Source organism: Pleurodeles waltl, chromosome 3_1, assembly GCF_031143425.1.
Source record: "Pleurodeles waltl isolate 20211129_DDA chromosome 3_1, aPleWal1.hap1.20221129, whole genome shotgun sequence".
Taxonomy (NCBI): domain Eukaryota; kingdom Metazoa; phylum Chordata; class Amphibia; order Caudata; family Salamandridae; genus Pleurodeles; species Pleurodeles waltl.
This window is the reverse complement of record NC_090440.1, coordinates 635106210-635250388: the sequence shown is the minus strand read 5'-3', so window position 1 is coordinate 635250388 and position 144179 is coordinate 635106210. Positions and strand designations below refer to the sequence as shown.

Sequence of the window (144179 nt, the reverse complement as noted above, 5' to 3'; positions counted from 1 at the left end):
AAGATTGTAACTGGGTACTTGGCTCCCATTAAATGGTGCCTCCATTCTGAAAAGGCTACTTTGATAGCTAGTAGTTCCCTTTCAGCCTCAGTGTAATTTTGTTCAGCTGGCAATAACTTTTTAGAATAGAAGGCTATCGGATGTAACTGGCCATCTACTGCATCTCGTTGAGAGAGAACTCCTCCTAAAGCTACTTGTGAAGCATCCGCTTCAACAAAAAAGGGCAAGTCAGGATCAGGATGTTTCAGAATTGGGGCTGAAGTGAACTTTTGTTTTAGGAGTTGAAAGGCGTGTGCCGCCTCATCAGTCCAAAGAAATCGTTGCCCTTTCCGCAACAAGGTAGTTATTGGGGCCGCAATGTCTGCAAAATGTGCAATAAACCTCCTATAAAAATTGGCGAAACCCAGAAATTTCTGAATATCTTTTACAGAGGATGGTTCTGGCCAATCAGCAACAGCACTGATTTTCTTTACATCCATAGTTATTCCTTGAGGTAACAGGCAGTATCCTAAAAAGTCCACCATGTTGACATTAAAAGTACACTTTTCTAACTTAGCAAAAAGATGATTTTCTTTTAACTTTGATAATACTGCACAAACATGTTGGGTATGTTCTTCTGAGTTCTTAGAGTAAATGAGGATGTCGTCTATGTATACTATGACACAAACGTCCAGGAATTTGTGTAGGACCTCATTTATAAAGAACTGAAAGGCCGCAGGGGCATTACATAACCCAAAGGGCATTACTGTGTACTCAAATAAACCAAACTTTGTCTTGAAAGCTGTCTTCCACTCATCCCTCTCTTTTACTCGGACCAGGTGGTAAGCTCCCCGCAGATCTAGTTTAGTGTATACAGTAGAATGTCTTAATTGATCCAACAACACAGGTATTAGAGGAAGAGGATATTTATTCTTTATTGTAGCCTTATTTAGTCCTCTATAATCAATACACGCGCACAGGGATTTATCCGGCTTCGGGATAAAAAAGAGTGGAGATGACACCGGAGATGTGGAATGACGGATGAACCCAGACTGTAGTAGGTCATCTAGGTAGGTTCTTAAGTATTTGGTTTCTTCGTCAGTCAAAGCATATACTCTGTTATTAGGTAAAGGGGCCCCTGGGATAAGATCTATACGGCAGTCATAAGACCGATGTGGGGGCAGCACACTAGCCTTTACTGGATCAAAGACGTCTTTAAAGTCAGAATATTCAGGAGGGAGACTTGGTTCATCTTGTGTAACACTAGCACAGTGTAATACTGTGCTCTGTTCTGTACCTGCTTCTTGATAGCAATTGGTTCTACAGAAAGAGGAATCCAAAGTAACAGTTCTATTCACCCAATCAATTTTTGGGTTATGAGTTGTTAACCAGGGTACCCAGAGAATCAAACCAAAATTAGGAGTATCTATCAGATCAAAGCTAATCACCTCTGTGTGCCCGTTCTGACAGACCATAACAAGTGGACTTGTTTGTTTTGTGATTAATCCAGAGGTCAATTCTGACCCATCCACTGTATATACTGCTTCTGGACAAGGCTTTAGGCACATAGGAAGTCCTAAGATTTCAGCTAACTTATTATCCACAAAATTTCCTGTCGCGCCTGAGTCCAGTAGGACAGGGAGAGAATGCCTCACTTGGGTAGTAACAATTAAAACGACCTGAATTATGAAATGTCTAGGTATGTGCGGTACCCTGAAGGCTGCAGCATTAGAGGTTTGATTAAGATGTTTTCTCGAACAAGTAACCTCTCCCCTTGTCGAGCTTAATCGTTTCCCGATTCAGTTGAGGAGGTGGAGGAAACAGCACCCTTTCGTGGAGTTTTAGGCTTTACTGGACATTCTCTGGCAAAGTGACCTGCCCTGCCACAATATAAACATAATTGAAATTTTCTCCTTCTTTCTTTTTCCTCTGATGTGAGTGGACCTCTGAGTGTCCCTATTTGCATAGGCTCTGGTTCAGGGAGTTTATTATCTGTGTCTTTCTTCTCGTGTCTAATAAAAGTTAACCGTGATTCCAGTTTGTATTTATCTCCCTTTCTTTCTCCTAGTCTATGTTCTAATTTCACAACTAAATCTACAAAGTCCGAATAGTCTTTTGGCAAATCAACGATATGAGCCAGCGCGTCTTTTAACTCGTCTCTCAAACCTTTATAAAAAAGGGAGACACGCTTTTCTTCTGGCCACTGTGTCTCGGTGAGTAAACGATTAAAACTAGTGAGATAGGTCAATAAATCCTTGTTACCTTGTTTAAGATTTAAAAGCTCATTATCACTTGCCTGCATGAAAGTGTGTTTTGCAAAAAGGCTGGTCATGGTACGTTTAAATTGATTCCAATTATGGAGGATGGGATCATCTCTATCCACGAAAGGAATTGACCAATTGGCTGCTGTGCCACCCAAATAAGACAAGACGAATGCCACTTTCGTATCATCAGTAGGGAACTGTTGTGGCTTACAAATGAAGTGTAATTGACATTGATTGATAAAAACATGGAATTTGTTACTATCTCCATGAAAACGTTCAGGTGCTGCTAAGGGCACAACATTAGGAACATTAACAGTAACATCAACTGGGGAAGGCAAAGTTGTATGTTTTGATGGCGCCACTGTCTCTGAGGAGGTTTTAAACAAAGGCGTAGAAGCTGTGTTCCACTGAGATCCCCTAAATTTATACCTGCTTAAATCCTGTTTTAAAGAGGTATTCTCCATCTTTAATCTCTCTATTTCCTCTTGCATATGTTGCAAGATGCCAGACACTGATTCATTATGAGCCAAGTCCTCATTTAGGGCCTGCGCCATATCCGTGACGTCAATGCCCTCTATTTCTTCCCCGGTATTCATCGTCCACCAGAACTGAAATTTTTTAAGGCTTGTGCTTCTGTCAAAGCCCAGCTCACCTGAGTTCTTGTTCAGTTCTGATGGAGGTTGAAGACAATCCGACCCCACCCTGAAACTGCTTGTTCCAGCACACTAGTTTTTAAAACAGTGCACTAAGAACAGAAGCTCAAGGGAAGGGGGGAAGTGGATAAAATAAAAAAGAGAGACAACACCGTTCTTGCGTTTCCACTGTTGAAGTGCTGCACAAATCTGCGTCCCTTTCTGACTTCTGTAGAAACTGGTGCCTAATGAAACATAAACAAAGAACAGATAAGTGCAACCTATTCCTAAATGGGTTCCTGACTATCCCTTTATTTATTAGAAACTCTCTTCTAAAAGTACCTCTTGGATCCTGGTCTCTAGTTTCCAGGTTTGGAATGTGTTACTGCTCTGGGATGTGTTTTCTATTACTGTAAAGCTCCTAAAACATTAAACAAATACCGTTATCAGAATTACCAATATCAAACATTCATCATAATATAACTAAAGCCTAAATTCCCAATAGCAGACTCACTTTTCCCATATTTCCAGAATCTTTTATAAAACAAATACTGTACTTTTACATCAAAATACAGCATGTAATTTGTTCAAGTCCTTGATTTACTGTTTGCCTTGCTGTTAATGGTTTCCACTGTTCGATTCTTAAAAGTTCCATGAGAAAAAACAATGTTTGCTTCACAAAGTTCTGCAAAATATTCTTGTAACAAAGAGTTTGAATCACAATGTTCGTGGAAGGTATTTCGTTTCAAATTTTCTATACACGAATCCAGAAATTGTTGTCAAAGTTCTTTCAGGTAATAAAAGGTTTTGCACTTACTTGTTGCTGGCAAGAGATACTGATCAGTCTAACCTTGTCTTCTTTCTCTTTTGCAGGTTACTCATAGGAGAGAGGCTGAAGCAAGGAGGAACCGGAAACCGGAAGAAGGAAGAGCCAGAAGCTGCGCCCATTGAAGTCAATGAAAGTCTGTAAAGAGCAGGAGTGCCAGCGCCGAGGGATCTGTTCTCAGGTAAGCGGGAGGTAGACGAGCACAAGCACTGGGTGAGGCTCGGGGGATGCCTTTTATAGACAGGGCTGGGTGTGGTCCTCACATGCTGCACATGTTCTTGGAAGGTGTGCAGAGCTGGGTGTGGTTTGAAGAGCTGGGTGTGGTCCTCACATGCTGCACATGTTCTTGAAAGGTGTGCAGAGTTTCAGTTATTATACAAATGAGTTGGATTAACAGATTAACACATGGCCTAGGGAGGAGTATTTTAAAGAAGCCTTGGTAAAAGCAAGGCCCAATGTGTAAACAAAACAGCACATTAAACAACATACACAGAAGCCTAGGGGGGGGGGGGAAGGTGAGATAACAAGAAAGGCTTTCAATAGTAAGTTTAAAAGGGAGCTATTACAGAACCCACTAGTGCAGTGAGAGGGGACATGCTCTTTGCTGTGTACAAACCCTAACAGCCAGCTGGCTCTCTTGTTGGCACTTCTGTTGGAAGGTTTATTGAGCAGGGCGAGAGTGTTGGCACAGTCATCGATCCAGTACCAGAGGTTGCAGGCTGCGAGGTCGGGATTGGTGGGTGGTTTTCAGGCGAGGCTGGTGTTCAGCTGGTCTTTGCTGATTTTGCTCCAGTTGCGGCGGGGGATCTGTTGGGTGCTGTGGTGCATGGTGGGTATCTGGAAGGTGAATTGGATGCAACGGTGGTCAGCCCATGGGAGTTCAGTGGTGTGGCTGAAGGTGATGTGGGGACTAGCGGAGAAGACGGGTCCAAGCGTGTAGCCAGCGGAGTGTGTTGGGGTAGTGACGAGTTGTCTGAGTCCGAGGGTGGCGAGGTTGACGATTAGGGTGGTGGTGTTGGGGCCGTTGTTATTCTCCAGGTGAAAGTTCAGGTCACCGAGGAGGACATAGTTGGCGGAGGCCTGCTGACAAGGTCGGCGATGGAGTTGATGAACTGAGGCTGTGGTCCGGGGGTCTGTAGTGAGGGTTCCTCTGAGGGTGGTGTTGGGGTTGGTGTAGATCTGGAAGTGCAGGTGTTCGGCGGTGCTGAGGGTGTCATCGGTACAGGTCGTGACCCTGATGGTGTTCTTGTGGAGGATGGCAATTCCGCCTCCGACTCCGTTGGTGCGATCCCTGCGGGTGATCTTGAAGCCATCCGGAATGGCTAAGGCGATGTCTGGGGCCAAGGAGGCATTCATCCACGTCTCCATCAGGAAGGCGACGTCTGGGGTGGAGGTGTCGAGCAGGTCCCAGAGTTCAACAGAGTGTTTGCATGCGGAGTGGGTATTAAGTAGGATGCATCGGAGGTAGTTGCGGTCAGGCTCGGCAGGAGGTTTGGCGATTTGGAGGCTGGTGAGGCTGCAGTTCCAGCAGGTGAAGGGTCCCTGGGTGTGCTTAGGGGAGGTCAGGAAGCAGGCGTGTGCTCGTCCGGTGTTGAGTGCGCAGAGGGTGCTGGCGGTGTAATGGCGTTGCTGGCCGTGGTGGTCTTGGGGACCAGGGGTCCTGGCGCTGGGCGCGGTCTGGGTGCGGACGGGTGCAGATGGGCTTGCCTTAGGCTGTTGTACCTGAAACCACACCTGCAAGGATGTTGTTTGATCTGGCCAATATGAAGGCCCACACTCTAGGCTGGAATGAGGACTTCTGCAAGAAGAGGGTGTAGGAGGCTGGCCTGGCTTATAGTGTGTACCTGATGGTCCAGGTCCAGTTATCCCTTATTAGTAGATTAGTACTGTTCTAGCAGCTTAGGCTGATAGAGGTAGCTATATCAGAGCAGCTTAGGCTGAACTAGGAGACATGCAAAGCTCGTACTATACCACTTATATCATATAGCACTATATCATAAGAAAACACAATACTCAGAGTTACTAAAAATAAAGGTACTTTATTTTAGTGACAATATGCCAAAAGTATCTCAGAAAATACACCCCTTAGGAGGTAAGTAATATACACAAAATATACACCCAAACCCAAATGAGGTAAGTAAAACACTTAGAAAAGTAGTGCAAACACTGTAGAACACAATAGAATGCAATAGGAGAAAATAGGCCTAGGGGCAACACAAACCATATACTCCAAAAGTGTAATGCGAACCACAAATGGACCCCAGGCCTAGTGTAGTGTGTAGAGGGTCACTGGCAGTGTAAGAAAACACTAAGGGTGTCCAAGATACCCCACCCCAAGACCATGAAAAGTAGGAGTAAAGTTACCCCACTACCCCAGAAAGACAGTAAAGTCGAGATAGGGGATGCTGCAAAGACAACAACATACTGCAAAGCACTGACGACGGTTCCTGGACCTGAGGACCTGCAAAGGAAGGGGACCAACTCCAAGAGTCTTGCAAGTGTCCAGGGGGGGCAGGAGCCCACTAAATCCCAGATGAAGGTGAAAAAAGGCTGCCTCTGGGTGGAAGAAGCCAAAGATTCTGCAACAGCGGAAGGTGCCAGGAACTTTTCCTTTGGTCAGAAGATGTCTCACAGTGCACTGGAGGACGTAGAGTTGTTTCCACACAGAAAGACCACAAACAAGCCTTGCTAGCTGCAAGAGTCACAGTTGAAGATTTTGGGTGCTGCCAGGGCCCAGGAAGGACCAGGAGGTCGCTCCTTGGAAGAGGAGATAGAGGAGGAGCTCAGCAACAGAAAGAGACATGCAGAAGCAGGCAGCACCCGTAGAAGCACCTGAACAGGCATTCAAGAAATCTGAGCATGGTGGTCATCTCAGCAAAACAAAAGAGGGTCCTCCAAAGTCGGAGGTCAAGTCAGCGAGTTGAGCAATGCAGGACGGAGTGCTGGGGACCTGGGCTGTGCTGTGCACAGAGGAAGTCTTGCAAAAGTGCACAGAAGCCCTAGCAGCTGCAGATCACGCAGTACACAGGAATACAGTCTGGCATAGGGAGACAAGGACTTACCTCCACCAAATTTGGACAAAAGGACCACTGGACTGTCGGGGTCACTTGGATCTTGCTCCTGTGTTCCAGGGACCATGCTTATCAAGATGAGAGGGGACCCAGAGGACCTGTGATGCAGATGCATGGTGCCTGCATTGGCAGGGGGAAGATTCCGTCAACCCACGGGATATTTGTTCTTGGCTTCCAGTGCAGGGTGAAGGCAGACAGCCCTCAGAGCATGCACCACCAGGAAACAGTCGAGAAAGCCGGCAGGATTAGGCGCTACAATGTTGCTGGTAGTCTTCTTGCTACTTTGTTGCGGTTTTGCTGGTGTCCTGGAGCAGTCAGTGGTCGATCCTTGGCAGAAGTCAAAGAGAGAAGTGCAGAGGAACTCTGGTGAGCTCTTGTATTTATTATCTGATGTGAAACCCACAGGAGAGACCCTAAACAGTCCTCAGAGGAGGAATGGCTACCTAACCCGGTAAGAGCCTATCAGGAGGGGTCTCTAACATCACCTGCTGGCACTGGCCACTCAGAGGTCTCCATTGTACCCTCATAACTCTGCATTCAAGAACCCCTTTCCTTTGTCCAGTTTCGTGCCAGCGCAGGTGCTGGGGGCTCCCTGAAGCTGTGTAGACTGCCTTATGCAAGGAGGGCACCATCTGTGCCCTTCAAAGCATTTCCAGAGGCTGGCGGAGGCTACTCCTGCCCAGCCCTTAACACCTATTTCCAAAGGGAGAGGGTGTAGCACCCTCTCTCAGAGGAAATCCTTTGTTCTGCCTTCCTGGGACTGGGCTGCCCAGACCCTTGGAGGGCAGAAATCTCTCTGAGGGTTGGCAGCAGCGGTAGCTGCAGAGAAAACCCTAGAGAGCTAGTTTGGCAGTAACTGGGGTCCATGCTGGAGCCCCAGGGATGCATGGGATTGGCACTCCAATACCAGATTTGGCTTGGGGGGACAATTCCATGATCTTAGACATGTTACATGGCCATGTTCGGAGTTACCATTGTGAAGCTACACATAGGTATTGACCTATATGTAGTTCACGCGTGTAATGGTGTCCCCGCACTCACAAACTCCGGGGAGAGTGCCCTGAACAATGTGGGGGCACCTTGGCTAGTGCAAGTGTGCCCTCACACTTAGTAACTTTACACCTAACCTTCACTAAATGAGGGTTAGACATATAGGTGACTTATAAGTTAGTTAAGTGCAGTGTAAAATGGCTGTGAAATAACGTGGACGTTATTTCACTCAGGCTGCAGTGGCAGTCCTGTGTAAGAATTGTCTGAGCTCCCAATGGGTGGCAAAAGAAATGCTGCAGCCCATAGGGATCTCCTGGAACCCCAATACCCTGGGTACCTAGGTACCACATACCAGGGATTTATAAGGGTGTTCCAGTGTGTCAACCAGAATTGGTGAAATTAGTCACTAGCCTGCAGTGACAATTTTAAAAGCAGAGAGAGCATAAGCACTGAGATTCTGGTTAGCAGAGCCTCAGTGCTACAGTTAGGCACCCCACAGGGAACACATACAGGGCATAAGTTATGAGCACTGGGGTCCTGGCTAGCAGGATCCCAGTGACACAGGCAAAAACAAACATATACACAAGTAAAAATGGGTGTAAGATGCCAGGCAAGATGTTGCTTTCCTACAGAGGGGACTTCCAACCAAGAGGAAGACCAGGAACGTGGAGCTCCAAAACATGCTGAGAGCCTGGGCGGAAGTCCAGCAGTCACTGGTTACAGTCACAGAAGGGAATGATGAGGTAGGGGATAGGCCCTTCCTGAGAGGCAGCCTCCAGCTGAGGAGGGTGACTTGATTGCTGTGTTGAAACTCCACACCAGAGTGGAGTGCAGTGTTGCTTGTCCCCAGAGAAGCTGGCAGCGGGGAAGGCCAAATAGTAGCCAAATGCAGCGTAGGTTGCAGATTGCCCAGTTTAAAATGGAGGAAAATAAACTGCCCTTAGTGAAAAAGACACTGACCACCGAGGAGAAAATCACTTTTTAGAGGTTGGCCCATGAAAAGAGACTGAAAATGCTGGACTTGATAGCCAGACAGGCAGAGTCCTGCAGTGATGGTGGCAGTAGGCTTGCAATGCCCTCTGGAGACAAGAGAGGCCACATTCCTAAAGGTCTGGTGCCTGACTGTGTTGTGGGAGACAACATTGACAAATGGTTTGAAGCTTATGAAGTAGCTTTGTAGATGGATAGGACCCGTGAGGAGGATTGGGGGGGGGGGCTTACCTCTGGAAGCATATTCTTAGTGAAGGGAGGGATGTTCTACTTGCCCTAGAGAAGGGGGGCAGGATGAGTGATTCCCACCATGAAGGAAACCCCTATCAGAAACTATGGCCTCATCCCTGAGAAGTATACACAAAAGATTAGTGACAGCCAGAAGCTGGTCCATCAGTCCTAGGCAGATTCCTTTTGCAAGACCTGGGTAGTTGAGTGAAGGGCAGTCAAATAAAGGATTATGAGGAGCTGTATAACCTGATTGCAAGAGACCACATGTTCAATCTTTGTTTTGCATATCTGCACCAACACCTGATTAATAGTAAGCTAACTGACCCCAGGGAGCTTGCTAAGGAGGCAGATAACGGGCTTAGCGCCAGGGTCCATTAGAAGAAATCTAAGTGGAGATCATCACAAGGATGGGCAGGGTTCTGACCAGAAGAAGGATTTCTTCTCTAAAGATTACTCAAATAGTTCCTCTGGTCAAGACTCCCATCTGCACAGAAAAGGAAATAGTTTTCTGAATACAAGTCCTCAGGGAAGGCACCCCAAAGTCTTTTGAGTGCCAACAGGTTGGGAATTTCAAGTGTCTCAAGCATGCACAGCCCGCACTGTTGGACAGGGACCAGGGCTGGTTAGTGTTGTGCTTCGGGAGGAGATTTCCTCAGATAGTGTGGGGGGGGGGGGGTAGTGCAGAAGTTACACTAATTTCCCGGGGTGACAGAGAGATGATGCACAGGTCTTGCATGCCTAGTAGTCATGAAAAGTAAAGGCAGTGGGTCACCATCAATGAGCAAAATGTGGAGACTCCGAGAGATACTGGAACGAGCCTGACAATTGTCAGATGTCATCTGGTGACCTTGGCGCAGGTAGTCAGGAATGCATTCCACTAGATTATTGTAGCTAACTACCACGAGGGTCACTATCCAGTGGGTCTGGTTCCCTTTGAGTGGAGGAGGTGTCTCAGGTCACTTATGTGTAGCTGTGAGGCCATGCATGACTGTGGATTGTCTGCTTGACAGTAACCTTGAGCGCACTATCTGGAAAGAGGTGGAGCTCAGGTCCCACGTGGAGATGTTAGGGTTACCTTACTTTTGTGCCTGACTACATGGTCCATGACCATCAACAGGGTAGTCAGGAGGGCCTGGAGACTGGAAGGATGGCCAGGTGCCTGTTGAAAAGAGGAAGGACAGGCGTCATAGAAAAACCACTCCTGAAGCTCCCACAGTCTGGGAAGAGACTGAGCCTGAAGGCGATACCCAGGAACCTACAGGACAGGATATTGCCAAGCTGGGAAACCTAACTGAACTGACCAACTGGCAGAAGGAAATGTGGCCCACCAGACAGAAGTTCTTCAGAGTACAAATTGAGTGCCCTATTCTGGGGGCCTGTGGTTGCAGGCTGAGGCCCAGGCAACTGCTGATACCTCTAGTGATCACCTGATCTGTTGAGAGAATGGTCTCCTATATAGTGAGACTAAGGTTACTAAGCTTGGTACAACAGGTGTGTTTGTGGCTCCCCAGTACTACAGGGCCTTCCTACTGCAGCTGGCTCATGATGTTCCTCTGGCAAGTCATCTAGGGCAAGACAAGACCTTTGAAAGACCTGTCATACACTTCTATTGGCATAGGATGATGATAGCATCAGATGCATTCTGCAGGTCATGACCTACCTGCGAGGCTAGAGGAAAGTGAGGAGGGAAGAGCAAGGCTTCCCTACAACCTTTTCATACCATTCCCTGCAACCTTTTCCTGCCATTGGAACTCCCTTCGTAAAGGTGGGCTTCAAAATTGTTAGGCCTCTGGACTCCAAGACAGTCTTTGGCATCAGGTTCATCCTGGTCCTAGTCGATTGTGCCATCTGGTGCACGGATGCTATTTCTCTGAGAAAGGGCCTGCGTCTGCAGTGGCCAAGACACTCATGGGAATATTTACCTGTGTGTGATTCGTCAAGAAGGCAGTGTCTGACTGAGATACCAACTTCATGTCTGCATACATGAAGTCCATGTTGGAAAGTGGGGTAGCCTATATGTTTTTCACACCCTGCCACCTCCAAACTACCAGGCCTGTTGAAAGGTTCAACAAGACCCTGAAAGACATGATCATGGGCCTATCAGCATCCTTGAGGTGGAAGTGGGACTTACTCTTACCATGCCTTTTTCCATACAGGGAGGTGCCACAGAAGGTGGTTTGAATCAGCCTATGCGATGGCCTCACAAAGGAGGGTTGAGAGCAAGCTTCCAGGAAAGTCCCCCCAGGATGTGGTCCTCTACATGCTGACACTCCGTACACAGAAGAAGCACTTGTGAAATAGGGCTAAGGAGAATGTCGAACCTAGCCAGGAGGTTATGAACCACTGTATGACTAGAAAGATACTCTAGTTTAGTTTCAGCCTGGTTAAAAAGTGTGGATGATTGAGACTGCAGAGCCCAGGTCCCTACAAGTCTGCGCCCTTTGAGGTAAGAAAATGCAAGAGTCAGGTCACCTGTCTAGTGGACCTCATGACTCCTAGGATCCCTTTAAGAGTTTTTCACATCAATTGCTCAAGGCCCACTTTGAGAGTTCTGAGGTAACCATGCTCCTGGACACAGATTATGGAGTGGAGGTGGAAAGTGAACATCTTCCCCAATTTCTTTCTTCAAATCAGCAGGAGGGGTATTTTCTCCCTTACCCCAGGACTCACTTCATATTGTGCCTGTGTTATTGGCAATAGAGACAATGGCCCTCATTACAACTTTGGCGGGCGGCAACCGCCGTCTGCCAAGTTGTAACCGCTGTGCGGCCGCACTACCGCAGTGGCCATTTCGACATCCCCACTGGGCCGGCGGGGATGACGGCCACAACAAGGGAGACGGCTCCAAATGTGCTTTTCACGAAAAGCTTCATGGGGCCCCCAGGGGCCCCGCAACTCCCCTTTCTGCCAGCCTTTTCATGGCGGTTCCTACTGCCATGAAAAGGCTGGCGGGAGGGGGACTCGTAATCCCCTCGGCAGCGCTGCAAGCAGCGCTGCCCTGGAGGATTGAATCCGCCGGGACCAACATGACGGTGCAACCTCCAGAACAGCCACGCCAGGGTTGTAATGAGGCCCAATATGCCTTTGAAGAGTAAAGCCTACAGGCTATGTGATAAGTTGAGAGCTAACAAAAAAGGAGAAAGTCTCCAGAATGCTTGAGCTAGGGGCCATTGAGCTGCAAACCATCCTTGGTCCCACCAGTGGTTTTGGTCCCCTAGGCTGCCCCTCCAGATAACACCCCTGAACTTAGGTATGTATGGATTACCATAGGGTCAGTGCAGTCATAAGAGCGATGTACACCCATCCCTGATGAGGTCATAGCTCAGTTGCGAGGTACAAATTTCCTCAGCATGTTTGAACTAATGTCTGGGTACTGACAGATTGCCTTGACCAAGGGGGCCAAAGAGAGATGTGCAATCTAAACTCTAGAAGTCCACTTCCAGTTTTGAGTGATGCCCTTTGGGTTGAAGAGCACCCCTGCCAAGTTCCAGAGGTTGGTAGACCAGTTCCTGGCTGGATTAGAGAACTACAGTACTTCCTCCCTAGACAACATTGCTGACTTTGGTTCTAGTTTGGAGGACCACCTGTGCCACCTTTGGGAACTATTGTAGGGTTTGCAGAAAGCAGGCCTCCCTATCAAAGCCAGTAAGTGCCAGATAGGGCAGGAATCAATGGTCTATTTAGAACAACAAGTGGGAGGTGGCAAGATGTAGCCCCTCTAGGACAAAATCGAAAACCATCCTGGATTGGGAACCCTCCAAACCCAGAGAAAGATGAGATCCTTCCTGGGCCTCAATGGTTATTACAGGATATTTAGCAAGGGGTATGGCACCATTGTTGCCCCTTTGACTGATCTGACCACCAAGAAACAGCCCAGGCGGGTGATCTGGACGGCAGTGTGCAAGAATACTTTTGACACTCTACAGAAGGCTGTGTGCACAGCACCCATGCTCAAGGCCCCTGACTTCTCTGGGAAATTCACTGGGCAGAGAGATGCCTCAGAGCATGGCCTGGGGCTGTGTTTTCTCAGCTAAATGAAGAGGGCCTAGATCAATTTGTAGCCTTCATCTGTAGATTACTTCCCAGGGAACAGAGGTGGAGTATAATAGTAAAGGAAGCCTTTGCAGTGATCTGCGCCCTGAAGAAGTTGAGACCATACTGGTTTGGTGCTTACTTCTGGGTTCACACAGACCCCTGTGAGATGGCTAATGCAGATGAGGGGTGAGAATTCCAAACTGTTGAGGTCATCCATCTCCCTACACGGAATGGACTTCATCATGGAACATCCATCTGGAACAGACCATGCCAATGCAGATGGTCCCATCAAGTTTTTACGCCTTAGTGAAGAGAACTCCCAGAAGGTTGAGTAGTTCTTCCTACTTTCAGCTGGGGAGACACATGTTAGACCAGCATCCTTGGCATGGTTCTCCCTTAACTTTTTTGCCTTCAGCCCTTCTGTTTTGCTGACTTTTGCACTGTGTGCACTGCTAAAGTGCTTCTACTCTCTCCTTAAAACATGGTAGAGTTGGTGTATTTCCCATTGGCACATGTAATTTATTTGTGTAGCTAAGTACCCTCTTTCTTGGCATGGTTACAACCTTTTCTGCCTGATGTCAGTGTGTTTGACTATGTTCACTCGGATCCTCTAACCAGGACTCCAGTGATTATGCTCTTGCTCCCAAAACTCTGTATCCATCCCACAATCGGCATACTGGTGCCTCATATAAGTCTCTAGTATATGGTACCTAAGTACCCAGGGCATTGGTGTTCCAGGGGATCCCTATAGGTTGTAGCAGTTTTTCTGCCACCCATAGGGAGCCCATGCAAAGTGTTCTGCAGGCCTGCCATTGCAGTCTGCGTGAACCAGGTGCTTGCACCCGTTTTCACTATAGGTCATTGCACCAGGTCACTACAGGTCACCCCTATGGAGGTACTCTCAGCCCAGAGGACAGGGTACATGTACCTGTGTGTCAGGGCACCCCTGCTCTAGCAGAGGTGCCCCCACAAACTCCAGACCCACTTTCCTGGACTTTGTGAGTGCGGGGACGCCATTTTACGTGTGTACTGGACATAAGTCACCTATGTCCAGCTACATAATGGTAACTCCGAAACCTAGGCATGTTTTGTATCAAACATGTTGGAATCATACCCCAATACTTTTGCAAGTATTGGTTGGATGATTCCATGCACTCTGGGAGCTCCTCAGAGGACCCCCAGCATTGCTTCCACAGCCTTCTGAAGTTTTCCAGGCAGCCCCAGCTGCTGCCACCTTACAGACAGGTTTCTGCCCTCCTACTGCTTGAGCAGCTCAAGCCCAGGAAGGCAGAACAAAGGATTTCCTTTGGGAAAGGGGTGTTTCACCCTCTCCCTTTGGAAATAGGTGTTACATGGCTTGGGAGGGGTAGCCTCCCCAAGCCACTGGTATGCTTTGAAGGGCACATTTGGTGATCTCTGTGCATGAACCAGCCTAAACTGGTTCAGGTACCTCAAATCCCTGCTCTGATGTGAAAGTGGACAATGGAAAGGGGAGCTACCACTCCCCTGTCCATCGGCACCCCAGGGGTGGTGTCCAGAGCTCCTCCAGAGGGTCCCTGGATTTTGCCATCTTGAATTCAAGGTTGGCAGGGAACTCTGGGAGCATCTGAGTGGGGAGGCCAGGCAGGTGACGTCAGAGCCCCCTACTTACAGTTGGTCACCCAGCTAGGTGACTAGTCCCCCTTTCAGAGCTATTTGGGGTCTCTCTTTTGGGTGGGTTCTCAGATTCGGCTTGCAAGATTCCAGCAGAATTCCTCTGCATCCCTTACTTTGACTTCTGACCAAAGAAACTTCATCTGGACTCTCCAGGACCCAACAATCTGCAACAAAGAAGAAGACTTCACCTGCAACATTGTTTGTCCGGCTCCTTCCAGCTTTTGCAACAATTCCCCAGTCGAAGAGGAATCTCCCTTGGAGTGAAGGAGTCACTCCTCTGCATCTGCAGGCACCAACTGGAATGATCCCCTCTCCTGCTGAGCTGCATGGATCCTGCAACATGGGTGGTGGTTGGAAGTGGTCCAGATGGTCCTTTCTACATGCTGTCTACCTTTGGTAGAGGTAAGCCCTTGTCTTCCCACACAGTACAGTACCCCCAAGCGCTGCGTCCTTTGCAGCAGCCAAGGCTTGTTGGCACTTCTTCGAGGGGTCTTCAGTCTTCGTGTAGCTCTGACCACCAGCATTCCTTCCTGCGATGCACAGCTCTCTGAGTGGCTACTCTGAGGTGGGACTCTTTTTCGTATTGTGCTGATTGGGCTCCATTTGCACCTTATGTGTCCTCGTCCTGTGGGACTCCTGTGAGTGCTGCCCGTGCTTCTGTGGATCCTCTGTGATGCTGAGGGATTCCTCTGGCTCCCCCTCCTGGGTTGAGTCCTCCTGGGACTTGCTGGTCCCCGGCAACGCCACTTTCCCCCAACCGTGAATTTTGCCTGTGCCAAGGCTTGCTGGTGGAAACTGGACATGCAAGCCCAACTGCAATCTTCCTTCTGGCTGCAGTTCTGACTTTTCTTCTGCACCATCAACCACCTCCTGCAATCCTCCTGCCCCCACTGGATTCTGCTGTGTCTTCTGGACTTGGTCCACTCTTTCCACAGGTCTTCCTCTTCAGGAATCCACCATTGGTTTCTTGCAGTCATCTCTGGGTTTTTCAATTCTCCTATTTTCTTCTAAGTGGGTGTTCTGGGGAAGATCTAGTGATTTACTCCTGCTTTCCTGGCTGCTGAGGAGTGTTGTAGTACTTACCTTTGTGCTTTCCTGGTATCCCTTGTGACCCTCTACACAATCCACTTACCTGGGTGGGGTTGACATTCTTGCATTCCATCTTTTTAGTATATGGTTTGTGCTCCCCCTAGGTCCACTAGTCTCTGTTGTGCTTTACACTATTTGCACTGTTTTCTAACTATTCTTATGCCTATTTCTGACAACTAGTGTATATAACTTGTGCATTACGTACCTTCTAAGGCAATATTGCCTGTATAGTAATTTTGGTGGTGTGTTACCATTATAAAGTACCTTTATATTTGTAACACTGAGTGTATTCTTTCATGTGTGTAAGTGCTGTGTGATTACAGTGGTATTTCATGGGCTTTGCATGTCTCCTAAAAAAAAGTCTTGGCTTCTCATCCACAGCTACCTCTAGAGAGCCCGGCTTTTAGACACTGCCTACATTTCACTAATAGGTGATATCTGGAACTGGTATAAGATGCAAGGTTCCTACATTGGTGGAGCAGTGGTGGGGTAAGCACTTGCAATAGCCTTATCACTCTGTCACCTGGTACTTTCCACAGGAAACACCACTCTTTACTTAGAGGAACACTTAGGGCCTCATTGCGACCCTGGCGGCCAACGGTAAGCTGGCGGTAACACTGCCAACAGGCTGGCGTTGTTCCGCCAGCTATTATGACCGTGGCGCAATAGCCACGGCCATACCGCCAGCTCCTCCACTATACCGCCAGGTTTTCGTCTGGCGGTCATAATTCCCAGGGCAGCGGTGCAAGCACCGCTGCCCTGGGTATTATGAGTCCCCGACTGCCAGCCTGGCCACGGCGGTAAACACTGCAATGGAAAGGCTGGCGGTAAGGAGGACTTGGGGTGCCCTTGGGGGCCCCTACACTGCATATGCACTTGGCATGGACAGTGCAGGGGTCCCCAGGGATAGCCGTGTCACGCATTTCACTGCCTGAATTTCAGGCAGTGAAATGCACGACGGGTGCTACTGCACCCGCTGCACATCAGCATTGCCACCGGCTCTATTACGAGCCTGCAGCAATGTTGATGTGACTTTTCTGCTGGGCCAGCGGACGGTAACACTGTTACCATCCGCTGGCCCAGCAGAAAAGTCATCATAGGGAGCCAGAAATACCGCCAGCACTGGCGGTATTCTGTCTCCCGCAGCCTCAGCGGTCTTTTTAAAAGACCTCTGAGGTTGTAATGAGGGCCTTAGTACCTAGTGTTAGGAATCTAGTTTCTGGGTTTGGGTAAACTAGGGGTCTAGGCATAGCCCTTGCTCGAAACTTCTTGAGAGAGACTAGAAGTTAGGGAGGTTAGGCACACCCTACACCACTCTAACGTATACCATGTCTGCAACTGGGCACACCTCTGAGGCCATGGATTCTCCTTATGAGAACCTGATCTTCAAGTAATTGAAAGGGGTGTGTGCAGAAAAGAAGTTAGACATGGGGAGGAATCCTGACAAGAGTCTGCTCTTCGGCCTCCTCCTTCAAGATGACCAGGAGCAAGCTGGTGACCAGGAGTGGGAGGAGGAGGAGGAGAGAGTAGATTTGAACTCCTCAGGGGTAGAAAAAGATATTCTTGATCTGAGGGAGGATCAGCAGCATTCCTCACAGGGTCACAAAGTCCCTAGCAGACCCACTAGCATAGCTGGAAGCACTTCAAGAAGTGGGAGGGGAAGCCAGACTGGTAGGGCTCCCTTCACACCCAGAGGTTTAGTGGAAAGGGTCAGTACGCCAAGGGACAGATCCTCCTCTCTCCATTCCCATGTCAACTCAGTGTCTGAGGGGAACAATTGTTCCAACCTAGAGGGAGACTCCATCGACAGGAAGCTCAAGAGACTGAGGTTAGAATAGGCCAGGCTGAGGCTGCAGCAACAACAACTATCCCTAGATAGGGAGGTCTTAGCAGTTGAAAGGGAAAGGCAGGGGATGGGGCTAACATCCAATGGTGGCAACAGCTCAGGTTTTTAGAGAGCACAGGGTCAGGGAGAAGGCTTTTGACTCTAGAAACCCTGAACAAAATTGTTCCCACCTACAAATTTGGGGATGATATTTGCAAGTGGTGTGCTGCACTTGAGAGGGCCTGTAAAGTTCCGAGGGTCCCTCAAAGGCAGTGGGCTGCTTTCCTCTGGTTGTCCTTCCATGTTAAGGGGAGGGATAGACTTCTCACTGTCAGAGACGAGAATGCAACAATTACAACATTCTTAAGTCAGCACTCTTAGATGGGTTTGGTCTCACCACCGAGCAATACAGAATAAAGTTCAGGGAGACCACTCCTACATCTAGTGCCCCCAGCAATAGCAGTAGTGGTGGGAATAATAATAATAACAATAACCAATCCAAGGATGTAGCAGGGCTAACTCTGGGAAGTGTAGTGGGGGCTGGTTTAGTTAGGGAAATCACTGATGCTGTTTTAGTCTCTGAAGGGGGCATTGACTTTGCCACCCTTGCTGCTTGTCCCCTAAACATGGATAAGTACAAGCAACATCCCTTAATAAATGGTGTTCAGACTGAGGCCTACAGGGACACAGGTGGCAGTGTCACCATGGTGACTGAAAAACTGGTGTCCCCTGAGCAACACCTACTTGGTCACCAGTACCAAGTGACTGACTCCCACAACAATACTGTGAGCCACCTTGTGACAGTTGTTGATTTCAGCTGGAGGGGTTACTGGTCCTAAAAAAGTTGTAGTGTCCACAGACCTAGTAGTAGAGTGTCCACTAGGGAGTGACTTGGAGACTTCTGCTTGGGCTGAGGTAGAGTTAGAAGCCCATGCAGAAGCGCTAGATATTCCAGGGCACATCTTTGCTTCAACAAGGGCTCAGGCCAAAAAGCAAAGAGAATGGGGAAACCTGGGTCCTGAAACTATGGACCAAGAGCTTCCTAAAAGCAAGGGTAGGAAAGGTAAAACATTATCCCCCACCCAACCCTCCAATGAGGATTTCCCCTTTGAGGGGGAGGAATCCATTACCTGGACAGAACCTACACCTGAGAACTCAAAGCTGACAGAGCTGAGCTTTTAGGTGCAGGGGGGATCTGCCAGGGAGGAGTTAAGTGTAGCTCAACAAACCTGTCCCACACTAGAGGGTTTGTGACAGAAAGCTGTCCAACAACAGGCAGGGGGTGTCAGTGGCACCCACAAGGTGTATTGGGAAAATAATCTCCTATATAAGGAACCAAGGGAACCCAAACCTGGTGCCTCCAGGAGATTGGTAATACCTCTGCAATATAGAGAATTTTTATTAACCCTAGAACATGACATTCCCCTAGCTGGTCACCTGGGGCAAAGCACAACTTGGGACAGACTGGTCCCTCACTTTCACTGGCCCCATATGCCTGAAGACACAAAGGAGTGTTGTCACTCCTGTGTCACCTGTCATGCCAGTGGCAAAACAGGTGACACTCCAAAGCCCCCCCCCTTAATTCCATTACCTGTGGTTGGGGTACCCTTGAAAGTTTAGGGGTTGACAATATTGGCCCCTTAGACCCTCCCACAACGTCTGCCAAACGATTTATGCTGGTGGTGGTGGACCATGCCACCAGGTATCCAGAAGCCATTCCTCTAAGGAACACTACTACTGCAGTGGCCAAAGCCCTCCTGGGTATTTCCAGAGTGGGCTTCCCAAAAGAAGTAGTATCAGACAGAGGTATCAACTTCATGTCTGCATACTTGAAAGCTATATGGAAAGAGTGGGTGTAACGTATAAATTCACCACACCTTACCATCCCCCAGACAAATGGGTTAGTTGAGAGGTTTAATAAAACTCAAAGGTATGATAATGGGACTCTCTGAAAAACTCAGGAGGAGATGGGATACCCTATTACCATGCCTCTTTTTTGCCTATAGGGAGGTCCCTCAGAATGGAGTGGACTACAGCCTCTTTGAATTTCTGTTTGGGCACCCTGTTAGGGGTCCACTTGCCCTTGTGAAGGGAGGATGGAAGCAACCCTTCAAACCCCCTAAACAGGATATTGTGAACTATGTACTTGGCCTCAGATCACATGAAAAAGGCCACTAAAAACCTTCAGGCCAGCCAAGAATTGCAAAAGCAATGGCATGACCAGAAGGCTGTCTGACAGTTTACCAGCCAGAGCAGAAAGTGTCGGCCTTTGAGCCTGTGGCTCCAAGGGCCCTCCAGGACAAATGGAGTGGTCCCCACACCATAGTGGAAAAGAAGGGTGAGGTCAGCTATTTGGTTGGCCTGGGTAGTCCTAGAAGCCCCCTTCATGTGCTTCATGTAAACCGCCTAAGGCCCTACTATGGCAGGGCTGACTTAACCCTGCTCATGGCCTCTGCTGAGGGACAGGAAGAGGAAAGTGACCCTCTAACTGATCTCTTATCACATTCTGAAGTTGATGGCTCAGCTGAGGAAGTACTCCTTGCTGACTGCCTCTCTGAGTTACAGAACGAAGACTGTAGGAATCTCCTAGACCAGTTCTCTGAGCTGTTTTCCCTTACTCTTGGTCAGACCACATGGTGCGAAAACACAGGGGAAAGTTGACCTGTAAAGAGTAAAATCTACAGGCAAGCTGACCAAGTAACGTACAGCAGCAAAGCTGAAGTGCAGAAGATGCTTGATCTAGGAGTGATTGGGCACTCTGATAGTCCCTGGGCTAGCCCACTGGTCTTAGTCCCTAAACCACACTTTCAGAATGGGTAAAGAGCGATGATGGTTTGTGTTGAATAAACATCAAGTTCCATGGTATTACGCAGATTACCAGTCATCCTGGAGGAGAGGACAGGAGTAAGGAATTTAGGAAATGTGATGCTAAATGGAATATCAAATTAAGGGCTGTAGACAAAGGAATGAATACGAATAGAGAACTACATGTATTCTTGGAATAACTTCATCTTGATATACTGTTGTGTAATCTTGACTAATACACTGTATTGAATTTGTTAAAAAAAAAGTATTTTTCTCTGCCTATGAATGGTCTATATATACATTCTTAACATCTTGGGTTTACTTTTTAATCGAATGCTGTAAGATAGATTTTGCCCTTAGACTATTCACCCTGTCTTCTACTATATGAGAGATACAGGACCCATACATCAGATAGGTTTGTGGATTTGTATACATTGTTCTGTATATATATTTTATTAACTGTTGTATCACTGCCATATATTTCTTTTAGATAGTGTTACCATTTTTTGACTTCATTCTATTGTGCTAAATAAAATTGGGAAATTTTGACTTATGTAAGCTTTGTCTATACATTTTTTTCAGCTTCCCTGCCTTTGGTGTTCTTCACATACTATCTACTTTCTATAGTACGTTCACAACTCTGATTACATTTCTTTGCTTCTGCTTTTTCTTACATACTACTGCATCTAATGGATATTTGCATTCCATTGCATCGCTCTTCTTGGAAGAATTGTGATTTATCTATTATATTACGATATTGTAATAATTATATCTTTCAACCTCTAAATATGGCCGCTGCTACTTTTTGTGTCTATTCTAGACTTCTTATTATATTTGAACTTTGTTTTGGGAGGTATTTTGTGATCATCTGGCTAATAGATATTAATTTTTTATTTTAATGGATTTCAGCGTAGACTTGATAATTTTTCTGTTATTGTAATCCTGGCAGTTGCAGTTTGCTATTACGTGGTGGTTCTTCCAATATGGCGGCAGTTTATCGTACTTGTGATGAAACCTTACCGGTCACAGTCCTCTTTCTATGTCCTGTGACACACAAAATCCATAAAATAGCGTGCGGGCATAGGACACAGAGCAGTAGCTTGACGAAGCAGAGATTTGGCAATGTGACTTCACATATGGTAATCTTATATAGCCATGACTATTTTTGACTACAGCATTCCTTATTTTACATATGTAATATGGTTGTTTGCTTAGACCTGTCACATGTTTGGTTTGTACTCTATCACTTAATTAGGCGTTTATCAGGGTATTTGATATCTCTTATTGAGTCAGCTTATGTTATACTTGCTAGGTGTATGCTAGATCCTATTGTCACAGAGACAATTTGTATGAATAAGATTAGATTGGCTTGGTGGGTGTATGGATTACATTGGTATGAAGGATGTACATATTAAATGATTACTTGTGGAATGGTTTCTCTGGCTGTGTCATAGTTTCTCTTTTTACTCCAGTTCATAGTTGGGACTGTGTGGTAACTTATGGTTTCCATTAACAGGATGGAGGCTTATCATGGTCCCACAAACAAAATCGCATTATCTGACTATGAACTTTTTTGAACTCATCTGTCATCTTGATTTGATTTGAACGTGAACTAAGTGTAAGAGATTCCTTGGATTTACTTTTTTGTACGCCAGTCACAGGTATTCTACGTTGGTTCTTCCATTATGACTACAAGTTTTATGCTTTGACTTAGCTATATAATAGATAGCTGGTGTATTTTCTTACAGTGTGTATAGGATTTGATGATCTATATCATAAGATGGGCTCCGCCATAAGACCATTATTCTTGGTAGCTTCTGACTTAGTGGACTGGTAATTTTACTCACTTTTTATGTGTCAGTCCTTTGTGCATCGCTCCTCAGTATCTATAGTTCACCTTCTCTTTCTCTCGGCATGGGTTTACCACTGCTCCTTATTTGGATTTTCCTAGGTCTCTTTCTCATTTTCTTTATCTAGGTGTTCACCTTCCCTTGAAACATGATAGAGACATGGTTCTTCGTTCTTCTGCATGTGCATATATGGTGGAGGTATTTTTCTTTATTCTTCTCATCGGGTTCTAATCACGATTAGATGCCAGGTCCTTGATTAAACAATACAATAATATCTCGATCATTTGTCCATCTTTGTACTTTACAGCCTTGAAAAAGTCACAGTGGTGATGACACATGTGTTGGCTGTTTAAGAAGGAAGTGTCAACTAAGGACGTCTTAACACAAGTGGTGGTGGTGGTGTTGTTATTACAAATACTCAATAAAGAAGAACCTATCTTCCTTGAAGGACTTGCCTGTAACTTCTGAAATTCTGATCATATACAAGAATACTTAGTGGGAATAAGTTTGAGAGCTGTGGCTTGACTTTGGTATTTGATTATAGCTCAACACAGTGATCAAAACTGATGCTTATCCAATCCCTAGGGCAGGTGAGCTCATAAGTACACTGATATCTGCCAAGTAACTTAGCACTTTTGGTCTTACTGCTGGCTACTGGCAGATTAAGATGTCAGAAGATGCTAAATCCAAAAACTGCATTTTCTACCATAGAGGGCACTACGAGTTCACAGTAATGCCCTTTGGTTTGAAAAATGCACCTGCTACTTTTTAGAGGCTGGTGAACACAGTCCTCCAAAATCTGGAAGCCTACAGTGCATCATATCTAGATGATATAGCTGTCTCTAGCTCCACCTGTGATGATCACCTGGTCCATTTTCGCAATGTTTTGGAGGCTCTGCAAAAAGCAGGCCTCATTATCAATGCTTCAAAGTGCTAGATAGTATAGGGGAAAGTGGTTTTTGTGGTTTATATGGGACACAAAGTAGGTGGAGAACAGATTCAGCCACTACATGGGAAATTCCTACGACACAAACCCAGGTAAGAGCCTTCTTGGGTCTCACTGGGTAATACAGGAGGTTCATTGTAGCTCCCCTTAATGACGGACCTCACAGCCAGCCTAAAAGGTTATTATGGACAGCTAGCTGTCAGAAAGCATTTGAGGAACTCAAACAGGCTATGTGCTCTGCACCTGTTCTAAAAAGCCCTAACGACTCCAAGAAATTCATAATGCAAACTGATGCTTCAGAGGTAGGGGTTGGGGTAGTTCTCTTACAACCTAATTCAGAGGGCCAGGATCAACCTGTAGCTTTTATAAGCAGAAGGTGGACCCCCAGAAAAAGTGTTGGTCAGCCATAGAGAGGGAAGCCTTTGCTGTGGTGTGGGCCCTGAAGAACCTGAGACCATACTTATTTGGTACTCACTTCATTGTTCAGACAGACCACAAACCTTTCTTATGGGTAAAACAGCTAAAAGGAGAAACCCACAAATTGTGGAGGTGGTCCATTTCCCTACAGAGAATGGACTATACAGTGGAACATAGACCTGGGAGTAACCACCCCACTGCAGATGAACTCAGATATTTCCACTTAGACAATTAAGACTCATCTGGGCAAGGTTACCCTTCCTGTCCTTCGTGTGGGGGGGTTGTGTAAGACAGTACTCTCTTTCTTGGCATGGTTAACCCCTTTTCTTCCTGATGGCAGTGTGTTTGACTGTGTTCACTGGGATCATGCTAACCAGGACTCCTGTGATTATGCTCTCTCACCCAAAACTCTGTATCCATCCCATAATTGGCATACTGGTGCCCTCATATAAATCCCATGTATATGGTACCTAGGTACCCAAAGCATTGTGGTTTCAGGGGATCCCTCTGGGCTGCAGCATTTATGCTGCCACCCATGGGGAGCCCAAGGAAAGGGTTCTGCAGGCCTGCAATTGCAGTCTGTGTGAACCGGGTGCATGTGCCCACTTTCACTATAGGTCATTGCACCAGGTCACTATAGGTCACCCCTATGGGAGGCCCTCTCAGCCCAGAGGGCAGGGTACATGTACCTGTGTGTGGGGACACCCGGGCCCTAGCAGAGGTGCCCCCACAAACTCCAGACCCACTTTCCTGGACTTTGTGAGTGTGGGGATGCCATTTTACACGTGTGTTGGACATAGGCCACTGCCTATGTCCTGCTACAAAATGGTAACCCCGAACATAGGCATGTTTGGTATCAAACATGTTGGAATCATACCTCAATACATTTGCAAGTATTGGTTGTACGATTCCATGCACTCTATGGTCTCCTTAGAAGACCCCAGTATTGCTTCCACGGCCTTCTGAGATTTTCCAGGCAGCCCCAGCCGCTGCCCCCTCGCAGACAGGTTTCTGCCCTCCTGTTGCATGAGCAGCTCAAGCCCAGGTAGCAGAACAAAGGATTTCCTTTGGGAAAGGGGTGTTACATCCTCTCCCATTGGCAATAGGTGTTACATGGCTTGGGAGGAGTAGCCTCCACAAGCCACTGGTATTCTTTGAAGGGCACATTTGGTGCCCTTTGTGCATAAATCAGTCTACACATGTTTAGTGGTCCTCCAGTCCCCGCTCTGGCGTGAAACTGGACAATGGAAAGGGGAGTGACCACTCCCCTGTCCATCACCAGCCCAGGGGTGATGACCAGAGCTCCTCTGGAGGGTCCCTGGTTTCTGCCATCTTGAATCCAAGGTTGGCAGGGATCTTTAAGAGCATCTGAGTGGCCAGGCCAGGCAGGTGATGTCAGATAGGTGACCAATCCCCCTTTCAGGACTATCTAGGGTCTCTCCTTTGGGTCCGTCCTCAAATTCACCTTGGAAGATTCCAGCAGGATTCCTCTACATCTCTTACTTCGACTTCTGACCAAAGAAACTGCATCTGGACTCTCCAGGACCCGACAATCTGAAGCAAAGAACAAGACTTCACCTGCAACATTGTTTCTTCTGGCTCCTTACAGCTTTTGCAACATTTCCCCAGTTGTGCATCCTCTGAGGACAGCTGGTCTTCAGTCTGTACAAGAAAGAAGAAGGAATCTCCCTTGGAGTGAAGGAGTCACTCCCCTCCATCTGCCGGCACCAACAGCAATGCCGACCGGCTGCGTGGATCCCCTCTCCTGCTGAGCTGCATGGATCCTGTAACACAGGTGGTGGTCAGAAGTCGTCCAGACGGTTCTCTCTACTAGCTGTTCAGTTTTGGTGGAGGTAAGCCCTTGCCTTCCCAAGCAGGACAGTACCCCTGTGCACTGGGTCCTTTGCAGCTGCCAAGATTTGCTGGCACTTCTTCCAAGGGGTCTTCAGTCTTCGTGCAGCTCTAGCCCCTAGAACTCCTTCCTTCGACGCACAACTCCCTGAGTGGCTCTCCTGCGGCATGGGACTCCTTTTCTTACTGCTGCCTGGGCTCCTTTTGCACCTTCTGTGTCTCCGTCCTGTGGGACACCTGTGAGTGCTGCATGTGCTTCTGTCGGTTCTCTGCAATGCTGAGGGCTCCTTCTGATTCCCCCTCGTGGTTTGAGTCCTGGGCCTTGCTGGTCCCTGGCAACTCCACTTTCCGCAAACTCTGAGTTTTGCCTGTGCCAAGGATGGTTGGTGGAATCCAGACATGTAAACCCGACTGCAATCTTCCTTTTTGTTTTGTTACCATACTAAAGTACCTTTATTTTTGTAACACTAAGGGGGTGATTCTGATTCTGGCGGGCGGCGGAGGCCGCCCGCCAGAATTCCGCCCCCATTATACCGCTCCGCGGTCAGAAGACCGCAGAGGGTATTATGAGTTTTTCCCTGGGCTGGCGGGCGGTCTCCAAAAGACCGCCCGCCAGCCCAGGGAAAAACTCCCTTCCCACGAGGATGCCGGCTCGTAATCGAGCCGGCGGAGTGGGAAGGTGCGACGGGTGCAGTGGCACCCGTCGCGTATTTCAGTGTCTGCAAGGCAGACACTGAAATACTTTGCGGGGCCCTCTTACGGGGGCCCCTGCCGTGCCCATACCATTGGCATGGGCACGGCAGGGGCCCCCAGGGGCCCCGCGACCCCCCCTACCGCCATCCTGTTCATGGCAGCTTTCCCGCCATGAACAGGATGGCGGTAGGGGGGGTCAGAATCCTCATGGCGGCGGAGCGCGCTCCGCCGCCATGAAGGATTCCCCGAGCAGCGGTAAGTCGGCGGGAGCCCGCCGACTTGCCGCTTCTGACCGCCGCTGAACCGCCGCGGTCAGAATGCTCGTGGGAGCACCGCCAGCCTGTTGGCGGTGCTCCCGTGGTCGGTGGCCCTGGCGGCCACCGGCCGCCAGGGTCAGAATGACCCCCTAAGTGTATTCTTTCATGTGTGTAAGTGCTGTGTGGCTACAGTGGTATTGCATGAGCTTTGCATGTCTCCTACATGAGCCTTGGCTGCTCATCCACAGCTATGTCCAGAGAGCCTGGTTTGTAGACACTGCCTACATTTCACTAATAGGGGATATCTAGACCTAGTATAAGGGAACAGGTAGGCATGTCAAGTTTGGTGCCTAAAGAATAGTAATTAAAACCCTCTTTAATGGGCAAGTTGGATTTTATCACAATGCTGCAAATGCGCATTTTAGGAAGTTGGCATTTTCCTGCCTTATTCCTTTAGTACCTATAGCCTGTTTCTAGTCACATGACTGGGTGTAGCTGACAGTTGGGCTTGGTATATTCCTCTTAGACAGTTATACACAATAAGTAGTTGAGGTATGCCTGGATGGGCCATCACTGGCAGTATGGAATTTGAAATGCCTCTGCAAGGGTAATGCATAACAGGACATGCTGCAATACCCACTGGCACCAATGTGTTAATATTAGCAATAAGTCTCTGAAAGCTGCATAACTTCTCATTCAGAAATCAGCTTTAAATAGATTGTGGAACTTCTGGGTCCTGAAAATACACACATTTCCATATTAAATCCGCATTTTTCAGTTTTGGTATACATACATTAATTCAATCAAACCTTGTAATTTAGTAGGCTGGGCTGCACACAGGAGAGCTACTCACAGGTAGCTGGAATGCTACCAGTAGCCCATGAGCTATTTGTTGGAGAACCCAACTCTAGAAGCTTCTCCCCCACTTCAAAGGCACAACTGGGTATACATTCTGGATCTCAGATACCACCACTTTGGTGCACATCTGGGTCTGTGGATCCTCTGCCAGGAAGGACTGCTGTGCTGCTACAAGCACTGACATGCCACTGGACAGCTACTCTGAATGGCTGACCTACAGTGCTGACCTGCTCCCTGCCATCCCTTTCCTTGAATGAAAAGGACTGGACCTGCATCTCTTGACCCCAGATCCCAGAGTGACTCCAAGGTCTATTTGGCTGGCCTCCTGACTAAAGCTCCATGGACAGAAGCCTACATCCACCTTGAACTCAACACTTGGACTGTGCCATCTGTCAGTCCTACTCTGTTAAGTGGTACCACCCTAGTCCTGGACCCTTAGAAGTGGACTTGAAGGTGCGCTGCTAGCCTATCTGCGGATTCAGCAGAAACAGTGCATCACCTCTGCTGAATGGTGCAATCTTGAGCAGAACTGACGCATTGCCTTTACTGCATGGATTTTCCCGGTGCAAGGACTTTGCACCACAGTGACTCATCTTCAACACATGCCCCACATGTCAAGCTTCTCATCAACAACAGCTTTGATGATGATGCAAGATTTCATCTTGCAAGCCCCACTGCTCCTTCAGAAACAGCTGGTGTGTAACAAATCCTTGACACCTAACTACGCATCATAAGCCCCCCTTCTTGATGGCTTCCTCGACAATGATGTAGGACCTTGCATTGTAGCCTCACAGGCCCTCGGAATCAATGCTGCGTGATGCATCTCTGACCCAGCCTTCATATCACCTTAGCTGTGCAATTCATTTTCTAAGCAGGACTCTGCAAGTTTATAACAAGGATTTAAGGCAGTCTTGTTCAGAGAGTCTAACTCAGTCCTGGTAGCCAGCCTGCACTGCATTAGCGTCAGCCTGAACTTGTGGCTTTGTCCCCGTCTAGCATGACCAGTTATCCACAGTTGGAGCTTTGTGCTTTTTGGTGTTATTCACTAAAATGTTTAATCTTGCATATCTCCGGTTCTACTGATTGGGTTTTTGTAGTTTTTGTCTCAATTTAGTTATTAAAAGTTGCTCTATTTTTCTAAATTGGAATAGAATTTTTCTTGTGTTGTGTTTTCACATTAATACTGTTTGAAGTGCTGCATAAATACTTTACACATTGCCTCTAAGTTAAGCCTGACTGCTCTGTATAAAACTAGCAGAAGGTTGATCACAGGTTAATCCGGGGTTTGCCTGTGACTTCACTCTTATAAGGATTGTAGTACCTGCTTGAGTATGGTTTGAGAATTATAAAAAAAAAAGTAAAAAAAGAAAAAAGGTGCCATACTTCTGAGGGTGACTGCACTGTACAACATTTGATAGCTGGTGCTTAAAATCAGTCCCCCAGCATTACTCGTATAGTAGACATGAACTGGATTTTATATTACGGAAAAGACGTGTTTTTCTCAGTTAGTATAACAGTAAAGGTAGTGAATATTTTAGTTACCCATCTGGCCGAAACGAACTTCAGTAAAGATCAGACAGAGGGAGGACGAGATAAGAAAACGTATAAACAACTTCATACCAAAGAAACATTGTAAAAAAAGCATTCACATAACAAAAACTCGGAAAAGGGAATACTTTGCAAAATGCTGAAAGGTTAATTTTATTAATCATATTGACTTTTCTGGACCAGAGGAAAAAGGCAGGGAAAAATATGCGTGTCTTTCCCACAAGAAAATATCTGTGACACACAGATGGACATGAAATCGCAAGTCACCCAAAAGTCTTATTTCTCCAGAAATAAATAAATAGCAAAGTGTGATGTCCTGTACCAAAATATATATCTATATATAATATATATATCTATGTATATATTTTATATAAATCATTCGAATCCCTAGGTAAGACATTCCATGACAGCCTTGTTTAATATATTAATAGAAAAAGAATCCTTCATATTACCCTTTTGCCAACATTGTTTCATTGTGTAAACAGTTTGACTAAACCTCCATATTGTGATGGCACTAACTCTAACACATACGGAGCATTTAATGGCAGCTTTTTGCTCACTGGCCTACTATATGTTCTACATACACACATACAGGGAAAGCTCATAAAGTCTCACAGGTTGGACAGTTTTGCGGTTTTTGACAGCTACCCACACTTAACATCCAGATTTTGGCCACTAGAAGCACCTAGGTGGCCGGTGAAGAACTCATATATATGTTTTTTAACATAAATATTCTTCAGGCTTCAGGCTTAGATACGTGGCCACTGATGCTACGGAACTGGTGTGGCTAAGAATGTCCAAAGAGCGGAGTCTCAGACACGTTGCACGGTTGCTGTGAAAGGCTTTTGCGAGAAGCCATCACACGTGAGTTTACCAACTAATTGTGATGAATATAGTTCTTATAAGTAATCTTGTCAAGTTTACAGTGTACACATCCTGAGTTTATAGTACAGCCTTGTCAGCTTTCAGACAGCAATTACTATGGATTCGTCTTTTCCAGGAAGTGGTGTGTAAGTGGACCGCAATCTAAATTTCACGTGGATTGGTATGCTGTTATTCTCTCCTTGGGTTTCCTCATTACTTTCGCGTTATTACAAACGCTAAGTGAAATACTTAATATCAAATCTAGAAAGGCGGACAACAAAATTTTTAGAAGAATCCTCACATAATGCACATTTATGGAAGTTCTTGTTCTGCAGGAGACAAAGTTTAACACTAAAGATGTTTATGAAAAACGAACAAAAGAGAAAGCTATATTTGCATCCACACAAGGTTTGGTCAGTATGGCCAGGATTTCAGCTGCGCATTATTTATTTGTCCTTTGTGTTTTGGTTTATGCTTTGAAATTAATTTTGAAATTGTTGTTCGTCTTGCTGTTGGTTCTGCAAAGGGTTGTGGTCCTCTTGTTGCTGCTGCTGCTGAGAGTCAGTGGTCTGGGAGTTCTGGCCACATTCCGTGCCTGTGCATCCACACTCGTCCACATAGAGGTAGGATTGAGTCTTGCTGGTTCCATCCAGACAGGTGAGGACCACCTGCCTTGTGCTGGTCTGAACCTCCTGGCAACAGCTGCACTTGTGCTTCATTGTGTTTGCCTCAGCAGAATACCTAACAAATATAAAGTCAGGAGGATCAAATGTTTTTAATTGAAACCGTCACTGAATGGTGGATGTTAACATATTGCCTTAGTGTACCACTCGTATCCCATCATGAATTAGTGATCATGAAGAGGAGATTTTAAGTGTATCATAATGAGAGCTGATTGTGCAGACAAATGCAGTTGATGAGTAATCATACTGAGAAATTAGATGCAAAAATAAGGACAAATGATCTGGCAGTGGGAAATCTACACAAGTTGATGCATCGCTTTTGGACAGTCGAGCTAATTTCTCACCGAACCGTTGGGTTAGTATTATAAATGAAATGTTGCACAAATTACCATGCAAGATCCTACATAGTATGAATTACGATGTCTCTGGGTTACCCCGATTCGGTTATGCTACGTTCTGTCTGTAATGTTTGGATGTTTTAAAAACCAATTACGAGTTTTTAAATGACATAACACCAATACAGACCATCTATAAAGATGTAAAAGTGCAATAGTGAATGATTTAAGGTGTGGTCGTCTGGGCAAGCTAAACATGAAAATGGAGGGCAAAAAAATCGTTTATTCTATAATTGTGAGTAGAAAATGAAACTCCTAACATCATATTGCAGAATTAGATACAGAGCCCAGTTTACTGTATATAGTCTCAAAACAAATTAGAACACTAGGTAATGAAAGATTAACTGAGCACTAGCAGCTGTATGTAATGTAATATGGACCAGGAATATCTGCTGCAGGTTTAGTTAATCGTTAACCTTGGACAAAAGAAAGAAATACAGTTTCTTCAGCTGTGACTGAATTTCAGTATTTTAGGGTGGTGGTTATTATTATGAAAATGACCTGTTGTAATGAAACAATTGTTATTTTTATGGGTGTGAAATCCAAAGTGTTTGTCTTTTGTATGTAAGACTATTGACTTACATAGTGTAATAGTTTTTAACTAGGTTGTCCAGGTTACCTCTAAACGTTTTTTTATTCAACAAAAATGAGAATCGTATTCATTGTGTGTGATGAGAAGGACAGCAGCCTCTCAGTTATACCATTGCCACACAAATGACCTAGGAAGAGCCCGTTATTACGTCCAACACAATGGCTCCCATAAATCAAGACATCAGTGTATAAAACCTGATATTTGCCAGTAAAACAAATTAAATATAACGTTGAACGGGATATACTCCGAACAATTTTATACTACATATTACAAAAAACGTGCACTTTTTAGGCAAAATTAAGTTATGATTTAAAACCTAAAAATCAATCAATTCACTTTTTTTTTTTATAGAGAAGCTTTCGAACTTAAAGTACACTAGAATTATTCAACCAGTTACTTAATATTTTGGCACCTTAAACATATCCCGTTGACCAAATAATGGCTCCAATCACCAAATAATTCCAGCAGCCATTGTACAATCGACTGCCTTGTTTTCTAGACAGACTAGCATTATAGCAATACAGTATATACCACCATCATTTAAAAATGTAGTTCCAGAAATGCTGACAAGCAAATACTAATTTAACACAAGTAATGTACCATAATCTACTTACATGGAGGATGTGTTGCAGGTTCCTTCGCAATATGTTAGCTCTACTGGTTCAATTGACTGGCAGCTACTCATTCTGAGAGTGGTTGAAGTCTTACGGAGTTTGCAGTTAGTTTCAACTTTGCAGAAAAAGAAAATAGTTTAGATATTTCTCTTAAAAAAAAGAAAATAAGGCAACTATTCACTGTCTTCCCTTTAAGCATTGTATGAGCTTACCTTCACAAATCTTGCAACAGCCATCAGGCGTCATTCTGATAGATCCCTATATTGCAAAAATACACAAGAGTGAATGTGTGGATGGTTGAGCCAAGGCACTTAAAATGGTCTCATTGTTTGTATGTCAGATTCCCTTATGACACTTTGGTAACCACCTCTTTCTTAAAGAAGAATAGCTTGATTGTGTTGTTGTGGTAATTGCAAGATATGCCCCCAAGAAATCTGTCAATGTGGACTGGATCTAAAGTTGTTTATTAAGTTGTGTGAGGTTGTACATTGCTAACTGAACTACAATACATGAACTAGCTGTTATGTTTCTTTGACAGTGACCTCAGCATGACCATTATTGGATCAACCTGACAGATTTAACGTTCTAACCCCAGGCCTAGAAATAGTGTCATGTCGATAGTGTGACATTTTAACATAATGTTTTTGTTGATCTGAGGGCTCCCAGTGTGGTTTTCACAGACCCTTTGCATCATTGTTTTGGATATGCTTTAAACATTATATATCTCTCTGTTACTGTCAAGCTGAATGAGAGCATTAGGTTTTTTCCTACACTGGGGTAAGGTATGGCTTAAGACGAACAGCATCAGAAGTTGTATGTTGAACAAATGATACTTATTCCTTTCATTGTAGGAATAGAACACTAAAAGGGAATTGTTCTCTATTTTTCTAATTATGCTCAGTGATGTATAGTGCAGGGTTTGGTCTTTAGCCTGTGACTGACTGTTATATGTCCATTTCACTTTGAATGTTAACTTCATGTGGTGAAAGGGGAATATCCCAAACATCATTAAGTAATGACTTTTGACAATAATCTAATATATAATAATAGGGCCAAAAATACAATTCTCTCTCAATGTCAATCATTCATGCATTCAAAATAATACATTCGTATTATGAATAACCTACAGGGACACATTTGGCTTCATTAAAGGCAGGGCATGATTTCATCTTTCTGATCAGGTCGTAGCGCCCGTTCCTGTCTTCACATTCATAGGAGGCACACTTATTATCTTCTGAAGTCCAGGACTCCCCAGGCTGAAAGTAGAATTACATAAAAACCTTTATGATGTAGTCAGCAAACCCCAAACCGTTTCTTTCCACCACCCAAAAGTACAGTAAGTTGTTGTGTGTATTCCTTCTCCTCCAGTCTACAAGGACATCACCTTCTTCAAAATACAGCGAGATCAAAACTGGTTTTGTGAACTACAAGGACACAGTAGAACAATCTCTTTGCATGGTGACATGGTGATATTACACATTGTAATAAAGCTATAAATGCTAGAGAGCAACAAACAAACAATGGCTGCCCTGAATGAATTATAAAAAACTGAAGGTTTCAAGATTTGGTCATGCACCAGGGAAAGGTTCAGTGTGGCCCCAAGCAGATGGAAAGTTAACTATGAAAAGTTGAAGAGAAATGGAAACACAGGGTTAGCTAGAACTTTAAGATCTAATTTTCCTTCCTCCATCGTCGTGCAGCGTTGTTCACACAGAGAACCCAAGACAGAAAGAACCGATCTGGCAGCAGCTTAACTAATTAAGCAGTGTGGTGGCCATATTGACTTGTGACATGAGTTTCGTAGACTCGAATTCTGATATGAGCCATGTACAAGTATACCTTAATTTACTAATCAGTATATCCTGGTGTAGACAGCTCTAACATAATCAGTTGTGGTCTGGTTCTTGTGTTATGCTGTAGTGCCTAAATATTTATTTTTGAGATAATGTGTGTATGAGTGATAGAGGTGATGTCATTAGAGATGGGTGAAAGAATGAACCAGTCTTAAATAAAGAAACCAATGTCATGGCACGTTCACATTTCCTGACTCCAGATTTCTGTATTGCGTCCATATGGCGTCAAGCAATGATTGTAAAAACTTTAAGGTTTGGGGATACCTTGATGACTTTTGTCATGTTGTCCTTTGTCGTCATTGTACAAGCCACCTGGACGCAGGTACCACAGCAATCACCATCTGCCTTCACATATTGATAGGCCTGTGAAGTACAAAAGAGAGTTCATATCAGATTTTTTTTCGGGGGGGGGGGGTTCTCTCCAGGCAGTGGCTTCTAGTAATGAAAATGTGTTTTCAGAAACAGTTATCACGAATATAAATAACCTACCTCTGAGCAGTCTGCTTTAGAGCCGATTGTGCATGCTCTCTTTGTGGTGACAGGGACGAACTGACCATCTACTATCACGCACTCATAATAAACGCAGACATCCCCAGGAGGGTACCATATGTCGCCAGGCTGAGAGAAAGAAAGAAACATGTTGAATTAATTCTCTTTACGCAGAAAATCGCCCAGTATTTCCAGGTCACTCTAGGATGTGTTTGAGCCAAAAAAAGCATAGTTTTCTTCAAGCACTGCTTCAAAACTCTGAAGATGCATGGTCATTTTCCTGACTAATAGTATTTAAAGCAGTGGCATCGAAAATGTGAATTAGAAGCTTAAAATAAACAAAGAAAATACTGAAAAATCCATTGTTCTGAGACCCTCTGATGTTGGACCAGCCAAACTAGTGAATGTTGAGGTCAAAGTGGATTGAGGAAGGACATTTGATTTCAGAGTGTAAAGAAACTGGGCTACAGATGAAGTCGTCTATGTCATAGCGAGACACCTACAATGGTATATTTATTATACTGACTTTGATCCGTGTGCATTTGCCAAATTAGCCTTATCCCATCTTGGCTTTCACACTGGAGTCGCGATAGTTGTGTTTCTTCTTGACAGGTAATTGATAAACACTGCCTGTCGTAACCCAATGCGATGAACTCAAATTAACCTATGTGCTAAGCTGGTTGCCAATGCTATAGTCATTGAATCGCACCTGCATATAATTTTGAGATCTTTGTTCAAGATTACTTTGCAGCACAGTTGAGAACGTGCTTGCCAATTCACTTCACTCATTCTGGCTTGTGTAGTTATACCTATATTGATGTTGTGTTTGTGTCATTTTAATTTTACCTTTGTGTCAGGCTATGAAGCCTGTATGAGAGTGTCATATTATTTACTGTCAATCAGTGGAGGCTGTCCCCAGGGATTATAAATGGAACTAGGAAAGTAAGAGGTTGAGATACCTGGAGAACTTTAGTGGAATTGTTGACTTTCATTGTACATGCCACCTGGAGACATGTGCCGCAGCACTGGCCGGCCTCCTTCTTGTACAAGTATCCCTGCAGGTTTGGAATAAAGAGGTGAGTCAACCATGGTGTAGTGCAATCAAGTGAAACCCAAAAGAATTTGAGGAACATGAAAAGGCACTTACGGCAGGACAGTCACTTGAGGAAAATACTGTGCATGTTGTGGTAGTGGAGTTTAGCATAAACTGGTCGTTGGATACGGTACATTCGTAGACTGTGCAGTTGTTGTCTTCAAGGGTGAATGGAACTCCAGGCTATAGGACATAACACGTAAGAGAAAGAATCACTGAAGAAGCCCTTTAATTCAATAGATATGAATATTATGGCATAGGCTGAGGACTCAGGGGGGCTGGTGATCTCATATGATCCCCGGCTGCCAAATAACTCAGGGCCTGATAGACGGGTTACTCTATCACAGATGTGATGGATATCCAGTCCGCTTTATTACAAATCTCTATAGGCTATTATGGGGTCATAATACGGTGGATGGGATATCCGTCTCATTTGTGATGGAGTAAACCCTTCTGCCAAAGTCCAAATCAGGCCCTTAGTGCCCACCAAATGAATTCTGTCCACAACTTCAAGTTATCAGGCTGATGGACTGACAAGAAATGGATTAAGGGTCCAATTTATGTTTTTGAATAAGAATTTGGAATTCTGCCACTCCTTTAACAAAGTAAGAAAACATTGGGGCATCTCAAGCAGTATAAGAGAGGGAGATACCTGAAGGACTTTTTCTGTGTTGTCAGGCATCTTCATGATACATGCCACTTGGACACAAGAGCCGCAGCACTTCCCTTCTGCCATCTTGTACACAAAGCCCTGCAGAAGGTAAAAAAAAAACAATAATGGATTAAGTTGGACACAGCATAACAAACATTTCATGTCACTGCCAAAAGGATACAGTTTTGCAAAGACTATCAAAAAGGGAGCTCACCAATGGGCAGTCTTCGTTGCAAACAATGGGTGTGCAAACTGGAAGGTTCAACAGTGAAATTGCATTTTTCTCCGCACCACACGTGCACTCCTCACATGAGTCTGATGATTGTGGGATCGAATGCCCTGGCTGGGAAGGAGAATGAAAAAAGAGTTGAGACTGTGCAAAGAATCTTTACCGTCCGCCCTTGTTATTGAAACGAAATATTTTGTAACGCAATCTGAGCTTATCTTGTTACAGGCTGACCCAAGAGAAGGGCAAATCTTGAAATGTTCTCTACTTTGGACCGGAAGTTAAAGCAACGTGACAAAAGTGAGTTGTAGTTTATTCAGTATAAAACGGAGAAAGCTGGATTAAAAAAAGTCAGACTCGACTGATGAAGCAAAAACAAGGTCTGTGGCCAATAATATGTGCAAAAAATTATTTTCACGTGCGAGACGGAACCTAATTATTGAACGCTTTCTCAAACTTCATTAGCATTAGAAGGCAGCATGTCAGCCTTAGGCAATATTATGAAGTGCTATTATCAAGATGCGTCTTCAACGTCTACTGACATGTCTCTGAGCAGTCGAGCAAAGGTTGAAATGATTTTGAAATGGACAATGTGTTGGTACAGGGGGTGCTATTCTATTTAAGGCCCTTCACTTAATTCGTGAGGCTGTTACGAAAGGAATAAGGACACTCTGCCTTTCTTACCTGGTATATGACACCATCGTATACGCACACATTCATGGGCTCTGTGGAGAGAGAACATTTGATTAGGATTCTTTCTTTCGAGTGGCTTGTGGCACATTTGGTTTATAATTGCTGCCCTATCATTTATGCCAATGAGGTTTCATGATATAATAAAAACTTATAGAAATATATGTCTTTATAAAAAAGTAAGTTATGAACCAAGGGTGCTAACAGGTAGTTGCACATCTCAGACACTTCTAGGCTCTCACGCTATAGGCTGTACAGGATTGATCTGGAAGCACAGTCTAAACAGCATTATACTTACTGCAGAAGAAAGTGGCACAGCAGTCTCCCTCTCCCATGACTGAAGAGACCTCGAACCCTAGTGGGCATTTCTTAACCGGTGTAGAGCAGTAGCTGACATTGCACCCTGAATGTCAAAAGGAAAAATAAAAGCGAATTAGTGTGATGATAGAAAATGTCATCAGCACTCAAAGAGGCGTAAAGCAGACCTTTGAACAAACATCTCAGAGTGCCCATCATGTGTTACGGAAAAAGTCAAGTGTCTTAAGCTATCTATTAACTAAACATTCAAGAGGACTCCGAATTTTCGGTGAGAAGAAAGTCTAGGTTGGCAGAGCTGTCCCAGTGCTTAGTATGGCCAAAGATGGAGAGGGGCCCTGCAGGGGTCTGTGTGCAGTAAAACCGATTTCCCAGATCTCTGGGCTGCAGTGACTGCTTTGAGTAAGATCCTTAAGCAGCCCGATTTTCTCCACTCTAACCCTACAGCTTGTGCAAATGTTGGTGCTGCCCTACCATAAGAAAGACATAGACAGTAGCCCTGAAACATGTACTGTTGAAGCATGGCTATGCTTATACAGTAGAGCTACAAGACAAAGTAGTGAAGGCAGTATTTCAAAATTCCATATAAAGGAATATTATCTGACATAAATATTGTATCCTAAATATTGTTTTAAAAATATTGTCACGTTGGTTGTAAAATGTTAACATTAGTGCCAGTGGGTGTTATTTTTTAGAATGATATTTAGGACACAATGTTTTTCTCAGCTGATACCATAACTATTACATTTTGGAACTACACCATAATGAATGACGGAATGTTATTAACATTGAGGCTGTGCTAGTGCAAAGACCTTGTGAATGACGTGGATTAAAACATATCATTAGTGGAATGGGATTCAGGAATCGTGCAGCTCAGGGTTGAATCTCTGCTACACTACAGACAAGAAAGATGAGAAGACTTACGGCATTCAGACACCAGGCAGCATGGCTGGTCTGCTTTCATCACCTGGACAGGCACAAATCCTTCTTTCTCACATGTGACTTTGACCGGCTCGGGACACTTGATCGGTTCACACTTGACAGTCAGAGTGTACTTGTCGCAGACACAATTCTGGCAGTTGCTCTGCCAGTTTGCTCCAGGCTGGAACATGAAAGATATTTATATTTTGTAGAAGGCTTCACAATTTCCTGTACCTCAGCTGCACTTTTATTGATGTGTTTCACTAATTTACTCTGCCGCAGTATTTCTTAATTAGTTAATGATCCACCCTTGCTAATTGCTGCAAACTGTGGGGAGTTGTTTAGCATGGTGATATGCTTCCCATTATCTGATGCATGTGCAAAGTTATAAATTCATTTAGTTTCTGCAATAAGATACACCACAGGGCAGCTACTACATATAACCACAGAGTTTAAGGTCAGTTTTATCTCCGTACTCGAATCTCTTATTTTAAAATCTAGAATTGGCAAATATTTCAGATGTTTAGTAATATTTACATTATATCAATGAAGTCCTCCAATGTGAACTTCAAGGATTCACAGACTTCACATTTTGCTCATTTTGACTTCCACATATTTTGCTGAGTTTTATGTGTATATTGAAACAGACAACACAACATCAGGAGCAGCTAAATAAGCCATAATACTATAGTACATGCCTTCTTCTAGGACAGGCCTGTATTCGTATAAGGCGTTAAATATACTATGATACTGTTTGCAAGAACATGAATGAATAGTTAGATTGCAAGACCTCATTCAGGCCAACTTTTTAGGCCTTGCTAAACTCTTACATTTCAGTGTCTAGAATGATACCTAGATGAGGTGGCCTTGAAGTAAGACCCAGAAAGTTTGACTTTCTGAAGGTAAAAAAACAGGTTTGAGTTAAATGACACTTCGGTAGGTCACACATTGGAAGTTGTTATCTGGTCTTCCCTTTCAACCCTGGACTAGGGCGGAAGCTGCAGATGTCATCATAAGAAGCCTTTGTACAGCCACAAATTTAGAAATAATTATTGTTGTGTTGGCAACAAGAGAAACATTGGAATTACAGTGCCTACAATTCAAAGCCATGTATCATTTTTATATAGTCGTTAAGGATGACCATGGATTTCCTTTGTTTTGATCACCCTCTTCACTAAGAAATGACTAAATCCTGTAGTTTTTTTTTTTTTTTTTTTTTTTTGTGGCCAGTTTGCTCTAACTTCTTAGTGCATTTGGACAGTAGAGAACATAATCGTAAAGAGCATTGAAAATATTTTTCAAGAAAAAATAACTTCATGATATTCACCATTTTAGGCATTCCATCGGGTCCGACACAAGCTGAAGAAAAGAGATGGGCACTTGATTACTCTCAGAAGCACAGTAAAATTACATAAACCTTTGGTACATACATTTATGTGGGAGGGAAAGGGTATTAATCTGTGCAGCAATCTATTGTATACATTTCCGAGTCACCAAGTACAGAGAAACATCCCATTCACGAAACTAGACAGCATCCAGTTACTGCAATTACATTGAAAGCAATCCAGTAACGTAATGTAATGTGCTTTAAAATGTAGCTGACATAGCCTGTACCTACAAAGAATGGCTCTTTTTATCACACACTATTACATAAAATCTCAGTTGGCACTTTATACTGAAAAAGGCCATTGTATCTACTGCTTCCTCATATATTGTCCATGCGAAAGAATGCTTTTGTGAACAAGAAAGTGCCGAGGTGTTAACTGTTTTATTTTCACTTGGTGTGTCTTTTATTTTGTGAGCACCTGCAAGTGACCGCACAAGTCCAGATTAATAAGACTTGTCACCAATTACTTACAGCACTTGGGTACGCAGACATCAGTGTATGAATTGAAGAGGGTGGTTCCCTGTGGGCAGAAGCAGCCTTCACTGACGGCATCATTGGTCTGAACCTCGGCCCTTTAGTGGAGTGAGAGAGAAGCAGAACATGTGTCACATGGTTATTCCCAGAATTAAGGTTGATTAACTAGCATAATTAGGAAAGGCTAGTATATTGATGAATACAAATACAATTGGCTTCTCCAGGAGTAAAGGTGAGCTCCTGGGAAATTATAACAGATTTTTTTTTACAATTTCTAAATTATGGATGTTCAACACATGCAAGTTTACAAAGAGGTAAAAAACTAGCTAAGAATGGGGAAAACTGGGAAAAGAGCGAGTGGGGAAGTAGATAAAGAATGTGGAAAAGGAAGAAAATTTGCAGTAGTCAATAGGGAAGGGGCAGAATGGAAGTGGAGTTGAATTGATGAAACGTGAAGTGGAAATGGGGGACAATCAATAGAGGAAGGAGTCGGAAAGATGAAAAAAGTTGAGTGAGAGAACACAGCTTGAATGTAATAGGAGAAGCGTGTTAGAGTTCAAGAGAAACGATGATGAGTTTGAGGTACGGAAAAGTGGAAAAAAGCAACGTAGTGATCCAGGAGAAAGAGAGGAGGAGTAGTAGAGAAATATGTTGGTTGGCAGATAAGAGAACACAAGGAGGAACTAAAAGGAAACAGAGTAGAAGTCGAATGATAGGATGGAGAAGAAGCTTATTGTAAAAATTTGAGAAGTTTATTATGTAACGTAAAGTACATAGAGAGCTGACTGGTTAATAATCACAGCTAAATTTCTTGTCTGTCATTGACAATTACTGACCTCGAGTCACAGGTTGCAGGTTGAGCAGGGCCGCATGCCTGGTAAACCTTGCCCTGTGGACAACTGTATGCTGTGTAAGAGGGACAAAGAGTTATGGTCTGATGTTGAATGATGCTTATTACCAACAGTGATCACCTCATATTTTTTATTAGAAGTCACTGTACTTAGTGTGAGCATGCCTTCACCAGAACGTATATCCTGAAGTATGATCCTTGGTACATTGTTCACAAGCAGCTACTTACTTCCAAGAAGCGACAGCTCTGTAGTTGTAATGGCTACCTCGCTTTACTTTGAGTTTGCTTACCTTTTTATGTAGGAATTATTGACATGCACGAGGCATTCAAACCATTTGGGATGGGCTGCAAGTGGCCTTGCAGTTTATAAACTGCTTTCCCAATAACGTATCTGAGAGGTAATAATGCTATTGATTTTCTAAATGACGCTTTAGCATCGCACAAACCAAGCTCACATCTTCTAAATACCTTCTACATTTTATTAGGCCAGGGCTGAAAATTCAAACTGGATTATAGCATTTAGATTACTGCCTCCCCTCCCTGTCCCAAATTCTGTAATCCTAGTCATATGGAAGTTTGTGGGTTGGGTATGGCACAGTAAATATGCGTTAGTCAATGTGCATGATTCAGATGAAATGCGGTTTTATGACAAGTATTTGTATTGGCTTAGGAACAGCACCAATCTCCTATTCCCTTCCTATAAATGTCAACGATCTTTTGCTCAACTGTCCATATGCAATATCCTGCACCGCGTGCTGTTTCCCTGGATTCCAAAGACCAGTTGTACACAAACCACTGATGCCTCACTTATGGAGATCTGTGAAACTTTGTCTAGTCAGTAAACTCGAAAACTATGAAACAGTGAAACGAGCTAAAATATGAGAATATTTATTTCATTGGAGAGAGCGGGCCAATACAAGCACCTATTACTTGAATGTGTTAAGATGCTTTTGGTAGTTGAGATAAATAATGGCTCACAATATCTTTGAAAATTCCTACTCTGTACTTTCGCCAGTTCTCTTAGGATGACCTTTGCATACTGCTGTAATATCGAGACCAGAAATAGTTGGCACAGAATAAAACCTTTGCAAAGTGACGATTTTGCAAAGTTGTTACAAGAACTGCTTTAGTAAAAAAACAGGAGTATTGTGGAAGTCAAATGCTTCAGACATAACAAATGACCTTCAGGACAGGGTTTTCAGAGCAAACTGCTGAGAGGCAATGTTTCAGACAAACCTACAGAAATCTGGTAGTTTGAAGATTTTGGAGCTTTGCAAGAGGGATAATCGAAAAGACCCAGTGCCCAAACAAATAATCCTTAAGCATGAGGTTTTGGACCGCTGACAGACTATCGGAAACAGAAATACCGTTTAATCAGCATATCGTGTCAAAAATACCAAGGACCAAAATAGGTAAGTATAGATTCCCTATTCTTAACTCCACATCTACGTACCTTGAAGACATATCTATCATCAAGGTACACATATGTGTAGTTATGTATAGTAAAACATTGCTTACCTATAGAAACTTACCATCACAATATCTTTGTCCTTGATATTCTCACACAATATTTTGTCCACATGATATTTTTCTCCACTATTTTGTCTAAGCACCTTTCCAGCACCCATCAGTCTTGCTGTTAGTTTCTCAAAGAATGTTGACTTGTTTACTGTCTTTGTTAGTTAGTATATTTTCGTCTTTAATCCTTTACATTTACATTTTTTGTTACCCAATCTGCTGCTTTGGAGAGTGCATATTTTCTCATCAATAGTTGACTTCTGCAAATTGTAACTTGTCCCCCTTACCTCTTCTGTGGAGACGATAGCAGCTTCATCTACTACCATGCAGTAAGCAAGACTGATTGTAAAAAGTTATAGTTTACCTTTAAGGCTTGCAGTCAAAGCCACATTTTGGTGGGGTTGTGGTCCTGTGTTACAGAAATCAGATGCACTCTCCTGGTCTATGCCTGTTTCACCCTCATCACATTTAATCTGTGCAGATCATATGTGCTATGAGCTTGGTCTGCTTATGGAAATAAAGAAATAGTAACTTTAAGAACGCAGTGTGATTCTTGTAGGAATCTTGTAGAAATCCGAATGTACCCTGAAATAAAGTGACGGGTGACCACAACTGCTAGATTCCTCAATTGAGGCCATATGCAGTTCATTGCACTTAACAAAACTTCACTTACTTACTATGGACCCTAATTACTGCTGATCTCTGTACCAGGAAAATGCATTTCCATCCTTAAGTCCTATTTGCAAGCAATGCTCATCATTCACTTAGACTTTAAATATTGGAGATGCACAGCTTCTAAATCCGTACCATGGGTCCTATGTAGCCTCTTTTTCTGACTACCGAAAACTGAAATGATTATTGAGAAAGGTCTGCAAACTCTCAGTTCAAACCATTAAAACCATATAAAAATGTTATGGTTTTCCTATAGGAAATACAATTTTATGACTTTTCAATTAGGACTTATATGCCATCCACAGACCATTTTAAGAGCCTGCTTCTCTATGGTCTTTGTACTTTAATGAATCTTTATTGTTGAGAAAATGTGTTTCACAAGGTGAGGGCTATTGCAGAATACAACTAGTACTTCTTGCTGCTTAACTTAATGTTATGGGTGGAAAATAATCCTCTGGCAATTCTAGGATTGCTGTCCTCTATTCCTATTTCAGTATTACAACATGGCTGGAGTCCAACAGTTCTGATATTCATTCCTAAATATAATAAAAGCATGCTCGAATATTGGATATAGAAAAAGGCCATGACACTTGTTGACTTACGACACTGTCCATTGATTTTGCTCCTCCAGTCGAGGCAGACACCATTAGCAACGCAAAGGGTTGCATAAATCTCCAAGCTTGAACACTGCACAGACATGTTGCTGATTCGGCAGCCATCAAAAACACATCCCTGGTAATAGGATTGAGGAGGCACCAATGCATGGCAATCAGCAAAAACACTGCAAGAAAGAGGAGATGGCGACTTTATCAAAAGCAGTATGGCAAAAAAATGTTTCTGAATCAATAATCATAGGAGATGAGTCTGAAAAAGTTATTGGAAGAATGGTGTGACCATTTGATCCACCCATTTGGCTATTCGTTTAGAAGCCTTGTGCTTCTAGACTTTTATATTTAAATTCAACTAGTTACAATTTGATGGGGAATAAATGCAACCAAATTGAATCCTGTTGAACCTGGCCCTTTTTGCAGTATTTCCCCTAAATTGTTGCCTTCTGTTGCTCAATCCAGTTGTTTGCATTAGGATTCTGCCCTTTTACCCTCCTAACCAGTGGTAAAGTGCTTGTGCTCTCCCCTTAAAAATGGTACTGTTAGCTTACACCTGAGTGGCACATTTAATTTATGTGTAAGTCACTAATAAATGGTACTGCATGTACCATGGGCCTCTATTGTGTTTTCACATTATTACTGTTTGCGTATTTGTAAATAGGGGTGAGTGATAAATTTCACTCCACCAGTGGTGTTGGCGGCGTTTTAGCCAACCTGCATTATATATGTAATGCAGAGTTCTGGCCAAATGCTGCTGACCAATGCATAGCAAAGGTTTTTCTCATGTGCAGCTGAGTGCGAGTGAGATTTACCAGCCCCTAACATGATTTACGGGCACTAGGAGTGCCCTGGGCACAGTGTTCCTAACCAAGGCGGTTGTGGACAGTTGCGACCATTCCCATTGGGAAAGCTGCAGCTCGAGTAGAAAACCTACTCTAGTGACAGCAAAACCAACTAAAGTTGCAGCACACTCTGGTATGGTATGTGGTGTCATTCACATTTATTTCTCAGTGAGGGACAAGTTCACGGCGCTAACAATCAGTGTGGGCAATGCAACATGCTGATTCTGCAGAATCTCGCAGAGTTTTTATGTAACTCCCAGGAATGGAATGAAGCTCATCCAGTTCTTCCCACCCATGTTCATAAATATTTTACATAGTGCCTCTAAGTTAAACCTGGATGCTTCTGTGCCAAGCTACCAGGTGGTTAAGCACAGGTTAATATAGTGACTTTTGTGGTTCACCCTGACAAGGTTTGTGGCTGTTGTCCGAGTGGGGCTTCCACCCCCTTTAACCATTAACCCAATTTCAAACAAACCCAATGCAAGCTAATGAACTGATACAGTGTCTATTTTTCTCTGAAAGTGTAGATCATTATGGAAATATTAAACATGCAGCACATAAAACTTACTCGCTCAAAATGACTTTACAGAGCTCTGGTGTTTTGCAGGGTCGTTCAGTTGGGGGCACTTTTGTAGGAATTGATGTGGGTGGCGGAGGTGGTGGCAAATTGCAATAAGGCTTTTCTGTCACATTAACTTTCCAGTGTGGAGCCATCTTTGAGCAATCAGCAACAATTGTTCCGTCTGGCATGCGACAATCATCTTTTTTATTGTTGGAACAAGTACCTAAAAAAAAGAAGTGAATCAGAGTGAATAATTTCATATGTGGCATTAGTCTTAAGAAACAGAAATACAGCTGAAAAACATATGATGAAAAAGCTGTAATGTTTCATTAAAAAATTTAGATAAACAATGTTTCCTCTATCTTACACTCTACAATAGTATAGGTCCTAAGGTGAGTCATTGGGCTGTGTTATGTTTTTCAGCTGTTTTTCAGCTGTCTGTAGCACCGAGAATCTTTGGTGAAAAAAAGTACCCAATAAAACCAAAATAAGTATATATGAAATAACATACCACAACTATCGCCTATGAGCTAATGGCACCTTTCTTGAAAGAATATTACATTTTAATGATTGAGTCAGAAGGGCTAAGTAAAAATCAGTGGCATGCCAGAAAAAGATGGTCCCCACCACCCTCACCAACATACAGGTGGAATGGGTGCTCGCATTCCTGAAGGACCAATAAAATCTCCAACAATTATTGCGAAAAAAGATTTCCAACTATTGTTCGAAGGACGTGAAGCACGTGTCCTGCATGAAGACAATGCTTCTGAAATGTATAAAATCAACAGAAAGGTATAATATTGTGTTGTGAGAAACTAGGGCTGATTGCAGAGGCCCCATAACTTTTTGCCCCCATTTTCCACTTTATGCTGGTGTTTTCCTGACTCTGATGGTGCCCTGGGTACTGCTAACCAGTCCCAGGGCCTGTGCTCTGTGTAAAATGGATATGCAAATTAGGCTAATTATAATTGGCTAAGTTAACCTACCTATAAGTCCCTAGTATATGGTAGGGCATGTAGGTTTAGGGACCACAGCATAGGTGGTGCACACCTAGGTGCACTGCTGAGGTGCCCAGTGTCATTTTAAAAGCAAGCCTGCCTTGCTGGCTGCTTTTAAATTAAAGTTATATGCAAATTCGACTTTGGGATTAAAGGTACTTCCAAAGTTTTAAACTAACGTATTTTTACATATAAGTCACCCCTAAGGTGTGCCCTATGTGCCCCTAGGGCTGGGTGCCATGTAACTATAAGCAGGGACTTTATAAAAATAGATTTATAAGCCCTGGTGAGGTAAAAACAGCCAAATTCGTTTTTCCCTCATTGAAGTAAATGGCCTTCATAGGCTAGAATGGGCAGACTTTATTTTAAATGTTAAAGTCTCCTTAAATGTTACATACCAAGAATTTGGTATCAAATTGATTGTTATAATAAATCCCACAACTTCCAGTTGTTGGATTTAATATAACTAGTTCAGGTAAAACGTTTAGACTTTACCTAAAAAGTTGCCAATTTCAGCTCTGCATTGTTTTTGCTGCTGTGCTCTGATTGGCCAGCCTGCAGCAGCTTCTGCCAGGCTACTTTAATGAGGTGTGAAGTGGCCTGGCTTCACACAAAGGAATGTGCTTGGGGGAGAGAATCTCCCCTCAGCAGATGGTGAGCCAGGAAGGGGGAGGGCTGCCAAACTGGTCTTCAAAGGCAGAGAAGGACATCTGGAGCACCCAGCAACACCCCCACACCCTGCAACCCCAGACAGCTAGGTGCCCCCTTGATTAGATTAGGAGAGGGCAGGAGAGGGGTGTGTTTATGATTTTTAGCCACACCAGTGGGTGGGCTCAGCCAGATCTCTCCTCCAAAAATCAGATTCATCCATTTTGGATTTTTAGAGACTGTTGCCTTCTGGGATGGATTTTTGCCACACTTCCCAGGAAGTGGTCATCACAGGGGGACGACCCTGTCCCTGATTGGAGAACCAGGGCCCCCCTGCTTTTCACCCAGGAGCAAGGATAAAACTGGCAGACCTGCACCCACGCCTCAGATCCCCTCCAGAAATCAACAAGAAAGGAACTAAAGAAGAAGAAGGACTGCCCTGCTGGACCCCTGGCCTGCACCTGGAACCTGCACTCAGAAGGACTGCACCAGCTGCACACTTGGGCTTCACCACAAGAAGGACTTTGCCTGGCTTCAACTGGTTCAAGGAGGGACTCCCTGTTTGCTACAGGTGAAAAATTGCTAAACCAGAGTCCCCTGCACCAACTCCTGAAGAAAGCGACCAGTTGACCACTGCCCAGTGGCCAAAAAGGAGTTTGCGCCAGGTGCATTCTGGGAGTTGAAGTCCGCACCCCCCAAGGACCATCACAGAACTTCTGGACCCTTGGGGTGAGCTGTGGACCCCAAAAGAACCTTAAAAGAACATCTGGGTGAAGCCCCAGAAGTTTGGAAAAGATTTGAGAATTTTTGGAAAAAAGCTCCAGAGAGGGACCGACCCGCCGCGGAAATTCTAGCCGGCTTGCCTCAACCGCGACCCGGCCTGACTTCGTGGTTCGTCCCGGTAAAGAAAAACATCCAAAAAAGAGACTAAGTCCGAACGTAAAAAGTTGACCGGGACCTCCCAGCCATCGTATCCGAGAAGGGCTCCATGGACGTCGGATCAAGATCCAGGTTTACCCCGGTCGAAGGATTTTCATCTCGAAAAAACGACTAAGTCCGAAGGTAAAAATCACCACCGAGGAAACCGACTTCGCGTATCCGGACAAGGGCTCCAGGAGGTCGGATTCAACTGGCAGGTTCGTCCCGGGGAAGAAAAACATCAAAAAAGAGACTAAGTCAGAAGGTAACTTTTTAACCGAGGCCTCCCGCGACTTGTAGCCGAGCAGGGCTCCATCGCGGTCGGCCTGAAAGTTTGACTTTGCCCCGGTTCTGGTGCAACCAGATGACCCGATTGGCGCTTTTTGTTTCTAAGCGCTAGAAAATAATAATACTTTAAAAATTCATATCTCCGGTTCCCCTGAACCGATTTTAATCGTTTTTGTGTAATTTTAAAGATAAAAATATAAGCTATTTTTATAAATTGGTTTTGGATTTTTAAACTGTTTCCTGTGTTTTATTTAATTACTGTTTTGTGATATTTGAATGCTTTACACTTTGTCTCCTAAGTTAAGCCTTGACGCTCGATGCCAAGCTACCAAGGGTAGAGCTGGGATTAATTTACTGAGACCTAACTGTACCTATGTGGAGGTTAGTGGCTTGTTGCTAGGTGTAGGTACCTACCTGCCCTACCAATAACCCATTTTCCAACATAATTGGAAGCAGCGACGGGATCCTGTACTTGTGTTCAATATCACGTTACAGTTTTAGGTAAAACAAATTAAAAATCCTTTAAATTGTCCTAGTGCAAAAATTGTTTTTAATTTTTAATTTGGATTAATTTCAATTATTGAATTTTTGTAATTTTTCTAAATTCTTGTTTCCAATTTTTGCAAAAGGTTTTTGTTGACACAAAACTAGGGAACCATGGAGCTTGATCTGGCTAGCCTACCCACACTGAAAGTAGTCCAGCTTAGGGGGTTGTGTATTGAAAGAGGGTTGCCTGCAACCACTGATCTCAGGAAGCAAATCCTGATCACATCCCTGAAAGCATGGGCTGAGGCCCAAGAGGTAGAGTCAGAAGAAGCTCCAGAGGAGGGAGAAAGAAGGGAGGATGCAAGCTCTAACCACTCAGGGGAGGGAAGGCATCTGAGCCCAAGTGAGGATGAGGAAGAACGGTCCTCAGTAAACACAGTCACTAGGGGCAGATCCAAAGCTAGTGGTGGGAAGGGGGTCCTTTCAGGAGGAGTGAACCCATCCATCAGAGAAAGAGAGCTGGAGGCCCAGCTAGCATACATAGCTTTGGAAGCAGAGAAGCTGGCCCTAGAAAAGAAAAAGTGGGCATACAAAGAGAAAAGAGATGGAGGCAGCGATAAAGAAGCTGAGGTGTCCATGGGTGGGGGAGTTTGCCCCAGATTACCCAAGGGGGTGGTTCCTGCTTATGTAGAGGGGGATGACATAGATAAGTGGCTGGGGGCCTTTGAGAGGGCACTCCAAATGAGAAGGGTTAGGCCTCAATACTGGGGTTCCCTTTTGTGGGAGTTGGTCCCCAACTCAGGGAGGGATAGGCTTCTGACCTTAAGGGGGGAGGAGGCAGATTCATACCCTAGTATGAAGAGGTGCTTAGTCAAGAAGTTTGGTCTGACCCCAGAGCAATATAGAATGAAGTTCAGGGACACCCAGAAGGTCAGTACCCAGTCTTGGGTTGACTTTGTGGACATTTCACTAAAGGCACTAGAGGGCTGGATTATTGGCAACAAAGTAAATACTTATGAGGGGTTATACAATTTGATCATGAGAGAGCACATCTTGACCAATTGTATCCAAGAAAGGTTACGCCAGCATCTAGTGGACTCTAAGCAGACCAACCCTAGAGAGCTAGGGGAGGCAGCTGATGAGTGGTTGAGAACCAGGGTGGTTGTCAAGTCCCAGGGGGGAGACTCCAAGAAGGGGGGGGCAGGTCCCAAAAAACCTAAGGAGGGAGGTGGTAAGCCCACCACAGAGACTCCCTCCGTACCCCAGAACCCTAAGAAGGAGGAGAGTAAATCCCACTCCCACTCTGACAAGCAGAGACAGGGAGACCCAGGGTTAAAAAAACTCTTGGACAGTAGGGCTTGCTTTGACTGTCAGCAGACAGGTCACTTCAGAGGAGATGCAGCCTGTCCAAGGAAGGTGGTTAGCACTGGGCTGTCCAGTGTAGCCATAGAGGAGGATTCCACAGATGATGAAGTCCTCCTAGCATTGTGCTGGGAGACAGGACCAGATGGTAAGCTGGTGATCCCTGAGGGTGGGAGTAGGCACTTCCACCACATTCAAGTGAATGGGATCCCTACCACTGGCCTGAGAGACACCGGTGCCAGTCACACTATAGTGAGTGACCGGTTAGTGACCCCAGACATGTATGTCCCAGGAAAGACAAAGAAAGTCAGGATAGCCACAGGGGAGGTCACCTCCAAACCTGTAGCCATAGTGCCCCTAGAGAGGGAGGGTATCCTTGACTGGATTAGGGTGGTAGTCAGTGCTGACCTTCCCCTAGATTGTATCCTGGGCAATGACCTCCCAGAGGTGAGTCTGGTCACAGATGGGGTGGTCGCCCAGGGCGCCCCCCCAACCCAAAGTCCTGGGGAGTCAGTCCCTACAGTTAGGAGACAGGGGTCCCCAAGAAAAGGAAAGAAGAAAAGAAAGGGTAGGCCACTCTTAAAGAGAGTTCCAGGGAGCCAAGGGCCTTCTGCCCCAGTAAGGGGGGAGCCCAGAGTTGGCACTGGTGAGGCCTCACCTGACCCCAAGGAAGTCCTGAGTAGTCAGGCAGCTGTCCAGATGCAAGGTGTTGCCCCTGCACTGACAGAAGGGAGAGTGGAAGGAGGGTGTCTGCCACAGGAGGTGGTAGCCCCCCACTCTAGACAGCAAGAGGGGTGCCAGGACCCCAAAGATGCCCCTAAAGCAGCTCAGCCACCTGTCAGTGGAGAGCTTAGGGTGTGGTTCTGGGTACTGACAGCTGTCAGTAGCCTCTGCTGGGTGCTAGCCTTCCTGGCAGCACTGTAATTGGCCTGGGAGGCAGACCCCAAGGCCAATAGCAAAGTAGGCCCCCTGACCCTGTTGGTCATGTTGGGGTTGCTCAAGTGTTGGGTGACCTCTTTGGGTAAGCTAGGTGTTGCCCTAGCAAAGTTAGGAGTAGGGGAGGTGGGCACCTCACTACCCAAGTTGACAGAGAGAGAGGAGGAAGACCCCCCTAGAAGGAAGTTTCAGTTTGAGTTGGGTCCTTTTACTGTTGGGATGGCTTCACTACCCAGAGGGAGTGACCCTGACAGGAGGATATAAGGCAGAGTAGGCCCTGCAAAGGGACAGCCAGTTTTCTTCACTGTCTTCCTCGCCTAACAAGCCAGGAAGACTCTCCCAGGGTTGGGCTGAGTCTCCTGGGCGTGTGGGCTGGGGGGGGGGTTGTGTGAGAAACTAGGGCTGATTGCAGAGGCCCCATAACTTTTTGCCCCCATTTTCCACTTTATGCTGGTGTTTTCCTGACTCTGATGGTGCCCTGGGTACTGCTAACCAGTCCCAGGGCCTGTGCTCTGTGTAAAATGGATATGCAAATTAGGCTAATTATAATTGGCTAAGTTAACCTACCTATAAGTCCCTAGTATATGGTAGGGCATGTAGGTTTAGGGACCACAGCATATGTGGTGCACACCTAGGTGCACTGCTGAGGTGCCCAGTGACATTTTAAAAGCAAGCCTGCCTTGCTGGCTGCTTTTAAATTAAAGTTATATGCAAATTCGACTTTTGGATTAAAGATACTTCCAAAGTCTTAAACTATCTTATTTTTACATATAAGTCACCCCTAAGGTGTGCCCTATGTGCCCCTAGGGCTGGGTGCCATGTAACTATAAGCAGGGACTTTATAAAAATAGATTTATAAGCCCTGGTGAGGTAAAAACAGCCAAATTCGTTTTTCCCTCATTGAAGTAAATGGCCTTCATAGGCTAGAATGGGCAGACTTTATTTTAAATTTTAAAGTCTCCTTAAATGTTACATACCAAGAATTTGGTATCAAATTGATTGTTATAATAAATCCCACAACTTCCAGTTGTTGGATTTAATATAACTAGTTCAGGTAAAAAGTTTAGACTTTACCTAAAAAGTTGCCAATTTCAGCTCTGCATTGTTTTTGCTGCTGTGCTCTGATTGGCCAGCCTGCAACAGCTTCTGCCAGGCTACTTTAATGAGGTGTGAAGTGGCCTGGCTTCACACAAAGGAATGTGCTTGGGGGAGAGAATCTCCCCTCAGCAGATGGTGAGGCAGGAAGGGGGAGGGCTGCCAAACTGGTCTTCAAAGGCAGAGAAGGACATCTGGAGCACCCAGCAACACCCCCACATCCTGCAACCCCAGACAGCTAGGTGCCCCCTTGATTAGATTAGGAGAGGGCAGGAGAGGGGTGTGTTTATGATTTTTAGCCACACCAGTGGGTGGGCTCAGCCAGATCTCTCCTCCAAAAATCAGATTCATCCATTTTGGATTTTTAGAGACTGTTGCCTTCTGGGATGGATTTTTGCCACACTTCCCAGGAAGTGGTCATCACAGAGGGACGACCCTGTCCCTGATTGGAGAACCAGGGCCCCCCTGCTTTTCACCCAGGAGCAAGGATAAAACTGGCAGACCTGCACCCACGCCTCAGATCCCCTCCAGAAATCAACAAGAAAGGAACTAAAGAAGAAGAAGGACTGCCCTGCTGGACCCCTGGCCTGCACCTGGAACCTGCACTCAGAAGGACTGCACCAGCTGCACACTTGGGCTTCACCACAAGAAGGACTTTGCCTGGCTTCAACTGGTTCAAGGAGGGACTCCCTGTTTGCTACAGGTGAAAAATTGCTAAACCAGAGTCCCCTGCACCAACTCCTGAAGAAAGCGACCAGTTGACCACTGCCCAGTGGCCAAAAAGGAGTTTGCGCCAGGTGCATTCTGGGAGTTGAAGTCCGCACCCCCCAAGGACCATCACAGAACTTCTGGACCCTTGGGGTGAGCTGTGGACCCCAAAAGTACCTTAAAAGAACATCTGGGTGAAGCCCCAGAAGTTTGGAAAAGATTTGAGAATTTTTGGAAAAAAGCTCCAGAGAGGGACCGACCCGCCGCGGAAATTCTATCCGGCTTGCCTCAACCGCGACCCGGCCTGACTTCGTGGTTCGTCCCGGTAAAGAAAAACATCCAAAAAAGAGACTAAGTCCGAACGTAAAAAGTTGACCGGGACCTCCCAGCCATCGTATCCGAGAAGGGCTCCATGGACGTCGGATCAAGATCCAGGTTTACCCCGGTCGAAGGATTTTCATCTCGAAAAAACGACTAAGTCCGAAGGTAAAAATCACCACCGAGGAAACCGACTTCGCGTATCCGGACAAGGGCTCCAGGAGGTCGGATTCAACTGGCAGGTTCGTCCCGGGGAAGAAAAACATCAAAAAAGAGACTAAGTCAGAAGGTAACTTTTTAACCGAGGCCTCCCGCGACTTGTAGCCGAGCAGGGCTCCATCGCGGTCGGCCTGAAAGTTTGACTTTGCCCCGGTCCTGGTGCAACCAGATGACCCGATTGGCGCTTTTTGTTTCTAAGCGCTAGAAAATAATAATACTTTAAAAATTCATATCTCCGGTTCCCCTGAACCGATTTTAATCGTTTTTGTGTCATTTTAAAGATAAAAATATAAGCTATTTTTATAAATTTGTTTTGGATTTTTAAACTGTTTCCTGTGTTTTATTTAATTACTGTTTTGTGATATTTGAATGCTTTACACTTTGTCTCCTAAGTTAAGCCTTGACGCTCGATGCCAAGCTACCAAGGGTAGAGCTGGGATTAATTTACTGAGACCTAACTGTACCTATATGGAGGTTAGTGGCTTGTTGCTAGGTGTAGGTACCTACCTGCCCTACCAATAACCCATTTTCCAACATGTGTGATCTGGATATCCCTCCTGATTAAATATTGCATCAATTCAAATATCAGATACGTTCCCACTCATGTTCTTATTTGCCATGTGGTATTTTGCTCCCACAATAAAAACCCCATAAGAACGAATGGTATGTTTAAAGACATTCTGGAGTTCAACACTTAGAAAAGAAATTGCAGAAATATTGTATGGATTGGGCTGTAGCTCCTTACCACACTGCCCTTCTGTGTTGTTCCCGAACAGGTTGAATGGGAGTTTCACAACGAAGATCATGCCACTGAAGGAGATGTAGGCGTTAATTTCAGGGATGTTGACAATCATATTAATGCCAGCCGTGGAAATGGAAATGCCATTTTTGGTAAAGCTTGGGATCACCCATTCCTTGTTAAACCTTATCTGCAGACATACAAGACAACAAATTGATATGCAGAGGTTTTTTTTTGTTAGTGCAATGGGCTACAGTAAAAACTTTTCTCTTTTCAACAACACTGCTGACAGTAGGGGTGTGCAAACTTCACATAATCTGCATTTGCGTAATTACATGAGAATTTTGCAAAAATTATGCAAAATGTTGCATACTTACATAAAATGCAAAACAGGTATAGGTGCTATATTATAGTCCAAAATGTGTCCACGTGTCAGTTTTGGATGAGAAGACTCATTTGGAATTATAAAAATGGCCAAGCTGCTTATGTTATGGTCATTTGCATTGCTTGCATACATTCATGCTAAATGTTTGTTGGAAATTGCTTATAACTGTGCTATTCAATTTCAGGAATTTTGCATATGGCATAATGCAAAATTTGTAAACTAACACAAGATTATGATATGTACTGGAAAGTTCACCTGGGACTACTAGAAATGGGCCTTCTACAACTCTTAATAAGACACTGTCAACAAGTGAAACTCTGAAGAGTTCATTAGAATGCGTTGTGGGGCGTATCCCAGGGAAGAACATACCACACCCTATTCCAAGTTGTTCCGGGTAGAGGAATGTACATGGTAAAATTAGAGGTGTTTCCACAATATATTGTCCTCCTTCTGAAAACATAAAGAAAATGTGTGGTGAAAAGGCCCCAAATCAGGAAGACCATTAAATTTGCGACTCGGAATTGTTGGTAATTGCAGTGGATATACTAGACCAGAACCAGTCATTTCGGCCCTGGTATCTCACACCTAATTGGATATTAACTTGAAATGAGTCCCTGAGTTTTTCTGCTGTAAGAGAAGGTTCTGACTCTAAGCTGATAGAGCAAGAACTCTCTGTTTTGGAGGAATCACACTGTATACAAAAAGTTAGTTGAGTTCCATATTAATCTATGTTCCATGGCAAGCTGCTCCTATCTCGAAAGCCTTAGACCTGTGGCCAGTAGGTGTATTTCTAACTTACAGACGCAGTTAAGGTAAAATGCAATTTATTCTTTTTTAATATACCTTAGTTTCAGGCACACACACAAAGGACTTCGGTATCAGTAGCTCTTACAAAGGCAGCTTAGCCTCATATTATAAAGTATGCTTTAATAGATCTTTACTTAGCTATACTTACTCCGTAAAAGCCGTCTTAACAATATGAACTTTATGTCCTGCCATTTCGCTCCTTCACAACATAACATTTTGCTTGATTTTGTAAAAGCTTTAAATACTGATAGTTGAAAGAGTCTGAGTCTTAAAATATTTTTAGAAGTAGGTTTGGAGATGAGCATTTCTGCCTGAACTTACTCTTAGGATTGCTTTCCAACTTCACACACCTTTCCAGCAGTATGCCCAGAAGGTTGCAACATGTACTGGTTTCTAGGCATACTGCTGGGAATGTCATGTAACGTGCCACATACACTACTATTCTACCAGTTCAGAAAGCTACATAGTGTACATTTAAGAACAGGGGAAATTCAGCCCACTGGCCAAAAATACCTGTTTTTACAATTTTGTTCTTTTCTTTGAGGGGAAAACATTCTCCCCAGGGAAGAAAAACCTTTTCATAAACTCCTACCAAATCTATGTGTGATTTATGTGTGATCCCTTCCTCTTCCCACCCTGAAAGTAAGTTGTTCAAGCCCTTTTCTGGAGTACATTTCTGACCATTTCCAGTGTGAGAAAGGTTTGAATTGGAATTTGGGAATGCCCACAAACATTCCATACAAATTTGAAGGCATCCCCCAAACTTACAAGGCTGACCACGCTTTGTACCTACCCCCCCCCACTTCATGCAAAGGTTTACTACTGTAGAGTTCACCACACTTATTTCAGAAAAACCCACAGTAGCAAATCAATTTATACCTACCAGGAATCTTTTCAGTAATCCTTGACAGGCATAAATGAGGGTATTTTAAACCGCAAACTTACATTGTCCCTGAAAACCCCTTTGTGAATTGGGCCCTAAGTTTTTCTGTGGGGACAAAGATGTGGTTAATCCAGACCTGTTTAAACCAAGCAATTTCAAAGCAATAACTGTTTTGTGAAACAAAAGATAACTCACCCTGTTAGTCATCTTCCCTTTGTAAAGTGTACGGGTCAGCATGACTTCACTGGAGCCGTAGTAAATGTAAAGAGATTGGGGGCAAGAAAGACCATCCTCTGAATTGCAGAAGTAGTTGTCGATGAGGATGTGGAAGTTGTCATATCGTGGGGTGATTTGCTTCACCAAGGTATATGTACAATTGTCCAAGAATGTGTAGTAGGTTCCATCAAAGGTGATATAATGAGGATCGCCCCAACCGCTGCAGACACCTGGTTCAGAGTGAAGAAGTGAGTTTAGAATTTGAACAAAATAATATGTGCGTCATGCGGGTTGTGTATTTAGTCAGTAGTGTTTGCCAGTCTGCTATTAATCTGTTGCTAAAATGCATTCAACTGTCTATGGTAAGTTTTCTTTCAATAGAATCTCACTATAGAGAGCTGCATCAACAGGGCCTTTTAGTATTCATTTTTCCAGTGGCAGGCCTGCTAGGGCCATTCACTGTAGGACAATGTTGCAACTTTTCAGTTACAGATTTGCCTTAATAGCTCAACAGCGGCCTCCTTAAACTCACCACGGAGCCTCTACTTGAGGTCATCATTCGAGTCTCGTTCATGTTTCTGCTACTTTGACCTCTTCAAATATAAGACTACCTTTCAGGTCTGACTATCATGTCCAGGGATTTTTTTATTCTGCAGGTTGTGCATCAATCTAGGCCTAGACGTACAAAAAACCCAGTTATGCTGATGTTTTGAAACTGTGCCAAGTTTAGAAAAAATGTGTCCCTATATGCCAAATGTGCATTCATTCACATGCCTGCCTAGTAAATTCTGATGAGATTGAGAAACACTAGATGCATTTACAACATTGCCAAGAAATGCCCCAAAACAGGTGTTTCTGGCACAATTAATGTCAGTGGCTAATTTGCAGGGTTTTCATAATGCTTCCTGCAAAAACAATGTTTAGGGGTCAATATCTGCATACCTGCACCAGCATTTAGAAAGCTCCTTTGTTATTATTGTGTCTTTTTGTCACATTTGTGACATACCAAGTTCATAGCAAAAATAAAAAGATTTAGGGCCAGATTTACAAGAAAGTGGCGCATGGGTCCCGATGCGCCACTTTTATTGCATGCCCCTACTCCTACCTAACGACATCATGGTTTACAATATGGCGCACCATGGACCACGTTAGGAAGTCAGAGTCAACATTTTTGATGCTATTGTGGTGCTTTGATGCACTAGCATCAAAAATAATGACGCTAGTGCAATAAAGTGCAAGGAGTCCCATTGATTACAGAGGGTGCCTCACTTTAGCACCTGCATTGAGCAGGTGTAAAAATGATGCCAAAAATGCTGAGTGAAATATTCTAGATTTCATTGTGCCATTTTTGCTGGCCTCCTAACACCTGAATGACCCCCCTGCATACATTACGCCAGATGCAGTCATAATGTGGTGCAAAGGATCACAAAGTGGCGTAATGGATACATTGTGACACTTATTAAGTTAATTTGGCGCAGCGAAAATTGTCTCCTTGAGCCACATTACCGTAAGAAAATGACGCTAATGTAGCACAAGGAGGCACAAGGGCTTGTAAATCTGGCCTTTAGAATGTTCAGTAAGAATGTAGTATGGCCACCGTGTCATAGTACTTACATTCACACTCATAGTGATAGCAGCAGCCATCCTCGCTGTAGACTTTGATGGGCGGGAAGCCGCTCTCACAGGTTACCACCTTGACCTCTGGGCATTTCACTGGCTCTATAGTGACCACATTGTTTCCCCGACAGGTTGCTACAGTGCAGTTATTAATGGTCCAAGTCTCGTTAAGCTGTTAGAAGAAAATAAAAAGGCAAATACTTCAGCGGATCGTCCTGACCACAGAGTGTATGTTGGCGCTTTGGGTGCTGATCAGTTAATGTATGACAGTACAGAACGTCAGCGTGCATATAGCATGCATCCAGATTTCACTGCGTTTACAGTGAGCTACATGAAATTCTATGGGCCCTTTCAGGATGCAGAATATCCCAAAAAACAAGAATGCCTGAAATAAACCATGCTTTTTAGTCCCTTGCAGACGCGTTAAAATATCTAGTGCTACAATATGCACAATGAAGCAGCATATCTAGTGCTTCAATGCGCATAATGAAGCAAAATATGTAGCGCTCCCGTATGCACAATGAAGCCACTGTGTCGAGAGCTGGCATTGCATAACGCAAGGGTCCTTCTCACACTTCCAAAGTGAAACGGACTACTCTCATATAGGGGGTCATTCTGACCCCGGCGGTCAGAGACCGCCGGGGCCAGGGTCGGCGGGAGCACCGCCGACAGACCGGAGGTGCCCCGCAGGGCATTCTGACCGCGGCGGTTCGGCCGCGGTCAGATGCGGGAAACCGGCGGTCTCTGACACCCCCTACCGCCATCCTGTTCCTGGCGGGTCTCCCGCCAGGAACAGGATGGCGGTAGGGGGTGCCGCGGGGCCCTTGGGGGCCCCTGCAGTGCCCATGCCAGTAAGAGGGCCCCACAAAGTATTTCAGTGTCTGCTATGCAGACACTGAAATACGCGACGGGTGCCACTGCACCCGTCGCACCTTCCCACTACGCCGGCTCAATTCTGAGCCGGCGTCCTCGTGGGAAGGTTGATTTGCCCTGGGCTGGCGGACGGCCTTTTGGCGGCCGCCAGCCAGCCCAGGGCAAATCCCAAAATACCCTCTTTCGACCGCGGAGCGGTATTTTGGTGGGGGAACTTTGGCGGGCGGCCTCCGCCGCCCGCCGAAGTTAGAATCACCCCCATAGTGTCTATTTATGCTCTGTTTTCAGTGGTGAAGGGCGCCAGCAGAATATGCTGTCCAATAAGGAATATGAACCTCCATTTGTGCACGTAATATAGAAAAGTGTCGCTCAGTTGGATCTTTATGTATTATTTAGGGCTATAAACCACGAGGAAACCAAGTGCCCTTGGAACGGTGTAGCACAGAGAGCCCCCTATTTAGAAGTGAAATATTTTTAAAGCCTTTCTTAATTGGAACACCAGCCATTTAACCCTTAGTTGTTCTGGTAGCAGATTCCACATGGTGGTCACCTGGGTGAGGATAGTGCCACCACTAGCACATTTTATATGGGCGGTGCCAAAATATTCCTATCACTTTAGGATAATCTTCTTTAATGGTTATACATCTGTAACCTGCTCCTTCAGTTCCCTGGGTAGCAATAGAGGATTACTAGACACAAACTGTCGGTGCCCTCTGTAAACTCTTCCTAAACCCTAGTCTGACCACTATTCTGGTACTGCAAATGTATCGCTCATGGATAAACTGCTGGTGAATCACATTTCTTCTCCAATGCAAACATATCTATGTTTTGGAATTCTCTGTGTGCTTACTTGTGGCTACTGTTCCTGGATCACCTGTCCCCAAACTTCCCTAATGGTCTTGTATCAGCAATACTTGTGTACTTTTCCCCTCTTGTACATATTCATGCTGTGTTTGGCTTTATAACCTATTTATATCTTTGGCCATAGCGTCCATTCCTGATTAGTAAATCTAACCCACCAGTCCCTGCCTTTCTCAACATTTTCTTGTTTTCTCTCTGATGTGTTGCAGGATCTGTCGCTCTAATGTTTTCCATGAACCCCTTGATTTTCTAAAGACCCATCAGTTGAAGTGATTGAATTTTTCAGTGGTCCAGTGTGGCACTGCAGCAACTAATGAATCAAGTCTTAGGCACCTATTGACAAAAGCTATTTTGGAGTATGTAAAATACTGCTACAATACATACTCTTCGCAAACCTTCACCTGGAGATATCCCCCTCCATCTAGGTTATCTTTTCTGCTAAAAGATCTAGCCCAGGGTGGTGGAGATCTATGCAGACATAAGTACTGGATTTAGTAGTAAGTGTGGGAGGGACACTGGGAAGCTATTGGAAAATGGGGAATAGTTACAATAAAATGGGCAGGGTTAAGGGAAATTTAGGGAGGGATTTAGGGAGGGGCATGCAAATACAAAACACCCATAGATCTACAGAAGACAATAGGAACTTGTAAATACACATGTAAGTCTGCTACAGCATTACTACTAACAAAACATAATTAAATGTGCTCCAGCCCAGCCTTGGAGTAAGTCAAGCACCACAATGGCGGACCACTGGTGCTGCAAAAGTCCCATTGAAATCACTGAGGAAAGCAATAACTCCAACACATATGGAAACATATTCAATAAATAACATCTTAAATTAAACCTTTAATTGTTTGCAACTTTATTATTAAATATGTTATTAAGTAAAAACAAAAATAGATGTTCATTTTTAATACACATAGTAACGTTTTAATAACATGATGACAGATTAGTTTTTAAGATATTTAGAACATAAGTAAAATGAACTGATGCATAATTTGCATCCAAGACTATGACATAGGCAACACAAATGATACTGCTGGGGTGGGGGGTAATTAACATTTAACTTAATTTAATTTAAAAATATATTAAAATAAAATAAAAAAATGACACTGTAATAATATGCTATTGTTTAATTCAGTTCTTTTGTTCTGTGTTACAGTAGTAGTACTACATGATTAAGAAGATAGTGAAATCTGTTTTAATAATTTTAAAGTAAAGATTTTTTATCATTTAAATTAACTATTTTAAAACTCTATAATATTTTCTATAGGGAGATCAGCACTGCGGAGACAGATATCTCTATCAGTAGGCAAAAGGTTACTAGCATTCATTTTTTGGTTGCACATTCTATTGTAGGATTCACCATACCTTCATTTGAGAATTGTAAATCTATGTCTATGTGTAAATGCATACATGGAAATTGTGAAATTCCATCCATGAGGGAATTTACACCTAGCTATAGGTGTTCATCTACACATGAGGAGATCTTCAAACGCAAGCTAAATTTTATGGGTAAGGATCCAACTGTTTCTTAGGAAATATTTTAGTCCTTGTGAAAGTGGTGTTCCTTAAGATAATTCAGTATAAGGCATGTGTTTACAGCTTCATTATGGATTTACTGTATTTGCTAAATAGCTTGCAAAATTTGCAGAGTTCACAAAAATACTACTGACAGAGAATGTGCTGCATACGTTGTATGTTTGCTGCACAATTTAGATAACCTTGCTGCATAATTTGGTCCTCTATGTCACAAAATCCCCATGCATTTCACAATATTAAAGCTCTGAAGAGTGGCTATAGGGCTATCAGTACACGGGTAGACTATGCAGAAACACTTAAAAAAAATATTTGCCAGCTTGACCTGGTTTTCCCACCTGTTTTGGAGGGCAGCCTGGAACTGTGGTTGTTGCTGGAGTTGTTGAGGGTTTAGTCGAAGTGGATGTTGGTGCAGTGGTTGTAGGTGATGTTATGGGGACTGTTGGCATTGGTGTTGGACAAGGTCCTGGGATTCTCTCAGCTTCACACTCTGTACTGCAAATGGCAATGAACATGCAGCCATCTGCATCTGTTATATTGTAAAGGACCTCCCCTGAAACAAGCAGGAAGCAAATGGAATTAGTGACAGTGCAATACACAGTGAGGAAACAGGTACTGAAACCAAATTTATGCTCTTCATCCTTGCCTCAGATAACTTCAGTGTCCACACAAAAGAATTGCAACCTTCCATTCTCTCAGACAAAAGTATTTATGAAAGGCAAGTGTTTGTAAAGTGTAAAAGTCCCAAACCCCCCGAAAGAGTGTTAACTTCTAAGGCATATGTGCTAATTTTCAGTTTCCAACAGAGTCTGCCCTCCATGTAACTTTATGATTTCTTTTGCATAGCGCTTCAGTACTCATAGGTTGTAGATCGGTTTACATATAACAAGCAGTGGCACCTTTCAAAATGCGCACATCCATTCTAAAAAGAAGCAAAAGCAGCAAACTATCCAGTATGATTGTGACTGGAATAGCATAGGACAGAGAAAGGCCAGTAGAAGTCAACAGAGTCAAATAGAACACCATGGGGCACATTTATCATTCTTTAATGCAGTGCAACACAGCAAGCCACCCTGGGGCACTGCGCTGTGTGAATGGGAGAGGGCACGAATGCATGGCATTTACCATAATATGGCCCTTTCCAAGTGCTTGGACAAAAACAATCCTGGGAGGCATTTCCTCTTTCTATGTGTGCTACAGAATCCAGCAAACGTATTAGAGGAAAAACTGAGAGGAAATAGAGATATTTCTCCTCTAAATGTCTCACCTGTGAAGCCATAGCATTCTGATGCATTCCTAGGTTTACAACTAATGGTAAATCCTTGAATTTCCAAAATCCATAGGGACTTGCATGGGAACACCCAGGCTCCATCCATGGAATGCTTCTGTGCCCCAGAGTAATGTAAGGCAGTGATTTGCACTTCCCTGCATTATTCCAGATTTATCATTCCATGGAGGGCCACACCAGATGACCTTGAATGTCTTGAGATATCTCACGTATGTTTTGCATCACCCTTACGTCCCCTTGCATGATGCAAGGGCAACGTTAAAGCTTGATAAATAAGGGCCAATGGATTTTGTGGTGAGTTATGAGGGACAAGTGAAGAGGTTCCAAAATGTACCTATTTCTTTGTAAAGCTTCTATCCCCAATCTGAAAGGGCAAGTTCAGACTACCATAAAAGCCTGACTTTCACATATTAACATGCTCTAACGTGATATATTGTGGGATGAAGTAATTAATTAAAATACATTTATAGATGCCTGTAATAAGATAAACAGACAATCAGCAATCAATTTTATTGCAAAAAGTCAATTTCTCTTACCTGGATTGAAGAATTTATCATGCACATGACAACGGCAGGAGGCAGTAGTAGGACTAGTAGATTTGGGTCTGGTAACAGTGGATGAAATGGTCGTCTGTGGAGTGGTTGTGAGTTTTGTGGTGGTTTCTCTTATTGTTGTGGAAAACTCAAAATGCCCAGTTTGTACAGTTGTTTTTTGTGGAGTAATTATATTAATTCCAGGTGTAGTAGGTGTAGTAGTTTCTTCAGTTGTTGTCACTGTAGTCTCAGTGGTTGTAGTTGATGGGGCAGTTGTGGTAGGCACTGAGGTTGTTGATGGTGTTGTAGTTTCTGTTGCTGTGGTAATAATAGATGTTGTAGTTGGTATTGTAGTTGTTTCAGTTATAGTTGTTGGGGTTTCTTTGGTTGTAGTAGATTGTGTTGTGCTCGATGGTGGTGCACTCGTGGTAAGTGGTGAAGTTGTTGTGGGAACTGGGGTTGTAGTTGTTACAGTTGTTGGCACAGTAGTTGTAGGAGTTGTGGTCTCTGTGGTAGTGGTAGTAGTTTCAGTGGTTGTAGTTGGTGGTGCAGTTGTAGTTCCTGTGGTTGTGGCGACAGTGGTTGTAGTGGGTATTGGGGTAGTTGTAGTTTCTGTTGTGGTAGTAGTTTCTGGTGTAGTTGTGGGGGTTGTGGTTTCTGGGGTAGTAGTAGGTTCAGTTGTAGTCGGTGGTGCTGTTGTAGAAGTTGCTGAGGTTGTTGTGGGAATTGTTGTTGTTGTGGTTGTTACAGTTGTTGGCAGAGTGGTTGTAGTTGTTGAAGGTGGTGTAGTTGGACAATGGCTGTAGTCATCACAACACAAAACACTTATTTCATAGTTATAGCACACCGTAGATTTTCCAATCTGATCATTGTTATTGCAGATCAATCCAAATGTTACATCGCACTGAACAACTTGTCCAATGTCATTGATGCTTACATCTGGGAAGTTCTCTGCTCTGCACTTTATGTTCAGTGGTGTCTTGCAGATTTTCTCTCCTGATGCTATAATGTTATTGTATGTTTCAATGTCTCCGCCACCTTTTTTAGATGAAGGAAGATTTACATCAAACCATTTTGTCCACTGACATTTTGCTTGGCATATCGTTGGTATTTCTGAGGTTGTGGGAAATGTAGTTACAGCAGTGGTTGGTGCTGAAGATGTTGTAGTTTCTATTGTGGTTGTAGTTTCTGGAGTAGTTGTAGGGGTTGTGGTCTCTGTGGTAGTGGTAGTAGTCTCAGTGGTTGTAGTTGTTGGTGTAGTTGTAGTTTCTGTGGTTGTAATTGGTATTGGGGTAGTTGTAGTTTCTGTTGTGGTAGTAGTTTCTGGTGTAGTTGTAGGGGTTGTGGTTTCTGGGGTAGTAGTAGGTTCAGTTGTAGTCAGTGGTGCTGTTGTAGAAGTTGCTGAGGTTGTTGTAGGAATTGTTGTTGTTGTGGTTGTTACAGTTGTTGGCACAGTGGTTGTAGTTGTTGAAGGTGGTGTAGTTGGACAATGGCTGTAGTCATCACAACACAAAACACTTATTTCATAGTTATAGCACACCTTAGATTTTCCAATCTGATCATTGTTATTGCAGATCAATCCAAATGTTACATTGCACTGAACAACTTGTCCAATGTCATTGATGTTTACATCTGGGAAGTTCTCTGCTCTGCATTTTATATTTAGTGGTGTCTTGCAGATTTTCTCTCCTGATGCTATAATGTTATTGTATGTTTCAATGTCTCCGCCACCTTTTTCAGATGAAGGAAGATTTACATCAAACCATTTTGTCCACTGACATTTTGCTTGGCATATCGTTGGTATTTCTGAGGTTGTGATGGTTGTAGTTACAGCAGTGGTTGGTGCTGAAGATGTTGTAGTTTCTATTGTGGTTGTAGTTTCTGGAGTAGTTGTAGGGGTTGTGGTCTCTGTGGTAGTGGTAGTAGTCTCAGTGGTTGTTGGTGTAGTTGTAGTTTCTGTGGTTGTAATTGGTATTGGGGTTGTTGTAGTTTCTGTTGTGGTCGTTTTTTCTGGTGTAGTTGTAGGGGTTGTGGTTTCTGTGGTAGTAGTAGGTTCAGTTGTGGTTGGTGGTGCTGTTGTAGTTGTTGCTGAGGTTGTTGTAGGAACGGTTGTTGTGGTTGTTACAGTTGTTGGCACAGTGGTTGTAGTTGTTGAAGGCGGTGTAGTTGGACAATGGCTGTAGTCATCACAACACAAAACACTTATTTCATAGTTATAGCACACTTTCGATTTTCCAATCTGATCGTTGTTATTGCAGATCAATCCAAATGTTACATTGCACTGAACAACTTGTCCAATGTCATTGATGTTTACATCTGGGAAGTTCTCTGCTCTGCATTTTATATTCTGTGGTATCTTGCAGATTTTCTCTCCTGATGCTATAATGTTATTGTATGTTTCAATGTCTCCGCCACCTTTTTCAGATGAAGGAAGATTAACATCAAGCCATTTTGTCCACTGACATTTTGGTTGGCATACCGTTGGTATTTCTGAGGTTGTTGTAGTTACAGCAGTGGTTGGTGCTGAAGATGTTGTAGTTTCTATTGTGGTTGTAGTTTCTGGAGTAGTTGTAGGGGTTGTGGTCTCTGTGGTAGTGGTAGTAGTCTCAGTGGTTGTAGTTGTTGGTGTAGTTGTAGTTTCTGTGGTTGTAGTTGGTATTGGGGTTGTTGTAGTTTCTGTTGTGGTAGTAGTTTCTGGTGTAGTTGTAGGGGTTGTGGTTTCTGTGGTAGTAGTAGGTTCAGTTGTAGTTGGTGGTGCTGTCGTAGTAGTTGCTGAGGTTGTTGTAGGAACTGTTGTTGTGGTTGTTACAGTTGTTGGCACAGTGGTTGTAGTTGTTGAAGGCGGTGTAGTTGGACAATGGCTGTAGTCATCACAACACAAAACACTTATTTCATAGTTATAGCACACTTTCGATTTTCCAATCTGATCGTTGTTATTGCAGATCAATCCAAATGTTACATTGCACTGAACAACTTGTCCAATGTCATTGATGTTTACATCTGGGAAGTTCTCTGCTCTGCATATTATATTCTGTGGTATCTTGCAGATTTTCTCTCCTGATGCTATAATGTTATTGTATGTTTCAATGTCTCCGCCACCTTTTTCAGATGAAGGAAGATTAACATCAAACCATTTTGTCCACTGACATTTTGGTTGGCATACCGTTGGTATTTCTGAGGTTGTTGTAGTTACAGCAGTGGTTGGTGCTGAAGATGTTGTAGTTTCTATTGTGGTTGTAGTATCTGGAGTAGTTGTAGGGGTTGTGGTCTCTGTGGTAGTTGTAGTAGTCTCAGTGGTTGTAGTTGTTGGTGTAGTTGTAGTTTCTGTGGTTGTAGTTGGTATTGGGGTTGTTGTAGTTTCTGTTGTGGTAGTAGTTTCTGGTGTAGTTGTAGGGGTTGTGGTTTCTGTGGTAGTAGTAGGTTCAGTTGTAGTTGCTGGTGCTGTCGTAGTAGTTGCTGAGGTTGTTGTAGGAACTGTTGTTGTGGTTGTTACAGTTGTTGGCACAGTGGTTGTAGTTGTTGAAGGCGGTGTAGTTGGACAATGGCTGTAGTCATCACAACACAAAACACTTATTTCATAGTTATAGCACACTTTCGATTTTCCAATCTGATCGTTGTTATTGCAGATCAATCCAAATGTTACATTGCACTGAACAACTTGTCCAATGTCATTGATGTTTACATCTGGGAAGTTCTCTGCTCTGCATTTTATATTCTGTGGTATCTTGCAGATTTTCTCTCCTGATGCTATAATGTTATTGTATGTTTCAATGTCTCCGCCACCTTTTTCAGATGAAGGAAGATTAACATCAAACCATTTTGTCCACTGACATTTTGGTTGGCATACCGTTGGTATTTCTGAGGTTGTTGTAGTTACAGCAGTGGTTGGTGCTGAAGATGTTGTAGTTTCTATTGTGGTTGTAGTTTCTGGAGTAGTTGTAGGGGTTGTGGTCTCTGTGGTAGTAGTCTCAGTGGTTGTAGTTGTTGGTGTAGTTGTAGTTTCTGTGGTTGTAGTTGGTATTGGGGTTGTTGTAGTTTCTGTTGTGGTAGTAGTTTCTGGTGTAGTTGTAGGGGTTGTGGTTTCTGTGGTAGTAGTAGGTTCAGTTGTAGTTGGTGGTGCTGTCGTAGTAGTTGCTGAGGTTGTTGTAGGAACTGTTGTTGTGGTTGTTACAGTTGTTGGCACAGTGGTTGTAGTTGTTGAAGGCGGTGTAGTTGGACAATGGCTGTAGTCATCACAACACAAAACACTTATTTCATAGTTATAGCACACTTTCGATTTTCCAATCTGATCGTTGTTATTGCAGATCAATCCAAATGTTACATTGCACTGAACAACTTGTCCAATGTCATTGATGTTTACATCTGGGAAGTTCTCTGCTCTGCATTTTATATTCTGTGGTATCTTGCAGATTTTCTCTCCTGATGCTATAATGTTATTGTATGTTTCAATGTCTCCGCCACCTTTTTCAGATGAAGGAAGATTAACATCAAACCATTTTGTCCACTGACATTTTGGTTGGCATACCGTTGGTATTTCTGAGGTTGTTGTAGTTACAGCAGTGGTTGGTGCTGAAGATGTTGTAGTTTCTATTGTTGTTGTAGTTTCTGGAGTAGTTGTAGGGGTTGTGGTCTCTGTGGTAGTGGTAGTAGTCTCAGTGGTTGTAGTTGTTGGTGTAGTTGTAGTTTCTGTGGTTGTAGTTGGTATTGGGGTTGTTGTAGTTTCTGTTGTGGTAGTAGTTTCTGGTGTAGTTGTAGGGGTTGTGGTTTCTGTGGTAGTAGTAGGTTCAGTTGTAGTTGGTGGTGCTGTTGTAGTAGTTGTTGAGGTTGTTGTAGGAATTGTTGATGTGGTTGTTACAGTTGTTGGCAGAGTCGTTGTAGTTGTTGAAGGGGGTGTAGTTGGACAATGGCTATAGTCATCACAGCACAGAACACTTATTTCATAGTTATGGCACACTTTAGATTTTCCAATTTGATCGTTGTTATTGCAGATTAGTCCAAATGTTACATTACACTGAACAACTTGGCCAATGTCATTGATGTTTATATCTGGGAAGTTCTCTGCTCTGCATTTTATATTCTGTGGTGTCTTGCAGATTTTCTCTCCTGAAGCTATAATGTTATTGTATGTTTCAATATCTCCGCCACCTCGTTCAGATGAAGGAAGATTAACATCAAACCATTTTGTCCACTGACATCTTGGTTGGCATACAGTTGGTATTTCTGAGGTTGTGGTGGTTGTTGTTTCTGTGGTTGTAGGTACAGCAGTGGTTGTGGTTGGTGATGTAGATGTTGTTGTTTCTGTTGTGGTTGCAGTTTCTGGTGTAGTAGTAGGGGCTGTGGTCTCTGCGGTAGTGGTAGTAGTCTCAGTGGTTGTAGTTGGTGGTGCAGTTGTAGTTCCTGTGGTTGTGGTGACCGTGGTCGTAGTTGGTATAGGAGTTGTTGTAGTTTCTGTTGTGGTAGTAGTTTTTGGTGTAGTTGTAGTGGTTGTGGTTTCTGTGGTAGTAGCCTCAGTTGTTGTAGTTGGTGCAGTTGTAGTTTCTGTGGTTGTGATCACAGAGGTTGTAGTTTGTTTTGAAGTTGTTGTTGTTTCAGTTGTGGTTGTAATTTCTGTAGTAGTTGTAGGGGTTGTGGTCTCTGTGGTAGTGCCAGTAGTTTCAGTGGTTATAGTTGTTGGCGCAGTTGTAGTTTCTGTGGTTGTGGTGACAATGGCAGTAGTTGGTACTGGAGTCGTTGTAGTTTCCGTTGTGGTAGTAGTTTCTGGTGTAGTTGTAGAGACTGTGGTCTCTGTGATTATAGTTGTTGGTGCAGTTGTAGTCCCTGTGGTTGTGGTGACGATGGTTGTAGTTGGTACTGGAGTTGTTGCAGTTTCTGTTGTAGTTGTTGTTTCTGGTGTAGTTGTAGAGGTTGCAGTCTCCATGGTGGTAATCACATTTGTAGTAGTTGGTGGAGCAGCTGTTGTTGTTGGTATTGGAGTAATGGTAGTTTCAGTTGTGGTGGTAGTTTTGGGTGCAGCTGTGGGAATTGTGGTTTCTGTACTAGTGGTCCCAGTAGTTGTTGGTGCAGTTGTAGTTGATGGGGTTGTGGTGACAACAATGGTTGTAGCTGAAATTGGGGTTGTTGTAGTTTCTGTTGTGGTAGTAGTTTCAGTTTTCGTTGTAAGAGTTGTGGTTTCTGTGGTAGAAGAAGGTTGAGTTGTAGTTGGTGGTATAGTTGTGGTAATTGTTGAGGTTGTTGTAGGAATTGACATTGTGGTTGTTACAGTTGTTGGCTCAGTAGTAGTAGTTGTCTCAGGGGTTGTAGTCAGTGGAGTAGTTGGTACCAGAGTTGTAGTTTCTGTTGATGTGGTGGTTTCTGTTGTAGTTGGCAGCTCTGCAGTAGTAGCTATAGTCTCAGTGGTTGTAGTTGGTGCAGTTGTAGTTTCTGTGGTTGTGGTTACAACAGACTTTGTTGTTGGTGTTGAAGTTGTAGTTTCTGTTGTAGTAGGTGGTGGTGATGTTGATGGAGTTAGGCAATGACTCTCATCATCACAGCAGAGTACTTTAATTTGATAGTTAAGACACATCTTAAAGTCTCCTATTTGTTCTTCATTCTTACACACAAGACCAAAAGTTACGTTACACTGCACTATTTGTCCACTCTCATCTATATTTTGTTCAGGGAATTTTTCTGCCCTGCATTCAATATCCACAGGTTTCTCACAGAACTTAAGTCCTGCTGCTCTGATCTTGTCATAAATTTCATAGTCTCCTTCTGCACTCCCAACATTAGGCACATCAACATCAAACCAAGTTGTCCATTTGCATTTTGGCTTACAAATTGTTGATGCTGGGGTCATTTCTGTTGTTGTGGATGCACTTGTAGTGGAAGGGGTAGTAGTTGTTCCCGGCGTTGTTGGTTCTTCTGGAGAGGTTGTAGGGAGTGTGGTTGTTGGAGCAATTGTTCCACAGGGCACATACATGCAACACTGAATCCTTATTTCATAATTGTAACAGATTGGTGGAAGCTGGTCTTTATTGTAACACACCAGTCCAAATGATTTATTGCAGGCTACCACCTGCTCCAGGTCACTCAGTGGTGTGTTAGGGAATCGTTCAGCCCTACATTGAACATTATTCGGGATTTTACAAACGCTGTATCCCTTTGCTCTTATATTCTCAAAGGTGTCAAAATCTCCATTGTTCATCCCAGGGTTGGGATAGCTGACGTCATACCATGGTGACCACGTACATTGCTCGCGAACACAGATTGTTGTGGTGGGCGCTGGAAAAGAAATCAAAATAAATATTATGCTGTCAATTTTTGTACTTGTCTAATACTTGAAATGACTAATGATGTGTTTTTTAGAGCGTTTTCAATAAAATGTAGGGCTGTATTTTCTGGCTTGCATTTCACAGTGACTCGTATGTTATTACAAATGTTCTATATTGTTGATCTGTGCCAAAATAACCCCGCACTTTGGGGAAGACTACAGGAAGAAATTCTGAACAAACATTGTTACAAAGTTATGGTGCCTAATGGTTACCAAGATCAATTGGGATGGGGGGGCATGAAACAAAAATATCTGATCGGTTTTCTTTACAAGATACATAGGGGGTTATTACAACTTTGGAGGAGGTGTTAATCCGTCCCAAAAGTGACGGTAAAGTGACGGATATACCACCAGCCGTATTACGAGTCCATTATATCCTATGGAACTTGTAATACGGCTGGTGGTATATCCTTCACATTTGGGACGGATTAACACCTCCTTCAAAGTTGTAATAACTCCCATAGTTCTGTAATTCGTCTCGTTCACATACATGGAGTGCCCAGTGATGATAGTATTCAACCTGGACTCTTCACACTGCTTGCATTTCCCAGATGGCCATTTCCCAGCTGAGACTGCATTTGATAGAAAAGCCTAAATCATGTACGGTGTTGCTTCACATGGATAACATGGGTCAAAGGGTGCTGGGGGTATTTTACAAACATTCACATACTGCCCACAGCAGATTTCATGTCTGCATGGTGCAGCCTGGAGTGTATCCATTGAAATATGGGGAGTCTATTTCTAAGGATGACTTCTTTGCTGGTTGCTTCTGCCTGCCTATCCCAAAGCCATTTGTAGTGAATGGGAAGGTGAAAAACTGTCTGCATCCACTGCCCGGCACTTAAGTTGCATCTCTTCACTCTGTGTTAAAAACTAAGGATTAGATCTACAAGAAGCAAGCACAGTGCGGTGCTGTGTCAAAATTAGCAGCGCCGCACTGAGACAGTTTTGAAATGCAGGGATGCACCGTATTCACAAGAATACGGCGCAGCCCTGCGTTTCTGTCTGCACCGGCGCAAAATAAAGCAGCCTGCGCCAATGCAGGCATCCTTGCACCACAGTGCAACAGTGTCTGTGTTCAGGGGAGTGATTGTTTCTACAATGGCAATTTGGAACTTCTACGGGGGCTGCAGAATGCAGCACACATAGAAGTTCCAAATCGTCATTTTTGAAGGATTGTTTATGCAGAAAGGAAAACCTTCCTGCACATAAACAACCATTCATGGTCCTTTGCACTTTCTATGTGTGCTGCAGCATACATGGAGAAAGCAAAAAATTAGGAGGATTAAAAGTATTCCTCCTCATTGTGCCATGCTAACGCCACCCCTGGAGTGTCGTTAATTTTTGCTGCTGCCACAGCTTTACACTTTCTATTAAATCTGTGGCAGTGTCAAAAGCAAGGGGTGTTGTAGTGGAACGCCCACAGCAACATCCATTGCACATACCTCTGATGCAGAAAACTGCGTTGGAGGGGCCCACATTTACAAGGCAGCATTAAGCCACAAAAAGTGGCTTAGCGCCACCTTATAAATTTGGTGCACTGCACAATGCCACCGGAGCATCACTAAAAGTGACTCACTGGTGGCACTTGGGCGTTGTAAATCTGGCCCTAGGTAAGCTCAAATATTCTTTAGTGTCTTGCATTTATATAAATGACCCATCCATTGATTTTATTTCAAGACTTCGAGGAATAGCAACGTGCACATATAGAAATGAGAAGCTAATTGCACCTTTTGTGGTGGTGGTAGGAACTGAGCTTGAAGTGGTGGTGGTGAAGACAAATGTGGTGGAGGGCACTGTGGTGGTACAGGCATAAATAGCCCTGACTATTGTTCCATTATTGCCACACGTTGCGTTGATGCACCCTCCGATGCCGTCTGTGGTGTAGTAGATTACTTCATTGTACTTATATCTTTTCCCCTGGTACTCGCAGTAGCAAGCTGCCAATCACAAAAAAAGAGGATAGAGCCATTACCAACACAACAGTGTTTGTACGTCCACAATAAAGAAGGTTCTCAAAGAGTCATGGAATTGGTCAAATATCCTACCTTCATCGCTCTGTGTGCACGCAATGCCGTTTGTTGTGCAAGTGCTGCAAAAAGAGAAGGAAGGTTTCATCTTAATGCAAACTTAATTATTTATACAACGTTTACAATGCTAATTGGCGACACCTAGCTGTCTCATCTTTGGTTGAATTAAAATGGGTCAGGGGGTGACGAATGCAAATCATTATTACTTTTATTCCCCTTTGGAAAGGTTCGTTACTTCGCGGTACTCCTCCAATGGTCTTTCCAGTGTGAATGCACACGGGCCCAGACTCTCACTGTGGTGAACCTGAGCTCCCACGGTGCAGGCTTAATCATCACACTTCTTGCTTGTAGGTGCCGGTAGTGTATGCTGCAAAGGCATGTACAAATCTATTCGCACATTTCGTTTGTTTACCTGCTAGTAATAGAAGCCCTCTGAATAATCAACTTAGTAAAATGAGGCTGTGTAAGAAGCATTATACGAGTGATATATTGCCTTGGTCAAGATCATGTATAGCATTTGTTGTGAAGCACACCAGCTTCATCTCCCAAACCCCTGTTTCATTTTACCTAGTCACTTATGTTTGTCTCTGAATTTATCGGAAATAATATTTACCAAGACTGGCAGTTCACATCGGTGTCAACCTTTGTTCCTGGCTTGTAGTATTTTCCGCTGGCATCATAACATCCACATTGAGCCGTACACTCCATCTCTTCCTCGTTGAAAAATGGTTTGTCAGTGGGGCAGCTTGGGTAGCAGCCTAAGCCAGAGAAAGGAGGAGTTAAACTAGACCGAGTGCGTGCAGACAGAAAAATTCACAATAACTTTAAGGGTACATGAACAATGTCGTTGACCCTTACCCCTTAGCTACTTTTTATTTTTAAAAAGAGCTGATTATACCAAACTGTACAGGCTTTTCCACTGCAAATATACATAAATGCACATTTCAAAAACACGCATTTTTGTCTTTTCATCCCAGCCCCTCCCATCTCATGATAAAGGTACCTGCAAAGTTTGAAACCTTAGATGGTACCTCTAAAATAGATGAGTTCGTGCAGACATGTACCACATTTACCTTCTTTATTCCAATTAATATTATCCACAACTGATATCAGAAACGTTACTAAACCAATAAAGGCTCACCTTGTTCTAAAATGGAAGCCTAATATGTTTTATAATCCTTTGTCCGCCACACTTGGCTGCTATAGTCAGAATCATCATGGAAGACACCTTCACTCAATGTCAGGCCAATGGCTAACTCGTTGCTACCCTCCAATTGTGGCTTCTTCATGACAAATGGTCTTGCCTCTTGTGGGTTGTCTGTATACCAGTCTCGAACAACTAATATCCTTTGATACAAGACCCAGCAGTATCATAATAAAGGTTTCCTTTGACAAGGATCTTTAGTGAGGGATAGAGGTAAAGTACAACTTGTGAAGGTGGCAATATTTCTACTAACTATATTGATTTTCCTTTAGTTTGCATTCTTACCGTTTACCAATAAAGATATTTCAGATCACTCTTGAGACCCAGAATTCATTCAATTAGTTGCTAGACTGCATCCTGAGAAGGAAGGACTTAAGTAACTTCTGGAGGACTCAGGCTACAATGTGTGAGGTTCAATCAAAAGGGCATGATTGTAGAAGTTAATTTGAGTTGTGGGCCTCAAAGGTGCTCTTAATCATCTTTATTAGTAGCCCGAAAGAGTTTGAAATTAATACATTTCGTTTGAAATTAATACATTTTATTATATTTTATTATTTTAATACAAATATTTTCACCTACATAAGTTGCACTTTTAACCTTTAGCTCACCTAAGGTCCAACATCACCCCCAGTGGTGAAACAAAGGCTCCAACATTCCTCATGATGCAGGGAGCCCTGTGCTCCAGGGGGACCCCTCAGCATAGTACTCTGTCCTGAAAGCTCCTGCATGAGGCGGGAGGGGGACCTACCTGTACTGTGCAGGTGGGCCACCTCAAGTTCTGTTATGCCACTGATCACCCCAGTGGCTTCATTTTTGCAATAGTTGTCTTTTCCAATTTCCCACCTCTTGCATTATCTCAGAAAATGTGCATACATCCTATAAACAGCAAGGCATTTCACAATGTTGTTGATGTTCTTCTCTGTACCTCAATTGGTAAAACACATTCCAGATCCCCATGGACAAAAGTATCAAGGAAGGTTATGCTATAGCTTTCCTGGTAAAATGCTCTTTCTTCTCGATGTCTAAGTTGTTCTTTCTCACCTTCTAATCCTGGTAGTACATCATTGAGGCATTTCCCACTAGGGTTCCGGCATGTCTTCATGCAGGAGGCACCGCAGGGCTTGTAGTGCCACTCACACTTTCCTTCAGGATTGTAGTAATCACAGAAGAGAGCTATGGAAAGAAGAACAGACAAGGGGCGCTATTGCAGTACCTAAAAGCATGTCTTGATTGCATATGTGTTGTTTATGCTTGATTGTGACGAAAATGAGAATGAGATAGAAGCTACATTTAAACCACTTATTAGGATTTACAGACGAAAAGTACTTGGGAATGAACTTGAGGAAATTTCATAACAATGAGCCTACTTCATAAGGAGAACATAAATACACAAGGGAAAAAAGAATGTTAAATTTATTTGTGCAAAATAATAGTAGGCTATGTTCACAGGAGACTGATGCTGAGCGCTCCATTGAGAATGTAACAGTGCTCGTGCAGTCAAGGGCATACATTTCAAATTAAGTTGAGCAACTCCAACCAAATATTCAAAATTGTCAAGTTAGGATACACTTCACTTGGTGCCAGTCAACCTGGTATTGCAGCATGGGCATGCCGCTATGGTTCAGGGGATGTTTCCTAAACGCGTAGTCCTTGATTATACATTGAGGGCTGAATTCCAATCACTGTGGACCAAAAGGATTGGAAATATGAATAATCTCCTGATATACCCTCATTAGGAGTGGGCAGATGTTGGATGTGATAATTAGAGCACTCGCCAAAATCCAACACTAAGGTGTTTGTAATTAATGAGTGAAATAATTGATTACTAATTTTGCACTCAAAAATAGAAGTATAACGTGGATTTTGGTGCTAGTAGCACCAGCAGCTGCATGTCTGAGTATTTACTGGGCAATTTTCCCCTGGTAAATTGTGGCAGACCTGCCGAGATTTACCTGTGGAAACCTATATGGAGTGGTATTTGCTGCAAAACGTTGCATTCTGGTATGCGTGATAACAAGAAATCCCTCGATGAACAGATGTACAGTAGGAAATATTTATCCTAGCATTCATTTAATAATGTTAATGGTTGCTAAAAGAAAGCAGTATAATCAGTTGGGAAACTAATCAAACTGTAGGATTTGATAGCGACCAATAGGTAATACCGAGGCAACAGCTTTATTAAAAATATAGGGCCAGATGTAGCAAGCATTTTGCATGGTGCAAACTGCGAAAATTGCAGTTTGTGCCATGCAAAATGCCGAATGCAATGCTCATTCACAATTTGCGAGTCGGTACTGACTCGCAAATTGTGAATGCGACTCGCAAATAGGAAGGGGTGTCCCCTTCCTATTTGCGACTCGCATCGCTATGCTAAATTGCTTTGTGACCGCGAATGCAGTCGCAAAGCAATTCGCAGTTACCACCAGTGTCACACTGGTGGTAACCCATTCGCAAAAGGGAAGGGGTCCTCATGGGACCCCTTCCCCTTTGTGAATGTTGCCAAAAAGGGTTTTTCAGAGCAATGGACCACTGCCTACTCTGAAAAACCGAAACCAAATGGTTTCGTTATTTTTTTTATTTTGCAACTCGTTTTCCTTTAAGGAAAACTGGCTGCAAAATAAAAAATAAAAAAAAATGCTTTATTTAAAAAGCAGTCACAGACATGGAGGTCTGCTGTCTTCAGCAGGCCACCATCCCTGTGACTGCAGGGACTCGCTATGGGGTCGCAAAATGCGACCCACCTCATTAATATTAATGAGGTGGGTCTTTGCGACCCCATAGCGACTCGCAGGCGGTGTCTGACACACCGTTCTGCATCCGAATTTGCGATTCGGAAATTGCGAGTCACACCGACTCTCAATTTCCAAATCGCAAATTTGGATAAGGCTACATCTGGCTCATAGTGTCCAGAACAAAATGTCATGTAGATGCTCCTTATGTGCCCTATAAGACCTTTACGTTCTGAGTAGAAAACCATATGATGATTCCACGTCAAACATTTATTTTGGAGAAAAAAACTTTCTTCTTCCTCTCTCACTACATTTTAACTAAATACTCACGGCAGATGTGTGGGGTTCTCCAGGAGATACACGAGCCAAATTCACTGCAGATCTGAGCATAGGCAGCAATTGCTGTGCAGAAACATTCACAATCTCCACCAGTGTCACAGGCACAGGAATCACTCACGCAGGCCTCATAATATTTAGTTGGATCGACCTAGTCAAAGAAAGGCAGGAACACGCTATTATTTCAAATGTCTACATCTAATCTCTTCAGCAGGGTTCAGGCAATATACCTTTCTACCCTTCTTAAATAAGCACTTATCTCTTAATGTTAACAATTATATCTAACCCTTGAGAGTTTTAAGAAATAAGAACATTTGTGAATAGCATTTAAAAATGTGCTTGTCAGAGGATCCGATGAACTGTCGTTCTCTACAGCAAATGACAATTGTGTTCCATTCTCATTCACAAAAGGGGATTAGTGGTCCACTGCCATATGGCTTACTTACTTCTTGCTTTTATGTGAGAATTGACAGAGGCTATAATAATAGGATACCCTAAATTGCATATGAGATAAGAGGGCCTTTTCTGCCAGATAGTTTTCATGTATTTTATAGATTCTAAATGGCTCTCAGAATGAATCTCTAAGCACAAGTTTTGAAGACTGCATAGACTGTGAGAGGCAATTTCCAACCGACAGTTCAGAATGTGCTTCCCTGTATACTCCAGGTACTCATATGAAGGGGTTTATTAAGTAACAGATGAAGCAGAGGCAAGTCAAATATACTAACTTAATAGATGTGGATCAGTGATCCCTGAGCAGACTGTGCGGTGAGGTGACCAGAAGTCTGATTTCTATATTATGCCATGTTATGTTCCAGGTACAGTACCTGAGAGTGGCAAGCAGCAAAGACATTGCTGTTGATGATACTGCACTGCTTCTGGGCCCACGACTTCCTGTAGGGGTTTGCAGAGCATGGATCCCTGGGTTCTTTGGCATCTGGGCAGGTGGGAGAGAACTTCCAGCTGTTTCCAAATTCTATCACATCCCCGACCACAGACTGACTCCTGGTGGTAAAGTCGTTGTTACTGTTACCGTCGTAGTTCCCACAAAGGCCACAGACTTTTCCCTGTACAAGGAGAATGTAAATGAGTCTTTAGTAAGGTTAAAATAAAAAGGTATGTTAGGACATCAAAGATTCTACCCTATCACTGTACACCTAATTTTGTGCTTACACTTTCTGAAGAAGCATTCTAACATGCGTTATTTCCAAATATCTGTGAAGTTTACAATCTTTACAGTCCGTGAGGGTAGATTTTCAGTTGTGTTTACGTTACAAAACTTCACTGGCAGGCATAAATTCATACAGAAAGGTTTTTTTGGAAGAAAATTGTTACGCATATTTTTTTTCAATACAATTCTGATTCTAAAATGAATTTGCGATGAAATATTTTTTTTGCCTGAAAACTACATTAGCCAAATTTCCGCCCACTTCTGAAAAGGTCGTGAAGCCTGCAAAGTATTGAAGAAAGTTTTACATAGTTTGTGGAGGAACAGTTTGCAACGTGCACACCAAATATATTTAGTTAAACGCTGATGGTCATTTCACATATGTCTCTTCATATAACAGAACCAATATTGTTATTTTGCTTTTATATAAGTACAATCTGCCGATAGTATGACATTGTATGATATTGCAACTATTAGTAATCTCGTGGTTTCTATAATGGAAGGCTCAAAACAACACCTTTCCCTGTCAGTTAGGTGACCGCAGGTTACTTGTTGGGACTTTATTAGTTCACTTCACCCATTTTCATAGAGCTATTAACTCACAGGCCGCCTTCCTGTAGCTGCTTTTCAGCTATTCTCGCATTTGATCGTGGTCTGCTGCTGCGGTTTCTCACCTGGAAGTCAGAGCTTAGTCTGATAAAGATGCTGGTCTTCCTGTCCCACATGAGTATCAGTCCATTGTTGGCCTCAATCACAAGGTAGATGCCCATGTTACGGATTTTGTATGGCACTACTGCCCCGATGCCCCTCTCAATCACTTCAATGCGCTCATCAGAAAGTATCAGCTCATAGCTCTGAAAAAAATAGAATTGAGTGTAGTGGTTAGTATTGCATAACGTAGGTTAATCCTTCTCAATTTAAAGGTATTTTAAAGTGTATGGCGCAGGTTTAATCTTAATTTGTTTACAGAGACTAAGACACTTTAACTTGTTGTTAGTAGTAGTGTATTTGTATATAGTATGCAACATTTAACCCGGTATTCCCTTTTCATGCACATTGTTGCGTTTAAATAAGTTGGGCAGAACTGAACTTAATTTTTTCACTGCACCTCAAAGCTAGAATCAATGTTTTTATGAAATTAATCTTTCTAAGAATGATAGTACTAACTAGGTTTCTATGACAGCTGCCGGATACAAGTGTTCTTTTTCACTGATCTCAGAAGCCTGCCTCATCTCCCATACATATTACTACAAATTCCCCGGTATAGATGTGGGTACATAACAAGGGCAACAACGTGAATGTAAAAAATACAGTAGTTGCCCTATTACATCATGCAGCCAGTCCTGGCTTAGTTCCGATGAGAGCTCCCTGGATGGACCCAAGCACTATCCATTCGTATTGTTAAAGGAGTACTTGCTTTTTAGTTAGGTGTCTGCGTTACTTTGGTTGTTATCCATTGAAAACCTCAGGGTCCTGATATATATGCAAATTGAAAAAGAGTGCAAAGCAGTCAACAGGGTAAGAAACAGGCAATTGGAGTCTAACAGTATGACATAAACATGAATGTCCAACATTCTTAGTGTGTGGACCCTGGCGGAAAAACTTAGATTAACTTTGGACGTTTGTGTAAAGAAAAACATCTTTAGAGGGGTCAGGCCATAGGCAGTCGGTCAGAAGTCAGCAAAGAAAGTGATGGAGAAACCACCATAAAAGGGGGTTGTCTAAATGCACCTAAAGATGGGAGAAGCTGAGGATATTAGGTAATTCTCCTTATCAGACAGAGAGGTTAAGAACTATAAGTTTTGTTTAGTTTAATTATACATATATATATATATATGTATATATATATATGCATACATTTATATATAGATATTCAATTAAAAAAAACAAAGGTTAAAGGGACGTTATAGTTAGGTTACCCTGTTACCCATACAAAACCGCAGAAATTCAGCAATTATACTTATACTTTCAGTTATAGTTATGTTAAGGAACTATAACTCGTTGCCCAAAGTTACTTTCTGGCACAATTTATAGTTTCTTCAGCTAAATATAAGTATAACTATAACTGTTACATTTCTATGGTTTTGTGTGTATAAAACGTCAACCTAACTATATCAGGCGAGTAACCTTTTTTTTTTCCTATGGTTTTTGTAACACATACGTTAATATTTCTGTCAGGTTGCGGCCAGCCAATCAGGGTCTTGCTTTTCCCCTGGATTCAAGAAGGATCTTTGGAGCATTTGAGGATGATTCGGGGATCCACGGATCGAACAAAAAAAAAAATGAAATGGGCTATTTTTAGAGTTAATGAATGTGCTGCATGGATTTAGTATTTATAAGAGTTTCAGTTGGGTACTTCACCATGAACAAATTAACCATGAACAAATTAGGGTTAGAAAAGCTTCTTATTGTATAATGTGTATTAATTTTATTTAACAACTTTGTTGGGGAACATCAAATCAAAAGTGTTTAAACATTATTCCCAAAAAAGAAACCAGAATAGCACATGAAAGCATAGATCACGATGGTTAACACTCTAGTGGTTGTGCAATTTGTGTCATGTGGGGGTGGTTTTTCACAGAGTGAAAGGCACTCTAGCACAGAGAACTCTATGGCCAGTCAAAGGCTTTGGCCGAAACAAGTCACCATTTTCCTTTATTTATGAATAAATACAAAATGTGGATTCCAGATCTGATGTTGCTACCGTCTCTTTTTTCGGAACCTACAACAGAACTGGAAGAGACAGGCATTCCTGGAGGAAGAAAATGAGACAGTTGAGTGCAGCGACCGGACTGCATCGTCAGAGCACTCGGAGGAGAGCGAGATCACCAGAACCCGGTAATTAAAGATAAGAAAGAGAAAAAGATACTGCTCTGCTCGCTTTGAAAGAGGCTGTCTATGATTATTGGGGTGAGAACAGCAAGATACACTCAAACAAGGGATATTGTCGAACTTGATAACAAAAGCAACAGGAGAGTAATACAAATTGTGGAGTGGAGTTGCATGGAACTACGAACTAATTCCGACATAAAGCGACGGAGTATGTGTAATTCCAAAGCTGACAGCCTGGGGGAAAGAAGTAAAATCTTGACAGGGAACTGGATACCCTGAAGATTTCCACTCCGCGAGCTGTTGAAAATACAAATAAATACAAAGAAGGAACCATCAATGGATCTGAGAGGTAAGAGGACGACATATTTGAGAAGAACATTTGCAGCAATTATATTCTCTCCGATTTCCTGTTCTCCATTTTTCATATGAGAATGAAGGAACGCTGTATCACTGTATCCTTCTCCCCCAATTATTTGAGCACAAGATATAAGCGAGCACACTCTGATATTAAATCACATGCAATTGATAAGTTTGAAACAGTAAGTTGCAAGCAATAGATTATAATTGTCCGTTGTGATTTCACCGAATCTGGATAATTGTTATTCCGAAATAGAGAACAATAACAAGTGTAGTGCCCGGTGTTTGAAGAGATTTTGTTTTTAATTTATCACACAAAACCTCTAATCTATACACAATGGCTGAGATTGCTGAAACTAGAAGAAATGTGTAGAGCTCTCTTTGCTGATAATGATAATACGGAAGGGTCAGAGTTTCCTATGGTTAAAAATGTTGAACTTTCGCACAGCATGTTATTAAAGGAACTTGAACAGGCCAAAGAATGGAAATAAACAAGTGGTGTGAGAAAACAACTTTGAAAAAAGATATTGAATGCAGAAGAATTCAGAGGGGATTGAGGATATTTGTATTGCCTACACTTAATGATATGGAAACTGATCTACTCAAACAGTGGCAGACAGACACAGTGGAATGCTCCATGAGATTGATACAAACACTTATTACCCAAGCAGAATAAAAATTAGATAAGATATTACAAAGGATAAAAGAAGTTGAGGATCAACGTGAATCTGCTAATACATCAGAAGACATCAAAAATATGTTAAGTGAAATGGAAAAACAACTAGAAAAACATGATAAAGAAATGCAAGTCAAAAAACTGAAAAAACTTCAACAGAGATAAATAAGGCAGATTATTCCATGGGGAGAATATAACCATTTGCAATACGCTTTGACTCTTTTTATGCCAAATAGAATATGGATAAAACCATTGAAAGAGATAGGATTGTGTCAAGTGCTGAAAGCTGTGACTTAAGTCCGGGGGACGAGCTCCCCTCAAAAAAGGGTCCAGTATTAGATTTTTCAGGAGAAATGCGTCTCTACAATATGGAAACAAGACAGAGGGGAAGAGGCACACAAAACAAATTGAGCACAAGGAGATCAAAGGTGAAGAGGAAGAGGCAAGAAAAGAGGAAGTGAACAATAGATATCAATAGGTTGGGACAACAAAAGGATTTAGTTATAAACTGGCCCTCAAGGTCATTCGAGGATAAGCACATTAGAATTTTAAACAATGGATTGACTTTTTACGCCATGGTTTAAACGGATCTAGCCACTGCCAGAACTGATCCATACAAATTTTCCAGGAAGTTAAAATTGAAAATATACTTTGCATCAAAAAGTCAACAAAAGAAATTAGAGCAGCACAAAAAAACACAAGATGTGTCTCCAATTAGTATTTCAGAGAAGGAACAACTAAGAAGTCTTCTCGAATTGGAAGAAGAATCCAAAGAGATCACCGAAAGGTCAAGTTTTGAAAATCTTTCTGATCAAGAGCTATGCCAAAATATAGGCATTCAAACAGACTTGACAGTCTTAAGTGGATGCAGACCCAAATAACAGTTTTGTCCCCAACTCCCTATGGGGAACAAAGTAGACCTGTTTCAAGAAGTGATAGTAAAGGGGTTAATGAAGGTTGCTTCAGAGACAAACAAACACAAACAGGCTAGTATGATGCAAAAAGATTGGGAAGCATTAAGAGACTTAAAAAATGACGATGCAATCATCATCGAAGCATCAGATAAGGGAGGCAATATTGTTAACTTGGACCGCATGGAATATATCAAGGAGGCTAAGAGACAACTCAATGATTAAGGGAGCTACATCAAGTTAGATAAGGTTCCTATTCATAAAATATGGCAGAATATCACAGCAAATTGAAACAATGACAAGATGTAGGTCTCTTAGAAGAGGAAGAAGTGAGGTATCTTAATATAGACCATCCCATTACTCAGAGAATGTAGTTTTTACCAATAGTACACAGGAACAAAACAAATCCACCAGGATGGCCAATTGCAAGCTCCATAGGATCATTGTTAGAACATACTTCAAGATTTGTGGATATATTCTTGTTTCCTAATGTTCCTAGTCTCCCCTCATACTTGAGAGACTCTATGGATTTCCTTAATCGGAGCAATAACATACCATGGAAAAAGGAGTACATTATGGCAACAATTGATACTTTTGTTGTCTCTTTGTATAGCTCTATAAGACATGAAGACGGCTTAAAGGCCGCAACACGGTGGCACAGGCACAGACGGCACCTCAGTCCAATTCAATTTGATTAATCAATTTCATTATTTTTTCTTTGGGTGTCAACATGTAATGTCAAAGGATTGCAAACACATTTAAAAGAAAAGAAGCATCCGCTGAAAAAAACAAGGTTACAGGGACATTATAGTTAGGTTCACATTTTACCAACACTATAGCCAAGACATTTAGCAGTCATAGTTATACTTATAGTTATTCTTATATTAAGAAGCTACAACTCATGGCCTAAATGGATTTAACAGCATGAGTTACAGTTTCTTCATATAAGTGTAACTATAATATAACTCTAATTATAACTGCTGAATTTATATGGTTTTGTGTGGAAAATGTGAACCTAACTATAACGTACCTGCAACCTTTGTTTTTTTTCACACAAACACACACATATATATTTCAAAACAAAAAGGGAGGTTTCAGATTCATAATCCTTAGAGTGAAGATTGGAATAGGAGATACACTAAAACGAGCTCCTGTTAGAGACATGAGGCATCTGGTGTGATATCAGTAGCTATCAAATATATTGCCAGAGAAAGGTCGCCGTCCCGTCCGAGAGAATAGGATCATTTCAATATGCAGCCATTCAAAGTCTGACTGAGATAGCTCCTTCAGAGAAGGAAGTATCTTCTTGTGTCAAATGTCACTTGGTATAGCAACAGAGGCAGTCCCTGTGAATGTGGAGTAGATGTTAGGAAAAAAAACAGTTGACTGTACACAGTCAAAGCAAAACAAATCAATGGCCAAAAAATGCTTTTTTTTATGTATCACAAAGCAAAATGTGAATCGGTAACTTGTTTACTGAATCACATTTTGCATTTGCGATTTGGTACTATGAATGGGGCGTGTCTAGGGCACCCCTCCCTAACACCGAATTGTGTTGGCATGTAGGAATGTTTTGCAACTGTGAATGTGGTCGCAAACCATTCACAGTTACCACCAACCGAAAGTTGGTGGTAACTCATTCGCAAATGGGAAGGGGTCTCAAGAGACCCCTTGCCCTTTGTGAATGGAAGCATAAATATTTTTTCAGAGCAGGTAGTGGTCCCCAGGACCACTGCCTACTCTGAAAAAATGAAAATACATGTTTTCATTTTTTTGTTGGAAATGCATCCTGTTTTCCTTTAAGGAAAGCGGGCTATATTTTTTTTAAAAATGCTTTATTTAAAAGCAGTCACAGGCATGGTGGTCTGCTGTCTCCAGAAGGCCATCATCTCTGTGAGTGCGGCCATTCCCAATGGGGTTGCAAATTGCAACCTACCTCATGAATATTGATGAGATAGGTCTTTGCGAACCCATTAGGAATTGCTAAATGTGTCTGAGACACATTTGTATGTTTCATTTTGCCAGTCTCTAATTGCAACTCGCAAAAAGTCGCAAATAGTGACTTGCAAAATTAAATGGACATACATCTGGCCCCAAGTTCCCTAGAAAGGACTTAAGAAGCGGACCGTCATTTTATGGAGGGAAAACAAAACCTGTGGGAGAAATCAGTTGTGGGTCCTCCCCTCTGACCCCAGTGAACAGCATCCCTGAAAGAGACTTTAAGCAGAGTCATTACATCTCAGGCTATGAGAGTATTAAAAACATGTGAAAAAAACTGTTTAGTAGCAAAATGCAATCAGAATAGTGCAATGATATGTTTACTAAAAATCCATCATTAACCATGTCCCAAACTACACACGCAGATTCTTGAAGGTTTGTAACGGGCATAGGCTGATATTGCAATATCCTTTTCTGTAGTTCTTCCCAAGACTACATTACTGTTTACTTAATCGGTTCATTTTAGAAACCATTTTACTTTGGTGTCTCTGACCCAACAAAGAAAGAACTGTAGAAAGAACTGTAGTGATTGTTGGAAACATCTCAAGGGGTCAATGGTACTTAAACACAGAGTGTGATGCAACTCATTGCTGACTCTACTTACAGGGAAGAAGATTTTAATGGCCTTGGAGCAGGTTGTGCCAGTGGTGCCACAGGGAATGTTCTCAGTGATCACCCGGAAACTGCTGTTGGCTTTGTCACTGCCGCAGTGGTCCTAAGGAGGCAATGTACATTGAATTAATTGACAGATGCAACTTCTGTGCTTATCCCACTGCAATTTTGAACAGCTGAAAAGGATCTTTTTACCTGGGCGAGGGTATATTCACAGTCTCCATTGAAGCTGTACCGTTTGCCGTCGAAGGTAATGTAGTGCCCATCGCCATACACAGCACATGTCCCAAGGCAGGGATCATTGGTGCACTCCCACATCCGATTCTTACAAGTACTATAAAGAAGAAATATATTATATTACAAATTTGTACAGTCGTTTTCTTACAGATTTTTTGTATTATACGTTGAAATTAAGCCAGAAAAAATCACAACATTGAACCCATTTACTTGGGACTAGTTACCGCTGGCACAAAACCCTCTGATTGTTTAGATAATGTGCAAAATAGCTGCCAGAGAAAATCACAATAAAATGTTTGGAAACAAAACCATGAACTAGGGCCAGATGTACTTAGGAAATGGTTTGTGACTACCAAATAGCAAATTTTTGCAATTTGCTTTTTGGTAATTGCAAACACTTATATATAAATGTGTGTTTCACACATTGTGTGAGTCACAGTGGGTCGCAACTAGCCCTACCTCATGAATATTAATAAGGGAGGACTCGCTTTGTGACCCATTGGGAGTCACTAAAAACACAGGGACGGTGGCCTGCTGGGGTCAGCATACCACCATGTCTGTGACTGCTTTTAAATCAAGCAATCCTTTTTAAATGCAGCCCGTTTTCCTTAAAGAAAACCAGGATCTGTTTCAAAAAGAAAACTGTGTTTGTTTGTTTTGTGTTTGTTTAATAAGAGGAGGCAGTCATCTGTGGGACCACTGCATCCTCTTAAAAAAACTGTTTTTGCAAACATTCATAAAGTAGAAGGGGTCCCTTGGGGAACCCTTCCCATTTGTGAATAGGGTACCACCAACTTGAAGATGGTTATAAAATGTGAATGTTTTGCAACTGCAATTCAGTTGCAAAACATTCAGACATACCACTCAATTCGGTATTAGAAAGGGAGGCCTCAAACATGCCCCTTTTTAATACTAAATCGCAAACCCAATTTGCGATTCGAAAATAGGTTACCGAATCACAAATAAGGCTTTGGACATGCCAAAAAGCATTTTTCTAGTCGCAAATGGCACTATTCTGTGCATCGGGCAGTTTGCCTGCAGAAAAATCCTTTTGACATCCAGCCCCTAGTTACGATCAGTTTATTTGGAATAATGTGAATGACATTTTGGACTTCCTGATTGAGCTAATGAAGTGTCTACTCCCAGACTGAGAAAGGGCTCGGACTCTTGATAAAGAATTGAAAGACACTTGAGTGGTTAGCCAAGAATGAAAACTGTTCTTTCTGCTGAAAGTTTCACTTGATAAACGCCAGCTGACAATGATCTACATCTTGACCCAATTCTGGTTAGCCCCAAACGTTTCTAAAGGCAAAAAATGAAATTGAACATGACAAGGTCAAATCAGTCTTTTCATCTGAACTCCAGAGGTTTCTGCACATGCACGAAACTGCAAGGAAATCCTAAGACTTCTAATAATGGAGAGGGAAACACGAGAGCTGGTGCTTTGCAGCTCTAGACACTTAAGACTTTGGGATTGCAAAAGGAGAGAAACATAGCTGTTGAGGTACAGGAGACCTATTTGAAAAACTTTGTTGCATACATTACTATTGTTGCTTTAGGTTCAAAGGGCCAGATGAACGTAGCTCAGGCCATTTGCGACATGAAAATTGCATAATGTAATATACAAATTATTTTTTGTGCTTCCGTAATCTATTTACCAAATAGCAAAATAGGCTTGCAAGCTGCTATTTGGAAGGGGTGTGCCGAAGGCATCCCTTCCAAACAGTGAGATGCAGTGGTATGTAAGATTATTTTGACACCTTTAATGCAGTCACAAAACAATCGCAGTTACCACCAAGTTCAAGTTGGTGGTAACCCATTTCCAAACTGAAAAGGGTCCCTACCTCTTTGTGAATGGAAGCAAAAATATTTTTTCAGAGCAGGTAGTGGTCCCACAGACCACTACCTACTCTGAAAAAACTGAAACTAAAACTTTTCATTTTTGTGTTTGAAATGCATCCTGTTTTCCTTTAAGGAAAATGGGTTGCATTTATAAAAATAGAAACTGCTTTATTTAAAAAGCAGTCACAGGCATGATGGTCTGCTGTCCCTAGCAGGCCACCATCCCTGTGAGTGGAGCCATTCCCAATGGGGTCGCAAATTGTGACGTACCTCATGAATATTGATGCGGGAGTTCATTTGCGACCCCATTGGGACTCGCTAAATGTGTCTCAGACACATTTGTACATTCATTTTGCGAGTCTCTAATTGTGTACACCCCTAGGCTGCATTGCTAATTTGCTCCACGGTTGTTGATTTGATAGTACTATCGCTTGGACTGTTGGTATATTTCTTTCGTTACTACTTACAGCACAGTGAACATAACCACTGACACGTTTGTACTCTAAACCTAGATGGATGAGCATTTTGTGGAAAGAGCTACTACACAGGAAAAGAAGAAGTGAAAACTCACCACTTGTTGCATTTCACTTTAATGGTATCCCCTGGTTGGTAGACGGCGTCGTTGTGCACGCACGGGCAGTTCTCTGCTTTGATACAGCTGCCTTTGCCATCGGACACCAGCCCCTGTGGGCACATGCAGCCGGAGGTGCAATGGGTGCTGTACTGTGAAAACCAAGACGAGACAGGTGTATCAGAAAACTGACTCCTTAGGAAACCCTTACGAACTGAAGGGGCAGAGTGTTCTCAATAGCAGGTAAAAGAAACTCACTGAAATGAGCTTCAAGTTGTGGTCACTCTCTTCCTGAGGACCCTGGGACATGCAAAGCTAAGAACACAGGCTTGCAGCCCTCCGAGGAGCTGCGTCGGACGGAAGTGACGTATGAGCAGAACAGAATGTCTGACTTTGTATCACAGACCTTGTCACCCCCAAACAAAAAGGAGTAAATACATTCCAAACAGAACCATAAAGATATGGAGTAGACTCATAGTAACGCACTATTAAAAGTAGTTATGTATCAGAGCACCTTTCGTGTGTGGTGCTCGTGCAGAGTCGTAGACTCACAGTGGGACTAGATTATGTGGTGCAATAGATAAACGTCTTTTCCTGGTGCAGTTGCATGTTCTCATCCTCGCATTTCATCATCCAGAATGGCAGCGATTCACACAGTTGAACGAATAATAAACCCAATAGGCACTTACGCACTGCATATCAAGTGTGTGGCAGCTTTTCTGGCACTCTGCTCCTGGTGTACCAGCAGTGGCGTTGGCACAGTCAAAGTAGACCATTGGCGCAGGGCATTCTGGGGGGAGTAAAAGAGAGTTAATGAAGTAAATACCTCTAAAAAATGGATCCTTCTAATCAATAACCCGAACATCTGCCGGGGGCGGGCCCCTTTTAATGGAACACCACCACTTTAGCAACTGCCCCTCACAGGAGGTTCCCCGCTTACACTTTTCCACCAAAAGGATAGGTAGGTGCCCTTTCTTAGAGAAAAGAAACACGTCTTGTCAGGCCACTTGTTTGAGAAGAACAGACGGGTGAAGGGAGAATGCATTTTACCTGGCTTTGAGGATCCAATACAGCTCAGCTGCCCTTGAGTGCAGGTGCTGCAGAAGAAAGGAATGATACAGCATCAGATCTCAACTTTAAAAAAGCGAAGTTTTTAAATTTTTTACGTTCATTTTCACTTGTATATTTATGTTGCTTTTGCCCAATTCAGTGCCCTCAGGATTCACCGTTTTCAATTATTAGTCCGACTCTTCAAGGCAAAACGTTGGGACATTTCTTCATAGGGATATGTTCCAGAGGGAAGTATTTAAATGGTCTGTACGTGGGGAGCCATGCCGAACCGAGGGGATTTTCACGAAAATTAATTTGCAAAGCTTAGGCCCCAGAATCTCGGAAGTTAACTACTTTTAACATAACGATATTTGAATTGTAAAGTAATTGTGCTTGTCCCATGGTAGTTTACTGTGGATAATTTCTAAGCATAATCCATTTTCTAAGGGAATGTACAAATTGTCTCGCAGTAAGGAGCCGTACAATAAAGCAACCCGCCAAGAGGGCCAAGCTGTTTTACCCTTCAGTGTTTCCAGCTCAAAGAAACGTGTGCACGCAACAAAGGAAACCGAACTGTCCACTCTGCCCGAATCTTGTAAAGGCAGGCTCAGACGTTCCTCCTTCCGAGGTCATAAACTGAACAATCGTAAGTTATGTAATAGAAACGTCTGATGTTTACATAGCATTACAAACCCGTCGTGGTTGGTACAATCCGTTATACAAATTACTAATGTAGAACAGTGACCCTCTAGTATACCCCTGACATCAACCTACCAGAGAATGCCGTTGTCGTGTACAACCTCTCCAGAAGGCACTGCAGTACCCATAAAATAGCAAGGGCAGGCAGCAGCTGGCACACATTTGCCGGATTCGTCCATGTAGGTTCCTTTCTCGCAAGTACATCCGTCCACAGGCACGAATTTAATGTTGCATGTCAGGTCAGGCTCACTCAGGGAGCGGCAGGTGGGCTGGCAGGAGTTCACAGAGTAGCTGTAGGTCATGGACTTGGGGCAGGCAGTGGTGTATTTGGCTGTAAAGGAAACAGGTTACATGTTCATATAAAGATCAATAATTGCCCGGGAAACAGACTGGTATCAATCCCAAGGCACAACGCTGAGCCCTAGCGCACAGCGTGAACTTGGGCAAGTGCATCGCTTCCCAATGCCAAAGCCCAGATCTGGGATGTTCTGGTGCAGAGAGCAAAGAAGACGCTGTGTTTGTGGAAACAACTGTCACAAACGCAACCTCCTTTGATGTTTTCGAACCAAAATGCAATTTTAGGAAGTAACAACTGCAGTTTTAGTTAAGGCAAGCACCTTAACAGGTGATAATGTACTGAAGCTTTTCTAGAACAGCTAGCAAAACCTAGAAATTATTGAAAACAAGTCAGTGGTCAATCTCTCACAGTCCCTGTTCCATCTAGGAGATTTTCTTAAAAATGAACACTTGCAAAAATAGAGACCGTAAAAACAAAGAATCAGTGACTCTATTTACCGCAAACATTCTTCCTCCATCCGGTTATCTGTAGGCCCTTGGCAGCACATGCTCTGAAGTAAGAGGAGAGGGCCGCGCACATGCAATCCTCGCTCTTCTCGCAGTTACAGGTGTCAAACATACAGTTCTAGGGAAAACAGAAAATAATCTGTTCTTAAAGCTCAGCAAAACCTCACAAGAGGCATAAAACACAGCTAACTTCTTCAAATCCCTTCACAGCTATGTTTTACAATGATGTGTGATTACTCAGTAGCAGCAGTAGTGATTCTGGGACACCATTATATGTTCCGTAGCCTGGTGTGCAAAGCAGCAATAAGTAGAAAGCGTGAGTATCGCGATAGTGGCAACAGTAGGTAAACCCCCAAAACAACTTTTAAAGTCAACAATTTCAATATCTGTAGTAGCCCAATGAACAAGGCTTACCTTGTAATAGGTGGCGGGGTTCACCTCTGCGTGACAGCTAGCAAAGGGTCCAGTAGGGTCAGTCAGCAAACCACACCAGTGAGAGGCAAACTTTTCTGAAATAACAAACACAGAGACATATGGACCTTTGCTCCACTACAGGTACATGATATCCTGCTTCAATTCACTGCACACGTTTGTGGTGCAAGTCACAGATTCACTTTAGTGGTATGCGTGTTTCTTGTGGCTGTTGAAAACAGTGATTCAATTCAACTTCTGTTGGAAGCACTAGCTCGTCCAAAAGAGTTTAGAAAACATTTTGCCAGACTGAATCATCTTCACCTCAGCTTTGTTTAGTTGAAAATACCTCAACCTAATCCACAATTTAAGGGTGTTTAAACCACGGAATACTTGCTAGAAATGTTCATGGTTATCATTAGACAAGTACAAATCTGTACCATCCATGTAATAGTGGTCTTCCACTGGAAGGTTTAGAGCTATGGAGAACAGGCCAACATTGTACAATATTAGTGGAAGGGGAACCCCCAGGGCATGTTAGCTCATCTACGATGAGAAAAGTCAGTCTTGATGGGTGGTCATGTAAATGAAACCAGTTGAGACCCTCAATTCCCTGGTTTAGAAAATAGTGGTACAAGCATGCATGACTGTGGTGCTTGTAAACTAGGCTGCACTTTGCGCGAAGAAGATGAGGAAGAAGTGCTAAGAATCGGAGATAAGAACTTAAAGCAACTAGGTGTTTATTTTACTCATAATTCACTTGCCATTTTCAATGCTGAGAGTACAGGGATTCTCAAAGATGTTTTTCACATTGGGGCAGCTCGCAGAAGTCTTCCAGGTGTTTGCAAAAGCAGCCGCAGTTCCTTCTATGATCCCACTGATGGCTGTGAAGTCATCGGCCTGAACGTCATTGAAGTTTCCACAGAGACCTTTACAGGAAACCAGAACAAACCATCAGATATTCAAGCACAAAAGCTTACTGGACGACGATATGGAGAAGCCTGATAAAGAGATCCTATTTTCTTACCACAGGTTTTCCCCTGGTATTCTGGCTCGAGTCTCATATAGACCTGCATAATGGGGACTAGCTGGATCTGAAGCTGGAGACCCAGCTGTGTCTCCACAATGATGAAAAAGGAGGATGGTCTAAAGATGGTGACATTAGCTGGAAATGAGCAGAACAGAATACTTTTTAGCAAAGAAGAAGGGTACAATAACTCAACTCTTGTTGCAAGATGTGACCATTTGGACAGCTTTGAAAGGTAACGTCACCTGGATTGTCAGGGATATTCACAAAGTCCTTTTATGTTTGTAACTTTCCTAAAAGAACTACTGGTACACAGAAGTATCTAATCACAGTTGATGCTTTCCTCCTGCTTTATTTACCGAGGACACGTTTGCCGTGAAGTGGTGACTTTAATCCATTTAAAAATACCATGTCATGTTTTACAATCTCTGTAATCTCGAAATCTAGACACTGAGTCTGCTTGCAATATATTTTACATCATTTCCTCATGCACTGCTTCACTATGTTACAACTCATCGCATGTCTGACCCACAAACAATTTTCACTTCGTATTTCAGGGCTTTGCACCACTTTATAAGGCCATTTTAACCAAATTTCCCTTAAGGCCCTCAGTAACTCTAGACAAATGTACCAGTTTGCCTCCTCATGTAAACATAACCATATCTAATTTCTCCACAATTAAAAAACTTCACACGCCATGTGTTGCACCAATTAATGCCAAGCACTGACGACTGCCACACTACCTTACCACTAGTTCTTAAATCTTCTGGTTTTGCCTCCTATCACTTCTTTGAATTAAGTGCCTTGGTTTCCATTAAAGGAAAGATCACATCTCTTAGACAGAAGATCCTTGAGTGCATTGACATGTTAAATGTTAACAAACTCTCTTTTCCTTTAGCCTTACTAAAAATATGTCTGTTTGGTTATTTCCTAAAGACATTGTAAGGATGAGAAGAGAGAAATTGATAGGTTAAAGGATTTTTTGATCAGTGCAATCCGTTTTCTAGAACGAAATAACCAGCAACCCTCTAGTTACAAGTTGATTATGAAGTTGACTTTGAAGAGGTGTGGGTACAAGACCAGAAGTAGATATGAACTGGCTAGATAAAGGAGAGGGTGGGTGTCAGCCACAGTAGTAAAACAAAGATGTTTCTTAAAACTGGAAACTTACCCGCTGAGACGGGCAACTGGGTGTATATCCAGTTCACAAACACACTTCCGCAGGGTTTGATAACAATGACCTGATGGAGTGAAGACAGAAATGAGTTAGCCAGCCCTCCTTCAACACTTTATACCAGCGTGGGTGGACTACACAGCAGGTGTGAAAATAAAAGACCTGGGAAATTTGTATGTGGTGTATTTAATGCCTTGTTCTGCTAATAATTTGCCTGTGTCAGCACTCGATCATAGCACCGCATTAGCAGTGGTCATGGGAGGCAGAATGCTTTATAAGGAGTCTCATAAACAGTATATTTAGACCTCAGATTACTGTTCTAGGTCTGAACTTCAGCCCGGCTTTCTTGTAGGCTATTCCCATTCGTGATTTTAATATACGCGCACCGATTGCCAGTTCTCTGGGGTAATGTCTGATACAATCTGCTTCACGTGATTCACTAGAACGGCTGCGGAATTTTTAGAACTGTAATTGGGACAGGAATGGATAAAATGACTCAGAAATAATATTCGACTTATTACATTTTGCAGTCTAATGGCGTCTTTTTAAACTGCCTTTCTGCACTTTGCTACGTACTTAGCACAATAATTGACACGACCAGCTTATTTTAGATTTCCACTCAAATGTAAAAAGACAAATAATATGCATTATTGAGCCTGCTTTTTCTGTGTTTCACCATACACTGCCACTTATCCCCTCACAGTTAAATGCAGACACTTTGGTGTGGTTTAGCCCTCTCATTTGTATAGGTTTTGTACTGTTGTCTGTTTGTTGTAGGACGTACCGTCTGTCCACCATTGAGGCTGAGGGCAACACTCTTCAGGCAAGTCTCGCTGTCCGTCAGGCCGCACTTGCGCAATTCTCCCAAGACAGTGAACTGGTTTCCTCCGCAGAGCTATTATACAAACAGCACAAATCGTAAGCATTTACAGCGAAACATCCTGTTCTTACATCTGTAGGGGTCAGGGCTTTAGGTGATTCGGACCACCATCTGGTAAATTAACCATCCTCTTGCAAGATTAGGGCAATGAAAACCAATATAGATGCATTTTGGTAATGGATTATTGTTTGCTGCTTTCTAATATACGTTTTTGTTTGAACACAAGAGGGAATTTTGAGCATTGTACCCTAAGCTGGACACAGTGAGGGTATTCAGAACCAGCAAACATCTTTAGATCGAATGATGTGTACCTTTGAAAGAACGTAGCTACAGTCCCCGTGCACAGTGTATTTCGTGCTATCATAGGTGGCAATATGAGAACCTCCTTCTACAGAGCATGTCCCAGTGCATGGCAGTTGTTTGCAGCTCCACTGTCCTCCAGTGCACGTGCTGAACAGAAAGAAAGCAAAGTTAGTCAGACCTTAATATTTAAAAGAAAGAGTGCTGGTGCTCAAAGCTCTCCATTGAAGCCTGTGTCGAGTTCAGTTAAATGTGCACACTAAATACCAAGGCTGCAAACACTTGAATCCACCCAGTCCTCTTTAATCCACTACTAGACACTCCTTGTCCCCTTATCTCACTCTTGCGGGCTCCTCGGTGACGGTTTTTCCGTCTTTCACTTCCTCCATCTTTCTGCTTTGTGTGCTTTTGTCTCACTTTCGATCAAGGAAATGTAAAAAAATAAGTGCTGTGCCAAAAATGAGTGCCGATGCCCCCAACCGGTAACTAACAGCTCAAATTAATTACTTAGTACAGTTTAACCATTGTAACAGTGAGTAGCAATGTGAAAACACTACACACCACAAACAAAAGTTGTAACATAATAAATCATTTAGACCAATATGGCAGGATTTATAAACTCCCCTTGGCACAGAGTTTGGTAAGATTTTAGAAAACAGCTTTCATCAATTCATGAAAGATGGCAACATTTTAATAATTTCGTGCCATTTTCAGTTGACGCTGTACTTTGCCCAGAGGTCCATCAAATGCAATTTTATTATTGAGAAACTGATGATGGAAAATGTTTGCTTGTTCATAGAGTTGACTGGTGAGTTCTGGAAAGACACAGAAGGGCTAACTCCCTGTTTTGTTTTTGTTAGATGTTTCCACCTTGAATTATGGGACTCGTGAATGCATTCAGAAGCCCTCAAAACCACCCAGCACGTAATGAACCTGCATCCTAAAACTTTAAACAATTTTTACTTGCCATAGCCTGATCCTCAGGTGGTCAGTGCATTGATTAGTTTTGCATTTTTTAACACTCGTTTTGCTCGCCATTTTAATATGTTCATTTAAATACGTGTGTTTTTATAGTTGTAAATTTTCCTATTGAATGAACAAATACATACAAAAAAATTTGGTGAGGGAGACAAGACGTTTGCTAAAAGTTTCTCAGCAACACTGAGTAGAAATCACACAATAGGAAAAAAAAGCATTTGCACTGCAATGGGTCTTGTGTTTGCTCGAGTTAGAGCTATTAGAGTTGTAAATTCCTAACTGGACCTTTCTTGCAACATCATTTGAAAATGAAAAGTAAAGGAGTTTACATAAGCGAGCAGATTCAAAGCACCTCGGCTGCCATGAGCGTGAGCGCGAAGGAGAGACAGAAAAGGAAAAAGAAGTTCACTCGCAGTCAAACGTATCAGCAAATGTGTAGTTATCCATGTAACAGGGCTGGTGTCCAAGGCGGTAACAAAACTGCCCCAAGGAGGGACAAGCGTAAAGCATTTATCAATGTCATCAAAGGATTTGATGAGCGTGAGATGGGCATGGTTAAAAGCCCACAGAGATACCAACACATCGGAAAAACGTGTGCAGTGCTATGCTCGACCTAAACAGAGGAGGTTGGAGTAACAAATGGGCCAGTCCAGATGCTCAATCCTCACTAACCCTACAATGAATGTCACTGGGCTTAAGGCAAATTGATATCAAAGTGTAGGGCGTTAGTTCACATAAACCCATAATGGTAAAATCCCTTTCACTTAAGCCTTTCTCACAGTTTCTCATTTATTATAATCTTAAACAAATAGTTATGTCACAGAATACGAGAAACCGCAGAAATTACACACAGAAGATAGCAAAGAGACTACACAGATCAACTTTAAGAGGAAACTGCTGCAGGACAAATTCAAAGAATGGCTACCTCAAGGCCAGGAATAACTCTACTGACAGAGGGAATACGAAGTCAACTGGAGAACGTTATATGTAGGATATGTCACATCTTTTGTGCAGAATGAGAACACTTTAAACCCCCTTTAAGAAAGGAAGGGAGGACATTTAGAGAGAACACTAGTACAAAGGGAGTAATTATAACTGAGCCAAGAATAGAGTGAAAACTGAAGAGACTTGGCTCACAGTTCCCATATTCACTGACAGTTTCTTGGTGAGCACGACCAACAAAACAGATCCTAAATAGAGCTTATCTCCTGCAAAGCTTTGTAACATACATGAGCTTCTCAAAGTCAGATGATCAGAAACTACAGGGCTTTTTATTTTAAGAGACTTTTTCAACAGATGCATTCTAAAACCAATAAACAAATCATAACCTATTAAACGCAGAATACTAGTGTTTCAAGATGCGTTAAGAGTGAACTAGATGTGACAATATATTAAACTTGAATTAAAGCACAGCAGTATCAGTATAGGCTGAATTACACATGGGTAGCTTCATAAGATAAATTTCATAAGAAAACGGTTTATTTGGGCAATTTCAATCTAACATTAAGATCCTCATTACAAGTGCCCAGGATGTGCCTCAAGCAATTACTGAGAGCAAAAGACACATATGGGAAAGACAGAGGAAGAGAAAAACTAAACTAAAAAGCGTGACAATGGGAGGAAGCAGAAAGCTGCAAGAGTGAGCCGAAGGGACGGGGAGGGTCTTTAAAGGGATTGAAGAGGCCCAAGATGGCTTCAGGATTACGCTGCCTCAATATTCTGTGTTGGTACACTCAATTGCAGCAGCCGCATGCTTAAGACGAGGGCTTTGGGCACTGGCACATTTTTATTTATTGATCTAAAGAAATGAAGGTTCAAAACTATAAGCTAAACGTGCAATTTCAGACTTTGAGAAAGTCATGACAGAAAAGGTGAGCACAGTGGAAGGGCCAATTCAAAAGCATACAAATGCAAGACTACACTATGACATTGTGACACTGAATTTAGAAGTAAGAAAAACAAGAAACTAGCCAGAAATTGGAATGTATATTAGGTTATTTCCACAAATGTACTGCACAGATGTAAGTATATAAAATGGTGACATTATTGAATGTTACTTGCAAAAAGGTTGGAATGTAAGCCAGAAGTCAAACAAAAGGAAAACCAGAGTTAAGGGGTATGTTTGCCAAGGTGGTGGGACGGGAAGAAAAAGAATGGACAACTAACCAAAGACTCCCAAGCATGAAAACAAGACTCTGAATCAAATTGGGAAAGTGGAATTGATGTGCAAATCTTATAGAAACACCACGTTACGCAAATTATAGCAGATTAAAATGTATTTGCCACTATTGCCTGATGGTATATCCATATGTATTCTAAAGCAGGAACTCAAAATTGTGCTGTCGGTAACCTGGCCCTAGTCAATCAGAAGAGCTCCAGATATACATATAGATATGAACAAGAATGCAGAAAGAATGATTCCGCCTTGTGTGATGAGGTGAACAAATGTAGATAAGTATTTGGTTCAATTATGCAAGAGCAATTAGAATGATGGATTGAGCACCAGAGAAGTATACTTCCCTCCCTAATTTAAGGAATAGTTTAGAACATAGGAGTCAACTGTAGATCAGGGATTAGTTCCTTACTAATCAGTCTAAAAATATATATCATAAATAGGATAGGCTGTTCTATAATTTTCTCAACTTCTCTTTCACTTTTGACTGAGTAAATGTGCACTTGTTGTGGAGAATTCGCACTGTTCTTGAGATAATTTCAACTTTGCTCCAGCAAGCAGTTGCATTACACACGTGCATTTGTGTGAAATGGAAATGACCAGCATGTTGCTGGTACCCACAAGCCTCGGAGGAAAGCCCGTGTCTTAGATTCCACCTTATGCAGCGTATTTCTGTTACAATTCCTACAGAGGTAAAGAATAGTTTCCTCCATAAGTGAAATGACAGCCATTTACATACTTCTGGACAGAAGCTCTGGTACAGAAGCCCTGGGGCTACATTGGTGATAAAGATTCGAAAACACAATGGAAGAAGACAAATTGCATATATTTGGAAGAAAGTAATGTTAAATTATTTTTAAACACTGAATACTGGAATTCTCATAGTTGCACATTACCTTGCAGATTTGTGTAGAAGAAATACGTTTAACAAATACATTTCTTGTAGAGTGTTATAATCCTGTCCAAAGAAGCAAGGATAAAAAGTGTGGAATTGACAGTTAAGTACCTAACAGAATTACAGAAGAGTATACACAGATGGCCGATGTTGCCCCAACACGGAACATAATGGAATTGGTCTGTGCTTGCTCAGTAGAAAGAAGCAAATAGAACCCGTATTTTGAGTTGTGGCCAGCTGACCTGATTGACTGTCAGTATTATGCAAGTGCTAAGTGTCCATAGATCTGGGCGCAACACAAAAGTTCAAAGTGTAAGCAAGAAATGGTTATGTGAAAGAAACTGAAAACATCACAAAGTACAACAAACGCATCTGACTGCAAGGTGCTTCGGGCTTCCACCAACAGAGCTAGATAACATATAATGTTAGATTAGGGCACAAAGATACCAGGGACAATGCCAGCCAAAAACAAACAAGACGGTTTGTTTTCTGGTGAAGGAAAGCAATGAACATTCAAGAAAAAGTTGTCCCACAATCTAGGAGAGCCACACTTGCAGGTACCAATTCTGTATGTGGTCTGTGCATTACAAGTTCAGCGAGGGCTTTGTCAGTTCACTAGCGAGTTTAGCACGTGTTCTACTGATGTGGTCACTAAACTTGTAATATGAGCCCTCTGTCATGCTCTAGTCTTAACTGTTGGGTAAGTACCGGAAAAGCAAGCATTGGTGTTGCTGCTAATATAAAAAAGCAATCAAACAAGGTTTTAGGAGATTTTTGTGATCATTCAATAAAGAAATACATATGACTGGAACTAAAATTTGTAATTATGAAGGTAATTATTAAACATGCTAGGGGCAGATGTATCAGTTATAGAATCCAACATAAATATAGCACGTAGTAAACCAATGGAAAAAGCTGAGACTACTGCCCTTTTCTACTTTACTTTTCTTCTGGCTATTAAAAAAATATGCTAATGTAAACAAGGAGAAAAATATATTAATTATCAAATTGTTTTCACAATTTATAGTAATGTTTAGAGTTTTGAGAAATTTTAAAATAAAAACAGTTATATAGATATATACAAAATGATGCTGACAGTGTTCATTCACTGCGCATTTGCTAACTCTGCATTTGTAAGAATGTATACTGGTAGCTGGAGCCTAACACGGCTTATCGCAGTTCCTCATATTTCAGTCACTCCTCTGCAAATTACATTAAACATTATTATCTCGAACAAACCCTTGGTCAACAATCCGTGCAAGATAAATAGCTAATTCACAGATAGCAATGGCCGACTTACATTATCAGCAGATTTACAATGCAAATCTTCTAGGGTAGTCACAGGGCACCGCCCTAAACCCAGGTCACTGCAGATACAGACACTATCAACCAATGTTTGGCATGATAACTTTTTAAAGCCTTAAACATATGAATTACTCCTGTGTGAGTATTAACATTTTGCATGGGGCCCAAGGGACACGGAACATAGCGTTGGAAACTGTATCCTTTTACGTCTGACTATCTGAGATTGTTTACCAAAAGGGCAATGGTGTAAGTAACTCGACTTAGGCCCCTAAGCCCCCCTTCCTTTCTAAAGACACCACAAATCTGGGACATCTGTGCCAGGTCCGACAAGGTCCTTAGTGCACTTGAGATCTGATATTTCTGATATCTGGTGTTTGAAGGATCCGTGCACAGGTTTCCGGGAGCGCTCACTTCAGGGCTCTCGACGTTGTGAACAATTTGCACCTTGCCCCACCTTTACAAAACAGATCACAACAGCAAAACTTCAAGGTCCACATTTGAATTCTGAATAGAACTGAACAATCTGCATATGTACTCTTATGAGTAGAATTACAGGCACTTTGCAAAAAAAGCTACATATTGTAGGTTCAGCAATTAAATGCAATGAATTGATTTACCAGGAGCCGCATGGGGTGGAATATGAAGTTCCTGTGGCATAGGTTTCTCCAGCATAGGTGCAAGCACATTGTGTCAAAGGAATGCAGCCAGCATTGTTGATGTCATCTAACACAGTCCCTGCAGCATAAAATAAGACTGATGAGTGTTGTGTCCATGATATCAGCACCATTAGTTTATCAGGCCTTGCCTAGTGTTCCGAATAGCTCAAAGATATTGGTTCTTATGTTCACACATTCCTCACTGCTAAAGTCCTCTCCATATAAACCCTTCCTAATCCTTACAATGCTAGCATGGTAAACATATCTACATATTAGCTATTCCAGATAAATCCTTCAGTTATTACAGTCTTTGATCCTATCGAATATGATAATGAAATGTTGAAAAGTGCAGCAGCCTTTCCACCAATTTTGGTGATCTAACGTGGCCTTGAGTTTGAAATCTGTACATTCAAACATGACCGTGCACCATAACCTGCAGTTAACTACTGACAACCGATGTTCAGAGGCTACTTGTAGGAAGTGGCCATGACTAAGTTGATGCTTAGCAGCAAAAGCCAGGCAGGCTCACCGATAACTGGGTACAGTTTCATGGCCCACATTCTCCAGGGGCTGGCCTTGTGTTGTGGGGGATATGGTCTGATCATATACATGCTAGAGCGCACCTCATAAACTGATACTCCTAAAGGGATCTTTGGCCTGGGATAGCTGGGAATTGACAAAGAGAACATGAGCAGACAGGTCTCCTATAGACATCTTTGGTCTGGAAAAGCTGGGAACTAACAAAGAGAATGTGAGCACAAAGTTACCAGGGGGGCAGAAGCAACCATCGGTGCAGTGTTCCTCGCAGAGTTCTGTCCTCTCTGAGTTGGAGCAGGTATTTGCACATGGTGATCCGCACTCCTGGAACTGCATGTTGAAAGAGCATGACATGGCTGAAATTGTAAAAAAAAAGGAACGGTTAGAACTCTCCAGAGTTTACTGCACGAATAATGTTATACACCAGCATTCACATTCATTTAAAAAAGACATCCGGAAAACAGCTTGAGCTTGTTCAGGGCACACGAGAGAGGTGATGGCTTGAAAGGGGAGATACTGAGCAGAGTTTTTAACAGTGTTCAGAATAAGAGCTCTTCAACACATTTAAATGGACTAGCACTTTAGAGGTCACAGTGGTAGGGCAATGGTACAAAGTACGCCTGTTTTAGTGCATTTTTAAGCATTCACAAGGTGCACTTTGGAAGGGGAAAATCGAAATTACTGTTTCCATCGCTATTATTTGATGTGCGAAAAAAGGAAATGTTATCTACTCCTATTGAAATGCAATTTAAAAAACTGGAAGGGTGAAGGGAATGGATGTAAGCCACGGGGGGTGCACTCTCTCACACCTAGCAAATATAGGAAAGCATACATGGAAATAAGTTGTATATCGTCCTAACAGTTTATTCATTGTTCTTATACAATGGACAAAGACATAATAAACTTGAAATGAGACTGCTGCCTAGAATGTTAGAAAGGACATCGCAGAATTATAAGGAGGCAAAATGAATTCAAGTGAAGACACACATCCGCAGGATTTTTAATAAACGAGATAATGTGTATTCTAATTTATATAATTATCAAAATATTGTCTGAGAAAAAACAAAGGCTGGAGGAGCTTAGAAAGCCTGCAGCAGTGATTTTTGTGTTCCATCTGTTTTGTAAGATTTATCATGTCTATGTTGTTTTTTGGACATTGTTTTTCTAAGTCCTTTGTGGGTTCAATAAAGGTGTTAAGTGCAAGGAAAACGCCTCCCTATTCTTTGTTCAGGTTTATCTCATAAATAATACAGTTCCCATGGCACTGAGGTCAACTTTAAGAATGCTTTGAGTTTTAGTCCCTGACTTAGCATATCTAAGATTTTATACTTTTATTTTTTTCGTTTTCATGTCGCACACACAGAGAAATGCAATAATTAAAAAGCAGCGAGATGTGCTATTTCTGCCTCTGCTTTTAAAAGATGATTGAGAAATGAGTTGCATTGTGAATGCTTCTAGTGATAATGGATCTCTCATCAAAGAAGCTACTGTCCACGCTCTACACGTAGATACTCACGGCACAAGTCAGCTGTCCTCCAGTTTTGAGGGGCTCCACCAGCATGAGAGCACTGCCGCGAGTACTCCGCGAAGGTGTTACACAGGCAGGAGGGGCTCAGAGGATCGGTGCACTGGCACAGGTCCTTCACACAAGCATCGATGTAGGCACTGACCCCTACAAGTGAGTTGCAGTTCTGGAACGCAGGACCAGTCAGAATGGCTTCACATTTGCTTTCCTGAAAACAAAGTGCCAGAGCGCATGAGACATTGGCTGTACTGTGCATAGAGAATTAAAACATTATGGGGAAGATTTAGCATTTTTGCACACAGCGTGAGGCACCAAGACACCTAACTACGCTGGTTTCAGCACATTCCTGTCTTCTCTTTGCGCTGGTGCCTTCAGTACAGCCTAGCACCACAACAGGTACCATTTCTCCATGTTATGAGGGTGATTGCATTTAATGCAGGATTGTTTTGGGGCAGGAAGGGGCACATTCCTGCATGAAAACAGTCCTTAGAGGCAGTCTCCATTTTGTAAGTATGATGCAGAATTCAGCACACTTAGAAAGAGGAACCAACGAGGAGAAATAAAGATATTTGCCTCAAATTCAGGAAAGATGGCAACACTTACAAAGTCAGTGCAGTTGTGCTGTGGGGCAGGCTGTGTGTCCTCGCACTGCTCTGTCGGGCCGTCCATCTTCTGCAGGTTTCCAAACTGGGTCTCTGTTATTTGAATGCCTGAAGGACAAAGTGTACACCACATTACATATGACTTCAGTGTTAGTTTACAGCTTTAAACTTCATTGTATGAAACATGGACGACAACAAATATACCTGCACTCAAAAACAGTTAATAGACTTTGGACTCATTCTGGAAGCCACTTATGTGAAAAGCAAGACCTCCACAAACCTACGTGAATTACCATGGGATTTCACTGTGGGATAGAAATGAGGTATTTCTTGCATCAAACTCCAGTATATTATTTAAGATGTATTCATACTGTGGCCTAAATGGCTTTAGGGTGCATATTCATGCTCCTTAATGTAGAAAGGAAGCAAGGTACGTACAAGCTCGGACTTTGTCCAATGGCTACAATCTTCCATGAGTCCGGCCACAATTACTCTTGGAACCCATCATCATGGCCTGATGACAGAGCACTCAAATTGACTGGCATTGGCAAAGCCAATCGGTTTCACCTATATAAGAGCTATAGGCTTTGTCAGTGACTGTTAGTGATGTTGCAGAGCAGCAATTATGCATGGCTAAAAGTTAGAAGAAAATCCCTGTATCAAGGGTGCCAGCACGGGAGCAGTGGAAGGATACAAGTGAGTGGTCCATGCTCCAGGCGAGGGCCAAAGAAAAGAAGACATGATGTCCGCATGTCACAATTAAGAAACAAGCAAATGTGAATAATGCTGAAACAAACCAATGGTCAGGTGTGGGCTGTAATCCCACTGTATATCAACAAAATGTCTCAGAGAAACAACACATGTGCTGTGTAGATGAACCCTAAAAATAACTATTTCTTTAAGATTAATGTGTAATATGCAGGCAGGCATGCCCTGCCTGACCATGGTGTGGGGTGGGGGAGGGGGTGGGGGGTACTGAATTAAATAATATTTACCATTCGATAGAAACTCATTTTCTGAAATGCCATTGTAGTCTCCACAAAGCCCACAGGTTTGGTTGGTGTACTTGTCATCCAGTTCGACCTGTATTGAGATGAAGGAGAACAATTAATTGGGAAAATTGACTGTCTGTAATAGAAGACAAGAGTTTTGACATAGCTTTGGAAAATTGGCACACTATTTGTTTTTCTTGAAATAATGAATTTTTTACCCCCTTCCGTGTGAAGCTTTTATGAAATTACCACATTTTACATTGGAGTGTAGTTTATTTTCATGGTATACTGTCTTGTTTGTATAAATAAAAACCAGACTATTTATTCAGTAAAATAGGCATGTGTGATTAGCTGTTTTATTCCATCTTAGTATTGATGTGCGGATAGCTCAAATGAGAACGTTTGTCATTTTTGGGCCATGCATTTCTGTACATCTCATGCATCTTTTCCTCATGGCTTTTCCTCCTTGTGTGATTTTAATGATTCTGGTTCTCAAAGTTTTATGAGACTCAATGTTCAAATTACTTGTGCGAAAAACTTTAGGAAATCATGATTTTGATTACATCCTCACAAAGTGCATTTCCAATTTCAGAGGTCTGACTAGCATAAGCACTTTGTACAATCACACAATTTGGATTAAACCCATATTTGTAGGAAATCCTCTGTGGGTTTAATGGAAAAATTATTTAGGTTGGTATACTCCCGTTGCCTTTACAGGTAGTTTCCCTCTATGGAAAATACACAAACACACTTATTGAAAATATTTAAAAGGCTTTGGGAATTACATTTCAATTCTAGGAATAGGGAAAGAATACTTCCAACTTTATAAGTGGTTTATTCGAAAATGCAACTCCAGGCAAAACTATTTTCCCAGCAGAGGAAAGGAAAGCTGTAATGTGAAAATGTAGCTATGGATCAAATTTACACATGTGGAACTGTCAAGTTGGTGGAAGTTCTTCAATGAAATAATGATGAATTGGGATGTGACCTAAATAATTACCAGTGGCTGAGATTGATTCCATCCATCAATTTTTTGTATACTTTAGTGTGTCGCCTCAAGTGGGACAGGTATGCCCAGGCATGGATCTTGTGCACAATATGTTACTGGAATTAAGATAATCCTGACTTACTGGGTCCAAACTGAGGTGGCAAGGTGTGCAAAATAACAAGGGATTGGGAAAAAGCCCTGAGTAATTACCAGTGGCTGAAATTAATTAAAGATTTCCATTCATCACTTTTTTGTATGCTTGGGTGGCTATTCTGCATCAGTGCTTAATTAGAGCTGGTAGTTTCCGGGGATCAGCACCGGCACTTAATTGTCAACACCTGTACTTATGACAGCCTGTTAAAAGCTGTTCAGCCAGATGAATCTCAGATAAGCTCAAAGATCATTTGAAATGCCAGCCTTTCTCAGATATTATCCAGAAAAAGTAATCTCTTTGCACATTAAATGGTTCTTTCAGAGCAAGTTCAGGTTCCTCTGGCACTATTTTGAAATGATGAAATGCCAGCCTTTCTCTGATGATTCTCAGAGAGTGGAGGTCATGTTTCAAGTTACATGGCTGCTCTGCTAGAGGTAGCTCAAATTATTTCAAAACAGTTTAAAATAATGATATGCTACCCTCTTTCGGATGATATGTGGAGAGGAGAGAAAGCCATGTATTTGAATTACTTGCTGTTTTAGAAGCAGTCCAGTTTTCTCAGTGATTGTTTTATTTGATTACAGATCAACCCTTCTACTGTGATATGGTAAGAGTAAAGGTGGCAGTGCATAGCACAGAACTGCCCCTCTGTTACTCTAGATTGTGCCAGGAGTTGTGTCATATGATGAAATGCCAGCCCTTCTCACAGAGTTGGGGGATGGGGCACAGAAAGCAGTTTCTGTTGTAAAGGGAGCTCAGGCACCCCGTGTCTTGTTTCTGTAGGATGAAGATCGGATACTTAATGCCTTCTTCTCAGATAATATAGGGAGAGGAGGGACTGCAGTGCATTTTAAGGTGCGCGGCTACTTGGATTCCTCTGGGTAAAATATCACCCATTCTCGGTGCCTTGAGAAGACATCACAGTGCCACCATGTTCCTAGAAATTCACAACCCCTCTCATCTCATCTCCTCCCCACCATAACCAACAACTCTGATGCTAGGAAATGGAATTGGGAGTTTGTTGCCCTGTGAAAGAACAATTGGGTACATGCCTGCTGTTGCGGCCAAAACAATAATAGTAAGGTGAACACAATGGACAGCGAGAGGATGGCAGGGGGTAAAAGAGAGGGGCTGCAGAGACATGCAGTCTCCAATAGTGCAGGGCAGGTTCTAGGATCTGTGGGGCCCCATGCATACATTTTGTGCATGTAGATAGTCCTTGATGTCTAAAATGCATAAAATACACAGGGCTGTCCTGGGACTCTTTGTGAACACCATTTAAGATGGGAATTTATTCCATATAAAGGAAAAATCTGAGAAATTTTCCAAATTAGGGCATTGTGAACTGGGCCCGTGCTTTTTTACGTAAAATTAATTAAGGCTTTTCAAAAAAATATTCTTAGAAAAATGTACATGCCTGCCACTTTTAATAATTTGAATGTTTCTGTTCTTCTGAAGTTTGATAGAACCTGAGGAACAAATCGTGGCTTTATCCATTGTACCTCCACTGTGTAAGGTCATAAGAGAGTTCACCAATGCGGTACTTACCAGGAGGTTGTCAGCTTCGTTCCACATGATGACCAGGCCTAGCTTGGCACTGACTTTCACATAGCTTCCGTGTTTCTGAATCTGGACTCCAGACTGACTGAAAGGTAGCTGAATTCTGAAGGATAGAAAATGTTTTGAAATTTGTGTAACCTCTTAAAGTAATAGTTTTAATATCAATCTTAAATTAGATTATTGAGAAGCGAATGCATACTGCATGTAATTAACAACCTCTAAATGGTGATTAGAGGAGAATAATAACACTGCACCAGGAAGAAAGATGCAACATAATCTTCAGCATCGCTGCTGAAAACCTCAAGTTTAAAATGTTATTCTTATCCTGCTATCCCTATTTCAATGACTGTCCCTGAACTAATTACCCTGTTCTAAATATGTTACCCAGAAATGGAGAAAGCTAACTTTTTGATATGTTCCCTGCTTTTACAGGTTGGGTGCCACAGGATGTAGTTATCCTAGATCTATTTGTAGAACTAATGAATAGATTGCATGCTGGTAACCCTAGCGGATGTCTGAAAGGAGGTCAAAAGACATAGAAACACATATAAATTGAACTTTAAGAAGCCAAGCAAAAATATGTTTTTATGAGCTTGTGGGGTACGGTTTTATATAACTGAGCGTCAAGGACCCCTGGAAAAGATTTTTAGTGCCATAAACCACTAACACAATTTCAGTACAGTGTGAAGGGAACACTATTATACTTAATGTGTGCAATAGAACCTTTAATATGCGTGTTAATAGCACTGAGTGTTGTGATGCTTATACTAAACTGAAATGAAAACTGTAATAAGACATGTCGCGTGGAAATATGTTGCTTTATTATAAGTTCAACAAGCTTGTCATATGTTCGAAAATCTCATGATTGCAGTACCGAGGAAGGCTCCTAGTGTATCAGTAAGTAATCTTTTGTAGGCCATGTATTCCACACGCACCTCGTCGGGGTGAGAGGGACATATACTCAAACACGGAGTGGCGTTTCTGCTTCTAAAGAGATCTCACCTATTTGTAATGTTTGATCTTGCAACACCGACACATGCAGCCATAGGGCTTTGATCTTAGCAGCCCACAAAAAAAGAAAATAGGCCTCACACTTGTGCTTACTTTACAAACAGTTTTGTATGGTATGCTTGGAACATAAATGTTTTGAGCACGAGTTTGATGTAAGTGATAATGAGAGTTCATATCTGTCACAGTTCTAAACTTACGGTTTCCCGTTGAACAAAATGGAGCTATTGGTGATTTCGATGACTAGCCCATCGATCTGCATTGTAATGTGACTGATGATGGTGACACCATTCTCCACAGTTCTTCGGATCTGGATGTTGAAGTCTTCGTAGCTACTCTTGCAATGAGAAGAATATACATAGTTGCAGGTGCCTGGAAATTGGAAGACGTTTCCATCGAAGGTTTTGAAGTGAAAGTTTCCCCAGGTGCTGCACACTTGGCCATTGTGAGCGGTATTGATTGCTGGAATGGAACAAACGACAACAATTATTCTGTGATCACGTCTCCGAGGACGACCAGACTGTGTAGTTAAGCATACTTTTCCATTAACTGATATTCTGTTTAAGATTGTGTTTCACTTGTGTGGTTGGATAGAGTTATATGGTCACTTAGGCATGTGCTAAACTCTCCAGTAGATTCCGCTCTAATCCGTCATATATTGATTTCACTGCCTTTCTCCCAATTTGCACTTGTCAACTTTTCCATAACCAGAATTCTTATTTCTCCATATACTTAGCGACCATTCATTTGACTTTTTCCTTCCCTTTACCATAAAGAGGTTTTTGTTCTTTTGCATTTCCAAGCTATCTAATATCTTGCAAAAACTTGAGTTAAGTATAACTACTACAGAAATTGAGACTTCCAATTTACAAAATACGAGTGGATTAAGAGCGTTCAAGACATAAATCAATTGGACACTTTGCAAAACCTGATCCTAAAAATTACCCTGCAGCTTGGGTAATCAACTACTTCAGTCACTTTGCCCAAGTGACAAACAGTAGCAGATGTGCACTTGGCTGTGGACACGATTAGTCGTCTTTTCCACATTTTAAAACGTGATTGTAACTTCCCACACAACCCTATGTTTGATTGATGTCTGGACTTTGTCATGTGACATGGCTTGTAATCATTGTCACATACGCCTTGGAGACACACCAAAACAGCACAGAATAAGAGTTTTCCAGATCTTAAAGCACATGTCACGGATTAATTGTGAAAAACATAGTAGTTTGGAGTGGGTAATATTTTGACAGATTCCTTGAGAATGATTAAGTAAGTTTGGTCAATAGAATACATTCCTTAAGAGCATCACAGATGCCATTGTGATTGGAATGCATATACAGGAGCCAAGACAGCTTTGAGTAACTTTATTCCATTCTTGCCTACTATTGAAAGTTCATTGACAGTACATTGAAGAATGTCTGCAGTTTATTAAGTAGGTGTATTGGCACATTTCTTTGTATTTCTAATATCTTTGACCGACAGTGTTTTTTGTGCTAACTTGCATTTTCGTCAAATTGCAATGCAGTACCTATTTATTCAGTAAATTCATTTGAAAATATGAGGAGTTTAAGGTCCTGGCTTTGCAAAAGCCTTGTTGCCATTTGCCATTTTCTACAATCAAAACCTCATTGGAGATTATGATCCGTAATTTTTTATACTTACTCTTCACAACTGGATTGACTGATGTGCCCGATATGATGTTTATATTCTGAGATGATGATGAAGAAACAGACTCGTAATCTATAGCAAAAGGAAGGGAAACATTGCAATTTAGAGAACATATAGAAGGTATCTTCATTTAGTTGAAAAATGGCAGTGCTGATGAGCAGTGACTTTCTGAAGAGTTTCCCCTTAATACCTACAGTGGCAGATATAATTTGGCAGAAACACTCCTCTGACTGATATCTCATCTCCTCCTAAGGCAGAAGTAACCAAGCAACTGTCAAGTTATAGGATTTTGGATTACTAGTTTCGATCTAAGAATTGGTTTCTTACTTAATATGTCATGGGCTGATCTGAGCAGCATATCCAACCCACTTACAGATTCTTACCATTGAAACAAAGGTGATGGGCCAAATGATAACTTGTGCTACCATATTTCATTTACGTTCCTTATGTTAGAAAGACTGACCTTCCCATGTGTATTTCAGTGTGATAAACTGGCAGCAATCGTGGCTAAAAAGTGATTGTTGGGTGAGTGCTTTGTGGTGTTGATGCCTCTGCTATGTCAATGGGCCTTAAGTGGCATTCACATTTGCAATTGAAATTTGGCCATCAAATGAGTGTGTTTTTGACTGTTCGAGTAAGCATTTGTGAAATGTTTGCTTTTATCTAAAGATTGTGATGGTTAATATAAATCAACAGATAGGGAATGGACGCTTTCCAACAGGTGATAGCGTCTTAACCATAGCAGCCTCGACTTAGCAGATACTGTGGTCTCAATGCACAATTTGAAGCGTGGAAAGTTTTTCCTTAATTGGATTCCATGTGATCTAAGGTGAAGGTTGAAATTATTAACTTTACTTAGATCCAGACCTCACTGAATCCACTCTAAGAGTTTTTTTAAACAAATGTTTAATTTTTGATAAAACTTCATTAGGGTTTTTGGTTTTGAACGGTTTCTCAATGTTATAAAAGAACCCTATTTGAATGTTTCCAAAATATGTTTAACTCCGAAGAAATTACATCATTACTTGTAAGAAAGCGTTAATGTAAGGAATTGAGCACAGTATTCAAAATCGCATATTCTAATTTAAAAGAAATTCTGGGTACTTACCAGATTGTTGCTGCTGAACATTGTCATTCACGCTCACATCGTACTCGATGTCATCACCTGTTTCGTAGTTATATTGTGCAAGGGCTGTAAAGAGAAATAGGATGAACTGATATATATAGATCTGAAGGACACAGCAATTAATATAAATATAAGGTAAATGGAGGAAGGGTTAGAGGGGGAAACATGATTACAACTAGAACCTCAGAGGTAGGGTGTAGTGCAATAAAAAAAATCTACATTATATCTGCGGTCCTCCTTTCAAACCAGTCCCATTGTTGTGAAGAGATGCAGAGAACAAGCCTGCTTAAGACTAAAACATGGCAGTTCCTGCTGAGATTAATCCAGATTTAGAAGCCTGTGAAATAGAATGAGATTGCAAAAAAACAAAAATCACAGATATGTTTCTTTTGTACGAGTCCTATTTTTCCCAAGGAGTGGCACTTGTTTACAGGAACAGCACGAATAAATGCTACACTCTGCCATGCTCCTGCTACCATTTCCCCATCATTGGAGAATAATCTCTAGGCAAAATCATTGGGAATGTATAGATTGTGTATTTACCTGATTTTTCACCTTCTGGAAATAGAGAGGGCTCAACAGCTTTCCAGTACTGCACTCTAGCCACCTTCCATAGGGAGAAGACAACAGGCTGGCACACGCAGTATCAACATTTACCGGATGAGTGCACATCTATATGGCTGTGCTGGTCACACTACACAGAACGCAGTAGTTGATGTAATCATAGGCATAGCACAATATTGCCACCAGCTTTTTCTGGCGTAGTTCTATAACAGAATTGTATATGTATAGGTTATTGGGCAAATATGGTACAGCAAATGAAATCACTGTCAAAGTAACAATCTCATACAGTATTCTGGGAAAATCTGTATTCTGTATGCCCACTGCAGAGCATGGCAAAATTCTGTGAATTTGGTGAGTTTCTACATAAAAGGTGATCATTTAGAAATAAGAAGCACAACTAGAATGAAAGAAACCTCTTACTAACAAAGTATAGATATGAATATTTCAAAGTTAAGAAGACCCCCCATCATCCCAGAGAAAAATATAAAATCTAGAGCGTGACTTGAAACCCACAGGAACAATGAGAATCCCTGTGTAAGATGAGAAGCAACAGAACTGAGGAAAATCCCATCAATAAATTAAGACAAAGAAAGAAGACATCCCTGGATGAGTGAAAACTACAATAGTGTCACAAACAAGATAATCTGTAGAGGGAATGGGAATCCTTAGGAGTATTTCTGAACTGGATACGAATTCTTAACACCAAGCAGCAGCACTGGTGCCACGAAAGCTTCACAAACAAAGAGTTACCTAGAGTAAATATAAATATTTAGAAATAAGTGGAGAGTCTGTATTTAAAGAAAACGTGCAGGATGTATGATAATCTTAGATTGAATTAAACCAGTACTAACAAGATGATTATCAAGGGTGAATAAAAACCTGTTGAAACAAGGTCAGTCTCTTGAGTGAATGGATTCCTTAGAAGCAATGATACTCATTAGAGAGTAAGAACACAAAGAAAAAAAATAATTCGAGTGAATTGTACAACAAGAACATCATACAAAATAAGGAGAGCTCCATAAATGACTCCACTCAGTTAGACTTCAAGAGAACCATGTGTGAATAAGAACACTTGGCTACAACAAGAATCCTAAAGCGAGTAGAGCTTTTGCAAACACAGCAGCACACTAACAAAAAGAAAAGGGGAAACTCTAATGTGAAGGCAAACCAATAAGAAATTAGGAAATATCTAGTGTGATCTACACACAGAAAATCCATAGAATAAAATTGAAACTATTAGAGGCAAGAAAACAAGCAAAGTCCCTGCACTAAAAGGACAAACCATACAAGAAATATCAATCCTACGTAAATGAAGACAATTGGAAAACAGGCAAATCCCAATAGAGAATGAATGACTTAAAAAGAAGAGTATCTATAAAGTAAAGAAGAAGTAAGAGAAACTAATGATTTACTTGAAAATAAGACATTTATATAAGAAGAATCCTTAGGTATTCAAAATAATTTAATAAAAAGCATAATCCACAGATAGAATGAAAACTTTAGAAACAAGGACAATATCTGGAGTGAAAAAGGCTTATTAGATTCAAGGAGAACCCAAGGGTTTATGAAAGTCCCCTAAAACCAGGATGGGTGTAAGTTGCAATGAAACCCATCTAAAATAAAGGAAATACTAGAGTGAATAAAGCCTATTAATTAAAAAGAGAATCCAATGAGTAAAAGAAAGCCTTGTTGATAAATTAATGCATGAGTAAAAAACAACCTTTTCAAAACTATGTGAACCCTTATAAGAAATAGATACTATCAGAACAAAGATGTTCCAGATATCAAAAGAACACAATCGGATGTTTGGAGAATCTGTACACTAAACGTAAAAGCATATAAGAGAACCCATAGAGAGAATGATGCTCCACAGAGAAAAATGAACATTCCTAAAGTGAATGAGAACCAGTTTGAAAGCCTTAGAAATAAAATATTATATGAAGTGATTCAAACCCTTACAAACAGGATGAGTTCTAAAATAAATTAGACACTCTAGAAAGTTGTATAATCCATGAAGTGAAAGGGAACCATATGGGAAGAGGCAGACTCGAAAGTGGAAAGAACTCATATTTAAAAAGGAGAACTCAATCAGTTAATTATTAAAAACGCTTAGGTCAGGGTTGTCAGATGGAAGACAGGGGTGTAATATTGCTTAGACCCAGGTCTTTTTCAGAGACATATCCTCTTCCTGCAAAAATATTATTTCAAATTATGAAGCAAACCTGCCCTGTTTATTAATGATGATGGAGTTAACCAAGGCTATATGACTAAATGGTGACAAATGCTAGAACTTCTATATTGTTTCTTTCTCAGGAGGATATATATATATGTTTTAAACTAAAGAATATGTACTTGCCATAGATAATGCCCCCCATAAAGCTTTTCAACAAGGCCCATAAGAAGACTTCTGGCATGCAAGGTGACCCAATGTGACCTCAGAGTAAACGAAAAAAGGAAAACCTCGAGATCTCAAAAGCTGCAACAAAAGAAGGACTTCATGGAACATTTTTAAAGTCCTACATAGAAATATTGACCAACCCCCAGTGAGCAACGGCTCACTTCACACTCAGCTCTTTGCTAAAATAAAGTGTTAGTAGATTACTTAAAAAAGGCTCTGTTTTTTAAAATGTGGTTTACAATGAAGCTCATGGAGTGACAGATGTTTAAAGGACTTGGACTACACAAACATTAAGGACATGATGGAGTCCTGCCAAAGAGAATCATGTAATATGAGGTGGACAGACCAGCTGCTTTAAAGAACTATCTCACGCAGTAGCCATGTTTACACCATAATGTCATGATTTGATGCCACAGCAATTTTTCTATAGTTCCATAATTTTTAAGAGCGATAAAGCGCAGGTCACTTGGCCAATCTGAGTGACAGGCTCCGCCATCCACTGAGATTGGTACTAAATGCAAGTGTTCACTGTGTGCTTTCCATTCCCGAGAACAGGACTCTATTTTGGACTAATTTCAGGCCAGATACTGCCGTTTGCAGACGCTGGCATGGTCGCAACAGAGTGTGTCATGTATTCTCCATCACAGTCTTCCTGTACCAGTAGTGGTCAGGTTGGTTGGCAGCAGCAAGGTGTGAGGTAAGGTGTTTGGAAATATATGGGCCAGGTTAATACGATTCAATAGCTCAAGAGGTCTGGTACTAGAAAACCCAACTTGTTCTCATATTTTGTGTTTTTGTCGTTCCACGGACCTTCCAAAGTCTTTATCTAAGTATACAACACATTTTACTCTGCTAACATTTCCAGGTTTCCTTCCAGTACACTGTATGGAGTTCAGGTTCTAAACACAGTGTGATAATCTGCATATTCGAAGATCTCCCTAGTCAATAATCTAACCAGCGGCTGCAGTCAGGAAGTCGCACATCCCTGCCCAAGTATGTGTGATCCATTAAAACATAACTAACAATGCTGCATTCCTCAGGCTACAGGACAGAGGGAGCGTCGCAGAAAAGAGCTACAGCAGCACTGCATCAGGGAAGCGAAGATGCTGAGGCCTTGGAGAATACAGAATTGGGGATGATGAAACGAGATGAGCTGATCGAGTGAAGTCGGGAGTGAAAAAAGTTCCAAGACGGCTATGAGAGCGACATCAAGAATAATGCAGGTGAAGAATATAAAACAGTGGCCAAAGAGGCGTGTACGGGGGTGACGAGTGCCCTGAGTAGTGGCTCCCTAGGTGCCAGACGGGGGTACTAGGGAGAGAGCAGCGTCTTCTGAAGGTCCGCTCTGCTCAGCATCGACGCCCAAGTGAGCGTGTTCCGTTGTCCGAGTTCAGAGCTGAGGCCTTTGGAGCTTCCGCCTGTTCTTGGCACGCGGAAGGACCACCCCGTGGCCTAAATCTAATGTCTCCGGGACTTGTAATATATGAAGTCAAGTATCAACTTGTTCTGCTAGCTGGATACGGATCTCGCTCTCAAAAGTGAAATGCGCTGAAATTATTATTTTAGGTCGACATTACATCTGTGTATGTGATAAATAAATCAATAGCTTGAGAAAACTGAGAAACCCCTACGTTTCTAACGCTCATTGAACTAGTGCTATGCCTCTGCCAAAGTAAACAGTGCCAAGCTGTCCCTGAAAGCATTGTGAGGAGGGAAACTGTACTTGATGCAGCGCTTACCAACGGAATGTCGCACATTCCTCATGCAGGAACAGTAAAAGTAGATCGATGATTATAAAACCCCGGGAGCCTGACAGGACGGGCGGCGCCCGGCTTCAAGAAAGCCTTCGAGGCACCTTACTAACCATGCAAACACTTACCAACACGGCGTAGCCCACATGAGAACTGATGGGCATGCGAATGGAATATACAACGACACTATTTAGAAGAGCTGTGGGAAATGTTTAGCATGTTCCAGATATTTGGAACCCTTTGTTACTGTCTCATGTATAAGCATCAATCCACTGCAGTCTGTTCGTTGAAGCTGTGACTAAATAACAAGGTTAGAGGCACTCCGTGAATACCAGTTGTGGCAAACATAAGGTGAGAAGTCGATATTGTGTCGTCGTGTATGGCGTGAGACCTACAGTAAACACATTAAAACAATAAAATGAAAAAGGGAACGTCAAAAGATGTACACAGAGGCACGGCTGTGCTCAGAGAGCAAGGGAGTGACGGTGAGCTAGAGGTATAGATGAAGAGACTCATATCAGGCGCACATGGAAACGCAGAGCTATGTTTAAGAACAGATAAAAAGAAACGAACGGGCGTAACGCAGAGACATCATTTTATACTACAGGTCGGTCTTGGAAAATACACTTCCCCTTCCAGAGCTGTAATATAGGGTAGCCGCAATTATCCTTGGGTAAGGCTCTAAGAGAAACAGTCAAAATGCATAAGTACAATTAGATTTCAGTCACGGACTTCTAAAGCGACACTGAGTGTAGAAAACTGCAGCGCGTGAATTAACACATGATAGATATACGACAGCAGTGTTCGTGGGGGCATCGTGTATTCCTTTTGAATGCACGCCGCGCGTGTGCAATTTGACCATAGAGCTCACTTTCAGATTCCCAGAGGAGTCAGCAGTCGGGAAAAGAGGGTAATATATCAAAGGAAGCCGCAGCGCTAGCTTGTGGTGCCAGCCTCAATCATCCCAGACAACCCGCTCCTCCTCACTTAGTTCTGCACACTGGTCCCCATTCCAATAGCAGCGCCCTCTCAGCCTCACAAAAAAAGCCCCTCCAACGCTGCATAGGCTGAGCCCTAGCGTCCAAGCGGGGCTGTGGGCAGATGCACATATTTACATGGTGTATTCGAGACTGCAGTATCCTACTTGGTACACCGAGACACTCATTCAAGTAACATGTTTCACACAGAGGCTGGCGAGCCTTTAAAGAGAAAAGGCTGTGCCTCCAATCAGACGCCTGGCTGTGGCTCAGCTCAAGGTGTGATTGGACCATCCAGTCTAAAACGAGCAAAGCTTTCATGCGCTTTACCTGCCATCCATAGGTAACGAAATGCGCCAAGAATTAAAGACAGCATTTTACCTTTTGACGTGAATCATAAAAGGGATACCCGTCAGGTGACTGAATTGCACAGTTTGAAACCAGAACATCTGGGATTGGGCTCGGCAGTCCCGCTTGACCAACCCCTGTGATGCTACAGATGTTTAGTTTCAAGGAGTCTCCGCTTTTCCTCCTTTTTACACACGAGAGCACATTCACGTGCATGAGTTCAGGATGTGTGCCGTACAAAACCCTCTCTTCTTCTCGATTTGCCTAAATGTTGCTTCATCTATAAACAAAATCCAGGCCAGTTGTTTTGCCACTAATGGCATTGGTATCAGGGGCATGAATGTTTCTAAGTTCACGTTTAAAAACTAACACTTTAAATAAATGTCTCGCGACGCAGGAATATCATCCAACCTACTGTGGTGAAACCGTTCCAAAAGCAAAATAAATAGTAATTCTTGAATTTTGACAAGACTGCATCATATTTCTACTTGACCTTTGTTGCACAATTTACATGGCGAACATTTTCAGTACTCGATTCGTGTAGAGGTTCTTGAGAGCCAAGTCCCTTGGCTCGTCTCTCCCTTTTAATTTATTGGCTCACCCATTTCTAGTTTTACCAATCGAGTGGGCTTCACCTTGGTATACGTGTATAAGTCAAAATCAGCTTGCTGACTGATCATTGGGCTTTGTTCTTGCAACATGGAAACACGCATTGCCACTCTGTAAACCCACCTATGAGCAGCAAGGAAGAGGTAGGATAAGAAAACAAAACTCCCACCCTCCCCACAAAGGTAATTTTTTAAACGTGATTACTAACTTTTTGAACCTCATCCCCATTTACCCCAGATAAATATGCCTGGTTAGCACGGTACCCTAGTTTTTGAGTTTAGAAACAACATATCATGATTGAGCATTTGAAAGCAGCACGTTCAGAGAAATACATCTTTTGAAGAGGTATGCATTAAGAGCGAGCACCATACTCATTTCGAAAATGAAACACGAAGCAAAAAGAGTAAAGACTTCTCTGTTACCAAAAGCAAAATAACTTTATTTCCAACACTCCAGAGTGTGGGAATGTGGGGAAGTGCCTACCGTTTTGTTGGAAAGACGCGACCGCCAATATAAGGATCCATACTGGCGTTTGGACCCCCCTGCGCGTGCCCATCTTCCCTGCAGCTCGGACACGGAGGTACCGAACTGGAGTTGGCGAGGAGGAACGATTCACCTGTGCCCGAGTCCAGTCTTTTATACTGTGTGCCAGAGGATCTTGGCTTCCATCCCATGTTGCTTCACACAGGTGTCGCAGGGGTGGGGCCCAGGACAGCCGATTTTTCCCTCTGCAGGTGCATAGGTAAACATAAGAGGCTAATTCCTCCTCCCACTCTCAGGCCGCCTGGGCTAAGTGTGTTTGCAGTCTGGGAGGGTATTATTTTTTCAAAAAGTGTCTTTCAGAAATGGAATTCAGGGAGACCAGCAAAGGTGGAGCAATCTTTATTTTTGTCCCCATGACTTATCACACAACTCGGCAACAGGAAAATAAAACAGGGCGAGTCGATGACTCGCTCTGTGATTTTTCTGAATACCCTGCTACTAACAAATGATCTCAATAATGTTTCATCTGTGAGGGACAGTTCTTTGTGGACTAAAACCTAGGAACTTTCACACCTACAGTTAGGCCTACTGCAATCCGTTGATTCAGAGACCTCTCCTTGGACTTATCCTTGAGGTGCCACAGCTAAGTAACTGGTCCTGCACTTGGCGGCAGTAGTGCATCCATCCAGCCTGGGTTACATTTCTATTACTGTTTAGTGAGTGAATGAATAAGGAGACTTGTAAAGGCTTCCCTGTGATCGGCACATATTTGAAGTGGTGAAAGGAGTGTTTGTAGAATTACAAGAAAGGCCTATTCAGCTTCTTTCTGAAGTTTTTCCAATTGAATTATGTTTTCAGGATGCAATCGCATTTCGAGAAAAGCTATAGTACAGATAACATATATTAGTCCAATATTAAGGGACATCTTTACAAGAAAGTTGCATCAGTCCTGATGCGCCACTTTTCTTGCATCGCCCCTGTGAGAGTGTACATTTTCTAACATTTTATTTATGATTTTGGTATATAAGTATATAGTGAATTAACATGTAAAAACAGGTGACTTTTGAAAATGGTCACCACAGTTCATTTCTGTCCCTAACTGAGCAATTCTTTTTTCAACAAAACGTTGTGGTTATTTTCCATAGTTCAATGCTTATATAAAAGTGTATATGATGGTTTAATGGAAGTGTACACAGCTACCCCTAGTGGGTTGCTGCATTATGTCTTTCAAGGCCATGTTTAACAGAAGTTTTGGAAAAGTTGAATTTTCTAATGTTTGAGACTGTTACTAATACGTGGTTTCTTCCTCGAGGATGGAAGTGAATGTAGCAGATAAGAAAGTTTCTTCCTGAGAAGAGAAGTTTAGAGGAGATGGAACAATGGAGCGACGGACGAGATAGAAGAGGAAAAGTTACTGTTGAGAGAATGTCCTGGTTAATGTGACGTTGTTGTATTTTAGGTTATCAATTAGAATTATTATTGGCTGAATCGTAACCACCCCATGTTCTGGCCAATCATAAGCTTTTTGAAGATTAGTATAACAACCTGAGAAGGATTTTCTTTAGTCAGAATTGGGGAATTGGAGAGTTGGAGAATTGGAGAACTGGAGACTTGGAGATTTGAGTCATATTAGTGGTGTGGGTTTAGCTGTCGTTAGGCCTGATAATCTGAAGACATACCTGATGGTGTCCCTTTGCTGAAGTAGACTGCATGTTGTTATTGTTGGGGTAATGTATAATGTTGCAATGTTATATGTGTCTCTTTTGCTTTGCAGGTACCAGCTGCAACTTATAATTTGACTGCTGCTATCGCGTGGGCTCTCATTATCCTAAATGAGACTACTGGATTTCTAGGTAGCAGGATCGTTCATGGTGTGGGGGACTGAGTCTGACCCACTTGGAAGGACCTCTGTCACCCTAAATCCGGTTTTGCTCCGGCTAACTAGCAGTGCCTCATCTCTCCCACGGGGAAGGGATGATTGGGCAGCCGAGCGCATGACATCTTTGGAACTTCTCAGGGAAGTCGTGGTCACTCAGATCCAAACCAGCTCTCCCATTTACAGTATGATCTCATATACAAATGACAAAGGCAGTTTGAGTGTTATATTTTGTTTTAATAAAACGACTGCATTTTAGATATTAAGGCGTGAGCCGCGATAACCAGAACCATACAACACAGTAGGATTGAAATAGTCACGAGGAGAGTGAAACATAAGAATAACGCTATCATGGTGTTAACAATTTCTACTCTCTCTCAGCTAGTTCTATTTCGAGCACAGCATGTTAAGCTTCAAATTTGCCTTTCAGATTCCCTGGGAAGACATTAACCCTCATACCTGAGCAAAGGCCTGTGATCTGGTTCAGCATCTGCAACAAGGCAGTCAGCGTCTAGTTGTGGTTCCCTGGTCGGAATCTCCCTCTTGCATGTATTGGGACAAGGAAGTGTTTTTATAACTAACATATCAGTGTGATCACAAAATGTCCCTACGCAAGAACGCCAAAGACTAAACTCCTACCACGTCTATCGGCAATGTACCAGACTGTATCCTTGACTGAAGCACAGAGTGAACAGGAATGTGTTATTAAGAACTCCAGTGCTGAAGTAGGCTAAACAGTGTGATATAAAAAATAAAACAAGACCGTAGAACTGGTTATTTGAAGAATAACAGTACGAAGCCGAATAAAAAGCATTTAGAGCAAAGGAATAAAATACATCCAGGGCAAAGTGCACAAAGGCCTAAAGCCTGAAGCTAATGCGCAAAGGATACATAAAACGGACCACACTACACTGCATACTAATAATGTTTTTGATAATGACCAGAGTTACAGAGATTATCCTAAATTTGTGTGTCTAAATTCTTTTCACATAAAGTCCAACATGCTGATGCTAATTTGTGGTTAGCGAGAGTATTAACTTTGAATGCTCAATATTTATATGGACACTCTTTGAATATTTGTACTAATGTATACATTGCCATTATTACCGATTTTGGTGTTACTAATCAGTGTCATTATTTTGGAGATTATTTGCTTGATTGTTTTGATTAAACACAAATATATTAGATGTTCTAATCAACCATTATTAATCCTATGTGCTTACCATTTGTGTTTGAGAGTTATTTTCGTGACATTAGCATTGTTAATCTAGGGAAATTCATTTTATAATTGTTCTTAATAAACTTGTATGGTTATTGTTTGAGGTTCAAGATTTTTTATTATATTGTTTATTTGTTGATGATTACATTCCTCATTGATGACATCCCCTCAATCCTATGTTGCTTCGATCCATTGACCTCTTGCGCAGAATCCACTATTCGGTTTAAGTAATAGCTAGGATTTCATGGCGCTGCAGCACTTTTTGGTAGCAAGTTACGCTAACGTCATTATTTGATGATGTCATAACGAGGTAATGTAAGATTTTCTTTCTTTTCTAAAATAAATTTTTTTTGGTTTTCTTCTTTCAAAAATGTTATACGGATTTAACGAGATGAGTTGCCAGTTGCCTTAAGTGACTTTCCCCGGTTCTTGGAGACCCTCTCGGTTGAAGGGTATGTTTTTAGCAGTGTTTGGTTGAATTGAGTGGAGTGATTTGCGCTTGTACAGCTTGAGCTAATTTGCAGATAATTGAGGTGAGTATCAGTTTAGAAGATTGTAGATACTCAAGTAGAATTTAGAAGGAAAGGGCGTACTCCTATGGTTATGAGAGTAGGGAAGCAGCGTTCTTCATTTGAGGGTGGCACTTAATGCAGGAAAATTATTCACATGGTTGTTGATGACAGACCTAAGGAGAGAGGTCTGGGACTCCAGAGTATATTGACAAGTGTAGTAAGACACTTAGTATATGTTGTAATTTGTCCCTTTAATAGACCGATCTGACATGATTGGTAAGTCAAGGTTGTGAGATAATTGGTGTGATTGAAACTATACTGAGACTTGGTGAGTACTAAGTGCACTAGTACGACAGTCCAAGGATCAGTTGAGAAGTGAAATTTGCAGGTTGAATTTTACTCACGATTGAGGGGAACAGTGAAAAAGAGTAGGCGAAAGCTGAAGGTTACTTTGGAAGGTTCTGAATCGATTGTATTACCCTACCTAAAGTAAATGGGCAAATTTGTTTTCTCATTTTAAGGTTTGAATTTTGCTCGCAAATTAATATTGCGCTGATTTTATGTGTGGGGTGAGAAAGAAATCGGTATGATAGGCGTTGTCAGTGTCTCAAAACCTCGACAGAGGCCAGCACAACACGAAGCTTTAGCGATTTAGGAGCTGGTAGCTAGACAGCAACAGGCATTGAAATTTGAAAAGAAAGTAAGGAAAGTAGAAAAGACACTAGCAGAGGCTAGAAGGGATGAAGAGCAGAAAAGAAGGAGAGTAGAAACACTACAGGGAATCAGATTATTTCCTGCAAGAACAAAGGAGGATGAGAATGAAACAAAAGATGGAAAGAAAAAGAAAAAGAGTTCAACAGAGACTAAGAACAAAAATTTAAAGACTTGAAACAAGTCATGTTTAATGATGACGAAGAGATGGGTGAAGATGAGATAGTTTCTGAGATTTTAGAGACTTTTCCTCCACCAAATATGAACCAGAGGAGCGATAGTGGATCAAATGGGAGTGGGATTAATAATACAATTCCTACTGCACCATCCACATCAGAGATATCAAGAGGTATCCTGAACAATGAAAGAGTTCAGATGCAGAGTAGTTTCAATGATTCATTGAACAATAGACAGCAGTTGGAAATAATTACTCCTGAGATACAGCCAGAGGCTCAGTTTATAAGGACAACTACTAATTTAGTGTTGGCTCCTGGCCAGCAAGGATTGAACATAAGAGAACCTTTTCAAATACAGATTCGACAAATGCAGAGTCTGGGTGCAGGACAGATGCAGAGGGTTGGATCTTTAGCTAATCCGGATGCAATTACTGTACCTATTAAGATGGGTCTGGAAAACTCCATTATATGCACGAGTAAACAATAGTGGAGTGAATTCTCTAATTAAAGTTCAGAATGGGGGTTTGGAAAAATAAATCCCCAGACAAGGACAAGCTTTGAACAAGACTAATTCTTCAATAGATTTGTCTCCTGTTGAGAATTCTGGGCTTATATTTTACAGTAGTCAGGGACAGAGATTAATGGTTCTGCCACAATGTGCAAACTCAGGACAAGAGCAGGATTTAGGTGCACAATCTAATGGAGTTTCTTTGAAAGGCTTGTCTGCACAAGAAATAATAAAGTGGTTGGAAGATTTAGGTAATTTAAAACCATTCGAAAGAAAAGACAGGGAAGAAAACACAATAAGCAGAGTGAGATTGACAATGGAAGGAAATTAACTCTTGGAAATGACCATGGGGTTAAATAGACTTGAGTCCTATACCAAAGCTCAATTTAGATATTTGTGTAAAATAATTACCAGAGGAGCAGAGAAAGTTCACCAACAGCTACAAGAAATAGCAGATGATTATGATATTGATTTATCAAAAATGAAAAGTTTGAAAAGAAGTTACAGATTAAAAATGGAGGAAGAAGATTTTATACACTTGAGATCTGCAGGGATTAAAAAACACATCTTAGAAAATTACTCGGGGGAGTGCAGGTTTGGAGAGCAGTAGATAAATGGGAAGGCAGATTGGTCAAGAAAAGAGAAAGACCAAAGAAAGATGATGTGACACAGGCAGGTGATCCAGTGAAAATGTTACCAATGAGGGAAACACGTGGAGGACATTTTGTACATATACCTTAGAATAGGAGTGATATTTTAAGTTTTACAAATTATTACCCAAGGTTGAGAGAGAAACCAATGGAGTTGTACCAGCACACAGATAGGTTTGTGAAACTTGCAAAGCGTCTTTGGGACGATCTGAATACACCTTTTGATATTGTTGTTCCAGCAGATTTATGGATTGAATGCAAAAGGAGTGTTGATTGGCCAACGAGTGAACAGCAGAGAGATCTGAAAACAGGTGCACCATCTCCCGAAGTAATTAAATATTACTATAAGGTCATTGAGTTTTTGAAAACGAGAGTTTCGCCAAAAAATGTTGCTTGGCAGTGCATAGATAGCACATCATAGGGAGAAAAGGAATCAGTTCATGCATATTATGAAAGGTTGTTGAAAGCGTTCAAGCAATTCAGTGGCATGGAAACAATTGAGAAAGAGAGCATGAATCATTTGGTGTTCAGATTTGTTGAAGCGTTGAAACCAGAAATAAATCAGATGATTAAGAATCGTTTAATTTGCTGGCAAGCAAAACCGATAGACGAAGTGTTGCAGTATGCTAAAAACTGTGGTGATGAAATTGAGTTGAAGCAGAAAAAGTTAAAAGAAAAAGTGATGGTGATACAGATTAAGGCTGCACAGACAGGAATATAGGGACATTTTCAGCAAATGCCACAGAGAAATGGTTGGTTCCGAGTAAAGGTTGAGGTGATTGTTAAGGTGGATTGATACTTCCGGTGGTCAATAGAAATGTGGATTTGAGATCAGTGGTAATGCAGGATGAGCAACAAAGGTGAAAGATGTTAACTTGTTATAATTGTGGAATAATTGGACATTGGAAGAGACAGTGCCCAATGTTAAATCAAGGTGGAGTTGCGCAACAGACAAATGGTGTCAATCCATAGCAGAGCGCGAGAGGACCTAGAGTGGGGTGTCAAAATGAAAATTTCTAGAATAATGTGAATAATATGCAAGGTTTTCAACCCTTACAACCAATACAACAGGTGCAGAATGTACAGCCACAGGTACATCAGGTACACATGCCACAAATGCAACAAATGCAGCCACAGGTGCAGATGGTGCATGTACAGCAAATGCACATGCCGAGACAGGTTCAAATGATACAGAGCCAAATAGATCAACAACAAGTAATGCTTTTGCAAGTGGTCACAAATCAGAGCAAGAACAAAAGTGTAAAAACAGCTGAACAGTTTCCTTTACACAGTGAGAATAAAATAAATGATGAATGGCCATTAGATAGTTCAGATGAGGAGGAGTGTATGATGGCCGCATCATTAGAAGTGGATCAGAGGGGTCCTTATGTGAAGGGTGAAGTACATGGTCATGAGGTTAATTTTCTGGTTGATATGGGAGCAACACGCTCAACAGTGAGAACTGTAGAAGTTCTAGACATACCGAATCCAGCGAGGACAGTGCAGATAGTAGGAGTTGCAAACAAACATTCGATTAATACTCTTACAGAACCAGTTCTTGTGAAAGTTGGAAATTTTAGAGATTTTCACAGTTTTGTCGTTTGTAATTCTAGTCCAGTGTCGTTATTGGGATGAGACTTGCTGTGAAAAATAAATTGTTCAATTTTGTGTTCCACGAAGGGGATTGAGATTGAGACAAACAGTGATGGAGAGGATTAGTCAATTGTTGTCGAAAGAGGGATGGTGTCTCGTGAATTCCCTTTGATTCATATCAATGACCAAACAGATGAAAATGAGCAGATAAATGACGATAACAATTCGGTAGATTTAATTAATTTCTTTCCAGTCTTTGAAATAAAAGATCTGCCGATCGATGTACAAGAAAGAGTTAAGTCAAAGGTTTGGGACGAGACTTATCAGGAAAGGACATTGGTTTGATTAAAGGGGTTGAAGGAGTCAAAGTTGCAGTAAAAGAGAATGTATTTTTTTCCACAGACTGCACAATATCCAATGACAGATGAGGCGATTGGAGGGATAAGACCTTTGATAGAACAATTTTTGGAACAGGGAGTTTTGAAAGAAGGGATGAGTAGCCCATGTAATTCACCAATTATGGGTTTGAAAAAGACGAGTGAAAAAAATTGTCTTGTCCAGGATTTGAGAAAAATAAATGATATTGTAGTGAAGTGTTGTCCAGTTGTGCCAAATCCAGCAGTAAGAATGTTTCAGATTCCATGAGATGAAGAATGGTTCACAGTAATTGATTTGTGTCAAGCTTTCTTTTCCATGCCTCTATATGAAGACAGTAGATATCTCTTTTGTTTCAAGTTTCTGACCAGAGTCTATTGCTGGTGTAGCTTTCCTCAAGTGTTTTCAGAATCACCATACATTTTCAATCAGATTTTGAAAAATAACCTGGAGTCATTGGTAATGCCTTACCAATCTACATTGGTGCACTGCATTGACAATTTGTTGATTGCATCGAAGACAAAGTAAGGTTGTAGAGAAGATACAATTGTATTGTTGAACTTTTTGGGAGACAATGTGCGTAAGGTATCTCCTACTAATTTGCAGTATTGTCAGCAAGAGGTGAAATATTTGATTGAAAAAGGATCAAGAAGAATTTAGAGGGAAAGAGTAGCGACAATAATGAAAATTAAAATACCTAGTTCACAGAAAGAGTTGAGAATGTTTCTGGGAATTGTAGGATATCGCCGCCAGTGGATTCCAAATTTTTCAGCTATTTCTAAGCCACTGCAAAGGCTGACACATAAGGATGTTTCAGATCCCATAATGATGGATGAAGAATGCATGAGAGCATTTACTGATCTCATAGAAAGTTTGTGTCAAGCTCCAGCTTTAGGTATGCCTGGTTACACAAAACCTTTCTTGTTGCTTTGTCATGAGCGTGATGGATGTTCCTTGTCTGTCTTGACACAAACACATGGTGGTGCCAATCGTCCAGTAGCATATTTTTCAGCTACTCTGTATAATGTTGCAGCAGCCTTACCAGGATGCTTGCGAGCAGTTGCAGAAGTTGAGCAGAGTATAACTCAAAGTGAAAATATTGTAACGGGTTACCCTCTGACAGTGTTGGTACCTCATTCGATAGAAATTCTATTGACCAGATCAAAAATACAATACCTGACAAATGCAAGATTGACACGATATGAGACAGTGATTCTGGGAGCACCAAATATAATGATCAAAAGATGCACAGTGCTTAACCTGGCAACATTATTACCAAATGAGGGAGAAAATCTAACAGAATAGATGATATTGAACATGATTGGAAGTGACAGAATTATGCACAAAACTAAGGGGGTGATTCCCACTTCGGCGGGTGGTGGAGGCCGCCCGCCAAAGTTCCCCCGCCAGAATACCGCAGCGCGGTCAAAAGACCGCCACGGTAATACTGAGTTTCCCGCTGGGCGGGCGGGCGACCGCCAGAAGGCCGCCCGCCCGCCCAGCGGGAAACCCCCTTCCACGAGGATGCCGGCTCCGAATGGAGCCGGCGGAGTGGAAAGGGTGCGACGGGTGCAGTTGCACCCGTCGTGATTTTCAGTGTCTGCTATGCAGACACTGAAAATCTGTGTAGGACCCTGTTAGGGGGCCCCTGCAGTGCCCATGCCATTGGCATGGGCACTGCAGGGGCCCCCAGGGGCCCCACGACACCCGTTCCCGCCAGCCAGGTTCTGGCAGTCAAAACCGCCAGAACCAGGCTGGCGGGAAGGGGGTCGGAATCCCCATGGCGGCGCTGCCTGCAGCGCCGCCATGGAGGATTCTTCAGGCCAGGGGAAAACCGGCGGGAAACCGCCGGTTTCCCTTTTGTGACCGCAGCTTTACCGCCGCGGTCAGAATTGGCCTGGATGCACCGCCAGCCTGTTGGCGGTGCATCCGCGGTCCCCGGCCCTGGCGGTCCATGACCGCCATGGTCGGAATCAGGCCCTAAGAGATGACATTAAAGACACTTGTTTGGAGACACTGATCAAATTCTCTTTGTTGATGGTTTCTGTCTAGGAGACAACAGAGGTGCATTGAGAGCAGGTTACGCGGTATGCACAGTTACTGGCATACTAGAAGCCTCGTGAATTAAAGGAATAGTTTCTGCTCAAGTTGCAGAATTGGTGGCTCTTACTAGAGCATGCCTTTTGTCAGACCAAATGAAAGTAATGATTTACACTGATAGTCAGTATGGATTTGGTATTGTACACGATTTTAGGCAAATTTGGTCACAGAGGGGATTTCTAACGTCATCAGGTTCAACAATGAGAAATGGTGAAAGGATACATGATTTGCTACAAGCTGTACAGAAACGTGAGAAAATTGCTGTGGTTAAATGCAGCACACACCAGAGAGGACAAGATTATGTAACATTGGGAAATGCTTATGCAGACCAGGTTGCAAAAGTTTGTGCTCTGAATAGAATTTTGTTCAAAGGAGATTGGGAATTGATGTCTGAAAATGATGAAGTGTATTCAAATTGTACAATGCATATTGTTGAGACACTAGAAGAGTTAAAGGCCATACAGAACAATGTTCCAGAAGAAGAGCGTAGGGATTTGTTAAAACATCATTGCATTCAAAGAGAAGATGAAATCTGGATGACAATAGAGGGAAAAGTGGTTTTACCAAACAGTCTGTTGACACAAATGGCCAGATATTATCACGGTCAGGCACACATAGGAAGAGATGCAATGATCAGGTATTTGGCATAATCCAAAATTTAGACAAGTTGTTGAACTGGTTTGCCATAGGTGTGTGTTCTGCCAGCAAATGAATGTCGGCAAAGGAACAGTTGTCAACATGGGACATATAAGCATGGCAGGAGGTCCATTGAGCAGAATGCAAAAGAATCTTAATGAAATGCCTACGTGTGCTGGTTTAAAATATGTGTTAGTGATTGTGTGTATTTTTAGTCACTGGATTGAGGCATATCCAACAAGGAGAAATGATAGCCTTACAGTAGCTAAGTTACTTTTGAGAGAACTAATTCCATGTTTTGGTTTCACAGTCTCCATAGAATCAGATAGAGGAAGCCACTTCAATAACAAAGTGATAAAATTGCTTTTCTCAGTATTAAACATTCAGCAGACACTACATTGTAGTTATCGCCCAGAAGCCTCAGGGCTTGAAGAGCAAATTAATGGAACTTTAAAGTCATGATTGGCAAAAGTATGTGCATCAACAAATTTAAAGTGGACAGATGCTTTACCACTAGTGCTAATGTCTATGAGAAGCACTCCTAATAAGAAAACTGGGTTGTCTTCTCATAAAATTCTAATGGGGCGAGCAATGAGATTGCCAGAAATACACGCAAATGCACTTGTGAATATTACAGATGACATGGTGCTAGATTATTGCAAAAGCCTAGCTGATGTGGTTCGGTCTTTTTCTCAGCAGGTGGAAGCAACGACAGTGCAACAAACGCAAGGTCAAGGCCACATCTTAAGGGCTGTGATTGGGTGATCATACGGAAGCATGTAAGGAAGTCTTGTGTTGAACCACGGTGGAAAGGTCCTTACCAGATTGTACACACAATGGCAGCTGTGAAGTGTGCAGGTTTGCCGAATTGGGTGCATGCTAGCCACACGAGAAATTAAATAACCAAACAGAAAGAGAAAAATAACTGGTTTGATTACCGACAGTTGACAATATTGGGAGCATAGAAAAGCAAAGTGAACAGAACATTGAGAAAGAGAGAAATGTGCCTACTCCTATAATAGACGAAAAGAAACAAATTGCAGAAGAAGGTGAACAATCTGCAGTATGAGAAGAGTCAATTTGTGAAGAAAGAGATATTCTGACTGATTCTGATCAGAGGAGGGAGTCCTTGAATGAGAATGATCAGAAAGAGTTGGTTGAGAGAAGATCTGCTCAGAGGAGGGTGTCCTCAGAAGCAGGTGGTTTGACATACCAAACTGAACAAAGGACTGACCCCATTGGGAAAGGCATTTAAGGGAAGTCCCGCCCAAGTGGATTATACTCTTCCTGAACTAGTTGCAGGAACGTTGGAAGAAAAAGGTCCTAAGCCAAGTGAAGACTCATTCTTGAGAAAATTGTTGACGAAAAAGACATTAAAAGGAGACAATTGGCCAGAGAAAAGTTAAAAGAGTGGAAGAGTTAATGTAGTGCCACCAATTCAGGAGGAAAAAGAGTTGCAGAAAGGAGAAAACACTAGAGGAGAAGAAGGTGAAAGCAGCAAAAGACCAAAAAGAAAGAGAGTTGCAAGCAAGCAATCTGCTGGACCAGAATGGGCTTATTTAACTACAAATGACAATTTTTGAGCTATTGGTTTGATAGAGATACTGAAAATTTGTATCCTGGCACATGAAGATTATGAGAAAAAACTTTGGGAAAAGATATTAAAAATTATTTGAAAGTTGTGCTAAAGAGAAACATTAATGACTGAAATTCACAAATGAAAAACGGGATTTGATGAGCTGCTATACTGAAAATTGACAAAGAGAGACTGTCCTGAGTGAATTAATTTTTTTTGAAAAAGAGAAAAAAAAAACCCAAAAAACAAAATCATTTTAGGAGGGATTTTTGATTGTTTACTTAATTTTAAAAAAAAAAGGTTTTGGAAAATTTGGGTTATTTTATTTTTTTAGACTATGGAAACTTTCCTAGCCAAAACAGTAGAATTAGTTGTTGTAAAGTTTTAAGTATTGGATTGGCGGTAGCGAGTGTGTTAATGTGTTTATTTTTGTTTGTAGGGGTGACTGTTTACGAGACGAATGGGGCCAACCACACTGCAAAGATTGAAAATTCTTTGGGAACAATTGATACATCACTAACAAACGATAAGTTTAGAATAGATGTTAAATACTTGCATGAAGAGAAAGAGCTTTCTTCTAATGTTTTCTAGCGCTTATTGCATGAGTATGTTGAAGTGATGGATGCGAAAGATTGTTATGTATGTACACAGATTCCAACTTCAGTGGAAGAAGAAAGTACTTACAATAGCTTGCCTGTAACTTATGCTATAAGCTGCAGTCTTTTACTAACACACAAGAATATATTCAGTATTTCTTTTCAAATTATGATATGGTATTTTCATTTGTACCTGTCGTAGGTTATTTGAATAGAATAGCTAAAGATAATAAAATAGGCCCTCATTACAACCTTGGCGGTAAATGGCACCTACCGCCGTGCTGACGGGCGCCAACATACCGTGGCAGTAATCTGCTATGGGGTTTATGACCCACACAGAGAATACCGCCAATATACAGACACCCACACAAGTCCGCCACACCAAAGGTCAGTGATAAACTGGCGGTACCAAACCCCACACAGTTCCGCCTGTAGGAATATGCCCACAGTATCAAGACCCACGAATCAACGCGGGGTCTTTCAACTGCAGTAAACCATTGGCAGTACACACTGCTGCGCTCCAAATGTACACACGCTCGCAATCCTACACCACATTGGACATTCAAACTGCCCACACCTGACACACATAGATACACCACACCCATACACTCACATCACTATAAAACACACCCACATTCCCCACAATCCCTTACAACCAAAAATATAGAACAAGCACAGAGAGACAAGCAAAGAGCACACATGCACTCAGAGGCACAGAACACTATCACTCATACACCATCCACGCACTTCACATAAAACATCACACCAAACATCACCTCACACATATTACTGACACCACATCATGGCACCTCAAAGACACCCCAGGTTTTCTGAGGAGGATCCAAGGGTCATGGTGGAGGAAATCATCTGGGTAGAGCCACAGCTATTCGGATAACAGGTGCAGCAGACATTCACTGCTAGGAAGATGGAGCTATGGCGGAGAACCATCGATAGGGTCAACGCCGCGGGACAGCATCCAAGAACCAGGGATGATATCAGGAAGAGGTGGAACGACCTACGGGGGAAGGTGCATTCAGTGGTATCAAGACACCAGAATACTGTACAGCGGACGGGCGGTGGACCCCCACCTCCTCCCCCATAACTAACAACATGAGAGGAGGAAGTCTTGGCAATAATGCATCCTGAGGGCCTTGCAGGAGTAGCAGGATGACTGGACTCTGGTAAGTCAAATCTTCACTACTATCACCCCACAACCTGCATGCCATCACATACCCGCACCCTTACCCTGACCCCCATCACTTCAACACCTCACATATACCCCACTATCACAACCCACCCATCCAAATACCAAGCCCTGCAGGCCACAACAATCCATGGACCCCCATCACAGACCTGCATGGCCACCCATCATCACACCATTCCCAGTAGAGAGACTCATCCAGCGCACACAATCAGCAATCACACAAGTCCAAGGCAACAGGGAAAGCACAATTCTATAAGGGAAACACACCCATTGCACAAGATGGCACACACAGATACAATAACAATGCATTTGCATCCCAACAGGACCCCTACCCAATGTCACCGGACAGGAGGTGCCAGCTACATCCAGTCTCCCCACAGAAGAGGCCCACTGTGATGACAGCAGCTCTGCACACCTGCATCACGATGACCAACCTGGCCCATCAGAGACCTCTGGACAGTCGGTTACCCTGCCACAGTCCCAACCCAAAAGAGAGCCTTCCCCCTCAGGAAACACCACCACAGCACCCACCCAGCGGGCCCATGCCACTGTCCCCAGGCCACGTCAATCAGCAGTGTGTCCACCACTACAGGGACCCCAGGCAACCCCACTAACACTGGACGATCAGGGACCTGGGTTCAGTGGCAGTGGGCACACATTTCAGGGGACAGAGGCACAGGACAACAGGGAAACTGGGAGGAGTGCTGTGTGACAGGGGGAGGACAGTCCCAGGGAACCGACCCTCCACGAGGCACTGTCCAACATCATGGGAGCGTACCATAATTCCCAGGAGACCATGGGCACGGTACTGGCCAAGTTGCAGGAAACCCAGCGGCTGCCGAAGGGACAGTACATGGGGATCAGGGAGGACCTCACCAAGATCTACACCATCCTGGTCACCATAGCAGGGGTGCTGCCTGATATGGACAAGACCATTAGGCAGGCAGTGGCTCAACAAAGGGTCCCTGAGACTAGCCAAACCGAGGAACAGCCTTCCACCTCCAGCGGCGCTAGTGGACAGAAGGCCCCGCAACACGAACATCAGGCCACCAACACCCCACCCCCTGCAGAAGGAGAACCACCCCGCAAATGGTCCCTGCGATCCAGGCAGAAGACAAAGAACATTGCCAAGACCCCCACCAGGAAATAGGACACTCTTAATAGTCACCCTACTGTCCCACTCTGTTACTCTGTCCACCTTGAACTGCCATTGTTCCACATCCTATGCCCCCTTGGACAATGCACCTGTGATGCCATGAGACTGGACACTACCATGGACCTTCCTCCACCATCACCCCAGCCCCTTGCACATGCGCCTATACTTATTGGCACCTAAATAAACACCCTTGAATCAAATACCAATCTGGAGTCAGTCTCATGATTCACAAATGTATTACTACAACATTAGCAAAGCATTGCAACATATATGTTCATTTACTCATACCAATGTATGACAGTTGTTCGGCAGCAGTACACATAGCAGAAGCCAGAATGGGGTACACAGATCTGAAAAAAGGGAATCCAAAGGGAACAGTCAGTGTCCATAGACAGAGGGTAAGAGGCTGCCAAGTACAATGTCCAAAGTAAACTGAAATGTCAAGAGGAGTTACAGTGTCTTACCTGTGTGTCACTGGAAGTACTGCAGGATAATGTTTGTTCTGTTGTCAACATCTTCTTCCCCTTCTTTCTCTTCCTCACTGTCCACAGGCTCCACCGCTGCCACAAGACCATCAACGGCTCCAGCAGAAAAGGCACCCGACTTCTCAAAGCCAGGTTGTGCAACATTTAGCATGCCACGATGATCTGGCATACTTTCTTCGGTGAGTAGTGCAGAGAGCCACCTGTCAGATGGAGGCACAGGAATCTGTCTTTCAGGAAGCCGAATGTCCTCTCAATAGTCCACCCATGTGCCTCATTGTAATGTTCCTCTGCCCTTGTCCTGGGATTCCTCACTGGGGTCAGTAGCCATGAGAGTTTGGGGTAACCAGAGTCACCTGCAAATATTGAGGGACAATAGTGAGACACACACTCACCCTTAGGGACAACCCCATTCCCAGACACCTACTCATACTGTGTGGGGACCATGGGCTCACCTATTAGCCACAACCGGTGCCTCTGGAGTTGGCCCATCACATAAGGGATACTGCTATTGTGCAAGATATAGGCGTTATGCACAGAGCTAGGATACTTGGCATTCACATGGGAGATGTACTGGTCCGCCAAACACACCATTTGCACATTCATCGAATGGTAGCTTTTTCTATTTCTGTACACCTGTTCCTTTCTGTGAGGGGGGACAAATGCCACATGTGTCCCATCAATGGCACCAATATTGTTGGGGATATGTCCCAGGGCATAGAAGTCAGCTTTCACTGTGGTCAAATCCCCCACCTGGGGGAACACTATGTAGCTGTGCATATGTTTCAGCAGGGCAGACAACACCCTGCTCAACTCGTTTGAGAACATTGGCTGAGACATCACTGATGCCCTGGGCACTGTAGTTTGGAAGGAGCCACTTGCCAGGAAATGGAGCACTGACAGGACCTGCACCAGAGGGGGATTCCTGTGGGCTTGCGGATAGCTGACATCAGGTCCAGCTCCAATTGGGCACACAGTTCTTGGATTGTGGCACGATCAAGTCTGTACGTGATTATAATGTGTCTGTCCTCCATTGTCGACAGGTCCACCAGGGATATGTACACTGGAGGATGCCGCCATCTCATCATCTGTCTCAGCGGTTGTAGCCTATGGAGGAGAACAGTGAGCAGAAGGTCATATTTCCACCCAGAATGCACAACTGTGTCCGAATGAATATTACAGAAGCCGTGTGTTAAAGCGTGAGTCTGTATATGTGCCAATATGTGCTGTGATACAGTTAGCTGCCATGCCATGTGCCCCCCTGAAATGGGTGCTGCCTGACTTGTGAGAAGGGACAAGGGGAAATGAGGTAACTTCGCTGGCATTGTGCAGTGTTGCGATAGGATGTCAAAGTCTGCCACGCAACTCCCCATTGGTTATCATTGGGCCCTATGGGTCCTAGGAGCCAATGGCGATGTACGCCGGCAGTGACGGTACGCATCACCACGGATGTCACCGACATTTTCTACCCATTCACTCACTTGAAACCAGACCATCAACAGGAGAGGACCAACACTGCAAGTGCTGCTGTGACCTGAGTCTGGAAGCAACAATGGCTAGAGTGTCTGGGGAAAGTGCCCCTGCTTTCACTGCGTAGGAGTTGGAGAAACTGGTGGTTGGGGTCCTCCCTCAGTAAACGCAATTCTACAGTCCTCCAGACAAACAGGTGAGTACACTGTGAGCATGATGCGTGGGCAATGCCTGTTTGGAGTGGTGCGGATGTAAGCCACATGTTGGGGGGTGGCCTGAGTGCTGCATGTGAGGTGGTCAGTGTATGTGCGTCGGGCATGGCTGGTAACTCATGGGCAATGGGTATGATTGTCCGCACGGGTGACTAATTCCCTTTTCTGCTGTCTTTTCCCTTCAGGTCAGCACCCACCAGAAAAAGGGTATCGCCAAGGAGGTGCAGACTCTGGGGATCTATCACCCACTGCCACAAGAGATGGGAGGATCTGCGCCGCTGTACCAAGAAGACGGCAGAAGCCCAGCTGGGGCTGGCCTCCCAACGTGGAAGGAGTGCCCGTCGCACCATGACCCCTGTGATGTTCTGCATCCTGGCGGTGGCCTATCCAGAGTTGGATGGGCGCTTGAGGGCATCACAGCAGCCACAAGGAGGTGAGTACAGTTCAGAAAGCTGACTCTGCGTGCTTTAGGAACTAGCTGGGTGGGGGATGTGGCTGTGGGTGCCCCCAGGGCATTCATGCCAGGGTAGGTCTCTTGTTTGCAGGCTCTGAAGCACCCCTACTCCAATGGTACAAGTGGGCAACTGCTACTGGGCAGGGTCTTGTGGGTGTCAGGTGTGCAGGTGCCGGCAGTGGACATTGTACCCCATGGGCTGATGGCTGTCTTTGTAAATGGTTGGGCATGGCCTAGTGCATAGGGCAGCTCAGTGTGTGTTGTGTCCGCCAACGACAGTGGTGTTGCTGACATTAACCATGTGGGTCCTCTGTCTTTCCCCCCCTTTTTTGTTTTGTCACCCTGTCCTTGTGTGCATTAGCATTATCTGGCAGAGGAGCATAGGCACCAGCGACGGAGGGAGCTGCATCCCACATGGCCCATGAGGGTGAATCCACTGAGGGTGAAGGCACCAGTGGGACGGAGGGCGAGGCGAGCTCCACGACGTGGACAGGAGGAGATACCAGTGACTCCTCCTCTGATAGAAGCTCCTTGGCGGTGGTGGACACGTCTGTGCCCACCCCAACAACAGGTACAGCCACCACCCCCCTACCAGCACCTCCCTCCCAGCAGCCCCTCAGCGTGTTTCCCATGCCCGCCCCCCCCCGGAGGGTGGGCATCTCGTTTGCCCCAGGCTCCTCAGGCCCTGCCCCAGTCAGCCCTGCTGCCCACAGTGAGGAGGCGATTGACTTCCTGAGATCCCTCCCTGTTGGGCAATCTTTCATTCTGAATGCCATCCAGGGTGTCAAGAGGCATTTGCAACAAACAAATGCATACCTGGAGGGCATTCATTCTGGTGTGGTGGCCCAACAGAGATCATTTCAGGCTCTGGCCTCAGCACTGATGGCAGCCATTATCCCTGTGTCCAGCCTCCCCCCCTCCAACTTCCACTACCCAGACCCAATCCCCTCAACCTCAGCCTATCCCAAGCACAACTTCAGATCAGCATGCACACACATCAACACACAAAAGTGGCTCAGGAACACGTAAGCACCACACATCATCACACAGTCACTCACACAAGCACCATACCCATGCACACATACCAACATCCACTGCCTCCACTGTGTCCCCCTGTCCTCCACCTCCCTCCCAGTATCGTCTCCACTCACACCTGCATGCACTACATCATCAGCCACTGCCTCCATCACCAGCACGCCCATCACAACACACTCACAAGCAATCAACATCCCCACAGGCATTCACACATCCCCTGTGTCCTCTCCCAGTGTGTCTGTGAGCCCTCCTTAAGTACACAAACACAGGCACACACCCACTCAACAGCCATGCACCTCACAACAGCCTCCAGCCCATGCACCTTCACCCAAACTCAGCAGACGTACACCTCCTACAACCACTACCTCTTACTCTACTCCCACACCCTTTCCATCTTCCCGTCCCAGTGTGTAAAAAAAACTTGTCCTACCTAACATCAACCTCTTCCCTATACCTCCCACCGTCCTTCCCCTTGGGCCAGAATGTCTAGATCCCAGGCCAGCACCTCAGCCACCAAATCTGCATCTGCTGTGGTCCCTGCAAGTGGAGCTGGATCGAAGGGGGCACCCGTGAGAGCTGTCAGTGTGCCACCTACAGATGGGAAGGGCTACCCAATTCCGCCACCTGCCAAGATCAAGAAGAAGCCGGCATGCATCAGGGGAAAGTCGCAACACCCACCCAGCAAGGCCTCATCCAAACCCAAAGAGGACAGTGCCAAGGTCCCAGCAGGGACTACCAAGGTGGGGAAGGGACACAAGATCCAAGTCACCTCAGGGAACGAAGCCTCTTGGTGAGGGGCTGGTGACCACCACTTGCCCAGACATGCCAGCGACCTGTACCATGGTCACCACTGCCGCAATGACCGTCACCTGCACTGCCACCTGCCCTACCACCTGCACCGCCACTGCCACAAAATCAGTCAGCAGCATCCTCCCCAGTGATCAGCCGTCCGAGACTGCTGGAGATGTTCTGGTGTCTCCCTCCACCACTACGGACACCTGCACCACGGCCAGCACCGGCAGCATCTCCGCCGCAGGCACCGCCACCAGCACCGCTTTCTGCACCACCACATGCCCAGCCGGTGCCACTACATTGGAGGGCAGCAGCATACCCAGTGGGCAGCTGTCCGAGGCTACAGTTGACGTCCTGGATCCTGGACACACCACATGAGGCACCAGCACTGGCACTACCAGCGGTTTGCAGCCTAAGTTGCCGCAGGATGGAGTGTGGCTCTGCCTCCATGTAGTATCATGCTACCTGTTCCGTGAACATCTTGGTCCGCAGACACCCAGGTAAGAGAATGTGAACTGCCACACCACCGGTGCAGCATCATTGGGCACAATGCCCCCTCCAGAACCAGTGGAGAGATGCACCACTCCCCCTATCCTTGGCAGGATGAAGCACACTGGGCACAAAGCCCCCTCCAGAACCAGTGGAGAGATGCATCCACTCACCCAATCCTTGGCAGGATGAAGCACACTGGGCACAAAGCCCCCTCCAGAACCAGTGGAGGGATACATCCACTCACCCAATCCTTGGCAGGATGAAGCACACTGGGCACAATGCCCCCTCCAGAACCAGTGGAAGAAGCCATCTACTACAGCAACTGTGGCCTTGCACTCCCCAGGACCAAGCAGTGGGCAAACCACCAACTGAAAAGACTTGAGAGACTGTGGCTTTGCACTCCCTAGGACCAAGCAGTGGACAGATCACCCACTTGAGAGACTGTGGCTTTGCACTCCCCAGGACCAAGCAGTGGGCACACTACTCACTTGAGAGACTTGAGAGACTGTGGCTTTGCACTCCCTAAGGACCAAGCAGTGGGCAAACCACCCACTTGAGAGACTGTGGCTTTGCACTCCCCAGGACCAAGCAGTGGGCACACTCCCCTCTTGAGAGACTTGAGGGACTGTGGCCTTGCACTCCCCAGGACATCGCTGTGGGCATGTAGCCCCCTCCAGGAGCATTGGCGTTGTACCATCTTCCGGCTGAGGTGCCCCCCCTCATGTTCCCCCTGAGGTTCCTGTGTTTTTTCGACCTGATGCCCCTGCAGTGTTCTCTCTGTTTTGAGGCAGGTGTCATATGTGGGCTTCTCCCGTGATTTTTGGGACCACTAGTCCACAGACTTTACAAGGGACAGTGTATGGCCTTCTGTCAATGATGTAAATATTTGTATCTACTGATTACGTTAAATTCTATTGCTATATCTAAATCTTCCAATATATCACTGGTTAAACTCATTTCCTTTTGGCCTTGTGTTCTTCCAGGGGGTGACTGGGTGTATCTGTAATGTTGAATGTGTTAGTGTGTATGGTGTTGTGGGTGAGGGTGGGGGTGTTGTGTGACGTATGTGTGTGTAACTCTCCTTTGCATCCTCCCTCCCCTATGTGCTAGGTGCAGTACTCACTGTCATCGTCACCGCTGCCTTCTTTCAAATTCCTGGTATATTAGTAGATATACCAACGTGGGAAGGACCTGAAGTTCGGGCTCCATGGCGTCCTGGTTCTTCGTGGAGTGTCGAAAGGTGAGTGGTTCCCCTTCTGTGTACTGTTTCTGGCGTGCTTTTAATGTCGTTAGTACCGAACCGAAAAAGCAGGCAGATTGGCCTGTCATAATACAGTGGGCGGTACATTGTCTTCCACCTGTCTGTTGGCCGTGACCGGCCCGGTGCTGGTTGCTACCGCCCTCGGAGTGTTGAAGTGGCTGTCTATGTTGGCGGCTTTCGCTGTGGTCCCATTTTTTTTACCGCCGGCCTGTTGGCGGTATTACCGCTGCTTTAACACCGACCACCAGGGTTGTAATGAGGGCCATAGTTATTATGAGAGATTTCTTTGAGCCTACTTTAACTTTTGGGACTTCATTCACCCATCAAAACAACTAAACATGTTTACTAACTCCTGTAGAGAAGAAATTGTTAGATAACGCAGAAGATAGAAGAAGAGAAACAAAGGCAAATATGGATAAGGGAATAATTAGTAGAAGACCTGGAGTTGATTATGCTAATACTTATATTTCTAAACAAGGAAAAATAACATTAGATGCTGAATATGTGGGAAGACTTTGTATATACAGACCTTGGAGTAAGAATGATGGAGTGTTTGTGGGAAAGAGTGAGTGTAGACATGTTTTTATGTTTAGGAGTAAGTTGAATTTCATGATGAATGGACAGGATCCACCAGTGCCTGGTATTTACTATATTTGTGGAGGAAATGCATATAACCGCCTCCCTAGAGGATGGTATGGAAATGTTGTTTGGGGATAGTCTTTCTGAAAACCTATCATTTGGAAGACTTGAGTAAGAGACCTGAAACAATGAAATTTCAAACGAGACACAAGTGAGAATCAATTTCTAGCATTGTGGGAAACATTTTTGGGGCTACAATTCTTTCATTGGGAGTAGTTCTAAATTCTATCAAAATACAGAAGCAGTCTACAATAGTGGATAACATGTTGACAAGTTATTCTGGAGCTATCATTCTCTTAGCTACTGAGTTGGCCGCTATAAGAGCTATGGCACTTCAGAACCGCCTTGCGTTAGACATTCTTTTAGCAAAGGAGGGTGGAGTTTACAAATTACTTGGCTTGAATCATTGTTGTTCATACATTCCTGATAATTCAGGAAAAGTTATAGAATTCATTAAAAATGTAATAATTAACAAAGAAGATCTAAAAGAACTAACAGAAACTACAGTTTGGGAAAAAGCTGGCAAGGGAATTGCAGCTGTGGGAAATTGATTTAGTAATGTGGGAAGAGGTGTCATTTTAGCAACAGCAAAATGGGTGTAAATTATTGTATTTTGTCTACTTGGAATCTGGTGAACATATACAATGATAAAATGTTTGAAAAAGAGAAAGCTGAAAAAGAATAAAAGAAGATTTGATATACAAATGACTAAATTCTATGGAGGAAATAGAAGGAGAAATAGAAATAATGCAAAAATAAATGGGACTAAATTTTGAAGTACTGATGATAATAAGTACATTTATTATGGATTGATGTGATGACAAAAATTGTCACCAGAGGAGGGATTGTGAGAGTGTGAATTTTCTAACATGTTTATTAATGATTTTGGTATACCAACTATATAGTGAATTAAAATGGTTGCCACAGTTCATTTCTGTTCCTAACTGAGCAAATTTATTTTAACAAAACATTGTGGTTATTTCCCATAGTTCAATACTTATATAAAAGTGTATTTGATGGTTTAATAGACGTGTACACAGCTACCCCTAGTGGGTTGCTGTATTATGTTTTACAATGCCACGTTTAACTGATTTTTTGAAAATGCTGAATGTTCTATTGTTTGAGAATGTTACTAATACGTGTTTTTTTCCTCGAGGATGGAAGTGACTGTAGCAAGTAAGAAAGTTTCTTCCTGAAAAGAGGAGTTGCATTTTAGGTTATCAATTAGAATTATTGTTGTCTGAATCGTAACCACCTCATGTACTGACAAATCATAAGCTTTTTTGAAGATTAGTATAACAACCTGAGTAGGATTTTCTTTAGTCAGAATTGGAAAATTGGAGAGTTGGAAAACTAAAGTACTGGAGACTTGGAGATTTGAGTTCTATTAGCAGTGTGGGTTTAGCTGTCATTAGGCCTGATACTCTGAAGACATACCTGATGGTGTCCCCTTGCTGAAGTAGACTGCATGTTGTTATTGTTTGGGTAATGTATAATGTTGCAGTGTTATATGTGTCTCTTATGCTTTGCAGATACCAGCTGCAATTTATAATTTGACTGCTGCATACTAATAATGTTTTTAGATGAAGTCCAACATTCTGATGCTAATTTGTGGTTAGTGAGGGTATTAACTTTGAATGCTCAAGATTTATATTGACACTTTTTGAATGTTTGTACTAATGCATACATTGTCATTATTACCCATTTTGGTATTGCTAATCAGTGTCATTATTTTGAAGAATATTTGCTTGATTGTTTTGATTAAACTCAGATATATTAGACGTTCCTAGTCAACAATCATTAATCGTATATGCTTACTATTTGTGTTTGAGAGTTATTTTCGTGACTTTAGCATTGTTAATCTAGGGAAATACATTTTATAATTCTTCTTAATAAACTGGTGTGTTATTGTTTGAGGTTCAAGATTTTTTATTATATTGATTATTTGTTGATGATTACATTGCTCATTGATGACATCCCCTCAATCCAATGTTTCTTCGATCCATTGATCTCTTGCGCAGAATCCACTATTCGGTTTAAGCAATAGCTAGGATTTTGTGGCACTGCAGTACCCCTGCCCCACCTAATAGCACTATGGTTGTACTGTCTTTGCAAAACGGTGCACCAGGGCTGTTGTTAGGACAGTAGTGTCAATATTTTTGATGCTTTTGTGGCACTTACTGCACTAGCATAAAACATGTTGATGCTAGTGCATCAAAGCACAGAGAGGGCCATTGATTAAATGAATGCATCATTTTAATGCCTAATCTGAGAAGGTGTTAATAATTACGGAGAAAATGGTGCAGTGAAATTTTGTAAATTTCAGTTTGCCATTGTTTTGGGCATCCCTGCATCGGAACGCCGTCTTGCATGCACTATACCTGATGCAGGCATAATGTGGCGCAAGGGGTTGCAAAGTGGTGCAATGCAAGCATTGTGCCACACTGTCAATACGCCGCGGGGAAAAGTCACCTTAGCGCCGCCTCAACATAAAACAAATTACACCATGGTGGACAAGGTAGCAATAGGAGCTAGTAAATATGTCCCCAAGTGCTCCATCGAGTCAGATTTTCTGTTCATCCAATGAATATGCAAATTACCTCCACTATTCAGATCCAGGGTATGTAAATTTATGTCAAGAATATTAATTGTGGAAATTCTGAATATCATATTTTTTTCAACCCTCAAAGATCTTTGGCAAGTTCACACCTTCTTGTCAGATCCCTTTTGTGGGCCACGAAGCAATTAGGGTCTACCGAGCCTCAGCAGTGGGAGTAGTGACAACTTCAGCAATGGTGCTGCCCGGTGCAACAGTCTTTTTTGGCAACCCGCCATGACTTTCTTCTCCACAAATTCCATAACTACCACTCTCCAAGAGTGCTCCTCATCTCTCCAAAGTTCCCCTTTGACATACATTTTTTTTTCAAAGCGCTACCCACAGTTCTATCGCACTCAGTGATCTGCATGGTACATGTTCTTTGCAGCAGGCACATTGTCCCTCTGCTCTACTTTATGATATGTCAAAACCACCACTAGACAAAATTCCGATCTCTCCAGCAGTAACATTATTCACCAGACTTATCTCGACATTTTTCCTGTTGCCTAAAACTGCTGGACATAAATACAGACAGAAAATAATGTGTTTTCTGTCTGTATTTATTTTTAAATGTTGAAAGATGCAGAAAATTGTGCTTCTTGTGTGTTACTCTCTATGCTGTCTTTTGTGATTTCCAGGACAAGAGCTGATCAGATAGATGGGAAGTCAAACAATAGGATGATATTTCCCAAATACAGGCATATGTTAACATATATTTGCTTTATAAGGCTGATTTTACTTGTGGGTGTAGTATTTTGCTATATTTGATTGCTTAGTTTGGCAAAACGCGACAGTCAGCAAAGTATGAGTACATGTTTGTCACTTAAATTCATGTGTAAATATACCCTTTTATGACTCAATTTATTCTTAAGATACAAAATGAACATGGGTAAACACCAAAAAGATGGCCAAAATGTAAATATTGATAAATATGGAAGGAAATGTGAAAAATAAATACCATAAAACTGGGAGCCCTACTCATACGTTATTTTCCAACACAGCACCCCCCCCACCAAAGTCAGCATAAGGTGCAGTTGCACCAGTCACACCATCCTAAAGCTGCCCGAGTGGGAGCTGGGGTCATTTGCCTCTAATGGCCAGAGGTCCATCTTGCTATGGCACTGCAGAATGGACCAAGTACAATACTATCAGCATTTACCGCTCAGTGGTAGTATAGTGAGTCTTCTCTGGGAAGTAATCGGAGAGTGCATCAATCACAGCTCTCAACAATCAATCATAGGCACTATAATTGAATGTCTTTTTTTATGAAAGAAAGTGCTTTAGTACACTTGATAACCAAATACTACCAAACCAACTGTACTGGGGCTCAGCATCCCCTTTGCTACCCTTCAACTTCCCCTATCTTAAGATAATTTGTGTTGTAGGTTTACAGAAGGGTTGGACTAAGATAGAAAACAGTCATGGGCACCAAAATAAAACTAGTCCCCATTAGCAAATCTGATAGCTAAATAAATTGGCCCACGTTTGCAAATCGGGAAAGTTCAGAACTTGCAAAGTCAAAGGGCCTATTTGCAACTGCATTTTGTAATACATTAAGTACATTTACTAAAGTACTATATAATGCTGTTCACAAACCTACAAGTGCAACTCTCCACCTCTATCTCTCCTTGTTTTTCTATGGAGAAAGCCTCACACATGTAAGTTTACTACTTATTAGTACATGTGGGAGAGACTGGGCAGTGACTGGAAAAAGGGGCATGCTTACTACTATATGTTTAGGGAGGCATGAGGATGTTTTTAAGGAGAGTTAGGGAGGGCTTTAGGAGGGGAAATGCACACAACTACACAAGAGTAAGTCCATTGCTATTTTCAAACTGCATACCTCAATTACACCATATCTCATAAGATGGAGGCCGGATTAGTCTTAAATATGCCTGTTCCCAAAATGGTAACATTTCAAATGAGTGCTGCCTGAAGTTCCGAATACAAGATGAAACTAGCCTTTTCCTACGATGGCATTCCAGAGTTAGACAAAATGTAAGCATGTACTGATAAGTGATGAATGCATCAGAATGCATTTCATGACCATTTATTTTTCACATTATCCGCCTCTGCTACCACTCTTGGCTCTGAGTTTAGCTTCATTTTCTGCCTACATTCCTGTTTGGATGTCTAGTTCTGGAAGAGGTATGCTGGGTTCTTTGTCAACCCTTGTCCTGCATGGTCTTGGTGTCTTGACTGTGATGACTTGTAATTATGTATTGTCTTTAATCAAGACCAATGAAGATTGCTAAAAGTTGTTATGGTATTTTCCTCCTAGTTTGAACCCTATTAAGGAGACACTTGGCACCTTTCACCTGTAATTTAATTGCAGGGTGCCACTGTGTCTACAGGGAAAGTCACATTTCATTCAGGCAATCAACAAGAAAACTTAATAGATGTTCACAGCATCCAGTCCTTGACAAACTTTGACACCCAAGACACCTTAGGTTTATTTATGCCAGGGAAACTTTTCAGGATGTGGTGAAAATCTAAAACTATTCTGCCTTGCAAATGTAACCGTAAAACAGATCTTAACATTGAGATCTACTGACATCGCTTCACCTGACC

General features: G+C 42.8%; 1 protein-coding gene across 1 annotated transcript; it reads right to left on the bottom strand.

The window, feature by feature from the left end:
• Positions 1 to 28938: 28938 nt before the first annotated feature.
• On the bottom strand, positions 28939 to 117392 carry LOC138284405 (mucin-5AC-like). The gene is made up of 54 exons (XM_069223142.1): positions 117288 to 117392; positions 110140 to 110223; positions 109026 to 109103; positions 107561 to 107822; positions 106341 to 106455; positions 103654 to 103741; positions 102660 to 102766; positions 102048 to 102264; positions 100762 to 100887; positions 99956 to 100073; positions 93999 to 94137; positions 93592 to 93702; positions 92805 to 92874; positions 91634 to 91771; positions 91371 to 91535; positions 90610 to 90704; positions 90187 to 90313; positions 89467 to 89722; positions 88693 to 88739; positions 88332 to 88432; positions 87643 to 87794; positions 85188 to 85326; positions 84985 to 85095; positions 78281 to 78460; positions 77266 to 77505; positions 76433 to 76589; positions 74415 to 74546; positions 72783 to 72927; positions 72188 to 72231; positions 71870 to 72079; positions 69686 to 70090; positions 62834 to 66832; positions 61348 to 61562; positions 57734 to 57908; positions 56099 to 56349; positions 53835 to 54018; positions 45120 to 45336; positions 43704 to 43882; positions 40898 to 40967; positions 40059 to 40159; positions 39528 to 39559; positions 38204 to 38381; positions 37263 to 37367; positions 36959 to 36999; positions 36263 to 36391; positions 36049 to 36147; positions 35451 to 35579; positions 35263 to 35358; positions 34304 to 34432; positions 34079 to 34177; positions 33089 to 33217; positions 32174 to 32219; positions 31962 to 32076; positions 28939 to 30418 (listed from the first exon to the last, which is right to left on the bottom strand). Exons 1-54 carry the CDS (start codon positions 117358 to 117360, stop codon positions 30160 to 30162), a joined length of 11409 nt encoding a protein of 3802 aa, XP_069079243.1. The 5' UTR covers positions 117361 to 117392; the 3' UTR covers positions 28939 to 30159.
• Between the last annotated feature and the right edge of the window lie 26787 nt (positions 117393 to 144179).

Excerpts from the sequence above, each read along its gene's own strand:
- LOC138284405 (XM_069223142.1), bottom strand. The coding sequence starts at position 117,360 with ATGGGCACGCGCAGGGGGGTCCAAACGCCAGTATGGATCCTTATATTG. Across the intron at positions 72,928-74,414 it reads TGTACTACCAGGATTAGAAG|GCTGCTACCCAAGCTGCCCC; the intron begins GTGAGAAAGAAC and ends TCTCTGGCTTAG. Across the intron at positions 56,350-57,733 it reads CTATCACTATGAGTGTGAAT|GTGTCTGCAGCGGTTGGGGC; the intron begins GTAAGTACTATG and ends ACTCTGAACCAG.